We start from the raw sequence: 144,179 nt of genomic DNA on the forward strand, positions 1-144,179 counted from the left end.
ACTCAAAATTGTGTTCAGGTGCATCCTGTTTCCACTGATCATCCTTGAGATGTTTCTACAACTCATTTGAAGTCTACCTGTGGAAAATTCAGTTGATTAGACATGATTTGTAAAGGTACACACCTGTCTACAGAAGGTCCCGCAGTTAACAGTGCATGTCAGAGCACAAACAAAGCCATGAAGTCCAAGGAATTGTCTGTAGACAGGATTTTCTGGAGGCACAGATCTGGGGAAGGCTACAGAAACATTTCAGCAGCATTCAAGAACACAATAAGCACAGTTTTACAGATTGATGAACATCTGTAAATGGAAGAAGTTTGGAACCACCGGGACTCTTCTCAGAGCGGAGCCACCCGGCCAAATCAAGAAAGAAGGGCCTTAGTCAGGCAGGTGGGCAAGAATTTGGTGGTCCTCTGAAAGAGCTCAAGCATTTCTTTGTGGAGAGAGAAAACATTCTAGAAGAACAACCATCTCTGCAGCACTCCACCAATCAGGCCTGTATGGTAGAGTCCATACGGAAGCCACTACTCAGAAAAAGGCACATGGCATGGAATTTGCCAAAAGGCATCTGATGGACTCTTAGCTCATGAGAAACAAAGATTTATACTTTTGAGCTGAATGGAAAGCATCATGTCTGGAGGAAACCACGCACCGCTTATCACCTGGTTAATACCATCATTACAGTAAAGCATGGTGGTGGCAGCATCATGTTGTGGGGATGTTTTTTCAGTTGCAGGAACTGGGAGACTGGTCAGGATCGAGGATAAGATGAATGCAGCAATGTACAGGGACATCATTGATGAAATCCTGCTCTAGGGCACTCTGGACCTCAGACTGAGGCGATGGTTCGTCTTGAAACAGTCCAATGACTCTGAGCACACAGACATGATAACAAAGGAATAGCAACAGGATGACTTTGTGAATGTCTTTGAGTGGCATCATACATAAAACGTTTTGGAGAATGAGGCTTGTAGCATAATACTCAAAAAGACTTGAGACTGTAATTGGTGCCAAAGGTGCTTCAACAAAGTATTAAGCAAAGGCTGTGAATACTTTTGTACATAAAAAAAAAATCATTTTTAATACATTTGCAAAGATTTCAGACACACTTCTTTTATGTTGTCATTATGGAGTATTGTTAATTTAGAATGTAATTTAATTGGAAATAAGGCTGTAACATAATAATTTGGAAAAAGTGAAGCGTTGTGAATAATTTCCAGATGCACTGTATAATACAGAAATCAAAACACATACAATTTTGAGTTTGAGTTGGTTGAACAGTAATCAGCATTTTCAATTCTACATTTTAGAGTTTATCAGTTGCAGTGTTTGATATTATCATGGAGTTTTGCATCCTGTAAGCTTACATCCTGTGTCATGTTTTTCTCGACTGTTTCCTCACTCTTTAGATGACCCTGTGTCTGGTTTTACAAATGCATCATTGCTTGCAGAGTAATTTAAAGAACATAAAAGAGTCCCTGAGCGGTCTGAATGTGATTTGCTCATCAATTAGCAAGCTAACCTGCATCGAAGTACAGAACAGGGATCCAAAATGAATAAGCAAATTCATTTCAAAGATGAGAGTTTTTCAGCTGATGCAAGAGGGCCGCTAATACGTCCACAAGCAGCTGAATATTTCCAGAATATTCACAGTCACATACGTATCATCACAGAGATTTAAAAAAGACATTTGGACATTTTGTTACAAACACACATATGGTACATGGCAATGGTCACAATAGAGAAAACAAATGGCATGTGTTACACAAGTGCCCTGGAGAAATATGACCAATGAAGCAGTTTGCAGGTGCTTGTCTCCAGCAGCTGGCGTTATGGCTGAAAGAAGAAGAGTGCCGTTGTCAAGTTTAGTGAAATGTACAAGTGTGTGTGTATGTGTGTGTTTGTGTGTGTGTGTGTGTGTGTTGAACACGTCAGCCCTCCTATAGTTTGTTTCCTGCCAGCAACCCATATGACAGTGGCGGCATGTTTCCATGCAATCTCACGGCTGTACCATCTGTCATAAACATACTCATGCTGAATGTTTAGAATTAAAAGCAAGTTTTTATCTTATTCATATTCACCAAACGGAGACAAATAGACACCTGTGCATGACTTTAAGTTAGTTTAAGGCACATAGATGTCTATAAAAAAAGAACACAATTCGTCTTTCCTAATGCTTTTTAAGCTCTAATCTACATAATCATGCTAAGAAATGTACATTTATGAAATTTGGCAGGCATCCTTATCCAAAGCAACTTACATTTATCTCATTCAACTGAGCAGCTATGGGGTTAAGGGCTTTATTTAGGGGCCCAGGGGCAGCAACTTAGTGTGGCTTTGATTTGAACTCAATGTTGAGCTCAGCTCCAAAGACCAATGCCTTAGGTTTCCATCTTCCATATTAAAATCACAGATTTGAATTACAGAGTAGATAATCCTAAATATTTACATTAAGTAAGTGAGTATTATGTGATGCAGAATATACGGATGCATTTGTGACATTTGGCAGACACCTATATCCTAAGAAATAGACAATTATTCATTTTATACAACTGACCAGTTGAGGGTTGAGGGCCTTGCTCAAGGGCCCAGCAGAAGCCACATGGCAGTCACATGGCACACACAACCTTCTTATCAGAAGTCCAACATCTTATTCACTGAGCTAACACTATGTTAGGCTGTTCATACAGCTCTGGATGTATCTGCATCCTAATTGTAGTTTGGTTTTATGTACACTATATGGACAAAACTACTGGGACTTTTCCAGTCAGGACAGAGTAGTCTGGAAATGGATGATCCGCTGTGGTGATCCCTAATGGGAGAAGCCGAAAGAAGAAAATGAAAATGTCGCTCTTCCACAGGCTGTTACTAAAATGTTTGAGCCACCAAAACAGGTATAGGATGTCTTTAGATGCTGTAGCATTACATTTTCCCTTTACCTGAACCAGTACAATCAAACCTGTTCCACCATGACAATGCTCCCTGTGCACAAAGCCAGCTCCATAAGTATAAGCTTTATATTGAATCGTGTGGAAGATCTTAATTTGCCTGCAATAGAGCTCTGACCTTAACCATATTGAACACCTATGGGATAATGGGAACACTTTGGGATTGGAACAATGTCAGCACCTGACTTTACTAATGCCTTTAGGGCTGAATAAACACAAATCTCCCCAATGACACTTTAAAATCTAGTAAAACATTATTGAAAAAGCAAATGGGGACTGGAATTAGATGTTTAAAAACAAATAACAGTTTTACAGTAATGTCTGTTCATATAGTATATTTGTTGTGTCCTAAACTGAGTAACAATCTGCAGTAGTTTAAACTAACCTAACCTAATAAAATCTAATCTAATCTGATATAAAATTTGAGATCAACAATCAAAAACTAGAGAATTCAAATAAGGTGAGATAAATTACAATAAACCCAATATAATTAGCCAATATAGTGTATATAGCTGATCTAAAACTATTTGTTTTCTAATTAACATCCACCAAATGTTGATATAAAGGCTAGTCTATAGATGTATATAGATAGATGTAATTAATTGCTGTCTAAAACTTTTGATAGTTGCTAGAAACATTACATTCAGAACCTTAAACTGTTACCTTGAAGACCTTCAGTTTTGAAACCTGTAACCAGCTGCAGTAACTCACAAAATAAAGGATTTCTAATAAAACGGAAGTCTGCTATTTCAATCCATTCAAACACATTTCTCAGTTCTAGCTGTCAATAAGAATTTGGTATTAAATAATTTTAGATCTCAGCCTTGAATTTCAGTTTGGATTAAGAAAGAGAAATATGAAATCCTTTATTGATTCTTCATATGTGTGTGTAAAGTGATAGACAGGCCTTTCAATAGTCTAGAAGAGCGCCTGATTCTGATGGTGTTTCCACTTCCTGTCTGACGTCAAGCATGTGTGTGGCTCAGCTTAATTGTATTCTATTTTATTTGTGTAGAGCTTAAAACAATATACATTGTCCCAATGTAGTTGAACAGAAATGTGCCTATATATCTAAATCCCTAATGATGAAGAGCATATTATAAGGGCATCTTTTTTTGTTCAGCACTTGATAATGTGATTATAAGGCAATACAGTATACAGGGAGGTAAAAGTCAGGTGTTGAAAAAAAAGATTGTGTTGATTGGAAGTTTGGGATGAACAGGCTGAATAAAAGTCACTTTATAGGATTACAGAGTGAAAACTTTGTAAGTCAAAACTATATATGTGAGATTATCACAGCACACCTCAACATCATTTAGCTGCATTAAATGTATATTAAGTGCCATCCAGATGAAGATGAAGGTTCGCTCTTGAGTCTGGTTCCTTTAATGGTTTCTTCCTTATGCCATCTCAGAGCGTTTCTTGTCACAGCCGCCACCGGCTCATTCGTTATGGACAAACTTACAATTAAAAAGAACAATATTTCTCACCACATTATCTTTGTAAAAAGGTGTTAAAAGTGCAATACAAATAAAAATTATCCACAAAACAAAGGCTGAGAAGTTCAAAAGTTTAAAGTGTCCATGTGAGTGCAGAAAACCCAAGTAGGATCAAAATTAATCAACAAATTTTGGAAAGAAGACGCAATTTTTATGGGTGTACATAGAACGTCCTTTTTGCTTGTCACATGCTCATTTTTACAGCACAGTGAAATTCTTTCTTCTCATATCCCAGCAATGTTAGGAAGCTGGGGTCAGAGCTCAGGGTCAGCTATGATACAGCACCCCTGGGACTTCAAGATTGGCTGCTTGGCAATACCTGGGCTGGAACCCCCGACGTTCCAATACAAAAATCCAGAGCCTTTACCACTGAGGTACAGCATCCCATCAAAGAGTCAAATAGCAGGTGTGGCTCTAACTAGCTGTTCTGGTTATAGCATTAAAACTTAAGGAATAGCAAGAATAGCAAGGAATAGCAAGAAAATTTAATAAGGCATATGATTGCCCACAGTATTCAATGTCACCCACAGAGCAAGTGCGAACTAACTACAGACTTTTTGAGCGAGCCGCTATGCGTCTGAAAGCATATACGAGACTGTTTTAAGCCCAATTAAAGGATTTTAAAGAATCCTAACTGGACCCACTGCATTCTATAAATCATTTATACAATTCAGTTGATTATTTTTTATCAGATTGACTTCCTTGTTGGTATTCCCCCTGGGGTTTTAAAGAAGGGTCTTATCTCCTTGGAATTTGCCTATTAGTTTGATACTGTAGATCATTTGTCATTCCAGTCTATATTGGGTACTCTTACCTTCTCAAGCACTAGAGTGTAGTCACTATGAGAGCCAAAGCTGGAGTCCTGTTTGTGGACCACATTTCATCATTAAATGCATCACAATACCTTTTCAATCTGCTCAAGTCCATACTCTCCCAGAACAAGGTACATGCCCCCTCATGATGTAACTGGAAATCTGCCAACGTTCTGAGCAGGTAAACCCGGGGAAGCTCTGACCATTTGAGCAAAACTCTATACAAGATACGAAACAAGATTGAGCAAGACATTGATGGCTGTGGAGCTATTCTCATCAACCACCATCTTTCAGGAAATGAAGTGGGAGGTCAACATAATTGTGCTTCCCACAGAAAAACTGACCAGCAGAGGATATACATCTCCTTCTTCAAGAGATCACAGCTCAATTCTACACAGCCACTGTTTCCAACACCTTAATATTAGTCTTGTCTGGGCTTGCAAGCAATAATGATTTAAGCTATTGTCAGGTTATTTGAAAAGCTCATAGGTAAAATATGTGGCCAGCATCCTCTAGAACTGAGTTAGAAAGCTAGCAGAATAAAATCAATGCTGACCCCTTGCACTCAGGCTAGCACATATTTAAACTTCTTAACTCTTTCATTTAAGAAGGCACTTTTACTACCACAACATATACACTCTTGGCAAGTCAGATTATATTTTATTGCACTCAGAGCAGTAATTATCTTTAGCCTAACCAAAATCATGTAAAGACTTGATCAGAAAACTAAAAAGAATGTATGTGTGAGGGGGTGTTGTGTTTCTTATGTTTATTTTACAGTTGGCTGACATTTGGAAATTGCACCACCCTCGTTTAAAGAACTCCATACTTTTCTTCTAAACAAAATCCTTCCTTTTTTTAGAGAGAGATTTTCATTTATAACATGACATAACATTTGAACCCTAGAACTTAAGGCTTTAGATGTCCGCTACTCTCTGCTACTCATTCCTGTTGGGTGACGCTTGCTTTTTGTCTCCCTTGAATACGCTGTTGATAAAAGGCCAAAGATGCAATAACCCTGCTACTGATGAGCCTGATATTTACACCAGAGAATTTGTTTAATTGGACTTTTGCTCTAAAGATCTTGGGAAATTGCTAAGACATTCCATTCTGTAATAATGTCAGGCATATTTACATTCATATATTCACTTTGAGGCATTTGAGTTTCTATGTTCCACACATTTTTTTTTTCATGCATATTGCATGTCCCCCCAAAATTAAAAAGATCACACCAATGACTTGGGTGGAGACTGGACTAGAACCAAAACCCCAACAAACATTATTCAGGGTAAATGGTGAAAATGGCGTTTGTTAACCATCCTGTGATAAAGAAGAACATCGTGACACATACAAACGTGCAATAACGAAAATCAGTGGACCGTCTTAAACAAAGCTGGCGTAGTATTATAATGTAGAGTTATAGTAAGTTTTAATAAGCTTAATCATCATCTAAATAAATGACTGACAAGCTAATTAAGGGCTTTTTGTAACATCGACAGCCGAGCACATACGAACAGGAATTGGCGTCAGTTAATGAGGTGTCTGTCCTGTGAGAAAAATAGATTATAAGGACAGTGTGCTGTTAATGATCTGCACAAGCCTTGTAATGTCTAATGAAATGAGTGACTCTTTGAAAAATATTAACAGTGAATTAAATAGGCCCTATTTAATCTGCCAGTTTAAATGGTAGAAGTAATAAAACGGAGCAATAAAACAGGGACATAAATTGTAAAGCACAGAATAGCACACTGACATCTCTCTCATTCATTCAAACATAAATGCATAGGAAGAAATGACACCTTGAGAGTTCTCTCTGTATTTATAACATCTCTTTTTTCATTTTCCTGAATTGCTCATCTTTACTAACAATCTTGTGGCAGAATGAGCGATCACTCAATGTCAAATCTCGATGATACTACAAAATTGTAGTTTGGTTTTATATTCATTATATAGACAAAACTAATAGGTTTTTCCAGCCATATGTGGTTCTTTCACAAGCTGTTAATTGTAAAGATGTCTTGGATGCGTTAGCATTAGCATTTTTCCTTCACTTGAACCCCTGCTCTCAAACCTGCTACAGCATGACAATGCCTCTGTGCACAAAGACGCCTCCATGGACAAATGGTTTATATAAAATGGAGTGGAAGATCTTAAGTTGTTTGCTATAGAGAGCTCTGACCTCGAGCCTACAGAACTCCTTTTGATTAATTGAAATTCTGACTGCACCCTAGGCCTCCCCACTTTACCCTAACCTCAGTTAACCTCAGTTCGGCTTCTTCCATTAGGGGTCGCCACATTGGATCATCCGTATTCGTGATCCGCATGTTCAATTTGGCACATGTTTTTATGCTCGATGCCCTTCCTACCGCAACCCTTCCCTTTTATCTGGGCTTGGGACCAGCACTAAAAGTGCACTGGCTTGTGCAACCCTAATGGCTGGGTTTGGTTTCCTGGCCGTGGTGGTGAGAGCGCAGAATCCTAACCACTAGACCTCACTTTATTAAAGCCTTTGTCACAAATCTCTCCAATGACACTCTATAATCTAATGAAACATCCTTCCAAAAACCAAAAAAACCAAAACAAAAGAGGACTGAAATGGGACGGTTAAAAAGTACACATCAATCTTACAGTCAGGTGTCCACAAACATTTGTCCATATAGCGTATGTGCTGTTTGGTCAACTGCATTTTCTAAAATGGAGAAACAATCAAGTTTGATCGATGTAAAACATGTGAGATGACAGTTTAGCTACAGCCCATCAACAATCATACACCAGTGAATCAAATATGGTGGAAAAAAATAAAATCACAAAGTGGTAACAAATTAGTGGTTATAAATAATAGTATGGTAATAACACACACAGAAAAAAAAATTAAAGAGCAAAACACAGAATAGCACAATCACATCCCTGTTATTCATTCAATCATGAATGTATATATATAAAAAAAACATACATAAATTATATACAGTACATGCATGAAGCAGTTTTTCCCTTTTTTTCTGATCTAGCATGAACCACACACAAAAAACATGACATTTGCAGTAAATACCATTCTGTTGATGTTATGTTTATTGTTTACGGTCATCAATCACTACATATTAAAAAAATTGCCAACCTGACACAATCTGTTTACATCTTGGCTCTGCCCCCTTTTCCTCTATTTAAACCAGTAAGTCTCTCATCCAAACACATTACTTGTTTGTTACTTTTGTTCATGATCAACAATTAACGGTTCAAACAAATCAGTCACATATTGAACTCCGTGACCCCCTACAGAATCCGTACTGCTCTCATTCAGATTCAACATCAAATCTTTCACTAAAAGCCATGTTTTTTCACGAGATCCTTTAATGCTGTTTTACAGCCACCAACGGAGCCACATGGTTCATTTTTGCAAAACTTGAGTGCACAGAAAAATAAGAGTCAATACCTGGAAGTGAATAAGAAAAATGTATTCACTCACAAGATATGTTCAACAACACCAATTTGTTCACAAAAGGAAATACTACTAAGCAGAGAAGAGTGCATTTATTCTTCACTGGAGTTTCAAAAACATTGTATAAATTGTTCAAAGTGTGTGATAGTTGTCAAAAACGAGGAGTTTCACTAAAAGTCTCTGGGTGGTGTGTAATAAAACAGACCTAACTAATAGGTGGAAATTGGCCAAGACTAATTTTGTGTAAAATCATTAGAAAATTGATGATCCTTATTTAAACATAATCAACCTACAGAAGTCCTAAGAGGTCATGCATTACAAAAAGAAAAATTCTTGTTAACAGTGTGTGAGAGAGGGTTTGAATGCTTAATCCATAACATCTGAGCCCTGTTTTTGGTCACGAATACACAAGAAGGTGCACACAATTCATAGCTGGCTAACATGCCTTTTTTAAACTAATTCATATTAAATTCTTATTCATCACATTGCTTTTACATAAAAGTGGATATCCTCAAGTCCGACCTTCTCTCTTCTCTTAGTTTTTTTTTCAATTTCCTATCCAACATCAAGTTAGTTTGGAGTCTGAGAGAATATCTAACCACCAGAAAACACTGCCTAGTTTTAATTTTGACATATTTAATTGCATAAATAAATAACATTTTGCAATATCAATGTGCATAAACCATCTCACACCAAAGATGTCCAAGGATGAACGAATGGTAAATTGGTCTATAAATCTATTGCAATTGTCTCCTTACCAGTCATATGAAAAGTGTTGATATGAAAATCTTAAATTTTTTTTGTATCCTTTAAAGGGATTGTTTTTGAAAGTATGGTATCATGTTTGGTCTGGTTTACAATCTTAAGCTTTTCTCAGCTTGTCTTTCTCTGTGAACACTTAAATGTTCTGAACCATGTAGATGCACATGTGTACCGATTGCTGGGTTTCACATTAGTCATATTCGGCACCAAGATACACTTGTACACTTGAAGTGCTTTGTTGTTTGTTCATGATGAAACAGAGTGTGTAAATAAGTGGCTTGAGAACTGACGATCTGATAGGTGATTTCATGTGAATACTGAAAATTCAAGTTACTGCTTTACATTTGTGAGAAAAGTCTACAAGAAGATCTGTGTTAAACATACAATCAGCCGATATAAACATTGTGGAATTTTAAGAATTCTCGAATTAACACAGTTTTTAATGAGGCCTTACACTTCCAGGTTTTTTGTGTTGTTGCAAAATAGAACCTTGTGTTTATCGCGTCACTGCCATTTCTAGACTAGACAATATTTTTAACTTCTCACTTGCAAAAGCATACAGAAATCCAACACATTATATGAAATCCATGTTTTTGCTTGGAATCAGGACTGGGCTGTGGCTAGGACATTCAATAGATCAGAAATTTGTTCTTTTGGCTAAGCTATTCCTTTTATTATTTGAATGTATGATTTGTGTCATGGTCATGCAGAAAGCTGAAATCCCTTCAATGAACTAGCAGGTCTCTTGCCAGCCTTCCTGGTAAGCTTTCCTGGTGTTGTCACTATAATGCTCTATTTTTGTTGATGGTATTTAAGGTGTTCAATTGTACTTCTAATGTTTTGGAAATTATTTTTTTCCCCTTTTCCTGATTGATATTCTTTAATAAGTGTTGTACATGCAATGGATATACAATGTACAAACGTATTATTGTATATATACTTAAATATCTTATTTTTCATGCGGGAAGAAAATCCCTTCATCTATCCAGCAGATACCTTTCCCTAGTGAAAAGCAAAAGGTTTTGCACTCGAATCGACCGGTATTTTGTAGCAATTCATGATTCCCTCCACTTGATAAAATCCCAGCTCTGGCTAAAGAAAAGCATCTTTAAAGCTTGACTCTGACACCAGCCTTGTGTGTACGGTGTTGTTTTGCTCATGTGCTTTTATTTATTTTATTTTTTGCACCAGACATACCTTTTTGGAATTATGGAATTAATAAGTTTTTGGGAACTGGTCTCATCAGACCATAACACATTTTGCCACAGAGTATGGGGTGATTTAGCTGAGCTTAGTTGGGGTGATTTAGTTGAGCTTTTTTGTGTGAGAAAGAGCTTCTAGTCCCTCTACTCCAGAGCCCAGACATGTGAAGAATATGAGAGACGGTTGCAGAGTAATCAGTACTTGTCAGGCATTCCTGCAGCTCTTTTAATGTTGCTATAGGTCTCTTGGCAGCCTTCCTGGTACGTTTTATTTTGTCCTTTGATACATTTTGGAGGGGAATCCTGTTCCTGGTGATGTTACTGTAGTGCACTATTATACAGTATATACAGTGTTCGAAGGTGCATCTAATGTTTAGGAAATTATTTTATTCCCCTCTCCTGATTAAAACTCTTCAATAAGTGTTGTACATACATTTATAATATATGCATACAATTATAATGTCATGTATTATATTATATTGATATATGTAAATGCAATCTCTATCTATCTATCTATCTATCTATCTATCTATCTATCTATCTATCTATCTATCTATCTATCTATCTATCTATCTATCTATCTATCTATCTATCTATCTATCTATCTATCTATCTATTGACCATGAGATTGGATGGAATCAAGTCATTCTAAACACAGCGACATTTCATTTTTTAAATCTGTTTTTTTCGAATTTATGGATTGTTTTTCACTTTATTTTTTACACTTTAATATCGCATTGATAAGGTAAATGTGCTGTCAAATTATTTAGATTTTTTTTTTATTTATTTTATAAATTAGAAATATATATTTAAACAGTGGTGGGTAAACTTTTTATATCCAATGTAAATTCACAAACAGACATCTATTTATTCTCACATACAGTGAGAAATACAGAGAGAGAGAGAGAGAGAGAGAGAGAGAGAGAGAGAGAGAGAGAGAGAGAGAAAAGCTCATGCTTCAGCACAACAATTTGCAGCTTTTTTTTACGATTTGAAAACAAACAGACATTTTGAAATCATTAACACCCCGGTGCTGTGGAAGTCTTGATTGTCTTTTCTAGTAGAGCTGTTTGGACAGGAGCTTTGGCTCTAATTCAAAGCACAGATCTTTGAAGGCAGCAGCATTACATTTTGGCCTTACCTGTTCCAGCATGTTGCCAGCACTATGAAGATATAGATATATAGATATAGATATAGATCCTGAGAGAGAGAGAGAGAGAGAGAGAGAGAGAGAGAGAGAGAGAAAGAGAGAGAAAGAGAGAAAGAGAGAGAGAGATTGAGATTGGATCTCCACTTGGAAATCATCGCTTGCCTGTTTTTGGGCAGAATTCTGTGACTAAATATTAAAAACGAAAACAATATTTTTCTATTGTATCAAAAATCTCCTATCATGTTGATGCTCATTAAAACTCACAACCAACGCTACACTTGATTATGCAACATGATTACCAAGCTTTTTCTTTCTTTTTTTTTCATTTTAATCAATCTCAAATGATCCTCATGTGATGAAAATGAACTGATCTCTAACTACTGCAAACAGAGATAAGGACTCATTCTACAAGCTCATGCTTCAGCGCGACAACTTGCAGCTTGTTACGATTTGACAACGTTTTGAAATCGTTAACACCACAAAGGGATGGAATTCTTGATTGTCTTTTCTAGTGGAGTCGCAAAGCTCTGCTAATTCAAATCAGATGTTTCGATTTTAACACGGGAAGGTAGATTTTTCTCATGAACAAATAAAATCGCAGGGAATTGTTGAGATTTTACACAAGAAGATCTTTTAAAACGAGTCTCCAGCATCAGAACTTGGCAACAGTCAAAGATATAGAGGGGATTTTATGTGTTCTGGTTTTATCACAACGTGTTATGCCTTTCTAATTACTCTAGAAAGAAAGAAAGAAAGAAAGAAAGAAAGAAAGAAAGAAAGAAAGAAAGAAAGAAAGAAAGAAAGAAAGAAAGAAAGAAAGAAAGAAAGAAAGAAAGAAAGAAAGAGCCTGATGATGGAATGAACATGTTTTTACACTGGATGCCCTTCCTAACGCAACCCTCCCCATTTATCCGCTTGGGACCAGCACTGAGAGTGGCTGGGGTTGGTTCCCTGACCGGGGATCCAATAAAATGGGGATAAATAAAAACAATTTCTGTAAGTCAGAGAAAATAAAATACATCATTCTTGTAACATGCATTCAATTTTCCAGTCACACCGCTGTGTTGTTTGTTATTGTTCTACAAGAGCATTATTCACATAACAGTTTCACCCGAAAAACACCACATTGTCCAGAAATATTTCTAACACATATAAAAAGATGACAGTGGTGAAAGAAGCATTAAACATTTGCATGCTTTTTGTTGATATGGGTGTTTCTGCATAACAAGTTACCATCTGACCTTCATCGTGACCACTTAATTCCTCAAGGGATGGAACTGCTGTGTCCTCATTAGAAATAAGGAACACATGCTAACCTTCAACCCATGATATGTATTTCCTGATTCACAAATGACTCTGACGCTCCTTCATTTCAATTACGACATCATTTGGAAGAGGGTTACATTTTAATACAGTGACCTGTGCTGTTCTGTATATAAATTCCTCATTGAGTCGTGGCTTGAGCTTCTAATACTGCTCATCAGTTCGAGTTGTACTCAGAGTTGATATATTTTTTGAAAGAAAACACAGCAATTATATGAAACACAAGGTCATTACTGAGATTTGGTAATTAGGAGGTAGCAAGTTATAATTTTAATTATGCATAATTTCCAACTCTCACTTGGACATATACGTCTACTGAAAAACTCCATTTTCACATACCTTTAGTCAACAGAATTCTGAAATTCTTAGAGACATGAAATGTACTATATGAGCAAAAGTATTGGGACACTTGAGTTTTACAGTCATATGTGATTCCAAAACTGAAAACTCAGCTAAGCTCTTACTACAGAGTTGAAGGCACACAAATTCGAATGTCTTTGGATGCAGTAGCATTACATTCAACCTTCACTTGAACTAAGAGACCCAAACCTGTTCAATCTTGGCAATGCCCCTGTGCACAAAGCCAGCTCTGGATGGAAGTAAAAGAGCTTGAGTTTCCTGCTATAGAGCACTGACCTCAATCCTACTGAACATCTATGGGATGAATTATGAATGCTGACTGCACCCTAGGTCTCCTCATCCTACATCAGTACCTGAGCACAAATCTCCAGAAGCACACTCCAAAATCTAGTGGAACTCTCGAAAAGTGAGTTATTCTAACAGCAAATGGGGACTAAATGTGGAATGGGATCTTTAAAAAGCACACACCAATCTTATGGTCATGTGTCTTCATACTTTTGTCCATAAAGTGTGTACACACGTGGACAATTGTTGGTACCCTTCCATTGAAGCAAGAAAAAACCCTTACTGGTCACTGCAATAACTGAAACTTGACTAAATTAGGGATAAATCCAAATTTACAAGTTTACTAAATTAACTAATGAAAATAAGACATTGCTTCTGAATTGTGGTTCAACAGAAACAAAAAAAAAAAAAATATATATATATATATATATATATATATATATATATATATATATATATATATATATATATATATATATATATATATATATATATAATGAAACTGGTTGGGACAAAAATAACGGTACCCTTAACTTAATATTTTGTTGCACAACCTTTTGAGACAATTACTGCAAGCAATCAATTTCTATATTTCTGTAAACTCTGAATGAGACTTCTGCACCTGTGGACAGGTATTTTTGGCATGTGCATATGCAAATAAATGTAATAATCTCTATAGAGATCACCTTAACTAACGTGACCCCAGTGTAAATGTTAATGAATGAAACATAAAATGGAAAATGAGTTGAATCTCAATACAGCCATTCAAAAAGTTCCAATAGTATAGGTCAAAATGAAGCTTTGCAAAATTTCAAGTGCATCCTGGAGGCTCAAAGGTGGAAGTGTTATGCTTCAAGAAGAAAGAGAAGAAAATACCTATTAGATACATGCAACTCCCACTGGAGGGAAATCATTGCCCTGGCATGCCTAGTGTAGTGACTCGAGGGTAAGAGGGCGTCGAGTTGGTCCGACCCTGCCGAGGACTCTATTTCCAGATCTACTGGCCCAGATGATGGGTTTTTCCACACGGCTGCCCTCGATCACAAATAGAGAGTGCAGCATAGGAATCAGCAACCAGTCACCTTCTGTCTATAACTCTTTCATTCTTTCATTTCCATCTCGATTCATGTCTCACCATATTGCTCCAAAGCCCCAGACCCTTCCAATGAAATTGATGTACGGCCTTGCACGTATTCAAGTACATCCCCGATGAAAGCCATCCTGATATGCACCATTCGCACACCTCTCTTCCTCACCGTGACCGGAGAGTTTCTCATACGATCGCAGGTAGGAGATGATGTGCGATAGCAGAGTTTAGCACTCGAAGCAGTGTCAATATTTACGCTGCATGAATGAAGAAGCGATCTCATGCTGGCCCATCGTTCCCCTCAGACAGGCGTTGGTTAAAAGTGTAAAGTCAACAGTGTGGCTGCACGGCATACAGCTCCTGTTTACCCTGAGATTATTCTTAAATCTAAGCAACAGCGCTCCACTCAAATAAAAAACCACGAACAGGGTTATATGCCACAACCTTTCTGCACTAAAGAAGATTTATTAACTTCGAGAATCTTCTTCTTTTCCCTTTTTCAACTGAGTGATGGATTGCTTCAAACAAGGCAGGAGAAGGAGGGAATAAAACTGCATGCATTTATTTCACTCACAGTGTTCATGTAGACAAAATTATATTCTCCACAATGATAGCCCGACATGTATTCAGATCAAATTTGCTATCATTCTGCTTCACAGAACTAAATGCTCTGAGCTTGCTATGTAAAATGCTGCCAAAGCTGTTGATGAGCATATTTGGACTTATGTGTCAAGTCAGAAGAAAAGGTATAAATGCAAAGCACAAAATTTACATTAACAAATGAGAAAAGCATTTTCCATGAACCTGCATCTTATTTGAACCCTGCCATACAATAAACATACCATGGAATAGGCACCCTGGTTATATTCTACATTATAAGTTTGTAAGCAGCTCAGTGATTTAGATGTGGGACTTTAACTCAGAAGGTTGTGAGTGCAAATCCCAGTACCACTAAGCTGCCACTGCTGGACCCTTGTTCAAGGCCCTTAACCTTCAACTGCTCAGTTATATGAGTGAGATAATTGTAAGTCGCTCGGGATAAGAGCCAAACACTAGGGCATTAGTAAAGTCAGGGGTGTTGAGAAGGTATGGGGTGTAGAAAGCATTCCAATTCATCTCGAAGGTGTTCAATAGGATTAAGGTTAGAGCTCTAATGCAGGCCACTCAAGATCTTACACTCCAACCCATGTAAACCAGTGGAGCTGGCTTTGTGCAGAGGAGCATCACCATGCTGGAACACATTTGGGTTTCCTTGTTTAAGTGAAGGGAAATGTAATGGTACTACATTCAAAGACATTTTGTACATTTGTTTGTTTCCAACTTTGTGTTAACAGTTTGGGGGAAACCTTTAGTTCCTCGCTTTCCAAAAGCTTAGAACATTTGAATGCAACCCCACCAAAATCCCACCTGAAAATAATGTTGAACACGAGATAATCAGCCAGAAATATTGGTGTTTGTTACCCAGTGGTGTGTTTGTGAATATTAATGGCCTCTTTTAATTACACTACATAATAATGGTATGCAAACACACCGATGGGTGAATCCAACCTTAAAATAGTCTGTCATCAATCAAAACACTATATAATCTAAATACACAGTTTTTAACGAAACTCAGAATTGTTTTCATGAAATCATGCCACGCTATTCGCCATGAGCATGCTGATTATAGACAGCAGAATATGTAATCTTATAAAGGTCGGACATTTTCCAGGGAAATGAATCAAAGCAAGAGTATGCGGAGACTAAATTTAAATCACCTGACAAAAAGAAATATTAAATTAGCTCGCAACATGACACTGTAATGCTTTTAATTTCATTGCTCTCCAGTTATGGTAAGAAGCTTTCCATGTAAGTTAGACTATGTATAAACGGTAATAAACGTTCCTGAGCAAACTTTATTATTCAGGACACGCTAGATGCATTTACACAGTCAAGTGACATTTTTATTTAGCTGTCTGTGACAGACTTTTAATACATAATAGCTTTAAATTGGCAGTAGCTAATGTAGCTCTTACAGCATGTGAAATATAGGCACAGATCTAATAAATGTAAATTAAAACTAAAAGGAAAAGCTAAATGAAAATAGACTAAGCTCATACCAGCTAATCATAGCTCAAAATGACACAAAATGATGTTCAGATTTTATTTTTATTTTTTGTTTTGGTATTTGGATAGCTATTTGTTTTTGTTCAAGTCCCAATTAACTACTTTCTTAGTTGTAATTTGTTCCATATGTTGACATGATGACATATTATTAACTTCTAAAATAGAAAGTCACAATGATTGTGATATTTTGTTGAACTACTTGAGTGACATAGACAATGGCCAATAGCATTTGATACATGCCACGAATCCAAATATAAGTAAATCTGGCAGAAGCTTAGCTAGCTAGTTAAATTGTGAGAACAGCAAAAGGATTAACAAGAACCGACTCACTCATATTGACAGACGGTGAATAAAGACAGAATCACATAATTGCACAATTAAAGCCTCAGTTGTTTAAACTTTCTCTAAGAAAACATCTGTCCTATTCATTCAAAATATTCAATCTTCAGTAAATAAACTACAACTATTTTATCTAGTAATTTAAGAAAAATCTAACATGTTACCAGTAACAATCCAATAATCCAATATGTTAATAATGTGAAGCAAGACTTTTTGCGTAAAATTGGGAACAATAAAATAAAAAATAATATTAATTTAATAATTAATTTAATAATATTTCTTAATTGCTAAATTGTGATGTCTAGACGACTGGGTCAGAGCATCTCTAAAATTACAGCTCTTGTGGGATGTTCCTGCAGTGGTCAGTATCTATCAAAAGTGGTCCAAGGAAGGAACTGTGGTGGAACTGTGGTGAAATGGCGACAGTGTCGTGGGCAGCCGAGGCTCATCAATGCACGTGGGGGGCGAAGGCTGGTCCGTGTGGTCCGATCCAACAGACGAGCTCCTGTAGCTCGGATTGCTGGAGAAGATGAAGCTGTTAATGCTTGATAGGTCAGGACTGTTCTGGCTTCAAAGCGGCACCAACACAATATTAGGCAGGTGATCATAATGTTATGCCTGATTGGTGGCCAAAAAGTTATGCCTGATCGGTGTGTATTACAATTTAACCTTCCGTTGTTACCCGCTGTAAGCTAAAACTGAAAGTAAGTATTCACACTTATCATACTTTATATTGTCTGCAAAACCCTAACCCTAACCTTGGGCAAAATAAAAAGTCAGACAATGTGACACAATTGTGAGTTTAACCCTGCTCCAATGCTCAGGTCTCAGTTCTGTCTGCTGAAGTGAAAAATGTAAGAAAATATAGTTTGTGCTAAATCCTCTAGTGCACATATTTACGGTACATGCAGGTGGGTTGGTATTTAGGATGTATGCAAAACCCTGCATATAATATTTGCTTATTCTCACAGTTTTAGAAAACACAGAATAAAAAAAAAAAACAATTTAAAAAACACGCACAATAATATCTTTGGCAATGCAGTATGTATTAGTTACATAACCTGAAGCAGTGTCAGAGGTGGAGAATCACAATCCACCTACCTACATTTCAATAGGGTACAAACATGCTAACAGAATGCTTTCACCAGAAATGTGCAGGAGGGAGGCTATGATACCTCTGAGAACTGTCTTTTGTGCTTGATTTACCAACCACAAACAACACATGTTAGTAGATACGCCTCTTTGTGTGTTAAAGTGGAGAAATTAAAGTAATTACCAGAGTCTACAGATTAGCGAGTTCTGAGAGCCCAGCAGTGGGGCTAATTAATTTACCTGCAGTGATTACTATTCACTTCTGTACATGCCTTGGGATAAAAAGCCACCATGCAAAAAAAAAAAAAAAAAAAAAAAAAAAAAAAAAAGGGAAAAAAGCTATATGTATAATTTTTATGGTAATGCAGTACTAATGATAATAAATATGAAAAGAATAATCATGCAGATTTACACAAGCTAATGTCATGTCATGTTTGAAAATGTATAACTGAACAAATAAACCTGTTCTCATTTTTTTCCAGCCCTTCATTTATTGAAGCTGTTGAGACTTTTGGAATCAAAGTATCAAATGAAGATATTGATTTCATTCTGACTGCGTAGACAAGCCCAAAATGACCCTTAGACTTTGTTAGACTGACACAACATACAAGTGGCATTATCAAGTTCAGCATCAAAGTGAACAGTGGTTTGCCAACAGCTCACCAAGACTATTGTTAATAAGACAAAGGAACGCTTCAAACAGTCATGATGAATGACCTTGACAGCATATAATTTAACAATAAAAGTTGAATCGAGATCATTTTGCACACTCTGTCGATTTCGGGTTTATCTCTAAATATTTGGAGTTCGAAGCAAAGGACTGGTGCCAGGATGATAATTAAGTTCATCTCATGCCAATTCACATGTCAGAATTCAAGCCCTTAAATTCTGACTGCAAAATAGACATGAGAAAGAGAGACGCAGCGAGAGAAAGGATGTTTAGAGCTGTCTACTGATAAGGAACCAATTAAACAGAGTCCCAGGCTTGCTGAAGTGGGTTGTGAGTGTTGGCAAAATCAAAGGGTTTCATGGGGAGAGAGCATGCCAAGGAAGACAATTCACTGCACAATAAGGGGAGTCTTATTTGATTAAGATAACACTTTTTATATGGTTCGAACTGCAGAGAACTAAAGAAGACTTGTCCAAAAAATAGCAATGGGTCAAAAGGGATTGACTTGGCGTTTGAGTTTCATTTAATTTAAAATGAAAGGTTTCCTCCAATCTTTTTTCAAACATTTTACAGCATTCAAGTAGCACAGCAGAATCGACTCGTAACATCTCATGTGTTCTTGCTTCATGTCCTAGCATTTCTTTGTAACACTACTACAAAAAGCATACAGTAGGTGAATTGCTGACTCTAAATAGATTTTAGGTGCGATACATTGTGTGTGAATTTGTGTAAGAACGAGGGCTAGGGATGCAATTGCATTCCATCCAGTATGTATTCAATGTTTGCGCCTAGTTATCCATGCCAGCCCTGGCCAGGGGTTGACCAGTGGTTCCTGAAACATTTATGACCATCTATGGTTCTCACAATGGAAAGGTCAAATTATTGAATTAAGGTTTTAGATGAGCTCAGCTCTAAGAGGCAAGGGTATAGCTTACCATATTACAAATACCTCCCAGGCACATGTTGATGGTTTCAAGTCAGGGCCATGGTGATGGAGTATTTAACATGGGTGCCCCAAAGATCCTGGGTTCATAATCTGATTATAGGTTTGGGTTAGTGTTTACAGTTAAGACATCTTCAGAGATTTGCAAGTCCTTCAGGTAGTCCAGATTTCTCTAATCGTTGCATGCCATGACACCACCATGCAATAGAGGCCTTTCACCCTGAGTTTGATTGTTTGTAGCTCGACTTTTCATGATCATGTCCCGTTTGATGAACTATAAAAGAAACATTCACACATAGCATTTGCTAGTTTTTGCAATATTCATATTAAACAAGTTTTAAGACATTGCTCATTATTTGATATTCCTCTGTTCCACGATCGTATCTAAACTTCGGATTTGTCCTACTTGTTGACTATTTATAAATGATGTCAATCTTTTATTTTTTCCTGCTCAACAGATTTAAATGTTGGCTTCTGTTTAGGATTTTATTTTAATCATCCTAAGGCCCTGCTGTTCAACCTTCCACCTCTCAAAAACATGCCAGTAAGTGGATTAGCTACTCTGAATTGCCCCAAGCTGTGACTGTGTTTGTGCATAGTGCCCTATAATGGACTGGTGTCTCATCCAAGGTTTATTCATGCCTCGGGGCAGTGTTCCTTGGATAGATTGTAAACCTCTACTAAGATAAAGCATTTATTGAAGACACAATGTGTTCTGTTTTGTCTTGCGAGAGCAAATGATTATTGTGAAGTGCAAACTAGAAAAATAAGTTTGGGTTTAGGCCAAAAGATGATAAAGTTAAGGTTTATCTAGTTTTTTTTTTATTTCTATCACCAGTATACCACTAAGTTCGAGATGAAGCCCACTTTGTGAGATATAAAAAAATGAGCTGGCAGTGACGAGATCAATGTTACTGTAGCGAAGAGAGAGAGAAAAAAAGGGGGCTGAACAGTGGAGGAGTGAGACAAAGTGAAGGAGACAGCTAGATAGAACCAAAATGAAAAATAACTCCAAGAACCATCACCTCGATGGCCTTGGCAATCATACACAGGGATTTTCAAGGCACCGTAGACAGTAGATTCAAAAACAGGCCCTGAGTCATGAAATGCAATAGCGGTGATTGATTCCCCCTGCCGGACAGATAAGTTTGCTGGGGTTGGCATTCTGCAGAAAACAACCAAAGATATTGGTAAACTGAAAGAAGGAAAACAATCTTTCAGCATGGTGTACCAGAGTTGAGCAGGATTGGATATGTGTAGCTCTACACAAAATCATGATATTTGGCCATTGAGAAAGTTTGTTTGTTAGATGATTTTGATTAGCTAAGCTGCTCATTATAAGCATAAAACAGTTTATTTTGTGTCTTGTCAGAAGATTTTTGTACTCACTTTTTTATATGGCAGAAGTTACGACTAATGACAGAAAAGCCAGAATTGCCACATCTCACAAACAAAACCTGCAAAGCGCTTCAAAATGGACTCAAAAGGATGTCACCATGGACACTACTGAGCAACGTAAGCAGCTGGAACACGGACACAGATTTGTATAGAGTCGCCTCTGAAACACAGCATTACAAACAAACGCAAGCAATTAGGTGACAGGAGGCAGCTGCCTTGCCAGGAATGAAGGAACGGAAGGTGTTTCAGAGTGTTCATTACACTCCCGGGTGACAGGGTCGCATCAAATGTGTGTCTGTGTCGGTGTCTGTGTCTGAGTGTATTATCTGTAGAAGCTCATTAGCTCAGGCAGGGCAAGCTGTAGCAGACAGGGTAACACACGTAGCAGTCGCTCATTATGGGGTGTCGGAGAGGGCTACGGCATGGATCACTATGACACCGCTGTCAAGGGGCACCTGTGGAAAACACTGAATGTCTATCTTCAGCTCTCTGCTTCTGTGGATACATCTTTGGCATCTCCTGTAATAATGATATGACAGCATAATAGATGGCCTTAGAGATATGACGAGGAGGCTTGAAACCTGGCAACGCTGGCACTTTCATGTGCCGAAATAGTCATGGGAAATAAAAAAAATAATAAAATAAATATATGTAATGTGTGTGAAACCAGTCAGAGCCAAGTCACTGGCATGGGAGAAGACTGTAGCAATAAAGGAGCCAGTGAGAAAAAGACCTAGCAGCCTTTTGTCCCAAAATTTACCACTGAGCACTGGGGGTGTCCATGGCAACCCATGAGTCATTGTCCAATGGGATTTTAGGTATGCCTAAGAGGGAGCCAATTAAGATGGGCCACAGGACCTTGCCAATGGGAAGTGGGCCAATTAAGCTGATGGAGCCAAAAGTCCTGGCCCATAGATGAGTTAAAGACTATATATATGTGTATATGTGTGTGTGTGTGTGTGTGTGTGTGTGTGTGTGTGTGTGTGTGTGTGTGTGTGTGTGCGTGTGTGTACATGTGTGTGATTGCAGATTGGGTGCATTTGACACACTCAACCCATTCCCCTACTCCCCCATTACATGCAGAGGGAATTAAACTGAAAAAATAAGTACCACAAAACAATAGCCAAGTGAAATCCCCATTGTCCTGGTGTCTTCCTCCTTCTTTTTTTTTTAATACCATCTCTCCCGAATACTGCCCTCCATTCTCTCGGTCCGCCGGTCATCTTCTGTCACCGAGCCAAGTGTGTGCTGATAATTAACAAGAAGACTCAGTCCTGTAAAAACAAAAGCACCTCGCCTCCCTGCTGGTTTCAGCACCTCAACCCTGGTGTTCCCGCTATGCGGGTGTCTCCATTTCTGATGTATAATTCATTCAGCCTTTTTTTGTATCACTAATGACACCAAAGAGGCTCCAGGGGAAACAAAAAAGCTAATTAAACTGTCATCGCATATACATCACACCTTAAAAACATAGTGAGGAAGGAAGGAAGAGAAAAATGGAGTAAAAAGGTAAAAAAAAAAAAGTAGATAGAAGAAAACAAAAGCCCTCTGGTAAGAAGCAGGAAAAGTTACAGTTACAGAATAGTGGAAAAGTTACCGTCGAGGAAAACATCACTGCACCTTGTAATGGTCAAGACACAGAAGTGCAAAGGTAAAAAATCAGACTCCTTTTTTCTCCTCCTCCCTGTCTCCTTCTTACTTGCTCTGCAGACATGGGGCGATTGTCCAGCCTTAGTTCGACCCTATGACATTCTTACTCATATCTTTTCTCCTGACTTTTTACATACATTCCGATTTGTTTGAATAAGTGCATACATTTTCTCTAACAGCAGCTCAGACAGTCGATCAGCCTGCAGGTTTCCTCTGTAATTGTCATGTACAAAGGCAAAAGGACAGAAAATCAACAAACAGGATAATCAAGGCTATGCACAGGTCAAGATCAAAGATCTGAACAATATCAAAGTAGCGAATACGGTATCAGGTTTTATTGTAGAAAAGAAAAAAAATGCAACCATACTTTGCATGCGCTTAGTGAAACAAAGTCCTTTTTTATATCGTGGCTGTACATAAAGTCCGCTGAATCATTAGCTTGTATTGTGTAGAAACTGGAGTCTGTGGTGGCCATGTTTGAAGGTTGCGGTGTTCACTGAAAAATAGAGTTTTTGGAGTTGATCTCTGACCTGACAGTAATGTGCTGGTTCTAATATGTTCTGGTTTTAAAGCAACAGCTTACATGGGAGTTGCTGAACTTCAGTTGTGGACGAAGTACAAACTATGTCTCCAGTAAAAGTAAAAGTGATCCCTTTATAATTTCAATTTCAGTAAAAGTACAAAAGAATTTGCCATCAAAGGCACGTAAGTATCCAAAGTACTATGATTTATTATGGCTATAATGTTCCTATTATTATTTTTTTTTTTTGACTACTGCAAAAAAAATCTAGCAAAAAAGTCCACCAGTGCCAATTTTTACGTATATAATGGAAGATTGCTGGAGAATAAGAAAGAACTTCAGGCTAAAAATAAATAGCACTTTTAGTATTATTAATAGTATTATTAATTTAATTATTTGTATTTAATTTACCACACACTTTTTTTTGTCTTTTAAATTCACACCTGCAAATGTTTTATTATTTTCCATACTGAATGAATATAAAATTTCCCTTCTAGACAGGGCGGAACATACCACCTCAGCAAGTAGGCAAGGTCAATCAAGAAAATGTATGCATTTTTTTTTTCTTTCTGTTCTTTCTTTTGTTTTTTCCAGTCTTAATTTTTGCATCCGAGAGGATGCAGATTGTGTAAATCCAGGGTTGCATGAAACACATGTCTCAAGGTCAGTTGAATCTGCCAACAGGTAAAATTTCCTCATTTAAAATCGTGATGAAATGCATAAAAGAAAAAAAAAAAGTAAGTAAATACCTTATATCTATATAATCTCTGATATACTACACCAAAATACATTAGAGGCATGCATCAGGAGTAAATGATCTGACAAATAGGAAATACTGAAGCATGCAAAGCTCGCCTCACTGCAAGAGTTGTTTACTCTCCCTTTCTCTCTCACTCTCTTTCTCTCTACTGTAAGTGATTCAATCACCATAATATCTAGGAAGATTTTCTATAGAAAAGTTAAGAAGACTAAATCACGCAATTTTAGAGTGTCCTATACTGGGAAATATTACACTTACAGCTTTACCTCTGCCTGATAGATAGTCATAATAATACTGGGGACCGCTTCCTAAAACAGAGTTTTAATTAACTTATACTTTCAATTAAGTGAATTAAATAAGTGCATAATTAGGTTTTAAATAAAAGTATATACATTTCTATAAAGTTCACTTTATATTGTTTACTATAGTGTTTTTATGTTATTCTTTGTAATATACATGTAAAATTGTTGTTACTATAGAAAAAGTTATTAAAGTAGTATTACCGCTTGACCAATCATAATCAAAATAAAGATTTATTACCACAGCATGTGGAGTAATATTCTCAGTAATACCACTACTGCTACATGATCATTCTGTCCAGGAAATTTCAATAATCTATTCAAACCTGCTAAAAAGCCAGCAATTACGCAATAAGCTGAGTGACTTTTCCTTTATGCTATCACTTTTGTGTGAGTTCAAATTATAGTATTATAATTTTAATTGTACAGGCTTTCTGAAAATATCATTCAGTATGATTAAATAGATGGAAATTAAAGCTTGATTTTATATCAAATTAGTCATCTAGAAAAAGGAGCAGTACAACCAACTGGATATGGCTATATATATTTTTCTTTTTTGAGAACTTATTGTATATAAAATCATAAGACAGTTAAAAAATGTCTAAAGTAGGTTTGATTATATATTTGTTAAAAGATCTATTGTAGTTGTACTATAAAACAATAACAGTAATAATAGTAATACTAATACTAATACTACTATTAATAATAATAATAATAATAATAATAATAGTAATAAAAATAATGCACATCTACTGTATAACTGTTTATACAGTTTATTCTATTTCACTAATTTGATTGGACATGTGTTTTAAAAGTACTTATATATAGTTTGGGGAAGAACCAGGTATGGATGGAAGATTGGTGTCTCAAAACTTTTCCATATATAGTGTATATTTAAGCATTTGCTGCAATCTACATATATTTCATCATTCCTTGTTATTACCTATTGCATGATACTAGCTGCTAGACTTAACCAGCAATCTCTGGCTGTCACAAACTCAGAACCCGTCAACATTTAATCGCCGCATTTATTTTAGAAATACTCAAAAACTAATGCTATCACCTTTGTCATTAAATCAATTAGATAATCAACAAAAAAAATAAATACCACAGACCTTTTAATTAGTGCTAAAATGTCTCAAGAGGCAGAATAGTATTCCTTCATAAACAGGTAAAACTACAACCTTCCATCAAAACTTCCTTTCTATTGCTAAAGCCGTAGCATGGTTCTGCTATTTTGTGGTTGATAACAGGTCTATGCTAGCTGAGAGACACTCATGCGTGGCATACACTCATTAGAAATGCTGAACTTGGTTCTTATTTGGTTTATTAGTACATAAAAAAGTGCTTTTGGTTATGTGACCAGGGCTAATTGGTTTTAAAGGTTAAAGCTAGCTACTGAAAAACACTACACTATAACATATTCAATATTAAAAATGCTATAAAGAGACAACATTTAGTCGTTCAATCTGCAAAGTGCCACACATTCTACTTAGCGGAAGAAAAATGAAATGCATTAGCGTGCACCTTTGAAATGGGTGATATCAACTCTGCACATGTTCTTTTCTTCAATGAGGTCTCTTCAGTACGGCGGGCTATTGTGTTTTTCTCAGCTCACACTCAGACACTCAAGTCAGACATCATCCTTTATGTTTCATAACAGAACATTTCCAGACAAAACAGAATTACTATAAGCATCACTACAAATGGATTGTTTTCCTCTCTGTATGCAATTTTTCAGCATTTTCTAAGAGGCTCTCAAAACCAGTGTAAATCAGATTAGGAGGTGCAGCTGGGTCGTCCCGCAGCGGCTGTCAATAACGTTAGTGCTATTGTCCCTTTCACATGAAAGAAGCAAATGTCCCTGGAGGAAAGCTGGGCAAGACGGACACCTACTAAGCGCTCGGCGAGTCTGTAATCACCGATCACAAAAGTGCACTTAACTTCATTAGCAAAGAGGTGAAGATTAAGACATATTAGGCATCCTGATGGGGCTTTTGTTGTTTAAGTATGGAGAACTCTGATAGAAATAAAAAAAATTTAAAATGACTGACAAATCATGATGATTTTTGTATTGAATAAGTATGTTTTTTAGTATGTATGCCATCTGCTGTGCTCTCAGAAGCATCACCCTTCTGTTGCTCTCAGTGAGTTCTAACTAGGACAGAATTACAGGTGCTGCTCGGCTCCGATAAGCTCTTCGGAGTTGCACTTTCAAAGAGGTTGAAGAGAGGTCAACTGCATGAGCTTTATCAGAAAATGGAACAGTGGACGTCTACATTGGACATTCTCACTCAGCGAACTGATAAAGGGTGTGTGTGTGTGTGTGTGTGTGTGTGTGTGTGTGTGTGTGTGTGTGTGAGAGAGAGAGAGAGAGAGAGAGAGAGAGAGAGAGAGAGAGAGAGACCGGGCACTAATCTATTCTTTGCTCGAAGAACCCAGTGTAAACGAGTCCACAATCTGGGAGGAACCAACACCACACTGCAGGCTGTGATATCACAAGACATGTGAGTTGGGTAAATAATTTAGTTATTTATTAAGTTTATATGGTTGTGGGATAAAATTCCCAAATGCTACATAACTGTTGAAGGAAATGTTTCAATTATATTCTTACAACCGTTTGATGAATTTTTATGGCTATGTGGCTTTGGGGAGATTCATGCCTTATTATCAAAGAGCTTGTCCAAAAGGGATTTGGGATATTATTTTTGAAGTTCATGAAGCATGCACAGCCTGGACAGACTTCAATGCACATCTCGACATAGTGCTGACCATAAAAAATCACTGCTCTGTGAAACACCAGAAACACACAACTCAGCTGTTTTGTTTCTTTTTTGTAGCTGTGATTGGTTCAACCTCCTTCCACTTTGCGTTTATATTGTTTTCCACTGGTATGTACTGTGTTTCAAAAAGAGCTGTTCCTCTCTTTCTTTTTCTGCCCGTCTTTCTCCCTCTCTCTCCCTCGCTCTCTCTCGTTTCCATTCGCTTTTATTTTCTGCTGGTGCTGCTGAATGAAAATCCACATTTCTATCATCTCGCAGGTTTTGTGATAAACTGTAGCCAGAAACAATGTGATCACATTGTACCCCATTGGGTTTTTCCTCAGAGGTATATATATATATATATATATATATATATATATATATATATATGTATATATATATATATATATATATATATATATATATATATATATATATATATATATATATATATATATATATATAAACATCTATGTAATCACTAGCCTTGTGAGGAAACAATTTTTTTATAAAAATATTTTTATTTTTCTTGTTCTATGTTTCTTTAGGAAACAATTTAAAAAAGCTCTGTTTATGTTGTTTTGTAATGTTTTCCTTGTGGGGACATTTTAAGATCACATAGTACAAAACCTTTTGGTAACATTTGGTCCCTGTGAAGATGCCCCCACACACTAACAGTGTGAAGAGAGTGTGAGGAAAAATTGAGCTCACACTCACTAGAGTTACTCAGTGAAATGCACTAAGGGCCACACTTACGTACGGCCTCCTGTGTGCAAACAAACAAGGAACATAAGTAAAGACTGAGCTCAGAAACAAACAAGAAAATCGAGTGGATAGCACAGAAGACACATAACTGCAGAAAATAACTACAAGAACATAATTGACGCAATTCATTTGGAAAAATAACACCAACCTTATAATTTGACTGTTTTGTGAGCTTTGTCATGTCCATGGAAACTGCTCCGTTATACCCCATGAATTAAAAAACGATTTGACAGCTGTATGACGTGCAGTTTGTTATCAACTCCATCCACCGTCAGTGTGCCATCTGTATGACTTGTCCCTACCTCCGCATTTCTCATGTGAATCTTCAGTACCAATTAGGTGTTAATGACTAGCATTGGCATGTATGACATTGCTAGTGTACTCTAATTGAGAGATACTTTTGACTCACTGAGAGCACAGCTTTCACCCAGTAGCTGCTTATGCAAGAAGTATACATAAGTACACAAAGTTTTACATATGTAAAAACTGGATCAAATAAATGCAATGGCTTGGATAACTGAAACTGCATGCTACATAGATTCAGTAAAACTCATTATTAAAAAAGGAAGAATTTGGCACACCTGTGACTAGGTCTTGAAACCATTTAGCAAAATGTCAGTTACCCAATACAGATAGAATGAGTCAAAGAAACAACTAAGAGGGAAGCATAACACCCATATAGTGCTATAACACCTATGCGTAACGATTCAAGTGGCATAAATATTAATGCTAGATACTGCAATTGGTAGGGCCCCTTTCATTCGCTTTGGCATGGCCCCTTACCTTAACTGCATTTGGTATGTATTGTTTGCTTTAATGTATTTGGTATAACCCATTACCTTCAGTTTATTTGGTATGACCACTTTATTTCACTGTATTTGGTTTGACCCTTTACCTTTTCCTAAGGTAAAAGTCACTTATAATGTTCAAGCAACATTTATAACTTCTCACACCATCTCTGATTCCTATTCTTTTTTTCTATTGGTGCTGGAGTAATTGCTGATTAATTAGGTAAATTAGAATTTAGTTCTGTAGACTAATATTCGTTTTTATTTAAGCATTTAAAATTATAACATTGTCCACTCCAATTGCAGTTTACAGAATGTTTGTTATGGCTCAATTTCTTTATTATATTTGTTATGAGGCCTTTAATTCAATGTACATGATATGGCCTCTTTACTGTTTTTGTTATGAATATATATACCAACCAGGCACAACATTATAACATTATGACTGGTGATTAAATAACCCCCGTTTATCTCTTTATCATGGCACCTGTTAGTGGGTGGGATATATTAGGCAGTAAGTGAACATTTTGCTTTCAAAGTTAATGTGTTAGAAGCAGGAAAATGGGCAAGCAAAATAATTTGTGCGATTTTGACAAGGGACAAATTGTGATGGCTAGATGAATGGGTCAGAGCATCTCCAAAACTTTGTGGTGTTCCTGGTCTGTAGTATTTAGTATCTATGAAAAGTAATCCAGGAAAGGTTACATATGTTACCCTGGTTCCCTGGTTCCCTGGTCCGCAGGGAACCAGGGTTACATGCATAACTTGGAGACGTTCGCTTTCAGGAAATTATGTTCCGTCAACAACTCTTTGGGAATGAGAGTCCAATACTGCCAGGCTAACCAATCCCTGCCAAGGTTATAGAACCTGAGGAATGTCAGCACGGTGTACCAGCGTTAGAGATGTCATGGAGTGAGACTCCAGAGGACCAAGCCTTAGAGGCTGCCACACATTGGGTCGAGTGTGCTCCTACACCAAAAATTGGGCGACCAAAGGACTCGTAAGAGGATGCAATTGCATCGATAATCCACCTGCAGATGAACAACTGATCTGACTTCCTCCACGGACTTGTCCTGTAGACGTAAGTGTCCAGCACTCGCACCAGACACAGCCGGTTGAGCTTCTCCTGGTCTGGGGCCTGAGAAAGAAGGAGGATAGGATGATAGGTTGTGGGATGGCTGAGGGCACCTTAGGGATGTAACCTGTTCTAGGGTACAGAAAAGCACTGGCCATACCTGGATTGAACTCCAGAAAAGAGGGGGCAACTGAGAGGGCCTGTAAATCCCCTACTCTCTTAAGAGAGCAAATGGCCAGGAGGTACACAGTCTTGACTTTAAGGAGCCTACCAGATGCCTCAGACAATGGCTCAAAGAGGGGCTCGGATAGAGCCTTCAACACGATGGCCAATTCCAATGCTGGCACTTTAGGTCGCACCAGGGGCCTCAGCTTCCAAGTGCCATGGAGAAAACCAGTGCAAAATACGCTGAAATGGCAGACACATAGCCCTTGAGGGTGGATGGAGCGAACCCTTTGGTGAACTGTTCCTAAGGGAATTCCAGCACAGAACTAACCAGGCAGTTAACTGGATCCAATTGGTGCAGATTGCACCATACGCTGAACAGATGCTATCTCGTGGCATATGACCTCCTCCTAGAGGGAGCTCTGGATTGGAGAATGGTCTCTCCCACCTCGGTGGTAAGCCTGGAATCTCAGAGCTGTGCCCCCTCAGGGGCCACAGCCTCCACAACTCTGAGTGGGGATGAACTATTGTGCCCCCTGTCTGAAAGAAGAAATCCGTCATGAAAGGAAACTCCCAGGAAGGGTGCTCATAAAGGGCCACCAGGTCCACGAACCATGGTCTGCCAGGCCACTGGGGCCACCAGGAGGAGATAGACTCCATCCTGGCAAACTCTCTCCAGAACTTTCGGAAGCAGCGTGACGGGGGCCATGCCTGAGCCAAGGCACAGGGTCCCTAGTAGTCAGTAGCCAGTGTCAGGAGGTGCTGGATTAATCTTGGGGCTGTGCCCACTTTCTATTAGACTAATCACAAACTTGATTCAGAGCGTGGACAACATGGAAGCATTCCCAAAGTGTTGTTGTAGCTCGAGTTCCTAAAGGTGAACTTAATTTACAGTCACATTTAAAATTCAAACACTGTCCACCAAATCACTCCAATTCCAGCTGCAGTTTACAGTATGTGCATTGTGGATCATTTGACAGCTGGTGTTTATATTGTTCACAAGTGTAATCCACTTATGCCCATTTCGCTATGGCACACATCCAATAATGTGATCAAAGCATGCAATTATTAGTTGTTGGGTTTATTTGCAGCCTGATGGTTTTTACTTTTGCTCCCCTAACATAATCTCAGCAGGCAAAACATCTACAGTAGGCACGCTCGGCAACTGTTCTGCATATATTTTGCTTAAAGAAAACATAAATATAAAGTATTTCATCAGACACTTTAAAATAGTTTATTGGGAGGAAAAATCATTTGTTTTTATTACTTCCACTCAATGGAAAATACAAGCTCAGGATCAAACTTGTAATCGTAGTGCTAAGCACTGGTGTACCTCTGTATCATGTTGATTATTTATATATTTACTTCTTAATAAGTGCACCTTGTTTAGTCCTAATATATTTTAATTGAACATGCTGTTTTCGTTTTGTCCAAAAAATCACAGGGCTGAGTTTATATACTTGTATTTCTGACTATTTACATCAGATGGAATAAATTTAATAGGAATCAATGTGCTAGCCTTTTCAATCTCTGTCCATGCTGAGCCATGATGCAAAGCCCTGCTCCTTGGGGTGGTCATTGTTAAACCAATATTTGAGTCATTTTGCCATCTCTATTGCAATATGCAGCAACAATTGCCTGATTTTCTGATGCTATTAGCCGAAAGCCACCTTTTCATCAGGCTGTGCTTGAACTTTTAGTGGGAAGAGGAAATTGTTCTCAAATGTCACATTGCGTCCCAGCTCTGAGTCTGTGGTGAGTATGAATCAGAGTTCGAATACAGGGCCTTGGCGCTATTCTGGAGTCCCAGACGACAGGCTGACGCGTTCTACTTCAGCCGCAGATATATTTTGTCTAGCCGCGCTGCTGGGCTCTGATCGCCCTGTCAATCTGAGCAGAGTCACTGCACTGTCATTCCACCCGTGAAGGCGTTGAACCAAAGGCATGACGGCACACTGACTCGCATTGACAGAGTGATGAGAGAGCTCAGAGCAGTTAGAGGAATGATGGGACAGGCCCAGTCAGTATGTCGAGTGGCGTGAGGAGAATCTCAGAGGGCTTCCGTGCTAGACCACTGATCCAAAGATTGCTGACACATGGCATGTGGTGAGTCGGATTGACAGAATGATCTGTGCATGGATATGGATTAAATAAAAATGAATTCAGAAGGTAATCATTAAAGACTGGAGCTCAGCGGGTAGTTTTGCTGTCTTACAGCTCAAGAGTCCAGAATTTACATAATCTACCTGTTCTAACCCTAACTCTAGATCATTTTCATCCTTCTTTATAAAGGCATTGTGGCTTGTCTACTGCCCATAGGACATTTCTTAAAGAAGCATTCCAGAACAATCCAGGCAACAATTCTAGTAAGTCTTTAAATTCACAGCAACCTTGAAGACAAAACACCCACAGCTTTTTTTTCAAAGCCCTGACCAATATATTTTAAACTCTTAAAACCTGCCTTTCTTCTGGGTGGAGTTCTCCAAACTCCACACGGACAGCCTAAAGATACAACACATAATTTTAGGTGGTACCATCTAGAAACCATAAAGATGGCTTTGGGCAGCAATTCTCAAATCCATAACTGAACTGATTAACCATATAGAACACAGTTATAGAAGGGCACAATGTTTAATCACACTATCGGGTGTCATCCACATGAGAATGAGTTCCCTTTTGAGTCTGATTTTCTCATGGTCTCTTTTTGATATCATTTTAGGAAGGTTTTCTTTACCACCATTACATATTGCTTTCATAATATAGATAAATAAATAAGGATAGAATTTAATTAAATAATGTTTATTCTGAATCTAGGTATTTTTGTAGAGCTGCTTTGTGACTTTGTTTAACAACATGGTCATCATGGGCATCATTGGCATCAGAAGGTCCAGGGTTCTTGGGCTTCAATCCTGAGGCCTCATTTTTACTTCCTAGATCCTCTCTCTCATTCTGTTCCATTGATGGACAGAAGTATAAATCAGTAGCCTGCATGTACAAAAAAAGCAACAATGATATGAAAAGACATTTTAGGTGTGGATTTTTTTTGTTGTTAACTGATTCAATCTTTTTTTTATCTCTAAACACCTGAGTAGCATCTCCACCACCCTTAGTGGCAAAGCTTAACCTTAAATTCACTTGTTCAAAAGATGCCAATTAGGAAGTAAATGAAGCACACTGATGTAAAGTAAGAAAGTAAAACTTTACAAATGTTCCTTCATTATCACTAGGAGCAGTCAATTAAAAAAAAAATTATAAAACTTGGCTATATTATGAGCTTCTACTATGAGAGCAGAATATTGTACAGCCATTTAGACAAAGAATACATGTTTATACCAAAATAGCAAGAATGACTTAACAGATGTTCCTTCGTCATTACCAGCAGCAGAGAAACATTGCACACAGCAACAATATATGGACAATTGTATTGAGACACGTGACTTTCCAGCCATACAAGGTATTTGATGTCCTTGGATAATTGTTAGCACATTTTCCCCTTACTTGATCTACGAGATTACCCTTTGATGGACAGAAGTAGAAATCTGTAGATAATATAAATGATACAATTGATAATAAATGATTTTAGGTGTTTTTTTCAGACAAAAAAGATGAAATTTTAACTGATTTAATATTTTTCCCTCGTTAGCTTCAAGACCCTCAGCGGCAAAAATGATCTGCACCTTAAATGCACTTGTTCAGAGACATAGATAAGGAAGTAAATGACGCACACTGAAAATCCTCGGTTTATAATGGGCTTGCTCTTAACAACGCTTTGTGCTACACAACTGCTACACAAGCAAACGTTCAAACTCGGAAGGTATTGAAAAAACGAGGCTCACTGTTAGACCCCTGAGCGAAACAAAGCAAGTCAATCTCCACAGTAGGAGGCAGCATGGCATTCAGTCAGATGATATTGACAGAATTAGAGCCAAAAATAACGAGCACTCATGAATAAATTAACTTGGTATAATTCATTATGTGATATTATACCACAGCGCCATCGAATTCTCAATTCTAAAATCCAGAAAGTGTTTGTTCTACAACAGAAGCACTGATGGTAGTCCCAGCTGCAAGGCTTAGATTAGTGCTTGCTTAGTTTTATAGGGTTAAGTTTTCTGGGAGGAGACATTTACTTAGCATCATTTGGAAGGAGTCTCAAATGCCAAGGCACTGCAACAGTCAGGGGTAAAGTTCTGGCTTTAGTTTTATACCATGGAGAGGAATTTTATTAAATAATGTAATGTAAAATGTTAACAAAAGTTATCGGATGAGTATAATCTATCTATCTATCTATCTATCTATCTATCTATCTATCTATCTATCTATCTATCTATCTATCTATCTATCTATCTATCTATCTATCTATCTATCTATCTATCTATCATGTATAGTATTAATTAATATATTATATAGAGCACACGCTAAAGTGTTATCTTCTGTACCTCTAGTAGCAATCAAACAGTTCAAAATATTTAGAATATGAATATCTTCTGTAGTGTGCAATATGAATATCCTGAGTGTACAATTTCCACTGCAGATCTATTATACCAAATAAAATATAATTTACAGCAAGAATCTTAACGCATAAGACTTCACAGATGTTCCTTCATTATCACCCAGAGCAGTCAAACAACACACACATCTTATTTGCTACATTCTGATATAAGTGCTAAAATGTGGACATCCATACACAGGCAAAGACAAAGAAATGCAATTTATAATGTAAAAAATGTTTGAAGATGTTCCTTGATTATCACAGGGAGCAGTCAAACAAACACTTGGCTATATTATGAGCATCTACTGTAAATGAGTGCAAACTTTTGGACAGCCATTAAAACAAAGAAAAAGGAATTTAGCCCAAAATAGCAAGAACAACTTCACAGATGTTTCTTCATCATCGCCAGAAGCAGTGAAGCAATGCACACACCATCGATATAAGGGCAAATGTATTGGGACACCTGACTTTTCCAGCAATTTGAGGTTTTCTCCAAACTGTAACCGCATCAGATGTCTTTGGATGTGTGGTAGAAATATATTTCCCTTCACTTTAACTAAAAGACACAGACTTGTTCCAGATTGATAATGCCCCTGTGCACAGAACAAACTCCATGAAGATGTTGGTTACATGGGTTGAAGTGAAGATCTTGAGTGGCCTGCTATAGGGCTCAGACCTCTATAACCTCTATTAAACAACTTTGTGATGAACTGGAACACTGACTGCACCCCAGACCTCCTAACAACATCAGTATCTGACTTTACTAATGGTCTTGTGGCTAAATGAGCACAAATCTCCACAACCACCCTCCACAATCTAGTGGAGTTAGGAGAGCAGGGGTTATTATAACACAGGACTAAATGTGGAATATGTGGAAAAAAAAACCTTCTATATCTTATGGTCAAGTGTTTGCAAAAAAAATATAGTGTATATTATGAGTATCTGATGTACATGAGTGTAGACATCTGGACAACCATTAAGGCAAAGAAACGCTATTTATAACAATTTCGTGTGTGTTGGGTCTCAAATCAACTCCCAGCAGCCTTTCTGGTCTACAAACATGGCTGCCGTGGAAAATACCCAATCCAAACCCACACTTCTGTGCTATTAGCTTTGAATGAGGTACCTGTTTCCAATAACAGACATACACACACACACACACACACACACACACACACACACACACATATAAATTATGGCTTTTTAAAGGAATCTCATGACTTAACTCTGCTACCTCCAGCTCCGCCTCCTGTCTTTTAGGTAATACCACTGTTTCTAATCCATACAACATCGCAGGTCTCACCACAGTCCTATAAACTTTCCCTTTTACTCTTACAGATACCCTACTATCACAAATCACTCCTGCCACTGTTCTCCACCCACTTCACCCTGCCTGCACTCTTTTCTTTACTTCTCTAACACACTCTACATTACTTTGCACTGTTGACCTTAGGGACCTAAACTCCTCCACCTTCTCCACCTCTTCTCTCTGAAACGACACCCCTCCACTGCCCTCCCTCTCATTCACACACATGTACTCTGTCTTACTCCTACTGACTTTCATTCCCCTTCCCCTTCCCCTTTCACCTCCAGCTCACCAGGCTCTTCTCAACCTGCTCCCTGCTCTCACCAAAAATCACAATATCATCCACAAACATCATTACCCACTGAGACTTCTGTCTGACCTTGTTCGTCAACCTGTCCATCATCACTGCAAACGTGAAAGGGCTCAGAGCCAATTCTTGATGCAGTCCAACCTCCACCGTGATCCAGTCTGTCTTTCCTACTGCACACTTCACTGCTGTCACACTGTCTTAGACACTGATGACATAGTACCAAAATTTTACCTATCAACCCAAACCTCCACTCTCCTCCACTTCTCCTTTTCCTGCCGTCTCTGTCGACATGTTTAACCTTTGTTAGCTACCCTGTTGGCTAACAATACCTGTGGCGGTCATTGGTAACCCGGGCCTTGATCGATCCAGTATGATATTCTGAATCATGATCCGGATATTTGATTTGGCACGTTTACACTGGATGCCCTTCCTAACAAAACCCTCCCCATTTATCCAGGCTTGGGACTGGCACTAAGAATGCACTGGCTTTTGCAACCCTAATGGCTGAGTTGTGCAATATTAATGCAAAATGTTTATAGCTTAATGCAGAATTATACATAAATTATACCACAGTTTAAAAAGTAATTCTTAATCAGTATCTGGAAATTATTTTGTTTTAAATTACTTTGAATTGTTCCAGGTTTCTCAATAAAAATAACTGCTTGAACTAAAAACACATTTTTCAGTTTTTATAAGAGAATGGTTAAACCATGTCTAAGTCGTTGAAAGGGGCTTGTCAGGTGGTTGGACAAAGAACTGGGTTAGCAAATCCTCCCTGGAAATATGATGCAATAAAAATGAATGAAATGCATTCTAGTGTGCTCTTAGCTCAGTGTTACTGATTAAGATTAACGAGTGTTTTGGTACGTATAAAAGAAAGCCTCATTTATTCATTCCTCCTCCATCAAATTTCCCTATTTATGTCCTTTTAATATTTAAACATTTATGTTGCCCACAAAAACAAAAGGGCTTGAATCACGGTAAAGTTATCAATCAATACACAAATTACACCTATACAGTAAATGTAGTTTTGAATAGAATAGTGCAATTGTGGTGTATTTTGGCCGCATTGTTTAAAATGATCCATGAATATTCCCCTCACAGAGATTAGAGAGATCGATGCTAAGAAACTGTTCACAAATGATGTTTTGAAAAAAAAATAAAATTTTTAGATATGCACAGTGATTCAACATTTAATTAACAAAGTTCCATCAGTGTAGCAAAAAAAATCAAAAATCAAAGACAAAAATATGCTAATAAAGGCTTAGATATGCCACTGCAGAGGCTTGCCTTTTATTCGTCGCCAGATTACACAGGCGGGTGACGGCCGTCCATCTCTAGCCTCTGATTTATGCAAATGTTACAGAAGTAACACAGAAAGTAGCAGAAGAATGATGAGAAGAATTAATCAATATCCATCACCATGATAAGCTACCGTGAAATAAAAAAATTATAATAAAAAAAATTAATTTTAATATGCCTTCATGCCATTCAGAGCCTCTGAAAAGCTGGAAAGCAATAAGACTGCTCACTGACTGAGTCTACACAAACAAATCTTCTACTGAAGGCTGTTGGTGATGTGGCATATTACAAATATTTCTTTTTTCCTGCTTTAACTTCAGATCACCCAATCAGATTGTTTTATTATGAAGAGAACAGCACTAGGCTTCAGAGAATTAAAGAGCACGGTGATTAAATGCAAAAGCAGCTTGTGATCGTAGATTTTGGTGGTGCAGGACAACATTAATTAGATAGCATCGGACAAAATTAAGTCTGGATAGCTATGTAATGGTATGATTCATAAGCTATGATGGGTTGCCGGGTTTGGGCTGAATATTTAAATAAATTACCCATGGCTGAATGTTGTAACAATACTCTCTTATTAATGTAGTTACTAATGCATTAAATTACTGGTAACACAATACATATTTAAAATCTATCTATCTATCTATCTATCTATCTATCTATCTATCTATCTATCTATCTATCTATCTATCTATCTATCTATCTATCTATCTATCTATCTATCTATCTATCTATCTATCTATCTATCTATTTATCTATCTATCTATCTATCTATCTACACTGATCCATCTACACTGATCCTTCTATCTACCTACCTACCTACCTACCTACCTACTGTTCCTCATGGCACCTGTTAGTGGGTTAGATACAGTATATCAGGCAGCAAGTGAACATTTTGTCCTCAAAGTTGTATCAGAAGCAAGACACAAAGCAAGCTCTATGGAGACATTGTGTATTAAAGTTTTAGTGTTCTGCACAGAGCCTTGGCCTTCACATGACTGAACACCTTTGGCATAAACTAGAACACTGACTCTAGACAGGAGAATTCCTGACCTTACTAATGCTTTGTAACTGAACAGGACAAACTTCCACAGCCATAATACAAAATGTAGTGGAAAGTCTTCCCAGAAGAGAAAAGTAAAGGATTTTATAACAGCAAAAAAATTGAAAGAACAAATTTTGAATATGGTGTTTACCAAGCACATATGGACCAGTGCACAGATACTCTAATAGTGTAAAAACCCTTTTTAAATCAAATCAAATTTCAAATCTAATTTTATTTGTCATATACACATACATACAGAGTACGACATGCAGTGAAATGCTTTATATGACTGTCAGGCATGAGGGAATAGGATTTGGAGAAAAATAAAACAAAGAAAAAGAAGGCAGATAATGTACTCTAATTACTCTAATGTACTCTTATAATTCACTAATGTACTCAATCATATACACCCATACACATTCTTTAAAAGAGACTTTTGTGCATTCTAAAATATCCAAATTTCCTTCTTGACATTACCAAGCAACAATTAAATGCAAAGTTCTATTGTACCTGAACTGATTCTACCCATGTTTCTGTACTTGGCTGCCCTGTTGCAGTCCATTTGTTCATCCCCTGGAGATTGGGCCTGACATAAGGAGTGTATTAATTACTATATTACTATTCATTGTATACAAGAGAAAAACTCAGAAAATGTGTAATGGTTGCTCCATTCCTAATGACCTTATTGCTGGTTGACTAGGTTTCATTTAATCAGAGTAAACATCTGAACAACCGATCAATCACTTTGTATGGCTCAAAATAAGTAACTAGAGTTTTACTTTATTTTAATTGGTTTACTTCTGTTGTAACTGGAACGGTAATGCGTAGGCATATTGAGTGCTCCTGCATACGCACACACATAAAATCATTTAACATTTATTAAATTCAAGAAAAGCTACTTTAAAAATTATTTCTTCAGTCAAAACACCAATATCTCTAAACATAAAGAAATACCGTGCTTTAATTATTTTTTTATTATTTTTACAGACTGAGATGGCAAAAGTACACAAATCCTTCACTCAAGTAGAAGTGCAGATGCTCCTGTTTTAAAAGACTCTGGTACAAGTTGAAGTTCTGACTATTTCACTCAAGTTAAAGTAAAGAAGTTTGGGCTCTGGTATGTACTTAAGTAAAATGTAGCCATTACTACTACCTGTTCTAGTGTCATGCTGGACCTTACTTCATATAAATACAAATTAATTTCTAATTTTGTTACCTAATGAATGTATCCAGGTTAAAAATTCACCATATAGAACAAAAGCAGAGAAAAGATGATGATGATCAGGTGATCAGGAAGGTCTCTGTTCTCAGTCATTGTTTACATCAGTGTCTCCCTCTGTCTCATCCATACGTTAACGCCATACTTCTTGTTTCCTTCTGCTTTGCTCATTTTTATATTCGTGAACTAGCCTACATCAGTGGTGTGTGAAAGCCAGGAAATGATACACCAGTGGTAGATTGAAAAAGCTGCTCAATGATAAGAAATAGGTTGATGGGCTGAAAACGGCGCAATGAGAAGAAAAAATATTGTAACCAAATGGATTAAAACTAAAGTAACAACCCTTTTTAAAATGTAAGAAGTAGAAAGTACAAATATTTGTTTAAACAAATGCAATGAGTGAAAAAAAAAAGTTGTCCGAAAAATAAATAGTAAAGTTAAATACTGCAGTAAAGCACTTAATCACAGTAACGGGTATTTGTACTTCACTACTGCCTAGGAAATCTGTCTTCAGGAAATTTGGCTGATGCAGCATCTTGTGAAATATTCCAAATATTCCACATGATGTGTGTACTGGAAACTACTGCATGATGTTCATAAAGGATAACAAATGAGAACTAATAGTTCAAGCATAGAATATTTTAAAGATTCACACATTAAATTGAAGTGTATATACTGGATAACTTCTCATGTTTCAATATTATTAATTTAGCAGACACCCTTATCCAGAGCACCTTTTATTTATCTCATTCATGAGCAGCTATGAGGTTAAGGGCCTTGCTCAGGGGCCCAAAAGTAGCCTCTTGGTGTGGCTGGGATTTGAACTTACAATTTTCAGACCCAATGTCCCACTAAGCTTAGAAGTATCAGTATCAGTGGTCACTCACTGCTTAAGGGTTTGGGTTAGAGATCAGTAGGTTGATCAGAAGGTTCAAGACTCACCACTGCTAAGCTGGTATCATTTATACCTTTGGACCAGGACCTTAACCATCTCTGCTTTAGAGTTGCTGTATCATAGCTGACCCTATGCTCTGACCTCACTTTCCAGACAAACTGAGATTTGCAAAGAAAAGCAATTTATTAATATGTACATTTAATCTCTTTCATTCTTTTTATTTGTGTTCAAATCCAGATATTTTGCTTTTTTTTTTTTTTTCAAGAAGCGTAAATAGGTTTTAATTAAAATGTTATTTTACTGAGACACGCACTCTTTTGTATTTGAAGGACACTAAATGTATTTAAAATGTCTCAATCTTTCCTGTGCATTTATATTTGTCAACGCAATATCAGTTGAACACAAAAAGCAGACCGACTGTGGAATTTCTGATAAACCGTGATTCCTGTGATTTAGTGCAGGCTATGAATTTGTGAAGTTCTTTATGGCTCCTGCTTTGTATGGCAAAAGTAAAACAGCATATGTTACAGGAATGTGGCGGTTAAGAAAGGAAGGTGTTAGTGTGAAAACTCTGTACTAATGCAACAGGGATGCGTGAAGAAATACAAAAGCTAGGTTTACTACTTTTTATTTAGAAAAGAACAGTTACATACACTGCCATTGTAAAAACCCCATCATTTATGGTTTCGAGCCTGTCTGCAAGTAATGCACTGGACCGGCATGATGGAAGACAATTTTATATGAACAAAATGACAGTAACAGACTTCTCATAAAGCAGTTTATGATTTAGGATCGGGTGCATTCTTATGAGTTAAAAAAAAAAGTGCACTGAAGCTTCTGTGATTACTAGTAAAGGGTTCTATAACGCCATGTCCAAACTGAACTGTGAAAAAGGAAGGTTTCCGAAAAACAATAAAGCATGTGAGGCAGTCATGTAACCAATTCGGCACATATGGTGGACACTGGACATTGCTGCAACGCTTAAAAGAGCTGGAAAGTAAATAAACGCCTGCCGGAAATGACGGAGATCGAAGTGTCTTACATTTTACTCATGCACAGTACACTGATGTTAGCATTTTTAGTGTTTTTCAGTGTGGATGAGCAACTTTTGGAAAAAGTAGTGAAAAAACGAGTCTGGACTTGGAACGTTTATAGATGATAACACTGTTTTTTTTTTTAAGTATCTGGATTATACCTGGGTATAGTTTTTACAGTTTTTACGTTTTTATATTTCTCCTCACACAGTACTGTATATTAAGTATACAGTAGGTTTACTAGTCGGCGCTATACTTCGTTTTTGTCTTTTGTCTTGTCTTGTGTTGTCTGTCTGCACTCTGTCTGTCTGTACTGTTCTTTTGTTTGCACTGTTTGCACCAGGCTGCACTCGATGCACTTTATGTTGTTTTGTTGTTTAGTGTAGCACCAGGATTCCGGAGGAACCTATAAGTATATCAGATGTGAATATATTTTTATGAAGGAATATTTAACATGCTTATTCCAAGGGGACGCAAACTTTTGCACTTAGCTGGCTTTTTTACATCCCATAATTCACTGGAAGTCTGAGATATTACAGGTTGTTCTGCATGTTAAAAAAAAAATTGGATTTGCACAACATTTTAAACAACATTTAAAAAAAAAAAAAACAAGCTTTCAATTAAGCAGTCTTTCTTTTTTGTATATATTTTGGGATCATTATGGTGTTCCAAATGCTGGAATGATTTATTTGGTTGAGGTACATGTGAAAGAGAAAAATTTCAGTTAATGAGTGGAATCATACAACATATTATATAGATACATTATGTGACATACAGAATATGTAGAAAAGTTTGTGGACACATATATAAGATTTTTATGCTAATTTGAATATCCCTTTTACATTTAGTCCCCATTTGCTGTTCCACTCCACTCCACTCTTCTAGCAAGATGTTCCACTAGATTTTGATGTGTAGTTGTGGAGATTTGTGCTCACAAATAACTAAAATCAGGTAATGATGTAGGATGGGGCATTCCAATTAAAAAAGAATATATACTTTATAAAATATAAGTCTATAAAAAATAATATAATGCATATCTTCATAGATCTGACTTTGTGCACAGGGGTATTGTGATGCTGGAACAGGTTTGGGTCTCCTAGTTCAAGTGAACTCAGAACATAATGCTACCACATCCAATACTATATCACGGGTTAACACGTTAGAGAAGAACCACATTTCGATGGAAAAGTTGGTTGTCCCAAAATATATAGTGTACTTATATGAGCAAAAGATTGTGGACACCAATTTCACACTCATTTGTGGTTCTTCCCCAAAATGTTTCACACAGTTGTCTAGAATGTGTTTGGGGAAAATTATAATTTCTCTTCCTGGAACTCACTAAACTTGTTAAAGATTAAACGGGCAAATTAGTAAAAGTACTTGAGTTTTCTGCACTGAGCCCTGACCCCACTGAACACCTTCGGGATGAAATAGACCATGAACTGCACCCTAGACCTCCTCACCCACTATCAGTGCCTGACCTTAGCAATGCTCTTGTAGCTGAATGAACACAAATGCCTGTAAACACGCTCCAAAATCTAGTGGAAAGCCTTCCCAGCAAAGGAATTAAATGAATATATCTGCAATTAGATATTCAGTAAGCACATATCATTCTGAAGGACAGGGGCACAAACCTCTAGTCTCTATAGCGTAAAAATATCTTGCCATACAGCTCATAAAATAAACTTTTCAGCTTTAGTGCTGAAACCCGGGTAAAACAGTCAGGTCTGTCCAAGATCTGCAATTTTCCCATCCACATCCAAGAACAAATTGACTTGCAAATGCATGTGAGAGTATTATGCAGAACTCTGTATGCTGAGTTATTACATTTTACAAATCTACAATGTACAGCACAAACACAGTGTCCTGAGGGAGGTAAACTGCACAGACATCTTTTTTTTTAATTCATCAAAGTGAAGAGGGCATTTTGTGCAGTAAATAGGAGATGCAAGGTACTAAATTATACTATCATATCAAATAAGCAGCTGTAGGCATAATCCACTGGAATTTACATGCAATGTATTTCATAAAATGGCCTTATGGAAGTACAATAGCAAAACAAATGGAAAAGGAAAATGGAGAAGTCAAGATTCACTGAAGCTAAGTATATTATATCATCTATAACACTGTAATAAAATGGCACGATGATAAGACATAATAGCAATATTATAACACTGCAGTTTCATTCTGATATTTTACCCAGCAGGATGATTTGGTGGTTAATATTTGATATTTATAATTTTAAGTCAATTCCAATGCAATTCAAACCCAATAGTGGTCTTACTTTTGGAGAAAATAACTTAGAGTGGAGAATTTTTCATCAAAGGGATTACAGTGAGACTTTCTATCAAGGACATATTCATAAATCATTATGACTGTGCTTTAGAAGTGGTTAATGATTCCATGTAAGGATTTTATAACATGTCTCATAAGCTCATAATCTGCTTTTTGCCCAAGCAATGTTGAATTCTGATTATCCAGAAGTCTTAAATGAATTTAACTCTAAAGCATTTGTATGGCCTTCTCGAACAGCAGCAATTCTTCTTGATATTGAATAAACAAGCTGACGTCATAAAGCTACATCTACATTTTTCCATTCTTAAAGAATGATGGCTTTCAGTTCATAGATGCAGGATAAAGTATCGCATTTAGCATGTCTTTTTCAAACTTCCCACAAGTGTTCTATTGGGTTGAGATCTGGTGATATGCTTGACCACTTTTAGATCTATGTTTTAGATCATTATCATGTTAAAAAAAAATGCTTGGAGACCTTGAATATTCTCTTTTAGTAGTTTCCAGTACATCTGTGAATCATTATGATATCTATGGAATGCAATTTAATGCAATTCTTCAACACCTGCAGCACTCAACACCCCACACAAGAACATTGCTACCACTATGCTTTACTGTTGAGATCACATGTTTCATTGTACTCTGCACCCTCTGAACCAATCAGAGTCAAAAACATTTGTCTTGGTCTCATTACTCTAGAGTAGTCTTCGGCTTTGTCAACATGAACTTCTGCTAATTCTAGATGGGCTATTTTGTGCATGGGCTTTAAAAGTGGATTCCTTCTTGGACGACTCCTCTGCGGTACGTCATATGGTGAAACACTCATCCCAGCTTGTCTTTCTAATGATTTCTCTTCACAGATAATTTTAATACAAATTTATAGGGTGTTAACTTAAATGGATGGCCTGGACATCTTAGTGAGCTTCCCACAAGTCCATCCTTTTTAAATTTTTGGATCACTTTTGTTTTGTCTTTGGTTCCCACTAATCTAATTTAAAAACAACAAACTGAATTTGCACATATATCTAATTGAATAGAAGTCTGTAGAAAGTATTGATTTTAAAAAAGTGATGGATGTTTTTCTGGGAAATCTGTCAGGATGTATTAATTTTATATATTGGGAAAGCTACAGTTACTCCTTACTTCTAGCCATGTATGGTTCTTCCACAAACTGGAGCTACACAAATTGTGCGGCACACAATTAGATGCTTATGGATGCTGTAGCGTCAAAACGTTTCCTTCACTTGATCTAGAAGACCCAAACCTGTTTCAGCTTTGTGCAAAACCAGCTCCATGAAGGTATGCTTTACAAGAAGTGGAGTGAAAGATCTCGAGTGCCCTGCTAGTGAACTCTGACCTCAACCCTGTTGAACACCTTTTGGATAAATTGGAATGCTGACTGCACCCCAGGACTCCTCACTCTACATCATCTGACATTAGTAATGCCATTGTGGTAGAAGGAGCTACATCTTTACAGAGAAACCCAGATGTTTACAAAAAATGTAAAAAAAAAAAGAAAGCAGTTCTCAGTGTCAGCATTTTGTAACAAGACTTTGCCATGGGAAAGGTCTTCAGGACAAAAAGGTTCCTGGCCAACTGGACAAGCGTCTTTATCGTGAAAGAAGTTTAATGCAGCAATAAACTGGTAAAAAGTGTAATTTTTTAAATGTTTATTAAATCATTATTGTAAGTGATTACTTTCTCGAACAGCTTTATCTAAATTGATTCTTTACAAAAGGACAGCTATAATGATTTCAAATGTAAGGACACAGAGGATGTGCTGCTATTTTCAAATACAGAATTTAATGACATTTTCAAAGATTTATCCCTTCTAGAAATTTCCAATAACTACAGATCTTCTCCAGTGCTATGCATAAATCATATACTATCTTACCTTTGTGTGTGTGTGTGTGTGTGTGTGTGTGTGTGTGTGTGTGTGTGTGTGTGTGTGTGCTCCAACACCTGCTGCTCTCTGTACAGATGATATAGTGTATGGTGTCAGCTGGTGGAATTACTGTAGTGGCATTTAGATTCAACACCTGCTGCAATTCAGGAGAATGATGTCTCGCATCAGCATACAAAGAATCACTTTGTCACACAGGAAACTGAAAACCTTGATATTCCTGCTTGTACGCCTAACTACATACTTATATGTACATATAGGTATACGTATACAGTGCATCCGGAAAGTATTCACATCACTTCACTTTGTCCACATTTTGTTATGTTATAGCCTTATTCCAAAATGGATTAAATTCATTATTTTCCTTAAAAGTCCTACAAATATATAATACATAATGACAACATGACAGAAATGTGTTGCAAATGTATAAAAATCATGTGTACATAAATATTTTTGTATAATAGCTTTCGATCAATACCTTGTTAAAGCACCTTTGGCACATCTTTGAATACTTTCCGGATGCACTGTAGGTATATAGAGTAGGTAAGTATATATGTTAAATGTTATATATAAAGGTTTAATGGTACACAAAATTCACAGTTCGGTACGTAGCTCGGTTTTTAAGTCACGGTTTAGTTCAATTATGGTACGATTAGGGGGATATGTAAGACAAAATTGCTTATCATTTCTTATTAACACAATTTATTATTATTATTATTAAGATTTGTGATCAACATTTGAACCTTTTTTTTTAATTTATTTTACGTTTTTGGACAAATATTTAAAACAACTTTAAATAAAATGCTTGGTTAGATAAATATTATGTTAAATAATATTTCATGAAAATAAAATAGAATAAATCAAATTAATGGAATAATATTTTATTGTATTGATTATTTAAATTGGCACTAATAACACTGATCAAATATAACAATTTTTTTTTTTCCACATTTGTTAGACCCTATTTTAGTAATGCATATGCGTATGCAATTGTGTGTGAATTTTACATTTAAATATTGACTGTTTTAAAGATATGATCTAATTAATTGTTCTTATTTCAGCATACTTTAACAAATGTCTTCATCCTTCATTTAATTACTCCGCGATATGTTTAATTGTCAGGATTTTCTTCTTTTAAGGGAAATTCTTAAAGCCTTATATAAAACACTAAAGAATTCCGAGCTCTAGCATTAGCCGCTAGTCATTTCCTGGTTAGCGGCCAACGTTAGCGCTATGGATTCTTTAGCGTTTTCATGCATGCGCAAAACAAATCTTATTTCCTGTATTAAATAAGTAGCCAGAGTGAAACTATGTTAACTCTAGTTTCTTTTGTATATACCTGGCATGGTGTATGTTTTTAAATTAATTATAATGTAATTTATTTAATTCTGTTATGCTGTACTAATTCTGGATCAACTGTTGCTCATTGTATGTGTGTGTATTCCATTTTTCCCCTTAGGGCTTGCCTAAGGCAAGGAGCATGCGCACTGGGGGTCCTAGAGTGTGGCTGGGTTTTTCTGGAAGTTTCTATACCATGTGTGAGAAGAGTGTAATAAAGTTAGGAAGAGTTTGGATGCCCTTGTTTATTGTTTTCTTTCCTATAAGTGTTTAGGCGAACCCTGCACGAACGCTCGGTCACAATAATGTCAAAATGCGCTTAAAGTGCGAGGTGGAGACTAAACAAACTTGCGGTCTGACACTTAATATGTTCCTGAGGGAACTCAGATTTTAACTATGTTCTGCATGTAAAAAGGATTGCATTTGGTCCAAACCGAATGCCCTGTAACGTAAAAATGGCAAAGACACTCTAAGGATTTGAGAATTAGATTTGTCGCTCTCCACAAAAATGGCCAAGGTTACAAGCAGATCAGTAACACCCTGAAACTAAGTAACAGTACAGTGGCCAGGGTCATACAAAAGTTTTCCAAGATGGGTTCCACTCGGCAAAGGTCAATCAAAGAAGTTGAGTCCTTGTGCTGTGTGTCAGGTGGATAATCTGCTGTAAAAAACAGATGCCTGAGTTCTTCCAGCATTGCTTTAAAGGTTGCAGAAGCAGAAGGTCTACTTGTCAGTGCTTAGACCATACGCTGAACTCTGCAAGTAGGAAGCCTCTTCTGAAGCTCTCTCACAAGAAAGCCTGCTAATGGTTTACTGAAGACAAACTGTTTAAGAGCATGATTTACTGGAACCGTTTCCTGTGGTCCGATGAGACTAAGACTTGTTTGGCTCAGATGGTGTCCAGCATGTGTGGTGATACCCTGGTGAGAAGTATAAAGAAAATTGTGTCTTGCCTACAGTCTGGCATGGTGGTGGTAGCATCATGGTTTGGGGCTGCAGTGTTGCAGGTACTGGGGAGCTGCAGTTCATTTAGGCAAATATACATTTCATCATGTAATGTGACATTCTGAAGCAGAACATAATGCCTTTTCTTTAGACACTGGGCTGAACGGCAGTTTTCCAACATGATGATGACCCAAAACACACAGCCAAGATGACAACTGCCTTGCTGAGGAAACTGAAGGTGATGGAGTGGCCAAGTATGACTTGTATGTCTACAGAAGACCTGAACACTATTGAACACTATTGAACACCTGTGGTGCATCCTCAAGTGGAAGGTGGAGAAGTGCCATGTGTCTAACATCCAGCAGCTCCTTGATGTCATTATGGAAGAGTGCAAGAGGATCCCAGCAATAACCTGTGCAGCTCTTGTGAATTCCATACCCAGGAAGATCAAGACAGTGCTAGATAACGATGATGCTCACACAAAATATTGACAATTTAGACACGTATGTTTTATTATTTATATATATACAGTATATATATATATATATATATATATATATATATATATATATATATATATATATATAGAGAGAGAGAGAGAGAGAGAGAGAGAGAGAGAGAGAGGACAGTAAATCTGTATTACTATACAAGCTGCACACTGACTACTCGAAAATATATCTAAGTTTAATTTCTATAGTATTGTCCCTTAAGAAGATTATACTAAAATGGTTGCTGAAATGTGAGGGGTGTACTCACTTTGTGAGATACTGTAAATAGCAAATGCAGGCTATATTTGTGTCTTTTTCGCTCTGGTATTGATCCAGTATTTTTTCCTGCTATCAGGCCAAGGTAATTCCTGCATCAAATCAGTGCCATTCTAATTTCAGTACATTATATTTTTGTTGTTGTTGTTTTTCTGTGTACTTGTATTTTATAATGTGTCTATTTTTCCCTCGTGATTGTTCTCCACATGAACCTTTTTCTCCTCAAACAAAATGCATGGGGTTTTATTTTTCCTTTTTATCCACAGAAATCTTTTTTTTTTTTTTTTTTTATATATATGTACTGTAGCTCGTGTGCTTTTTATATTCATCATATTAAAAATCTGAATTCTTTAAGCTGATTATTTAGACGGTTCGCATTTTTTTGCATAATAGCATAGATCGGATGATATTTGAAATATTAAGTTTTATAGCAATATGCTTATTCTAATACGTTATTGTTTCTATAGTAGCAGCTCATACACAGCTTCTATGTAGGGCAAGCTACGTAATTGTAAATAGATTGTAATAAAAAATTAAAGAAAAAAAAATTGACTTCTATATAATATTTGATAAATGGGTCTTGGTTACCAATTCTTGGAAACGTTTTGGAAAGGAGGTGTCTCTTTAGGGAGTCTCAGGTGTCTAACAGCACATTCTAACAATCTCTGTGGTTTGTATTGTTTCCAAATCAGAAGATCGTGAGGGACTAATAGAGTGTCTATCATTGCTAACAAGATCTAATGTCCACCATATTAAATATAACAAAAAAAAAACTCTATACTTACAATAAACTTCTATTTACTTTAGCACTATTAACATATGATGTGAAATGTGTTATTATTTCCCAGGAGTTGGTTTCATCTCGGGATTGCAACAGTTCAATCTGAAATAATAAAAATTACACTAGATGAGGTTTAATGTCTTCGCATCAAAGAGATCGTTCTTTTGTGGAGGTGTTTTAATGTGTGTGTGTGTGTGTGTGTGTGTGTGTGTGTGTGTGTGTGTGTGTGTGTGTGTGTGTGTGTGTGTGTGTAGCCCAACTCTAGTCCATTATACACAGATTATTTTATCTTATTTGTGTGGTTCTGGCCAGGCTAGCCTCAGGGCTGCGGGGGCTTTTATGGACTAATCCTCCACAAAGCTGGTAATAACCTGTCAGTTCATCCCCAGCCAAGAGCCTCCCTCCTTCCTGCCCTCCTTCTCTCGCTTTTCTCACTGATCTAAATCTGTACAAGATGGCCAATGATGGCTCTGGGCAGAGAAAATAGCACACAACTAATGCCAGGCTAAGCTCAGACACCATTTGGGAGAAATGGATGGAGTCCTATGTCTCTGGAGATTCATGTATCTTACATCAATGGAGGGATTTGACACACCTGGTCATTTTTGTCTCTCAAAAATTGTTTATCCTTATTATTTTTTTATATATATTAATTATTTAAAAGATAATATGGTCCTTTATATAGACTTGTCAACGCATCGGTTATATTTACTTTCACGTAGGTGTCTGTGTCACCATGGTGAAATTATACGTACACAATTGTGATGAGAAGATTGTGAAATAAAAAGAGAAACAGAGAGATGATTCCTCTGACATCAACTAAAAAATTTAAAGGTTACAAGAAGCTACAAACTTATACGTTTAGTTTTTGAATTATTTTGCAAGGTACTTCACAGATTGTTGTAACTATTTATGGAAATGTATTTAACTTTAAGTTTTATAATACCAATAAGCCACAGTTTTTTTATATGTACAGTCACGTTCCATTTTATTAGGTGAACCTGTACACATCACATTCATGCAAATATCTAACCAGCTAATTGTCAGAAATGCAGAATGTCTAAATTTAAGAGCTTCTTTTTATGTCATATATGGCTCAAACAAGAAACAGAGGACACATGTGATCTGGATGATCTTAGTGATTAAAGGGGACAGAACACACACAGTTTTAGTCAATCTCATTAATCATGGGTACCTCTAGAGTAGTACTGCTTCTGCCATATCTCCGAAGAGTCTTTTGATTAATCAGATGTTTCTAAAAGAAAGATACAGCTTCACGCGTCTCTTCATAAAGCCGTAATCATGTGCAGCTTTTCTGTAGCGATCTTCTGCAAGCTCTGACTTCGCTATGAATAAAACAGAAACAAAAACTAAATAATCCTTAATTAACTACTGCTAACAATCAGATCCAGCTGTACATATTTGATCCAGAATCGAATCTTGAGTCTAAAATTGAACATCAAGAACAACAGCAGCAAGAGCAACTACTGCAGGACACGTCTATATGGTAAGTACTGAACATGGTTCTCCTTCCCTCACATCCAAAAACTCACTTCTTTGTAGACATTCTTTTCAAGAGTCCTGACAACTTCTGTAATTGAATGAAGCATGGTGGTGGGCGTGCTCTTGCTCGCACTATGGTTGCTTTGTGTGAGGTCTTCCAGGAGAAGTGCACATACAGGAATTCAATGATGTAATGAAGGGCCATACTCAAAAATATATATATACTGTATATACGAACCTGGAGGAGTGTATTTTGCACAGAAATTCTCTGGCATACGTCCAAATCGTTTTTTTAAACTTTGACCATGTTTAGCTGGAGAATCCGACTCTAACCGTGTAAATAATTGAGAATGTAAAAAAAAGCTTTAGATCCTCTCTTTAATTATAATTGGACTAATGCAATGTATTTGGTCAATACATTATACATAAATTAAAAAGAGCCAGTGACAACAGTGGCAAAGAAAACCTTTGTGATATTATATGAGGAAAAAACCTTGAGAGGGACAGAACTCAAAAGGGAACTAATCCTTAATCTGGGAAATGGACACTGAATGTCTATTCATAATAATTCCATCAGTGTTGAGGTTATTACCTGTTCACAGATGGTTCACTAATGTTTACTAACTTGAATGCAAACACTGATCATAGCCTCAGCTAATGTCTATCTTATTAAAGTTGTATTGACATTCACAACACAACAAACCATAAAAAATAACCAAAAAAACCCATTTTGTAGGATTTCACAAAAAACACATCAGGCAATGTAGCACTTTTTTGTTAGTTGGGTTCATTAGCATGTTTGCATGACAGATGATATTTCTAGAATAAGGACTATACAGGGAAGTACAAGTGCTGATCAAACCAAGCAAAGTAAAGTCCAACACAAAATTAGGATTTAGCAGAACAAGTGGTCATGTCATGCAATGCGTCCCATTTGGCTACAGTGTACCAATGCTGTGAATCAGTAGATGGTGTACATGAGTTTGGGCTCTGATAAGAAACCTGGCTCATTACTAATCAGAGCAGCGGTGACTCATTTTCTGGTTACATGACCACACATTTGATTTGTAAAACCAGTCCCCACTGACATTTATCAACAGCGAGCAGGATGAACTTTCTAATTTATTTGCATCAGCTAAAAAACATAATATGTCATAGAAATGTGCTAGCTTAATCCGACATGTTTGTCATGCTACTTCAAGTTAAATACACAAATTAACAGAAACACATTAATTACAGTTTACAACTGTGCAAGTAAGAATTAAGGGCATTGATTTAGGGTCTTGCAGTGGTAGCTTGGTGTTGTTGGAATTGGAACTCCAATTCCAACAACTGGAATGATTTAAACTAACTGGAATTGGAATGATCTAAAGCCTTAACCACAACACATCAGTCATGTAAAATTTGACTAAAATAATATGATCACCAATCTGAGTAATTGTTTGAGTGCTACAGCAATAACAAGCTACTGAGATGTCAAGCTAAGAGGTTTGTACCTTAGAATTAATTATTTTCCTGGTTTGTGTTCTGTATTGTGGGATTTTTTTAGAGCATGAACAACCTAGTGCACCGACAAGATTTTTGTGATTGAAACAGCCCTTAAAATAGCTGACTTCCTGATTAGAGCCCTGACTAGGGAACTAGGAAACAGACAAAGGTTCACAAAAGGTTTTAAATATATTGAGAGAAAAATAAAGATTGACCTAAAAAATGCTGACACAACACCAAAGCTCATCGATGAAATGCTGACTAATGGCATTGGAAGCCCAAAGAATGCTGTATCATAAATACTGTATCATATACAACTTTAAATTCCTCAGACAGTATTAATGCACTTATTTAGATAACTGTCTCTCTGTAGTTTATTATCAACCGTGCTTCCTGATGAAGAAAAAAAACAAAACAAAGTGAGACACTAATGATTTTGGAGTGGAAACCAGATGCAGTTTATTAAATGTCAACTTGTGTGACTGGGAATCTGAAAAGTGGTCATAAATTCATTTGTTTTGATGCATATTAATGTTAAGAATGTTCAATTCAGTGAAAACTGGTTGTGATTTCAGGGAATTAGGAAGGAAAACTGGTTTATTTACGTCACTGAAGTAGCTACTGTAACTATCATTTACATTTTCCTCATTTAGCAGATGCCCTTACCCAAAACTACGTACAAAAGTGCTTTGAGTCTCTATCAATGAATAAATGAACACTGGTAGATTACAAAGTTGAGCCTTTTTTTATATAAACAAACACAAAACAAATAAGAAAAAAGTGCTAGTTTAAGTGTTTCAAGAAAAGGTCTTCATTCATTGCTTGATAGGTAGATCCGACATCTAGAGGACGTTAATTCCACCACCTCGGAGTCAGAGCGGAGAAGAGTCTTGATGTACATTTGGTGAAATAATTATTTGATCCCCTGCTGATTTAGTAAAACACCCCCCTTACAAAGAAATAAACAGTCTAGAATGTTTAAGGTATGTTCATTTAAACAGAAAGAGAAAGAATATAAATAAATCCAGAAAGAAATAAGAAATGTATATTATATATAAATTATTTTGTATTTAATTGAGTTAAATAAGTATTTGATCCTCTACCAACCAGCAAGAATTCTGACTCCCACACACCCGAATTAGTCCTGTTCCTTTAAGAAAGAACTCCTAATACCAACTCATTATGTGACACCCATCACAGAATCAGTGAAAGCACTGATTTATGAACGCAGGGTGAAGCTGGAGGAAGTGATTGGGAAGGTATGGTAACTGGCCTGTTGCATGTCAAAAGAAGCAAATCGCACTTCACGTTCTGAACCTTTGGCACAAAGCACTTACCTGCACTACTGCTTAAATAAAACACACACTGAAGCACATCAACACACTTAATGCAAACAACACCTGATAAGATAAAAGGTGTTAAATACACAAGCTTGAAGCTTGATATTTATACGTACACAGTGTACACCTGATACATTCGGGGGTTTTTTTTATTTTTATCTGAGCTATCATGCTCAGGGCTTAGTTGAGAGCTATGCTTTTCTTTTTTTTTCTTGTTTAAAAAAAATGTATCTGAAACATTGTGTTCTCAAAGCAAATTCCGATTTATTCTCATCACTTTATCACATGCAGTTTACAATTCTGCCCCTTGTGTAATAAACCTGTGATCAATTATCATGCAATAAGCCCCTGTTCTTATATGCAATAGTTCATCTTTTTGTCTTATCCATGTGTATGTGTACCGAGGTGCAACGTCTTGCCCATTTTAGAGTCTATGGTGTTATCTATGTGTAATGACGTGCAATTTTTATTCATTTTTGTTTATATTATATTATCTATGTGTATTGTTTTTTGTTACTGTCTAGTGCTGTTTATTTGTTACCTGTCTTTTCTGATGACTCTTATATTTCACATCTATATCAGGCCACTCAAGATCTTTCACTCTAAAGCATGTAAACCATATCTCTATTCAGCTGGCTTTGTGCACAGGAGCATTGTCATGCTAGAGCAGGTTTGAGTCTCCTAGTTCAAGTGAAGGAAAACCATTATGTAGTTTTAACTCACATTTCTGAATTGTTCAGAACAGAACCAAAGTGGCCAATGGATAGAATATAAAAATCCAGAGAATATCTCAAATACATAATGCAGTGTTTGTTTATAATATTTATAACTCGAATGCTCTCCCAGGCATTCCTACATTAGATATATATATATATATATATATATATATATATATATATATATATATATATATATATATATATATATATATATGCAGGGATAAAACAAACAAAAAAAACAGACGTATATATACAGTACAGACCAAAAGTTTGGACACACCTTCTCATTCAAAGAGTTTTCTTTATTTTCATGACTATGAAAATTGTAGAGTCACACTGAAGGCATCAAGGGCTATTTGACCAAGAAGGAGAGTGATGGGGTGCTGCGCCAGATGACCTGGCCTCCACAGTCACCCGACCTGAACCCAATCGAGATGGTTTAGGGTGAGCTGGACCGCAGAGTGAAGGCAAAGGGCCAACAAGTGCCAAGCATCTCTCGGGAAACTCCTTCAAGACTGTTGGAAGACCATTTCAGGTGACTACCTCTTGAAGCTCATCAAGAGAATGCCAAGAGTGTGCAAAGCAGTAATCTAAGCAAAAGGTGGCTACTTTGAAGAACCTAGAATATGACATTTTCAGTTGTTTCACACTTTTTGTTATGTATATAATTCCATATAATTCCACATGAGTAAATTCATAGTTTTGATGCCTTCAGTGTGAATCTACAATTTTTATAGTCATGAAAATAAAGAAAACTCTTTGAATGAGAAGGTGTGTCCAAGGTGTGTCTGTACTATATATATATATATATATATATATATATATATATATATATATATATATATATATATATATATATATATATATATGAATATATGCTTTCCCAATATATGCTGAATGTCTGTTGTTTTTTTTTTTTTTTTTTTTTTATCCCTGCATTAACAGAGCTGTCCGACACAAAGAACACTGTAGTTTTATGTTTTTATGTAACCATCTCCCTGCTCTGGATTTTAGCTATAAAACTGAAATGCTCAGTTCCTTGGCTGGACATAAAGAAAGTTTTTAAAGGTAATTTCGCTGCCACAGTGACACACAGGAAATGGAAAATGCATAATTCAGTATTTATATTAAAACACATAATGTATGGTGTGTGTGGACACGAGTTCACCTGTCCCCGTAAGGATCCACCACTGATTCAAACCCACTCTCGTGTGGCACCGGATACTAATTATCCAGCCATTTAAAACACTGCTTTGCATTCACAGACTTGAATAAATAGTTGTTTAGCAACCAATGCTATTTATTTAGAATGCTTAGCGAAATTATATCATATTCATTATACGTGCTCGCAATGCCACAAATTCTTTTTATTGTCATATTCTGAAAGAAATTCATATTTCAGTTTTTGTATATATATAAAAAAACGAATACTGCCCCGAGAAAACATGTTTATTTGGAGGCAACATGGGGCGCCTCAGAGGCAGTGGCTTGTAATGGAGTGATTATTCACAAATAATCAGCATCCACGCTTGCATACCAAGCCCACTGCTCTGAGCTACAAATAAAACTTTCACATCCTGACAATATTTCAAATGTATGTTTAATATACTCACGGCAAAACATGCAGTTCTGCACTTCTTACGCACGCCTTCTTTCATTATTTATTACTATTACAAAGAGTTCCACGATTTGCATTCAGCCCTAAACTCACGTTTGACTCGGACAACTCTTCAGATAATAGGATATTAGTGTAGGTGGGTGTGTGTGTGTGTGTGTGTGTGTGTGTGTGTGTGTGTGTGTGTGTGTGTGTGTATGTGTTTGTGTTTGCTGATATTAATATATAAATCTGTGTGTGTATTTGTATATCAATAATAATAATAATAATAATAATAATAATAATAATAATAAATTATTATAATTATTATTAATCTTCGCCTTGCCTTTATTGTATGGCTTTAAATTATTAGATTTGGTGTGTATATGTGTCTTTGCTTATATGAGTATATAAATCGTGTGTATTTGTGTATTAATAATAATAATCTTCTTCTTCTTCTTCTTCGGCTGCTCCCATTAGGGGTCGCCACAGCGGATCATCCGTCTCCATACCACCCTGTCCTCTACATCTGCCTCTTTCACACCAACTACCTGCATGTCTTCCCTCACCACATCCATGAACCTCCTCCTTGGCCTTCCTCTTTTCCTCCTACCTGGTGTCTCCATCTTCAACATTCTTCTACCAATATAATTCATGTCCCTTCTCTGCACATGTCCAAACCATCTCAATCTCGCCTCCCTCACCTTGTCGCCAAAACATCCTACATGTGCTGTCCCTCTAATAAACTCATTTCTAATCTTGTCCATCCTCGTCACTCCCAACGAAAACCTTAACATCTTCAGCTCTGCTACCTCCAGCTCTGCCTCCTGCCTTTTACTCAATGCCACTGTCTCTAATCCATACAACATCGCAGGTCTCACCACAGTCCTATAAACTTTCCCTTTCATTCTTGCAGATACCCTACTATCACAAATCACTCCTGTCACTCTTCTCCACCCACTCCACCCTGCCTGCACTCTTTTCTTTACTTCTCTAACACACTCTCCATTACTTTGCACTGTTGACCCCAGGTACCTGAACTCCTCCACCTTCTCCACCTCTTCTCCCTGCAACCGCATCACTCCACTGCCCTCCCTCTCATTCACACACATGTACTCTGTCTTACTCCTACTGACTTTCATTCCCCTTCTCTCCAGCGCATATCTCCACCTCTCCAGGCTCTTCTCAACCTGCTCTCTACTCTCACCACAAATCACAATATCATCTGCAAACATCATAGTCCAGGAGACTCCTGTCTGACCTCGTCCGTCAACCTGTCCATCACCACTGCAAACAGGAAAGGGCTCAGGGCCGATCCTTGATGCAGTCCAACCTTCACTCTGAACCAGTCTGTCGTACCTACTGCACACTTCACTGCCGTCACACTGTCCTCATACATGTCCTGCACCACCCTCACACACTTCTCTGACACACCTGACTTCCTCATACAATACCACAACTCCTCTCTTGGCACTCTGTCGTCGCTTTCTCTAAATCCACAAATACACAATGCAATTCCTTCTGTCCTTCTCTATACTTCTCCATCAACATCCTCAAAGCAAATAAGGCATCTGTGGTGCTCTTCCTCGCATGAAACCATACTGTTGCTCACAGATGGTCACCTCTTCTCTCAGCCTGGCTTCCACTACTCTTTCCCATAACTTCATGGTGTGACTGATCAACTTAATTCCTATTAATAATAATAATAATAATATTAATAATAATAATAATAATAATAATAATAATAATAATAATAATAATAATAATAATAAAGTAAAAAATGGCACCGTTGCTTTTATTATTATTAGTAGTGGTAGTACTCTTATTGGCTTTATTATATAGCTTTATATTATTAGATTGTGTGCATGTGTGTGTGTGTGTGTGTGTGTGTGTGTGTGTGTGTGTGTGTGTGTGTGTGTGTGTGTGAGAGCAGGACACTAAAACAAGGCTCTCTAATCCATGTAACCTTTGCAGTAGATCCCAGCGTGTGATTGACACGTCAGTGTGTAGCATGTGGTTGGTGCTGTGATCTTTAGCACTGTCACTCTTCTTTGATAACAGCACAGGAGTCTACTGTATATGGGCCACATTAGCAAGGCACACAACCTGGAGTGGGGGTAATTTGGGTTACATTATTGTAGGACAACTTAAAATAGCGACGTTGGCATTAAAACAGCAAGCTGGCTGTTCTGTGTGTCAGCCATGTTGTGCATTTGGGGAGGAACAAGAAGGCAAATGCTGCAGTTGTGAAACTGTCTTGATCTATGCTCCAACAACTAAAGAGCACCATGAGTAATTATTTGTAATGTTCAAGGTTTAATTATGACAATAATAACAACAAGTAGTCTTTCTTTCCTTTTTTAAGCATCATCTTTTTCTTTTTACATTTATGCCATACTTTTCCAGAGTAACTTACAACTGAGCAGTTGAGGGTTATGGTCCTTGCACAAGGGCAATTGGTGTTCCTGGGATTTGAACTTGTGACCTTCCAATCTAAGGTCCAACCCCTTAACCACTGAGCTACCATCTTCCAAAGTAGGTGGAAGAAGCATTTGTCTGCTTCTTTTCTTCTTCTTCTTCTTCTTCTTCTTCTTCTTCTTCTTCTTCTTCTTATTATTATTATTATTATTATTATGTTGGCCATTTTGGCCATCTAACTGCCATAAAAGCTGCTTTGAGACACTGTCTGTTGTGAAAAGCACTGTAAAAATTTAAATTGACTTGACTTACTCTCTGTCTGTCTGCCAGTCTGCCCTCAATTACCCATGACATAATGCATAATAATATCAATTAATAACACAATACTGTTCTACTGCACCTTATGCCACATACACTATATTCTCAAAGGGTTTTAGTAAAGTCAGGTACTGATGTAAGTGACCATGTTAACTATATATTTATGGAGCTGGCATTGTGCAAATGGGCATACTGGAACAGGTTTGGGTTTCCAAGTTCAAGTGAATGCAAGATTTTATTATACCACATCCAAAGATGTCCTATACAATTGTGAGCCTCCGGCTTCATGGTAAACGTTTAAAGAAGAACCACATATGGCAAGAAAGGTCGGGTGTCCCAATACTTTTGTCCAATGTACATTTTACAGTATGACTGCTTATGAAACGCACCTCACCTTATGACAAAGTTCAACTGTGAACTTTATAATTTCTACATATATTTGAATGCAGGTTTATACATGCTGCTTTGTGCACAGGGGCATTGTTGTTGCTGGAACAGGAACAAAGACATTGACACATTTGTGTGCCTCCAAATTTGTGGGAACATTTTGAAGAGGAACAATAAATGGCTAAAAATGTCAACGTTTTTGTCTTACGTATTACTTATAATGCCTAAGGAATGCATTATAATGTGTTAGTACCATGTTTATAGCTTACAGCTCTTACAGGGCACATCCATGTACAGTGCAGTAGAGTATTTGCGTCAGTGTTAAACTATCAGTTAGAAAGTAGCAGAGAGGTTTGTTATTTGTTGTTTGGAAACAGGAATAAACACAGCAGTGGAGAGGCATTGACCCTCACCCCAAACAGCCATATCCAATCTGACGCCAGCTTGAAAGAGTTATCCTCGCAAAACAACACCTTTTGACATAGTGTGTGTACAGTATATGGCGTGTGTGTGTTTGTGTGTGTGTAAGCGAGAAAAACGGGAGGGAGAAATAGTGCATTTCTGAAATATTTTTAGTACAAATCCCGACATGCATCATAGCTAATTGTTGCGAGCAGATAAAGTACCCTGTGCAGGCCGGAGCGTGGCGGGGATGACAGCCTGTCATCGGTAAATACAGTACTCAACACAAACTCCTACTCACGTCACATGAGAGAGTGGGTCAGGGTTAGAAAGGCACAGACAAGCGAGAGAGAGAGAGAGAGAGAGAGAGAGAGAGAGAGAGAGTGTGTGTGTTCCAAAATAGAGCCTGGTGGAGGTTAAAGGAGGGGGAAGCTTCTGTGTTAGAGAGGAGAGGTAAACCACAGAGCTGTCTGTGAACAAATATGTTAGTAAAAAAAAAGGGCACAGTTGCTTACTCAATTTGTTTGTCACGCGGTCGGCTGCAGTGTCGCACCCCTGCGATGTCGTAGTGAAAAGGGTTGGACTTGATGACCTGGCATTAAGGGAGACAAATTGGGAGTGTGAGAAAGGGAAATTAGAGAAAAGGTTTTTACCAATTAACAAAAAAGAAAGATAAAGCAGGTGTGATGCATGGAGCAGAATGGAGAACCAGATTCAGCAGCAAAGAAGTTAAAAGGTAAAGAAAAATGAAATATATATATATATATATATATATATATATATATATATATATATATATATATATATATATATATATACATTACAGACCAAAAGTTTATATATATATATATATATATATATATATACAGTACAGACCAAAAGTTTATATATATATATATACATTACAGACCAAAAGTTTGGACACACCTGCTCATTCAAAGAGATTTCTTTATTTTCATGACTATGAAAATTGTAGATTCACACTGAAGGCATCAAAACTATGAATTAACACATGTGGAATTATATACATAACAAAAAAGTGAACTGAAAATATGTCATATTGTAGGTTCTTCAAAGTAGGCATCAAGAGAATGCCAAGAGTGTGCAAAGCAGTAATCTAAGCAAAAGGTGGCTACTTTGAAGAACCTACAATATGACATATTTTCAGTTGTTTCACAATTTCTTGTTATGTATATAATTCCACATGTTAATTCTTAGTTTTGATGCCTTCAGTGTGACTCTACAATTTTCATAGTCATGAAAATAAAGAAAACTCTTTGAATGAGAAGGTGTGTCCAAACTTTTGGTCTGCACTGTATATATATATATATAAGATATAAGATACATATGAAGCAGCTTCCAATATGATACGATACGTTTCACTCCTATTACGGTGCAGTGCGAGATGATTTCAATTTGATTCAATGTAATCAGAGGCAATGGGAAAAATATGATGCTATGCAATTCAATATGATACAGATAGCTCGCTTTTATTTCTTTGGTTCAGACAGACAGCAAACAATACGTTTACTTAGGTGCCTTCGGACTTCTAACACAGGGCCCTTTCACAAACAGGCCTTTGTTTTATTTTCCTGTTCTGTAAGAATCAGCTCTACCTCTGGCATTTTAATCTATATTCTATTTGACTCTAAGGACACACCTCGCTCTTCATATTGTTGCGATACGTCATATTCCTTACTGTAGCAGCAGTGGTGCTGAGAGAACATGCTTGAGTGTTCTCTAATTTTGATCAGTGTGTTTTCTGCAAAATAATGGGTTTTTTTTTAAATGCCTTAGTTATTTTGTGGAAAAGGTGTTCTGGAAGCATGGTATAGACAGGACAAAAACTCCTTCAACTGTTGAGCAGTGAAGATGACATTATTTTAGAATTGTTCAATTGTTTATAAATTGTTCTCTAATTTTGACCGCCAGTGTATATATATATATATATATATATATATATATATATATATATATATATATATATATATATATATATATATATATATATACACACACACACACTTTTTTACAGATGCAAATGTTAAAAACGATGCATCGCAATACAAATGCCAACTTTATTAACTTTTATGCCAATGCACAGATGCAAATCGGTGAATCTTACCATCCCTAAAATGTATTCACATTTTCACACACTCTACACAAGCTAGCCAATAAATCATTCAGCATATGCTGACATTCCTATAATCTTTGCCATTGTTTTATAATAATTTTCTAAACAAAAGTTTGTACAACACTGGCCAAATGACTGCTACTAATACTTTATGAATTTTTGATGTAAAAACACAGCCTCTGCTGCAAGTCTAGAACATTTCTTTCAGCAAATATTAATACTGTATCACTGCTGACCTGCTCAATAGAATCCAAAATTCACTACAAGTTTTTTTCAACCTTCAACTGCCCAGTTTCTGTAACCCTCTGCTGGATGTTGCCTCAGAATCCTGTTTTTGGCTGACAGGAGTGGAACCTAATGTGGTCTTCTGCTGTTGCAGCCTATACTCTTAAATATTTGCTTGTTCTGAAATGCTTTTCTGCTCACCATGGTGCTTACGAGTGCTCATGTGTATTATATGAACCTTCTTGTCAGCTTGAAGTAGTCTAGTTGTTCTTTTCTGAAGTTTTCTTTTTTTATCAGCAATATGATTCCACCCACAGAACTGCCACTCACAGAATTATCTTCCACATACCAGTCTGTGTGAGTTTTCTGGAAACTGCCCTGTGTGAATGTCTCAGGAAGTCTGAAAGTTCTTGGGGTCAAAAGCATGTTTAATGCAAACATTAATATCATGATGTTAAAGTTTTCATAATGATGGGTTGGAGGGGAAAAGTGTTATCCTGATCACTTTGATTTGATTGTATGTATTGCACTGTTGGCACACAATTAGCTGAAAATAATTGATTGTACCATTTAACAGCATTTCGGATTTAGTTCCTCTTTTTGTGCTGACACTACGTGAAATGTGGCTGTGGGGGCAAACAGTGATCTGGAATACAATCGACATTTGTTTTTCCAAACGATGTTTTGTGGTGCAGGTACAGCATGCTTTGTGACACTCAACAAACAACAAATTGTGCAGATACTGAAGTGGTGGTAGACATATAAGCGGAAATTGTATAAAATTTGTCATTGTTGTGAAAAAATATTGCTCAAATTTCTCACAAAACATTCACATAACACATCGTGTTACAAATGTTAAGGCTCTGGTGTACTGAGCGGAAGGTTGGGGGTTTATGCCCCGGTATTGCCAAGCTGCCACTCTTGGTACCCTTGTGCAAGGCCCTTAATCCTCTGGGCTCTAGGGGCAGGGTATAATGGCTGACCCTATGCTCTGGCCCCAGCTTTCTAGCTGAAAAAATTATTTCCCTGTGGGATCAATAAAATATTCTTAAAAGAAATAAAAACATTTTCACTGTCCTAAATTAAGTTAAATTTTAGCCCTGCATTGAAAAAATTCAGCAACTCTGTTCGTAACAATTGTATGCTTCTAACTTTAATAGAAAAATGATAGAAACACTGGGGTCCAGTTGTAGCATAGATTGAATAAAGCCAACATCGCTAGGTATCCTCAAATAAATGACCAATTACAGATGGCATGTCCATTTAAGCAGGTAAGAAGCTTTCGGAATGCAGTGTACTGATCAATAGACTCTGCAATGTTACTAAGTTAATACGAGTAGAAGCTGTTACTCACTTCACCCATCTGCACTACAAAAGAAACAAAAAGCAAAACTATTCACTCAGGACATTGATCATATTATATCGAATAAATCGTTTGGTTCTTTTCACTTAGCCAAATACAAACATCTGTTTCTATCATAATGTCTGCATCCTATTATCTGTAATACTGGGCATGAAATGATTTTAGGGTCACAAGCATGGTAGCTTTGTTTTCACAAGTTGCACCATCTACAGTGTAGAAATAGAATGGATTTGGTTCATTTTCTTTTTTTTAATTCAAAAAAATCGATACAACAACTTGCTTTCTTCATTAAAAGCCTTAAGAAACTAGTCTGTTCATTAACTCTAAAGCTCTGCAGAATTTTGGTACTGCTTCCTGAGTTATTTTTTTTAAGCTTTGTTTTATCAATGGCAAACCAAAACACATTTCTCACCCTGACACAGAAAACACCCATTACTTTGATTTTCCAAATGCCACCAACACGCTATTCTCAACAGGAAGAACTGACTAGAAGGCTGCATTGTTCTTTGCATAAAAAACATCGGTGCCAAAGGCATGTTGCACAGAGATACCACCTCTGACATTTTAAAACCTGTCGGATATTATACAGGCCTAACCTCTGACAAGGCTTCTGGCCTAAACACGAGTAGTGTCTCTTTCTCCGTCATCCTGCTTGGGTGAATGAAAGGGATTATACCTACATGTGCATCTTAAGGCATGTGCATTCATGGTTATTTTTAATATACTTTTAGATAAAGGAGAGATAAATGAGAGCAAGAGTATTAACGTATGTTATATTGCTGATGGAAATTACAGCTCTTTAAACCGTTATTCTTCAAGACACAAGGAAGATCTCTTTAGAGTGGTTGAGGTGGTAGATTAGTGGGTAAGGCCCTGGGTTACTGGCTGGGGGTTCAAGACTCTGTTTCATGGGCCCATGAACAAGGCCCTTAACCCTCTGTGCTCTAGGGGCAATTTTTCATGGCTGACATTTGATAAACAAGGGTCAGCAACCTGTGAAAAATAAAACTACTGCAACAGAATGCAGCAGGAAAAAAAACACTGCCGAAATAACTGCAAAAATAAGTATGACAAATTTTTAAACTCCAGAAAAGATTACTGCGAATATTTTATTCTGATTGGCCGAAGTTGTTGTTTAAACCTCAAAGTAGTCAATTAATTACTGCTTATACTGTTACATGGATGCACTGCCTTAAATATGTGTAACCATAGTACAGTAACATACAGTTACAGTCGGATACACTGTGCGCCAGCAATTGTAAACATTTCCTAATTTACTTTTGATAAATTTTTATGTTATTAAATTTAGTAGGTTTATGTTTAAATAAGTAATGTAACAAAAAGATTTGGGAGAAAATATAGCTTTATTTATTAGAGATGCAGCAAAGATGTACATAATTTATGCTTTTACATCTCTCTCTCTCACACAGGTAAAATCTAGTTCTAACAGCCTGTGTATGATAGTTAATAAGAAAATGTCAATACTTACGATGGAGATAGGTTACGACTACCCTATCGTCGTAACCTATCAAAATTCAAAAATATTACAAGTTAAAGATGGTGCTATGACTGTGACAGCCTTTCCTGCTTCATGCTGATTCATCATTTTCATTTTCTGCTCTAAACTGATGGCTTTTTCACTACAAGCGGGAGAAATACTTGTTTGAAGACATGCTTTTATCACTTAAATTGCTGTTTGAAACAGAAAAAATTCAATTAAGACAACTTTACTTCTTCGACCACTAGCGAGAGAGGGGCATCTCACAGGGCGAGAGATACACTCATTCCAGCTGTGCGTCCATCGTACACTGCTGCCTGTTGCGTAAAATGTTAAATATTTTTACAATTTTGTCGTATCGTCATCGTAAGAATAAAAAATCGAAGGTCGTACCATAGTAATTCGGGGACCATCTGTATTTCCATCCATTTAGTCAGTTTTTGCCGTCCAGGGACCAAAGCTGTGGAACGCACTTCCAGGACACATACAAAGCTTCACTGTGCTGAGTGTTTTTAAATCGCAGTTGAAAATGTATTTATTCATACAAGCTTTTAACACGTAGCCCCTGATTTAACTGCTATTTTATGTACATTGTGTTCTTATATTTTTTTGTCTATTTTTGTTTTACTGGAAGCGCCTTGTGCTCCTTTTGGTTGTTGTAAGGCGCTTTATAAATAAAATTTGATTGATTGATTGATTACTTGAGTTTTGCACTGCAAATTTTAATGATAGCTTTAACTTGTCAGTGCTAGCAAGTTCCTTTGGTATAAACAAGATAATCCATTGTTAAAAGCGCTATGATGAGACAACCACCAACCAGTGAAATCAGATGGAGATTCATCTGATATCACTGGTTGGTGGTTGTCTCATCAAGCGCTTTTAATAATGACATTTTTTAGAATTTTTAGAAAATCATTTTTTTCTAAATACAAGTGGTGCTCAAGTCAGGTATAAAAATGAATGCTAGTGTGCCGGTACTAAACGCAGTAGTAAGTGGCTAGTGTGTCCTTTTACTGATAGGGGGCGCACATGTCACGAGCCCGTTAAACAAGGCAGACAACAGTGCGTGCATGGAACAACGTATGGAGACAACAGTTGGCGATGAAGTTTCTTGTGAACAGAGGTGCATATATCAACAGAGGACTTCAAGCACAGTACTGTGTTGAGACACTCAGTAAGCCTCAGTAAGACATTTGAATGGTGTAAACGTTTCAGAGGTGGCCGTACATCCATCAGTGACGATCCAGTTCGAGGTGGTTCCCAGCCCACAGCAGTCATTCCTGTAAACGCATGGAATGCATGGAACGCCTGATCCTGGATAATCGCAGAGTTCTGCAGAGGTCAGCATTTCAGCACTGGTGATAAAGTGAAGCAGGCTGTTCTAGGTTGGTTCAGGCATACTGACAAATCTTTCAATGCCAAATCTTTCCAGACGTTAGTTAAACACTGGGATAAGTGTTTAACTGTAGCAGGGGAATGCGATGAAAAATAAATGCAGTTTTTCCACTTGTTGAAATTTGTTCTTTTATTTTATAAACTCCCAGTTTGACTTAAACACGCATTAAACATGTAAAACATTTAAAATTAACTATAGAGGAAATTATTTCAGTTAACTGAGAAATCACAAGTTTTTTCCAAATGCTTAAAAAAGGCATATTGGTGCACAATGATACACAATGAGTTCCACTTTATATAAAAAAGGCTTCAAGGAAAGTTCCAAAAAATGTTGGTAAATTTGTTTCTTTTTGGACAAAACAAACAACCAGCCAATCCAACCCTACTGAAACCAACTGTACGCATTGAGAAACAAATGGCCATGTGAAATCTAGCATGTGATGCTATACCCAGTGCCAGAACTAGCTCTGCATGTTATGCTGGCATAGGCCTCTGTGTGCCCTGGCTTTCGCTGTATAATTGGCTTGTCTGTTGCCATGAAAACACTATAATGCCCCTGCTCTTGATACATCCAGGAACACCAGATTCTCCATTTCCATCTGTCGTTCCATCATCTGTGGTTCATAGGCTGACCCCTATATTCCCACCCTCCCTCCCTCTATGGGCCTCATTCTTTTCTATTATTAACCCCCAGGTTGCTCATTGGAACCTGCATGTATGGGATATGTGAATGACACAGAGAGTGGGGGTGTGTGTGTGGGTGGGTGGGGTGGAGGGATTTGGGAGGGGGGCAGACTGGTGGCGTAGACAGCCTTAGCACACAGACTCAGTGGGAGCGACGAGCCCCGTCTGAGCTCTCTATCGATCCAGATGGATTAGGAGCCCTTGTCTGCAGGGGCATCTTCCTCAGCTGACAGATTATTACAGGCTTTTCTGGGATTTGGTGCCTTGGCAAAGACTCCCAGCACAATAACCGCATATGGCACAGACATATCTAATATCATAGCCGTCAGCTTTAGACAGAGGTTGGAGGAAAAGGCATTCTAGATGTTTCCAGCTGTGAAGGCAATCCTCTTCCCTGTGCTTTCTCTTCCACGTTTTTTTTTCCCCTTTACTCATTCTCTTTTATGTTTTTTTTTCTACACATTTTTTTTATTTCCTAGCAGCACAAGAGGGGTTTACAAAACAGATTGAGTCGCTTTATTAGTTCACTGTGGCTCAATTCATTTATGAGTTTTGAAACTCTGACTATTAAATATTTCATATCGCACCACAGCGAAGCCGGATGAAGCATGAGCATAAAGTTGAACAGGGAGCAACACTAACCATATCTCAATCTATCCAGATGTTGATGAAGTAATAAGTTAAGGGACTTGACGCTCTCTTTTCCATTCCTATCTCTCTCCATTGCTTTCTTTCTTGCCCCATGTTCTTGGCCTCAGCGCAATATGAGAGTGGCAGTTTGGTACCAAACATGACTTATAACGTAATTAAAGCCCAGCACCGTGGTGACAAGGCAACATGGCGAGTCGAGGCAGCACAAATTATGAGCTGTAAACGCAATGAGGGATGCTGCCTTTTTAATATATGTTCATATTGGACAACAACAGCGGAGGGGCGAGGATATAATAACTCTAGTGAAGGATATATGAAGTGAATGTTAAAATAAAACAGGTAAAAAAACAGGACAAGGAAAGAAGAATGGTTCAGGCCGAGGCATGATCTGAAGTCTACAGGTGAGTAAAAGCATATAGAAGGATTACGTAGGAGGACACCTCAAACTTCTTGCTCATTTTTCTTTTTCTCTAGAGTTTTTTCTGATGATGTGCTTCAGGCTATGCAGGCAGAATAATGAGCTTAAAGTGAAGGTAAGGTATTGAGGGATTTTTTTTGTTGGTGCATGGTGGGTATTTATAGAAGCTCTTATAGAAAAGACTTATGTATATAAATCAAAAGTGCTGGTTTTCTGACACTGGAAAGTGTTCAGGACTTCAGCTTCATGGTTTCTTGATACAATTTAAAAGAAAGAGGAAGAGATTTTAAAGTTTTTAGCGTTAAGATGAGCCTCACACTGTTTTCTATACACATTGCTATGTTGTCTGTTCAGTGTCTATAAGATCCTTCTGATGAAAGTATGTAAGGTACACGAAAAGTCTTTGTCTGGGCTCACACATCTCTGGTTACTATGTCTTCTTACCCAATCAGGAATAGTTTAGGTCAGTTTTTTTCCAGTGTGTATATATACTTATTTGTTCTCTGCATTAAATTAAAGAAGACCATTTGTGCCATTCTTTGTGCTGTGTGATTCTTCCCTGATCAGAAAACGCACCACGGGGGTTAACATGGGAAACCTCTCCAAGAATGAAGTTTTGAAGTTTTTGTTTGTTTGTGGTTGTTTCTCAACATTAAACATAAGCTTTAAATTGTTTCAAAAAATGATGATGTGTATTATTTTAACTTTTAAAAAAACTTTGCACATTTGTAAGTATGAGGGAAATAAAACACTTCAAGGAAAAAAGAAAGAAAGGTGCTTTATGCGTGTCACGTAATTTAAAGCACAGTGAAATTCTTTCTTCCCATATCCCTGCGATATTGGGAAGCTGGAGTCAGCCATTATACAGCACCCCTGGAGCACAGAGGGTTAAGGGCCTTGCTCAAAGGTCCCAAGAGTGGCAGCTTGGTGACACCATGGCTTGATCCCACAATTTTCCGATCAGTAACCCAGCACCTTTACCACTGAGCTACCACCTCCTCAGGGCATGCTGCTATAGGAAAATTATTAACTTCAATCAGGAAACAATGTTTAATTTTAAGGCACATATCAGTATTGGTTATTGATCATTTCAAAGATTGACATTGACCAATTAATGACCAATTAATCCCACCCAGCCTGTTACTCCTCCCAACAGACAGGTTCGTTTACATGTACCTATACTTGTTGTTGCGAAGTTTTGCCAATTCTTAAATAGTCTCAAATGTGTTTAAACACAAATGATGTTCAATTTACACCATGCCGTGTTTTTCTCTTTCTCTCTCTCATTCTCATTTTCTCTTGCCCGTTCAGGGACCTTGCTGTGTGGCTTGTTAAATTTGTCTAAAGCCTCCTCCTCAGTACGTGCTGTTCCGTTCATTTCATAAGGTCATTTCAGCCATCTGAGCAAGTGACAAAACGAATCATTGGGGAAAATGATCAGTGTGACCCTTGTGAACAGAATCGTTTAACATTTTATGCGCCTGTGTCTTTTATGATTCACATTTACACACGGTGTCAACCGTTTTTGTTGTTTTTTTTTTCTGGCCCCTAACCTTCCAGCATCTGTGTGTTGCAAGGCTGATGATTCAGTTCCATGAATCACTTTGCAACTGAACAGCAGTGTAGGAGTCAGGCCAACAGTAAGAAGCAGTTAGAGAGAAACAGAGGAGAAGGGTTACTAATTCTATAGTTTTTCTTTTTCTCAAAATAAAAAAAAAGATAGAATAATAAAAATAAACTTTCGAGAACTTCTAAACATGAGTCAGTAAGCTCTGGTCCAAACTGTGTTTGTGTTCACTTTGAGATTTCTTTGTCTAAATCTCCCAGGCTGCTCAATGAGGTTGCCAGTCCCATAAGGAGTTTTGGCTTTTTGGCTGTGTGTCCCCAGTTGGGCCTCCTACCAACCCCAGTTCAAATATATTCTCAGAAGAAAACAAGAAATGGCCAGCACTCTGTAGTCACCTCGCACCTTACATCTTTTCCCTTCTTCTCTCAAAACCAAAACATGGATACATCTATTCCTTCTTGGGTGGAAAACCGCCTCACTACATCAAGAGCTCACTCATAACCTGAAATCCCCTAGCTGCAAGCACAGCCTCACACACCGAACACTTTTCCAGTAGATCTAGTGCTGCCAAATGCCTCTGCTTAGCTCACACTTCTAGCTCAAAACCCCACATGGGCCTCGGTTGCAAACGCCAGCACTTGTGCCAGCACCCGTGCCAGCACCCACACCCCGGAGCACCCTGCATGAGCTGGTTGATGGATTCGCGCCATCGCTGCACACCGTCAGATTACTTCCTTTAATATGATTCCGATTTGACGCCTGGTCCTTTCAGCTCTACCGAGTGGCAGCTCTGCGATAAGAAAGATATAGCCTTCTGATTTCTTATTCTCGTTTCAAAGCAGCACTTTTGACAGCAGATTCCATTCGTTAATACTCCATACCTCATCACTCTGCTAACATATAGATAAGTAAGGACACTCAGACGCTACTTAACTACCCACAAACTCCAAGTCTGGCTATTTAACACAATATAACACTCAAATGTTAACTAAAGCAAGCTCTAATCGGATTTATCAATAAATTATGTAGAAACAAGCATTTATTTTTACCTAATCAAGATACATTTGGCTGAGGTGAAGCTTAGTTTTAGACAATTTCTAAAAAATCTACCACAACCCCATTTCCATACTGCTAGCCTGAGTGGAATACACAGAATGTTCCAGAGGTTGATGGATTACTTCACTAGCAGCATTTAACAGAGCACATATCCATCATAAGTTGATAAGTTAAGCATTTAAAGTAGGTAATGTTCAATATTAAGGACGTTGGAGACTGCATTATAATAAGAAATGGCCTCTAGTTGAGAGGAAAAATCTGTAATGGTACAAAAATAAAGCAGAACTACATAAATGTACAAGAATTTAAAGATTTAATGACTGTATGGCAGAAACGCATTATTTGTGGAAGAAAGTTTTATGGCGTCAGTCAAAACTCGTGCTCAATATTCAAAAGAGCGAGAACTAAATGTCTTCTGATATTCAAATGCTAATAAAACACTCTGATAAATAAAGAACTAAATAATGGCGGTTCAAATTTCTATGAATGATTTCTGTCAGTTAGAAAAGAAAGTAACGAATGTATCTAAGTGCATTAGCTAACTAGCTATGTTTGTAGGCAGTGAATAATTAACATTGTTTTTGGTTTTTTTGTTTGTTTTTTTCACCAGAGAAGTGACAAAACAGAACTTGTCATTCGAGCCTTGCAAATTCTGTAGCTCATATCGGCTCACAAGGCTTCATGCTAAGACAACATGGCAACCCAGATCCAGATGGTGGCGCGTGCATATCACAAGGCTCAGCGTTTCTCCAGATTTTCCGTATTTGTGCTTATTTACGCACTATTCTCATTGTGCGAGTATAACATTCGACAGACAGTCACTTTTGGATATTAGTCATATCTGCACAAACTCTGTTTCAGACTTCATTTTCACTTTGACTAGATACCACCAGAGCTTGCAAGGAAACCGCAACATAGCGAGCCCTTTATCCCGACCAGAAGAGACAGAGACCATAAACAGAAACAATGAAAAAACGTGGAGGACTTCGGGCTAAACTCACATCGACCAAGGCTTCCTAACGTTTTTGTCTCAAATGCTTGGTACCTGGTGAAAAAAATTGGATGAGTCCAGGATCTGGACCCTCACTCAGAGACTGAATACAGACTGCAATATCGGCATCCCAAACAGCATGCTGGAGTTTGAGGGGCGCACTTTTTTTCGGGCTGATAGGGAAGCAGCAAGTATTGGTAAGAAAAGAGTAGGAGGCTTATGCATTTATGTAAACAAAACCTGGTGCACTGACCTGATCATTACATGCAGACCCTTTTATTTACCACGTGAGTTAACATGAGTGGTTGTGATAGCAGTGTATGTCCCCCTGGATGTGAATGCTAGCACAGCCACAAAAGAACTAAGCTTTGCTATCAACAAACTGCATCGACAGTGCATCCTGATGAAGACTTTATCTTCGCTGGGGATTTTATTCACTGCAATTAAAGATCTGTTCTGCCAAGATTCCAACAGCATGGGTAATGTTTCACTAGAGGACACAAAACACTGGATCATGTATATACAAATATGCTTACACTGAACACAGTCGGATTTGCTTCTCCTGGTCTGGGGCTAAAAACAGAGGAGGGCAGAATTGGCAGCTGCGGCTCGTGGGGAAGCCGCAGGCACCTTAGGTACGTACCCAGGTTTTGGGTAGAGAAATGTACCGTCCATGCCTGGGGCAAACTCCAGGAGAGACAGGGCCACAGAAAGAGCCTGTAGGTCCCCGACCCTCTTAAAGGATAAAATCGCCAGGAGAAAAGCGATCTTAACCGACAGTACCTAAGGGCCACCTCTGCCAAGGGCTTGAAAGGGGGCTCAGATAGAGCCGCCAGCACAATGGCCAAGTCCCACACAGGCACTCTGGGTCGCATCCTTGGCCTCAGCCTCCTTGAAACAGGAACATAGGCTCTTTACACACATCTAAGGCTCAAAGGGCTTGCTGCAAGACCTTGATTGTACAGTGTGGATTGCCTTTTCGGGAGAACCCTCTGTCTCAGAGCCACCAGAGGGGCCCCATATGGAGGAGGCCAAGTGAAATCACATTGGGTGCTGCCACAATGAAACCCAGCAGCCTCTTGAACTGCTTCACAGTGAATTACTGGCCTGCTCTTATTCTCCCTACTGCTGTGAGGATAGCTTCGATCTGGGCGGGCGACAGTTATGCTCACATCACAGTCAAGTCCCACACTAAACCCAAGAAGGTGGTTCTCTGTAGTGGAGAAAGCACACTCTTCCTGGCATTTAGTCTCAACCCCAGCTCCTTCAGGCAAGAGAGAATGACATCTTGATGCCTGACCGCCTGAAACTCTGATCAAGCTAATATCAACTAGTCGTCAATATAGTTCAGAATGCAGATGCCCTGAAGCTGTAGCAGGGCTACTTGCACTTCATAAAGGTGCGGGGTGAGAGCGCTAGGCCAAACGGGAGGACCCGGTATTGGTAAGCTTCGCCCCCGAAGGCAGGCCTGGAGGAGCCATCAAAGCATTCGGCAGGACAGCCCTGTCCCTGTCAGAGAGAGCTGACAAGGTGAGCCACAGATGCCTTTCTGTGGCTACTTTGGATGACATGGACCAACCAACGGCCTGCGCCGTTTTTTTGGTGGCCCTAAGGGTTACGGTGGCAGCGCAACGTAACTCCTTAACATCACCAGCCCCAGAACTGAGTCCCTCGTCCAACTCCTGTACCAGGTCAGCCTGGTATGCCTGCAACACATCCATCATGTGGAGACAACCCGCAGCCTGACCCACTGCTGCATAAGCCTTGCCTTCCAAAGCTGAAGTGCCTCGCAACGGCTTAGTAGGCAATTTCGGGGCCTTGAGTGACAATGCTACGCCGGGGGAGAGATAGCTGGCTAGCCTCTTTTCCACTCGCAGCATCACCCCATAGCCGCACTCCTTAACTCCAACTCAATTTAAGGTTTAATCAAGGTTCAATGGGGGAAAGTACGGGCCGCATATGTGATCTCCCAGAACCTGGACACCTCCATGTGCAGATCGGGGAAGGACGGTAGGCCCCGGCATGAAGGCTGTGAAGCGGGGCACAGGAAGCGCTCTTCCAGCTTACTATTTGCGTGCTGCTTCCGCTTTTCAACCGGTCAAGCTAGCTTGAGCTTGGACACGGCCCGTGTTATGACCTCTAAGAGCTCCTTATACAGCACAGTCTGTGAGGAGTCCATGGGGTCAATAGCATTCAACATCTCTTCCTCCTCAGAGCGAGAAATATATGGTGCTTCCCCAGCAGGTGAGGCGGGAGATGACTCATCCATCTAGCCAGATCCAACTGCGAGCCCCACGACCTCTGGTGCAGATTTCGCTTGGCAATAGAGTGAGCCCAAGCCGTGAGGGAGAGCACTCTCCTCAAAGAGTGCTCTCTAGGAGCGAAGCGTGCGCATAGCCATGCAGCTGCAATGCGAACAGCATGTACAAATACAGCATCTACGGACTAGAGTGAAATTGCTGCACAGGCCTCCACTGACTCGGTCACTAACATCAACACATTAAAAGGTGTGTGGATCGTGTGACCACACAAAAGAACATTATAGTGTTCCCCAATCAGAAGCCCTGGATGAACCAGGAGGTCTGTCTCCTCCTTAAAGCATGCAACACACCCTTCATGTCTAGAGATCGGGAGACCTACTGTGTTGCCGAAGCAAAACAGAGGAGGGGAATCTGCAAAGCCAAACATGTATGAAAACAGTTAATCGAGGAGCACTTCAACTCTGCTGACCCCTGACACATGTGGCAAGGGATTTAGGCCATCACTGACCTTAAACCACAGAGTGGAGCACGTCCAAACAGTACTTCATCACTCCCCAGCGAGCTCATCCTCTTTTACACTCGTTTTGAAAAGGAGAATATAGAGGCCATGCTCAAGGCAGAGCTATTACCAGGTGAGCAGCCACTCAGGTTCTCCAACTTTAAAGTGTGTGCTACTCTGGCAGGGTGAATGCATGAAAAGCAACCTGACAGCATCCCTGGCTGTGTACTTATGCACAGAGCAGCTGGCTGAGATCTTTACAGAGATCTTTAATCTGTCTTTGGCTCAGGCAACTGTCCCCACCTGCTTTAAGTCTGCTACCATCATGCCAGTGCCAAAGCACTTTGCTGCAACAGAACTTAATGACTTTCGTCCCATTGCACTCATCCCTTTCAAAACCAAGAAGACAAAAGAGGTCATTGTGGATTTTAGACGAGCTGGCAATCACACTCACACTCACATTCACATCAACAGAGATGCTGTTGAGTGCGTACCCATCTTTAAGTTCCTTGGAGTCCACATCTCTGAGGATCTCTGGATCTGGTCTCTGAACTCTTCTATCCTGATCAGGAAGGCACAACACTGCCTGTTTTTCCTGAGGAGACTTAAAAAGTCCCGTCTGTGCTACAGGATACTGGAGAACATTTACCGCTGTGCTATTAAGAGCATCCTCACTAACTGCATCTCAGTGTGGTACAGCAGCTGCACTGCTTCGGACCATAAAGCCTTTCAGAGGTGGTAAAAACTGCCCAACGAATCATTGGCACTCAGCTTCCTACCTTGGAGGACATTCACAAAAAAACGCCGTCTGCAAAGGGCGAGGGGCATCATCAAAGATACCTCTGACCCCAACCATGGACTATTTATCCTGCTCCCATCGGGCAGAAGCTACAGGTGCCACAGATTCGCACAAACAGACTGAAGTATAGCTTTTTTCCTGTGGCTGTTACAGTGCACTGAACAGCTGATCATCACACAATGTTAACAATACAATTCTGCATTTTCACTGTGTATTTCTGTGTATTTTGCACTGCTTTATAAACTCATGTTTCTCATTTCACTATTGTATATTCCACCCATATTTGTTCTGTATATACTGTATCATACATAAATTCATACTTGCACATAACTAGATCATGTAATTTGAGTATATTACCCAGAAATGTCTATCTATGCATAATCTTTGCACAGTATATTGTATATTACTATATATACTATATATTATTACCTACTGCATTTTCTGTACATTATTCACCCCCTTACCCCTGTACATATGACCTCGTACCCTATTAATATTACTGCTATTCATTGTAAATAGGCCACTTATGCACTTCTGGTTAGCTGCTAACTACATTTCATTGGCTCGGTACAAGTACCATGCACAATGATGACGTTGAATCTTATCTAATAAGTCACTTCAGCACAGCGCCAGGACTGAGGCAGGAGTATAGATGTGGAGAAGAAACAGAAATCCGAGGGGACATAAACACAGATCTCTTTTTTTTTTTAACATAGAGAAAGCTCAAAACTCCATCAAACAAACTGAACAATACAAATAAATTAGCTGACTAGCATTCTATAGGCTAAGTATGCTAGGTATAGGCTAAGTGAAGAACAAGTTCACTATGTTAGCATTAGCAATATATCTGGTACCACAAGGTAAAGTTATCTAGTTTTCAGTGCAGTAGCTGCTATGTAGATAACTAGCAAACAAATTATATATCCTTGTCAGATGGCATATACAGACACCAATGCAGGTAAACAATGGCTTCAATTATAAATCTTGCCAGCAAATTCAGATCATGAGGAAAAAACATAGTCAAGAAACATGCAATGGTCATGTTATTATCAAATAACATGAAACCCACCAACAAACAAGCACACTGAGCATGTATTTCATGTTGTGTGGGTGTAAAGAGTGTCCTTATATACTGTGGTGGAATTAGAAGCAGGTGTGCATGATTAGTAAGCAGGTGAGCATGGACATGACAGTGGGTGCATCTCAATCATCTCCACAGTGATTAGCGAGTCTGTCATTTTATTTAAGTCTGTTTTGATTTAAAAATTCTTCCACTGCACTGGAATGTTCACTAGATAAAAAATCTGCTGTGAAATTCAGTCATGTCCTGCACAAAGCACTGACCTCAACCTCACTAAAAACCTTCGGGATGAACTGGAACACTGATTCCACCCCAGATCTCCTCACCCAACATCAGTGCTTGACCTCACTTATGCTACTTCTAGTAGCAGGGTAATTCCCATTGCTACGCTCTTAAATCAAGTGGAAAGCCTGCCCTGATGGGCAAAATGGAGGTTACTATAATAGCAAAGAGGATCAAGTTGGAATGACATACACATATGAGTGTGATGGTAGGGTGGTTATATAGTGTACACTTCTAGTTAAAAGGTTTTGAAGACCCTGAATAAGTGTGACAGTCAGATGTCCACAATCTTTAATGTAACCTAGTAAACCAGTGCAATTCTTATGATCTGGCATATTGATATATTGATGTACATTATTTGGACAAAAATGTTGGAAGACCTGATATTTCCAGTCATGTGTGGTTCGTCTCCAAATTGCTACTGCAATCTAAGCACACACCTATAATGTCTTTGGATGCAGTACAATTAAATTCTCTGTTTACGTGATACAAAAAATCCCAAACCTTACGGCTGAATAAGCCCAAATCTCCACAACCACACTCAAATATTTAGTGAAACAAATTTCCAGACGAAAGGAGAGTAGTATAACAGTAAATGGGGACTAAATATTTTGCCCATTTTGTGTATATCAGCATTGAGGGAACACAGTGTTTCCTGGAATTTTTCCTGGAAAAAACTTGTGAAAGCACAGATCTCAACCTGAGCACAATAGCAGAAAAAAGACATCAGAATCAAGTGTACACTTTTTTATGTAAATATCCAGCTAAACTCTGTGAATTTAACACCTTTTATCTCATCAGGTGTTGTGCATATCAGGTGTGCTGATGTGCCTCAGTGTGTGTTTTATTAATGCGGTATTGCAGGTAAGTGTTTGTGCCAAAGATACGGAACGACAAGAGTGATTTCCCTCTTTCAAAAGAAAACAGGCCAGGAGGCAAGCCATTACTAACAGATGTTAAACAATTCAGCGAGAGCGTCATGTAACGGATTTGAGAAATGTAACACGAGGCTTAGAATGTTTCTCTAAGGGAAATAATCTTTATCTAGATCTCAGCTGCACCTATAAAACACAGGTTTTGTTAAAGCCGAGTTTGTTTGCAAACTGCCACTATTTGTCAATGGTGTAAATTATTTGTGTAAATGTACTTTGGTAATGTACTTAGTAATTTTCAGTTTTGATGAGTATCAAAGTAACTTTTACTCTCTACTCAACTACATGTATGACTTTCACTTTACTACATTTTAATTGACAATGACCAATTACATTTTGCAATCAGACATTCAGCTCTGAATATTTGGTTTGACTTGATCTAAAATTATTTACTTTCATTTTATTTGTCAATTAAATACTAATGGTTTTTCCATTTTGTGAAATTATACTGTAATTGTATTTGTTAATTGAAGATCCTTTTTAAAAAATGGCTTTTTTCTTTGTCTTTTTTTTACTTGATATTTGTTTCATTCTAGCAGGTTGAAGAGGCTGTTGTGATGGCAGTGTTGAGTTGTACAATTTGATTTGTATTTTAGTACAATGTGTCTTGGTGTTGAGGACTAGTGCATCTTTAGGCCCACGTTCAAAATAAAACAAATATTAAAGCACTGCTCAAATCAGATTCTCTTGAGCCGTTTACTCAAGTCATTGGATTTGGTGATTTAACTTGTAATAGAGTGAGTTTTGCTGTAAGGTTTTGCAGTAAGGTTTTTATACCTCTGCTATTTATTCATTATTTTCTTTATTTATAATTATTTAATCGTTGCACTATATTGCTCTTGTAGCTAAAAAATGTAACATGTTTTAGTGCATTATTCTTTCATTTAACTTTGGGAAAAAATATTTATTGTGTTGTCTGTGATCAATTAGACAGTTACACATTGAAATAAAATACTGTAATGACACATTTAAACACATATCACACTATGTGTGTCATAGGACACTGAATTGTGTATTATTTGCCCTTTACACATACATGAGCTTACTAATGCCCACAATTGTTTAATGCCACTGTGATTGGCAAGGGACTCAGAGTAAGCCCCTCCCATTACTGATCCTTATGCACTCTGGATTCCTAGCTACTAAAGGCTTCAGAATCCTCAGGACTGAGTTTTTACAATGATTAGAAAATATTATATCGATAGATCAAAAGATTTCGTTTGTAAGCCAACTATATTTTTTGAAAACGATCAGAGCCGCCATGTGCTCAGCACTCTCACATTCTGCACAGTCACATATTTGTATGCATCATCATGACAAATGGAATCTAAAGTGGGCCACACTTTATCACCATAGCTTGTACAAGTCCCTGACAAAAAAGGGGGAAAAAAAGCAGAGCCAGCCTCTTAATCAGCAGTACACTGGCTGAAGGATGGCATAAACTGGTGGAGCTTCACATCTTCTCACACACACACACACACACACACACACACACAAGCTTCTGTAATGTCATCTGTTACAGCAGCACCAAGCTCTGATTGAATGCGAAGGAGAGGAGACGCGGAATTATAATGACCGATATCTGCTCTGATCCGGGTGACCGTCCATGTCTCATGCCAGCAGAATCAATTGTACAGCAAGGCAGTTTGTTTAATACCTGTTTAGAAAGAGCTGTATGGTTTTCCAATTCCTAATATCTAAGATATGTGTTAGATGTCTCACTCTGGTTTTTAATTCCGGCAGGGTTGTCGATTGGGGCTGGAATTATCCTCGATTATTAGGGCCTAGGGAAATAATTTGTTCTCTCATAGCCCCCCCTCCTCCCCACAAAAAACGAAACAAAACAAAACAAATAATGCAATTACCAGCATTGCAATTCTCACCTCAGTGAAGTACGTCACAGCATTATTGCACATCATTACCAATAATTCGAATCAAAAGTTCTGGGAATTGGTTTATTTTCTCGTAAGCCGAGGTTAGCATGGAGAGCAACAAATTAATGCACTTGACTCGCTTCCACAAGGAGAGCAATTAAAGGAAAAAAGAGCAAAGAAGCAAAGTAGAAAAACTATTTACGTAATACTATGTTTGATTTTAAGCTCTTTCCCACTCCACCTCCTTCTCTCCTTCCCATCTTTTTCATTCTCCATCATATTTCTCAATGCCTGTGGGAAACAGGGATATGGATGTGGCTCCCCCGGGGCTGTGCAGCCTGATCCTGGGGCACTGTAAGATTGATGCCCGCTCCCCGACTGTGCCACATCGTTCCCTACGGAGCGTGCTGTGACGGGGGAGTGATTACTCAGACTCCCCCTCTTCAAACAGCACCAACGCTGCATGCTAGCTCGCTACACACCCAGTGGGACATCAATTAGTGTCCCGCTTCAAAAAGTCACACCTTGCTACAGGCTCCCGGTCTCATTTCTGCAAGTTTTAATTGCTGAGAAGAATGAAGCACAGTCGAAAGAGCAAAGATGAGAGTGTGTGTGTATAGGATATCAACCTGTCTATATAAAGAATACTTTGATACACCTTTCCTCACAAATATGACCTCAAGACCTCATTATTCAGTCAGTAATTAAATCATAATTCACTTCGTCAGAACATTTTTCTACTTAACCACTTTACCTAATAAGGGTCAGGCTCAGTCTCAAGCATATTACAGGAACACTGAATGCCATTGCTGGACATCATGCACACACTATTTCACACCTAGGGGATATTAAGAGTAACCAATCCACCTACTGGTACTTTTTTGGGGAAGTGTGGGAGGAAAGCAAAGAACCTATGGACAAAAAAAACACCACACAGATTACAAAAACGCAAACTTGTTGTCTTGACTTTGTTCACATACTGAATTTAATATGCAGTAGTTGCTGCCCAACTAGTAAACAATATATTACCGGCATTTTAGCATTTCGGATCAGATTGGGATGAATAAACGTGTCATTCAGTTCAAAGCGAATGATCGCAAATGCAGCTTTTGAATGTAAAAGTGGGAAATGTTTCAATGTTTCTCTAAAAGAAAGGAATCTTGCAGCAACGGTTCAATCTGCAACATGAAACGATCAATGGAAAACTGTTTCGAAAAGATGGATCGCCATGACCCTGTCTGCCTCCAGACCGCATTTGAAATACGTATTTTGGTGTATGACATCTTGCAGAGTTAAAACAGATATTTCAAGATAAATGGTGTAGTTGAAAGAGATTTGTTTGTCTGTGTGTCTGCGTGTGCGTTTGTGTGTGTGTGTCTCCAGAAACTGTTCAAAGGATCCCTAAATCCAGAGTTATTTATTTACTTATCAATTTTTTAAGTGGCTTGAGGGCTTACAAGTTAAAGAATATTTCTATCACATTTTTGAGATTACTTTTCAGATGAGATTTGTTTAGTTTTTTGGGAGAGTATTTTTATGGCGCAAGGGTAAATCCAGTCAAGTTCTATAGACTTCACTATCAGTAGGTGGACTGGCTACATTAAATTGGTACTTGTAGTGAATTGTGTGTACATTTTCTAGTTTGCTGTTGAACTGTACACTACAACAGAAGGACACTTGTGTCACATTGTGTCCTTTTGCACAATGATGTTGCATTTGCACAATGCTGTTGTTGCTGTGCTGTACTATGCAGATACTATAAAGTTCTGTCTGTCTGTCTGTCTGTCTGTCTGTCTGTCTGTCTGTCTGTCTGTCTGTCTATCTATCTATCTATCTATCTATCTATCTATCTATCTATCTATCTATCTATCTATCTATCTATCTACACTGATCAGGCATAACATTGAAATTATAACATTATGAGCGGTGAATGACATTGAATATCTTTTCATCATGCCACCTGTGATATTATTATTCAGCAAGTGAACAAAGTTGATGTGTTAGAAGCAGGTAAAATGGGCAAGTGTGAGGATTTGAGCGAGTTTGATAGGGGCAAAATTGTGATTGCTAGACGACTGGTTCAGACCATCTTCAAAACAGTGGTCTATCAAAAGTGGTCCAAGGAAGGAACAGTGGTGAACCGGCCAAAGGCTCATGGGCGGCCGAGACTCACTGATGCACAAAGCCGGGTGTGCGAAGCCTGGCTCGTGTGGTCCTAGCCTACAGACATCGAGTTTTATTTAAGGTCTATTTCAACTTGTAACTATTCCATTTCTTTTTTAATTGAATAGCTAAAAGATTTATCACAGGATAGAGCAGTTACTGAAGATGAACGAACAAATGAAAAATAAATGAATACAGAAGGAATAAAGAATACAGAATGTCTGTACTTCTGCACTGGAAGCTCTTGTTGCCATGTCAAATTCCTCGTGTGTGTAAACATACTTGGTAATAAAACTATTTCTGATTCTGATTCTCATGAGTCTTACAGAATGCTGCTTTGTATGTGCATCCTATTTTTTCTATTTCTTTATTTATCATTTTATTTCTTTAGTAATATCTATTTCATGCTAATAACCTTTAGTTTTTATATATCTATTGCTCTTTTTTTTTCAATTTGTTCATTCGAGTTTTTACATTGTAACATTTTGACAATAAAAAACACTCAAAGTATACTTTTATGGGATTTTGGCATATGTCTTTACCCAGAGCAATCTAATTTATACAACTGAGCGGTTGAGGGTTAAAGGGTCTTGCACGAGGGCCCAGGAGTGGCAGCTTGGTGGGGCTGGGATTTAGACTCTCGACCTCCCAATCAGAAGTCTGACATCTTAAACACTAAGCTACCAATACCATTTAACAAGTGTTGGAAAATACAATGCATACATTTATGAATAGTGTACATACCTCGTGAAATTATTGTTTCATAGTCATTGTTCTATGAAGTTTTTTCCCAATCTATTCTTTTCCTCTTTTTTTTTGCTCTGGGATTATTTGATTTGGTTAAGTGACAGATATGTCTTTTCACCCCAGGAAAGGACTGTGGGTATTTGAATGAAGCAAAAATCAATGAAAATCTAAAAGGAAATAAATAATTTATAAAAGATAATATACATCTTTTACTGGCTTTAAATCGAATGCCGTGTCGACCCTGTCAGGAAATAAGCTTTGAAGATGGATGCAGGATGGTTTTTCTACTTTTTTTTTTTTTAGTTTCCTAAGTTTAATATGAGATTTTATATAATGGACACACAAAAAGAAATACTCTGACATCCTTCTCTGTCCTTCAAGGTTCTTCTAGCCCTTAACTTTCTCTAGGCAAGGTCATATCCCAATGGTTTAAGTATTGTGTGTGCGTTGCGTGTTAATTCAATAAGCACACACTCGGCCATATAGGTACATAACCTTTAGAGGACACTTGGCTTTCTTTATTGGTAGCTCTGGGGACATTGATTAGTTGGCGAAAGGAACAAATGACTCTCCTCATGCAGTCGTTACCACAAACAGCTCAGCTTCCAAAGAAACCGTGGGATACACGTCTTCTGAAAAGAAGGGAAGAGGGAAAAAAAGGAAAAAACAAGAAGCAAAGCACCTTGAGGGGTAAGTTCAGGGGAGTGACAGAAAGGAAGTCATATCGAGCGTAGGAATCAGGTGGACTTTCAAAGCTTGAGTCAACACACTTTGCTTGATAAGGTCACGGTGGCAATTTCAGATGTACCAAATGAACTAACGCTTGCAGTCAAACTCCTTTCTTAATCTTCTTTAGACTTTCACCACAGCATCCAATCTGTCTAATTCAATCACACATCAAAGCTTAAACTCACTTTATTCATCTGACTTCTGATTTGATCTCCCTGCTTGGTATTTGTTGTCACACTCTTAGTATAAAAAAAAAAGTTGTAGGTAATGAATTCAGAGCTTTTACTTACTTTCACATATGGAAATCTGATATATGGCCATATATGAACATATGTATAAAATAATAGTTAATATATGTGAACATATATAAACATATTTGTAGTTCTATTGGTTAGTTGAAACATACGTAACCGTATATGAATATATTTTCATAGTCCAGCTGCAGATACATTTTATTAAAATACACTCTTAGGTATAAGATCTTCTTAGATAAAGTTCTGCTGTATAAGATTTGAAAAAAATATTTGCACTAAGATTGCACTGAACACTTTCCAACAGACCTCCAAGTCTCCAGTTCATGTCCTGGCCCTTGAGCTAAGTGCTTGTGATGCATTTTAACCTCCTTTACTATTCCCTAATCTTCCCCAAACAGGGATAATCTTGAGGTGAATTCTCCTAAGTAAGTGCTTTCATACAAGTCAGAAGTAAACATCTGTAAAAATATCTCAGAATAGCTGTTCATGCGTGTATGTAATTGGCTATTTTTAAACAGAAACGTAGGGTTAAAAAAGACAGGTTTAAAGGGAATAAATATAAAAAATTTACAATAAATAAAGAAATTATATAGCAACAAAAAGATACAATAATCATTGTTTTTTAACTAACTAAAGGCTGTAATAAAAAAGGCTCCTACCAACAGAATAATCTGCGTTGTACAAAAGTATGTAATTAAAATGCATATTATTTTCTTCTCTTCATGTTCGTTTGGAAAACCTAGCGAATTGCGCACAGGTTTTAACATAAATATGAGGAATTTGTTGTAAAAAACTTGTACAATGTGTCTATACACTCTAATAAGGGTTGCCAGGTATACACTGAATTCCCTAATGGACATGGAATAGAGAATTTAAATAAGCAGTAGGTATAGGACCTTTCGATACGGTTTACATATTAGTATTGTAGTATCAGTTAAATGAAACACTGTTAACAGTGTGAGGAGATGAGAAGAGCATGGATCCTTTTTAATTTATTTTTTTGGCTTTCTTCAGAACAAGATTAGTGCATCAGGCAGAATTAAATCATTTCAATTAATTAATTATTTAATTAATAATTAAATCATTTAATTAGACAACATTTTTCTGCAAACTAAGAAAATTTCACTGACACATTATACAAAAGCATATGAAGCCTTTCATATGTCAGATGAGACCATTTGCATTTCTGAGAGCTAGACTATATAGATATAATTAATCTATCTTGTACAAAACACTCACCTTTTCAATGAAAATAAGGAACCTGAAAAAGCAGGTCAGGAGTGAGAAATGATTTAGAAGTGGCTTAAATAAAAAGGTGATAATAAAAACAGGGTAGATGTCAATATGAGGGAATAGGGGTCACAAAATGACCAAATAAAGACTGTAAAAACTCCCAAAGGAATTGTATAAGAAACAAAAGGAACATTATACAGTATAAGAGGTGGTTCTGAAGTTATATTATGTTTCTGTAAGACCTGTTTTTTCACTTGGGGCCGTACTCGAGACTCAGTGAATTAGAATGCGTGTGCATGTCAGAAGTGTATGATTGCTCACTCCGTTTGTGTGTGTGTGTGTGTGTGTGTGTGTGTGTGTGTGTGTGTGTGTGTGTGTTTGTCTGCACATCTACATGCCACCTCGTCGGCTGTTGTTCTCTGCCCTTCTCAGCATAAATGCCACTCAATCCCAATCGTGAAGGGCATTAAGAATGTCTTCAGCAAAGGGCTCTGTAAACGGGGAACCTCAGAGCACAGATGTGTTTTTTTTTTCTTTTTTGTTTTTTTTTTTACGTGTAGGTGGTACAGCCGGCATTCTCTGGAACCTTGTCCTGGGAAAACCGCTAATTAAGCGACGTCAAAAACACATCAAGCTTGGTATTTCCTCAGAGAAAACTGCAACACAACGCAACACAAACTCAAGCTCACAATAACCCCAAACAAATTCACACTGTTTGTGGAATCTTATATTCCCTTCCCATGCAATGGGTCTGAGATATCCATTACAAAGTGTTGAATGAGCTGTCTGGCACATTCCCACCTCGTTTCCGGAATGTTCCGGGTGCTTCCTGGTATTATAATGATAAATAGAGGGAATGTAATATATATCTTCTATGAGCTTTGGTGCTTTAGGCTCTCTGTAGTAATTAGAGACAAGTGTCTCAGAAGAAATGAAAAATCGGAATTAGAGAATAACTGGAATTAAAGAGATTTTGGTAAATAAAATATATGAACGAGATCATCATTGTTTCTGGAACATCACACAAAATATAAAATCATTATTTTAATTGGACTGCTCATTGGATTCTCAATTCTTTTCTACTCCAAACACACCTGGTCCAGTTCATGAGTTAATTAATGAGTTAATCAGCTCTTCATTTGTTGGCTCAGGTGTGATAAAAGTATGGAGAATTTAAAAATCTCCATGCAGGATTGTTTGGCTGCAGTGAGATTAGTGTATAGAGGAGATTTTGCTCAACATTGTCTCTTCTGGCTTTTCATGTATACCTTATTGTTATACCTTTTTTAGCTGTTAACCTTTTTAATATATATATATATATATATATATATATATATATATATATATATATATATATATATATATATATATATATACCAGGCTGCTTGTACTTGTGTCATATTTCCAAATAAAGAAACCATTTTCACACTCTACCTATTCTGAAAATATAATTCAAAACCACTACTATAACTATATGTTGGTCAAGGATCCTAACTTAAGACTATGTATAAAAAGACCTACATTGGATGGTTAGGGGGACATCGTTTGATTAGGTAACTAGTTTGCTACCTCCACCATGTTCACATCAATTTTTAAATAAGGGTAAAAAGTTTTCAATTAGGATGTTTGTCAAGAGTCGTTTGACATTGTCCAAAAGTTATAAAGTTTAATGTAGTATAAATATAATGTAAGTGCCTATAAGTTTCCTCCTAATAATTTTAAGTTTATCCCAAATAAATAAGCCAGGGCAACTGTGACAAGGTAAAACTCCATGAGACGGCATGTGGAAGAAACGAGAGAAAACCCATCCTCATCTGGGTGGCACTGAATGGCCATTCATTATCATTTCATTGTAGCTGAGGTATATTTTTTAGTGATAGGTGCTTAGATGCAGAACTGTTCATGCATTATGATATACGTTTAGGAATATTCTCACATTTCAGTGTCTATAGTTTTTACAGAAAGGTGCAGAACAAAACAAAAGCATTCAATAAGCAGTAGTTATATGGGAAATAGTGGTGACTGGTGGTGATATTAAATGTGTGTGTGTGTGTAGACGTTTGTCTAAACTGTAAAGAGTCCACCAATGCATTTACTTAAGTCTCGATGATGATGATAAAGACAATAATAATAATACAAATTATTATTATATTTGTTATATATATTATTATATAATCATCATCATCTGTATTGTTATTAAATAGACATTTATCAGTCATTCTGACAACTTTTGCTTTCTCCTCCAAACACATTTAAAATTTCAGATGATGAGAAATAAAGCATCCACTTTAATAATGTTCACTAAAGCTCTGACTGAGTCTCGAACACTCCTACTGATGATGTATAATGGAAACATTACTGACATGCGCTAAAAGATAATTGCTCTTATGGAGATTAAAAGTAAGGGAATGCCACTCTGGGTAATTACCTGACATGAATGACACTGATTGGCTGTGTGAGTCCACAGCACTGGCCTTATTACAGTCAACCCACATCTTCACTTCACGTCATTGTGTGTTTCTTCTTCTTCTTACAACTGCTGGTGGTACTTTTGCACTTGGTTTTACAAAAGTCCAATAAATACAATATTCAACAAAATGTTTGTCAACAGAAAAGAACACGTAGACCGATATTGTCTTCTTTTTTTAGAGGGGAAGGTCTGATTTGTAGTCCGTCTAGACCATTTATATAACCAGCCCTGATGGGTAGAAATGTCAAAGATAAACAGTATAGCTACAGAAAACTCACATAACCAATTATTGCATTCATGGTGAGCTGGAAAGCATCTCAAAATGCATAACATGCAGCCCTGAGCTGGAGAGGCTACAAGAACAGAAGATCAAATCAGGTTCAACTACTGTCAGCCAACACCAGGAATCTGGACACACTGGACACAGGATTACCCAACCAGACATCACTGTGTTGTTATATACATGTGTATAGTTTGATTGTAATTTCCTCTGACAAAGAAATGATCAGCTAGCAGCAAGCTCTTTGTTTACTCAGAAAAGAATACTAGAACACCAGCTGTCCAAGTAGAGTCGCACATAGCGAGATTTACCCCACGCATACTCTACTGTATGTATAAAACCATTGTGTCTTGTGTTACGAACAAGCTGCTGATATGACAATGATGCACTGGCACAGTGAGGCATCCGTTAAGTAATGTGAGAAAAAGGTGTTAAAGGTCAAAGTCTGAAAGATATTACATGGGAAATAAACTTCATAGAGTGGAAGAGACAAGTAAATTGTACATAGATAGGGAGAGAAAAAAGGGTGGAGTTGCAGTTTATACTTGGAACTGAAAATCTTTGGCATGTGGAAATGAGTTTGTCCAGTTAGCATGCCTGGCTTTGAAATATAAAGCTGGCTTTGGTGGGTTGGCCGCATTATCCACAGGGCATGTGTCCAGCTTTCCGGGCCTGTGCTGTAGGCTGATAAAGCAGCCAGCAGTCCGAGAGCCTGTCTGACCAAGTGGTAGCATGTTAAGCTTGATCAACTTGGCAATAAAAACACAAAGGACGTAGCTTGTCTGACAAGGTGAAATTCACCCGTCGATTTTAAACAGCATTCAAGATTCATTTAGTAATGAGTTGGAGTTGGGTTTTGAAAGTTAAACTTCTTTTGATACAGGAACTTTTTTTGATACAGGAGTTTTGCACTGAGATTTAGCTTCTTTAGCTTCAGTACATTTAATTTTTTTGTACTTCAATTTTAACGATATTACGCATAAAAATTTCAAGTTAAATTTTACTTTAAATTGTACTTTTTAGTTCACTATATAAAAAAAAAACATAATTCCTTACTATTTCAAAGTAAAAACATAAATTGATTTAATTTTTAAAAGTTTTCAATAAGACTGGATAGGGAGAATTTAAAGCCACCACAACAAAAGACGTCCTATATTATTTTGTGTTAACGGTTTGGGAATAAACCGCATAGTGGCACACTGTCATGGTCAACAAGGCCTTCTCTGCTGGCCTAAACTCTATTAGAATCACTGATTTATGTAAAAAAAAAAAATCTATGAATATGTATTACATTTCTCCCAGTAGTCTAGTCTTTCTATTTCATAGCGTTTCTCTCGGGTGTGCTGCTGCAAGAAATTTACATTGCACTTATTATCCAATTAGATTTTAGATGTCAGATCATGTTTTGCAGTGAGGCCTTCAGGAATTAACAGTAACTCTTGGTAGCTTCAAATCCATCCATTTTCACGTCCTTCGATTGGATGGTCAAAGAGCGGACTGGTCAGAGCCACCAAACAGCATCTGTTGCAAACTGCAAAAGCTCAAATATATTTTTGTGGATTTAATAGTGGGGTTTTTTATTCCACAATGGCTGGCAGTAAGAAATAATTTAGTCACAGATACACTTTTACAAGACAGAAACTTTTTAAGAAAAGCTGGACAGCATGAGGAAAGGTCGACCAAAACAGTTCAGAACAGTTGTTAAGCTTCTTCATGAACTTTTGCATTTCCTTTCTTGTAGAATTTGCAGGAAATCCTCAGGAAAATCATATTGCACAGAGAAAATGCAGAAAAATACACTAAAAGGGTATCTTAGGAGGTTAATATCGATGCTTCTGCTAGAGATGATGTATGCAGTTGCAGTTGCAGTGCAGTTGTGGCTACAGTGAAAGGAGACTTCTTGAATTGTGTTTATTGGTTTTCTTGCTTTAGTAACGGCATTCATTCGTGTTGCGTGAGATTCCTGTCTGTGATGCAGTGCTCTGTTATACTGCGTTTCGCTATAATATTGATGGTTTCTATAGCCGTGGTGTCATAATGAAGATAAGATAAGATAAGATAAGATAAGATAAGATAAGATAAGATAAGATAAGATAAGATAATTATGCCAAAATATGACAAATATTAAGCAGAGACACAGTATAAATATATACATTACAGTATATAAAAAAGATTTAGGTAGGAAACCACTGAAGGTGTCCCAAAACTTTTGTCCATAATGTGTTGTTCTCAGAAGCACAAAGCTTTTCTTTTGCTCAAGTAGGGACGTAAAAGGAGTACTGTAACTGTTACTGAAGTCATATTTAAGTTTAGTAAGATATGTTTATGAGTGCAGGATTGTACAGTATACTTTTTTCCCCACTTGTATAGCTGAATCTGAGGCTTTGAGTACATTTTTTGTCTTCTTTTCATTAATATGATGGTAAATGCTGTCGTAAAATAGTGACTGATAAAAAATTAAAAGCTTTTGCTCATAGTACTTTTTTTGTTGACTATATAAAACTGGTCCAAAGTGAAGGACATCTGAAAAAATACAAAATAATTCCAACCCCAGCAAAACATTTATCGCCAGGCTTACAAATTTGCGATTTCCGAAAATCCTGTGGATTAAATATATCTTTATTGATCAGATGTTTGAAGGTGTTACTCTCAAAGGATTTGATAAGATTTAATAGAGGACCAGTTGAAAGCAATTACAAGCACAGTGTGTGTAGTCATGTGTGAAAGGCTATTTGTCCACTGTAGAAGCTCTTTTGTACCCTCTTATTCTTTTGGAATTCATTACTGGCCTTTTTCATTTAGGGTTTTTTTTTTCTGTGCATGAGACTCATAAAAATCGGAGAAATTATGATGTTCCAGTCTCACACATAGAGCTCGCTTGCACTATGGGGTAAGCTGGCATGACCGCTTTGCATTCTGCTACTGCCGACGCAAATTCAAAGCTTTATTCTGCTTTCTGGCAAGGGACGCTTTGTGCCTCGGCTGCCTTTGCACGCCATTTTTAAATGGGTGCACCTCCACAGGCACTTGCTCAGTTTCTCAAACTCAAACACTAATACACATACACACTCAGAGAGAGAGACAGAGAGAAGAAAAAACCTATACAAGCAAACCCAAGACGTTTTTGTTTCCCCAAACCAATTTGTTTCTGCCAATATCCGTCTGATGGATGGGTTTTTATTATCATGCCACAGCAACAGATTGAAAGATTTCCTTGCTGTTGCTTCTACTTTTGTGCAGTGTGGTGGCGTTTGCCCTGGATTTAATCAAAAACCGGCAGACGTGCACTCACACTCACACACACTCACACACAAACACACACACAATTATAGGGCAGGGAATTGGCAGAAAAAGTGCACATAGATCAGAGAGAGAAAATAAAAGCCTGGGTTCCAAATAAGGCTTTTCTGGTTCTGGTTCCATTCACATTAGCTCAGTGTATGTATGTGTGTCAAAAGTCTTATAATGATGAGATCCTTGCTCTGTCTCGCATTCCAATCCTCATGAACATGGTTTAAAAACTGATTTTCATCCTCTAAAGCCAGGAGCAGCTGCCAGTCAGTGGAAGCTTTCAATTTCCCAATTCGTCCATGAGCGAGACGAGGAAGATGAAACTGGCCTCGTGAATCATGGATCAGATCAGATCAGATTTTTTGTTTTTGTAGTTCTTCTCTGCGATAACACCACAGATATAAGGGAAAGTGGGTGGCCTGTGATTCGGCTTTGGGAAGGTAGGAGGTAAAACTTCTTCACATACGCACTCATTACATAGAGAAGGCACATGTACACGCTATTTTTTTTCCCGACTTCCCCCGTACTCTGACACACAAATCATAGACTCTGGTGCTCTCTGGCATTCGCACTGTGAAAAGCGATGTCCCTCGAGGGCCCGGAGTAATCTCTGACTGCATGAGAATGATGAGAGGGAAAGGAGCCATGATGGCCATGATGCTTCTTTGAGCTGGATTGATTTCTCTTTCTTTGTAAAGGCAGTGGGAGGAAGAAGTCCTTTATGCGAACCCACACGGTCTTTAAGCTTCCAGATGATTGTGTGGGTGTGAGTGTTTTACAAGAACTGGGACATGGCAATTTATTTATTTATTTTTTCCTGCCCTTTTCTGATGTACATGAATAATTTGATGGTGATACACAGTTGATAATAAACACTACCTCATCACATCAGGTTTTTTTTTCAATGCAACAAACAAAAATTTCAAATATACATTATATAAACAATGGTATTGAGACACCAGACATTTCCAGCAATATGTGTTGTTCTTCCCCAGGCTGTTAGCACAGGGTTGGAGGCATTCAATTTTATAGGATGTCTATGGATGCTGTAGCATCAAATGTTCCCTGTTTCAGCATGGCAATGTCCATGTGCCTAAAGCGAACTTCAGAACGATATGGTCTATCTTACTCAGACCTCAACCTAATTGAACACCTTTGGGATACATTTTATCGCAGGTCTTCTCACACAACATCAGTAGATTAGATTAGATTAGATTAGATTAGATTAGATTAGATTCAACTTTCTTGTCATTGCATCTAAACACTGGTAGCAGTGTAAGATATTTACATATGTACAGGCTGGTAAGACTATAATATATGATATATGATATAAATAATGACAGATGAATGCATATAACAGCCTTTTTGCACTTTTCATATCATTTTACACTGATATGGAAAGTGCAAAAAGGCTGTTATATGCATTGTGTGCAACATATGCAACAGTTATTATAGTGCAATTTTTAGTATTACAGTGTGTGTAGAGTAAATTATGAGCAGTGCAACATAGAGTACGATTACCCAGTGTACAGTATTCAGTTCAGTGTGTGTGTGTGTGTGTGTGTGTGTGTGTGTGTGTGTGTGTGTGTGTGTGTATGGGTTGGGGGGGCATGGTAGTGAGGGGTGGAGGGTAGGTGGTGCTACCGGTGTGTAGAATTCGGCATGGAAACAGCTGTGGGAAAAAAACTGTTCCTGGAACTGCATGTCTTGGTCCGGAGGTTCCTGTAGTGCATCCCAGAGAGCAGGTGGACAAACAGTTTATTTGCAGGGTTAAAGAAGTCCTCTGTGATGTTGTACAGTGCCCCCAGAAAGTATTTACAGCGCTTCACTTGTTCTGCATTTTGTTATATTACAGTCTTATTCCAAAATGGATTAATGTCATTATGTTCCTCAAAATACCCCATAATGACAACATTAAAGAAGTGTTTTTGAATTTTTTTGCGGAAATCTTATAAATAAAACATAAAATTAAAAAAATCGCATGTACATAAGTATTCACTGCCTTTGCTCGATACTTTGTTAAGGCACCTTTCGCACCTTTCTTTTTAAGTATGATGCTACAAGATTGACACTCTTGTTTTTTGGGCAGTTTCTCCCATTCTTTTTTTTTCCAAAATCTATTAAGCTCCATCAAGTTGGTGCACAGCCGTTTTTAGATCTCTCCAAAGATATTCAATCGGGTTTAAGTCTTGTCTCTAGTCAAGGACATTCACAGAGTTGTTCCTTAGCCACTCCTTTGTTATCTTGACTGTGTGCTTAGGGTCGTTGACTTGAGCCTAGCGCCTGCTCTGGAGCAGGCTTTTATGAAGGATGTCTCTGTACATTACTGCATTCATTTTTCCCTCGATTCTGACCAGTCTCCCAGTTCCTGCTGCTAAAAAACAGCACGGTGCTGCCACCACCATGCTTTACTCTAGGGATGGTATTGGCCAAGTGGTGAGCACTTCCTGTTTTTCTCCAGACATGACTCTTGGCATTCAAGCCAAAGAATTCAAGAATTTTGTTTGTCATGGTGGCTGTTACTCCAGGAGGTGGTAATGTGCCTGTTACAATCCTGTCTACAGACAATTCCTTGAACTTCATGGCTTGGTTTGTGTTCTAAAATGCACTGTTAACTGACCTTATACACTGTAGACAAGTGTGTGCCTTTCCAAATCATGTCCAATCAAGTTTTTACAGTAAAGGCTGTGAATACAAGATTTCAAACATGTTGTCATCATGTTGTCATTATGGTGTATTGTTTGTAGAATTTTAAGGAAATTAATAAATGTAATCCATTTTGGAATAAGGCTGTAACATAACAAGATGTTGAGGTTTTTGTTGAGAGTGATGAGGATAAACAGGATTAGGAATTAGTGTATTAGAGGGACAGCGCATGAAGGGCGTTTTGGAGACAAGGTAAAGGAGGTGTGATTGAGATGGTTTGGACATGTGCAGAGAAGCGACATGGGTATATCGGTAGGAGAATGCTGAGGATGGAGCCAAAAGGATCGAGAAAAAAAACAAAAACAAAGGAGGAGGTTTATGGATGTGGTGAGAAAAAACATTCTACAAGGTTGAAAGAGGCAGATGTAGAGGACAGGGGGTATGGAGACGGATGATCTGCTGTGGTGACCACTAATAGGAGAAGCAGAAAAAAGAAAATAACAAAATGTGGATAAAGTGAAGCTCTGTGAATACTTCCCGGATGCATTGTATGCTTTCTTAAGACATAATTTCCTTTCATCAGTCTTTGGGAATAAAGTTTTCACAATTTGTTGGGCAGTTCTCATCACCCTAAGCAGTGCTTTCCAGTCTGACATGGAGCATTTTCTCTAATAAAGCTGGTCAGGGTGCTCTCAATGGTGCAAGAAAGATGGTTATTTTTTAGAGCCCTCAGGAAAAAGAGGTGCTGGTGAGCCTTTTTGACCAGACTGTAGCTGTTTTTTGTGTACCTGACCTTGCTAACATTCTTGCGCCTGAATGACCACAAATCTCTACAACCACACTCTATAATCTAGTGGAACATCTTCCCAGAAGACTGGAGGTTATTATAACATCAAATTGGGTCTAAAATGGAATGGGGTCAGTCTTATGGTCAGGTATCCACAAACCTTTGCCCATCTATATTTTTCTTGTTTTATAATGCAATGCTTAGATTTTTTTAATGACATAAAAATAGCCAAGTAATAGTTTTTGATTTGTTGAATATAAAGTTACACAAAAGCACAACTACTGCTATCTCCACTAGCTGGAATTGCCTTATATAACAACTTTCTTTTTTGAAATGATGTACTAGGCATTAAAGAAAAATAACTTTCCTCCAAAAGGTCTTGAATGTTTTTCATTTATACCCTACGGAGGAAAAAATGGTGCATTTACTTTTACATGTACAGCATTTAGCAGACATTTTTATATCCAGATATAGCTGCTTTGTGCTTCTATTAGTGTTTTGTTCAAAAACTTATCCTCAAGTGCTTAGTGCTCTTTTAAGTGGTTAGGGTCGCATTCAGAGTTATGTTAAAGCAGTGAGGACTTAAAAAGGTCTGCTCGATTCTAACTTTTTATTAAAATTTCTGCTTATTTTTTTTTATCTTGCAGTGCACCTGTGCATTTTTTTTTTTTTTTTGTCATTGTCATGTCACAACACATTCATATTTTTTTTTAACAATTTTTGTTGAGCCAAGAAGCCCAAAATCTGTTCCAGCCTGTACACAAATCGAGGTCCATGAAGACATGTTGTTTTTGTCTGGTTTGAAGTAGACAAATCTGTACAGAACCTTGAACTCAACCTCACTGGAACCTCTTATAATGCATTTGAAAGCTTACTGTATCTGATGTCATATAACCCACAATCTTAATGAACACCTTATTGCTGAAAGAACACCAATTTAAACATCCACATTTTAAAATGAAAAGAGAGCCCTCTCAGAAGAATGTGCACTCAATAGACAAACGTTTGTGGACACCTGACAATAAGATTTGTATGTGCTTTTTGAACAACCGACTCCCAAATTAGGTCCGATTTGCTGCTTTAATAACATCCACTAGATTCTAGAGTGAGCTTGTTGAAATTTGTGAGATTTCATTCAGCCACATTGGTGTTAATGAAGTCAGGTACTAATGTTAGGTGAGGAGACCTTCAGCATTTTAAATCCATTTTAAATCCATATAAATTCTAATAGAGTGTTTAATAGGGTTGAGGTCAGCACTCTATAGCAGGCCACTCAAGGTTTTCCACTCCATCCCATGTAAACCCTATTCTTCATGGAGCACACTGTGCAGAGACACATTATCCTGCAGGAACTGGTCTGGATCTCCTAGTTCAAGTTGAGAAAAAATGTAATGCTTTCACAACCTGAAATCTATCTTATACAATTTTGTGCTTCCAAATTTTTTTGGTAACAATTTGGGGTAAAAACCAAAAAAACATTTGCCTGGAAAAGTCAGATGTCACAATACGTTTGTTCTTAAAGGGTAGTATAACAGCAAGGACTAGCTCTATATAAATCATTAGCCATGGTTTTGGAATGGGGTTTTCTAATAAGCACGTTCGTTTTATACTTTTGGTGGTATTTTGTATGGTTATGAAATTCGAATGTGTTAAAGACAGGCTACTTTATTACAGAAGATATACCTGCTTCTGTTGAAAACGTCTAAATAACAGGGTGTTCAATTTAATTTCCTATGGTTAAGAGGTCAAATTTAATAACTATATATAGTAAATAAAAAATGAAATAAAACGGTCTCGGTTTTCTCAACGTTACCACTATGATCACTCCTATTGATTAAACGCAGTATTTGTTCTGCAGTGTTACATTGAAACATTATATTTCTAAAGCTACAAGTGGGTTTTTTTTGCTTCCTTTTTTGAAATAAGTCTATTGTTGAAAACGCTACACAAATCAAATTAAATTGACTCTCACCTTCAGTCTTTGGCCTTGGTTTCGCTTTAATGATTGTAACTTTGCTTTCCTGGTCCTTGACACCTTGTAACAGCAAGCGATGCCTTGATAGGGATAATCAGCCTCGTTAATCAGTTTGATTTTAATGGTGTGTGTATTTGTGTGTATCGGTGTGTTTCTCTGAACATTGCTCTGTGCACCCACTCATCAAGATGATTAGCATTGAAGATTGCATTAATTATCACGGGAGCTTTTATTAGCCTGCCGCTTGGCCCCCGTGTCACCCTTTGTGTGTCAGCATCCTAAAGACGACGGAAATGGAAGGTCACAACATTGTGATTCACCTTGCTGCGATTTGGTGAAAATAATCTTCGGCTTGGAATTAAGTGTTAATTTGCACTGTAATAATAACAAATCAAGTTGAACAACTCTTTTTTTTCCTCACACGGTAGGGGGGTGAAGTCTGGCTACTCGAAACAAAGTTTAAAAACATAATTGTTATTAATTTTATTGTTTATATACACTATAGGACAGGATTTCTTAGACACTTGATCATAAGATTTGTGCTTTTTGAATATCTCATTCCACATTTAGTAGCCATTTACTGTTTAATAATTTCGACTTGTCTGGGAAAATGTTCCACTAGATTTTGGAGTGTGCTTGGGCTATGGCTGGTCCAGTCTAGGACCTTCAGAGTTGTCTCTGTGTTATCTTGGCTGTGTGTTTAGGGTTGTTTTCATGTAGAAACGTGAACCTTCGGCCCAGACTGAAGCCCTGAGGGCTGTGCAACAGGTTTATATTAAATATTTCTCTGTAATTTACTTTATTCAGGTTTCTTTCACTCCTTCACTGTTGCATGATGTTGCCACCATCATGCTTCACTGTTGAGCTGGATTTGGGTAGGTGATGAGCAGTGCCCAGTTTTCTCCAGACATAATGTTTAGAATTGAGCCCAAACAGTTCAGTCTTGCTTTCATCAGACCAAAGAATCTGGTTCCACACAGTCTGAGAGTCCTTCAACAGGCTTCCATGGGTTTTGCACTTCCATCTCTGTCTTTAAGCTGCAAAGAGTCTGAATACTTTCAAAATTTCAGGGTTTAAAAATAACAAAGAAATAGACATTTGTTAAGTTTTCACTTTGTCATTTTGGGTACTGGGTGTAAATGAATGAGAAAAAGAGTTTTCCATTGTAAAGGAATTCATGGTGAACTGCAAGGACTGTAAAGAATCACATTTATGTTGTTTATAACATATATTAGTTACTACAAATAGTAAAAAAAAAGTACCAATAGACTAAAATCTGTCAAAAACAAATACTTATAATCACTATCAGTGTGTGTGTGTGTGTGTATATATATATATATATATATATATATATATATATATATATTACAATAATTCCCCGTTTACAAACGAAAACCACAATAAACAGATGTCAACCCAAAAATGGATACAGTACTGTACTGCATTAACATTTTACTTTATTTTATAATTATTAATTATATTTGTATTACAAAATGTTATTATTTCAACATAAAACTATATAAAAACAATTCCCTATATGTTTTTTGGTCTTGCTATCCGTAAGAGACCAGGAAAATCAGCCAAACAAATTAGTTATGTGGCAGATGTACATTATTCTTAACCTACTTTCTTACTTTCTAGTTATACTTTTATACTTTATTTTATTTGTATTTATTTCATTTGACTTTTTTATCCTTATATTCTATTTCTATTTTTCATGTTTACATGTTTACAGTCGTCAAAAGCATTTCATTACATGTTGTTTTCAGTATGAATGTGTATGTGACAAATAAAATTTGAATTTATCCTTGGGAAATTATCCTATTTCTGTACCAGTAGCATTTTACTGTACTGTCAGGTCACTCTACACTATTCCATCATGGATTATTTCCCCCTATCGGCACACCCCTAAGTGTGTTATTCTATAATTGAGACTGTTGCCTGCTGTTTCTAGTTAATTCAGGTTCATTGCTGCTGTGCTGTATGCAAGACTCTAAAGAATAAAGCACATATATGGCGCTGTGTATTTGAAATCCACAAGAGCTTTTTAAAACAGGAACTCTATCAGAGGATAATGTGGGCTCTGGCTCGCTGTTGATTGCCTTTTCGCCGTGTAGGCCCTCGCAGCTATCGCTTGCTGCACGAAACGCTAGATTTTAATGATGGCGTTTAAAAGCCCCTTTGTGAAGAAAATCGAGAGGACGGTCATAAATATTAAGGGCGCACTAAGGCAGGGATAGCCTGTGGGCATTCTGCTATACAGTCAATCACAAAAGCTAAAGCTGCCTCTAGGAATGTTCTTGTCACGTCTCCACATTTTTTATTTTATTTTTTTTTATTCCCGAAAGCATTTTCCATACAATTGGCGATCTGATGCAGCGTTCTGTCATGTTTCTTTCAGCACGCCTCTTTGATGCATGACATTTGCACCCTCGCTTTGGAGTAGTTATGCTGAAAATGTTCAAACGAATGAACTAATTGAGCAGAGAAAGCTTTAAAACAGAAGCGTATAAATGTCAGCAGTGTCCACTTCCATTCCACTTCAAATGCAGGAGGATTGTCCTGACGGTTTATCCATCACTTAAACACCATTATCCCTATTGCTTTTCTTTCTCCGTTTGTACGCTGCTGCAGGGTTGAGCCTGAACATTCTGCCTGCAGAATGGAAGAGTCAGAATCCAGTTTGTTGGCCAAGTGTGCTGACACACACACAAGGATTTGGTTCCAGCTGTTGATGACTTTCAAAAGTACAGACATAATGAACACTATGCATTTAGCTTAGATTATACAAGACAATACATACTATATGAGACAACACAGACAATACAAATTGAATAAGACAACAATATATGACAGATTATATGACAGATCAGTAATGTACATAAAGTATAAAAGTGCATGGTGGTCCAAATAGCAGTATTGTGCATCACATAGGATAACATATTGGGTGAAGTGAGGAGTAACTGTTTATAATGCAGTACTTATAGATATGAATCAGGACATATCATTAAGGTCAGTTGTTGTAGTGTTAATAATGTTAGTAATAAATAATAAAATCACATTATAATCACAGGAGAAAAAGGTCATATATCTTTAATATGTGTTTAGTAGTGTGCTAATTGCAAATTTTGAAGAGAAATTCGCACATTTAAAGTACAAGGAGGACCTGGGGTAAAGAAGTTCACAGTGCACACACACATACACACACATACACACCCACACTCACACACACACACACACACACATTGACACACAAAGCTAGAAATGCACAGAAAACCTGATATTAACATGAAGTTAATATTGATGTTTTTAAAGATGATGTATGCAGTTGATAAAACAGTGGCTACAGTGAAAGGGTATATATATATATATATATATATATATATATATATATATATATATATATATATATATATATATTTACTCTACACAATTTATTTACTCCAAAAAGAAGTACATAGATTTACAAAAATAAATAAATATAATTTAGTATTATTATTTTTTTATGTAGCTTCCTGCTCCAGCGAATGAGTACATCCATTCTGTTAATGCAGATGCTAAATAAATGCAAAATAAATGCCGTTCATACCACCAGAATATAAGTTAAAGGGGACGGATAATGTTGTTATTAACAGTAGCATAATGAACACAGCAGAGCTGTTCGTTTAAGCAGATCTTCCAGCAGTGAGGTCGTAGCACTGCTGCATAATAAATCAATTATCTTCTTAATAGTTTGGTAAATGGCTTATGGATTCATTTTATTAACTCACCAATACACATTTTTATTTCAGCAGTGTGTGTAGTGTGTAGAACTCACTCTCTCTGACCTGGGGATAATATGAACCCTGGAGAGTCAAATGTTCAGAATAAAAAAACAAAGTCTTCATTTTGCTGAAATAATATGCAGTGTGTTTAGATGCAACATAACGCAGTGATTTCTGTTCTGTGTAACCCCTCACTTCTTTTTCATTAAACCGAATGAGGTACAGAAAATCGAGGAGACGTTATTTACAGATGACACAGCTGGCATCATGCTGCAATTTTTAATCCAGTTAATATGCTAAAGCTGTTTTGTGTAGAAGAATAAAGTATAATACTAATAGTAATAATAATAATAATAATAATTATTATTATTATTATTATTATTATTATTATTATATGAATTATACTACTACTACTACTAATAATAATAATAATAATAATAATAATAATAATAATAATAATAATAATAATAATTATTATTATTATCTATCTATCTATCGTCAGTCGGTCGGTCAGTCAGTCAGTCCTCTTATTTAAATTTTTTACATTTAGTTAGTTATGCTCAGGTAGCTTTACAAAGTAGTTTGGATGGAAAACAGCTTGTAGACTATTGAAATGTTTATCTAAAAAAGTTTTCAACTTTTGCAAACCTCTTAAACCCAACACTGAAAGCAAAAGAGATAATAATCTGTTAATTGTAAATCTTAACAGCTACAAACACAAGGCTTCACACTGCATATTCTGGAGAATCATTTCTGATGCAAGAAGAAATAATAAAAAAAAATAAAAAATAGGCCCTACTAAATTTATCATGTAGCGTTTTCGGGGAAAGAAAGTCCCAGAGGAATGACTTCACAGCTCACCCCACACGACAAGACGATAGTTATGTTTAACAAATGAAATGTTTCTCAGTGGAAGGCAAAGCGAGGGCAAGGGAAAGCCAGCATCATTTTCTCCTTCACCTGTCGCACCATGCCTGCTGTTGTTGCGTAGCTTTAATGTGTTATTTCTGTCATCTGCAGCATCAGTGAACCCAGAGCCGACTCGTCTGAGAGGCGGAATTTTTTCGCTCCGGATAGAACAGCGGGAAGGCTGGAGAGAAATAATTGATACTCTCTTCTGCATGTTGCTGCTCTGCTTTAAACAGCATTGAAGGAATGAGAGGAAAAAGACATTCAGTCAATTCTGACAATCATGAAGTGAAAGGAACCATTTGTATCCTTTTTTTTTTTTTTTGCAAAAGAAAGGCTTCATTAGGCAGGAAATGGTGCATTTATCATTAACATTTAGCTCACTAACATAGAGTTCGTCTTTTATGAGCATAGATTTAAGCTTTGTGGCCTTTTCATAGATATGAGATTTATTGTCACAAACAAAAACATACTAAACATTATTAATAACAAAATAAAAATGTCAGGAAACATGATGTGTAGGGAGAATCAATGATCTATCTATCTGTCTGTCTGTCTGTCTGTCTGTCTGTCTGTCCGTCCGTCCGTCCGTCCGTCCGCCCTGACTTGTTTAATTGATGTTTCCCAGTGCTAATGTTGTGCAAAAGTAATAAAACATTAATAAAACACAATTTTAGCATGTGTTGTTATTATAAACCAATTCACTTTGGAATGGTAACAATAAATGTGTTCCACATTACACTACTCTATCATTAATGGTTTTCCTATAACAGGTCTCCTTGCAGGAAAGAAATCAGCCCCAGCTTCTCTTCTTTACACCATTCTGTATATTGTTTTTCCCTTATGAATTTAGGCTTAGATACCAAGTATCAGGCATATGCTGAAAGAAGCTTGGGGCTACGTTTTCCATCAGCCACTGCACCTTCACTTTCCTGGAACTTGACTGTCTGCACTTGAATCACATTGCCTAGTAATTAACACTTGTATGTAGACTCACCTTGCTTCGTTTTCATCTCACATTTGTCTTCCATTGCCTCCTCTGACTTTACATGTTTTACACTGTTATCTGCTCTAACAGGTACCTACAATATCTGCTCATTACATCAACTAATGAAGAAGTGTGGACAAGGTCACAAGCAGCTGGCTTTGCAGGTTAAGATGCCTCAAATGAAGTTTGGTAATTAAACAAAGCTTTTGTTTTTGTTTCTCATATAATCATAGCTCTCAGAATTTTCCTTCATCTAAAAATCTACCAGAATTGTATCTGACCAAACACACACACACACCCATCACATCCACTCTTCACCTTCCTGCCATCTGGAAAAAGGTCCTGAGGTTTTTGAGCTCTCACATGCAGACTGTGTAACAGTTTCTGCCTACAAATTATTTTTTTTTATAAAACAACAATTTAATTATTAAAAACAATGTGCTAATAATCCAACAACGATTTGCAAGTATAGTATAAATTAATATAAAGAAAATGTATTTGCATATTTAATGTACTGGTCTGTACTGCACTGTCACTGTGTTTAATATCTTGTGCTGTTTGCACTAAATGTGGTTGTAGATCAGTGGTTAAGATGTTGGACTTTTGATCAGAAGGTCATGAGTTTTGAATTTCAGTGTTACTACTAAGCTGTGACTGTGTGGCCCTTGAGCAAGGCCCTTAAACCTCAACTGGTCAGTTGTATGAACAAGATAATTGTAAGTCGCTCTGAATAAGACTGTCTGCCAAATGCAATGAATGTAAATTTAAATGTTGTTTTGACATGCGCACTTCATGTAGCGGGTAGTAGCTCAGCGTTTAAGGCATTGGATTCTGGATCAGAAGGTCACATGCTTAAATCCCAGCACCACCAAACTGCCACTGCTGTCCCCTTGAGCAAGACCCTTAAACTGTTTGATTGTAAGTGGCTCTGGATAAAAGTGTCTGTTAAATGCCATCAATGTAAAAGTAGTGTCCTAGTTAGTTTGGTCTCTTGCATCAGCGTGTGTTATTTTGTTTTATGTAGCATTTTGGTTCAAGAGAAATGTTGTTTCATTTTACTGTGTATTTTACAGAAAAAAATGAAATGAAATAAAAGCCACTTGAGTAGAAATTTAATGATTAGCATTTTTTTCTCAAATAACCTAACCTAGCTAGCTACACTATGCTACTTAATGAGTTCTTAAGGAATTGTATTGTTTTAACATTCCAGAGTTGATTTGTTCAGGCTCTCCCAACACCTTTTGACTGCCTGTTATGGAATTATTCTAAAAATGCACTTGATGGTAGCCTGTACCATCAGCTAAGTGTAGTACAGTGGGTTTTTTTATTCAAATTCTGCCATTAATAATGTCCTGAATGAGCAAAATCTATGGTCTTGCCCTGCTCCTGCAGCAGGTAGTCTAATATCTATATCAGAGCCTGAACTCATCAAAGCAAAAACTTTTTCAGTTGTTATCTTCTCTTATCCCAGCCCTCTCTATACTGTCCATATAGCCAGGTGACTTGGCAGCAGTGGCTTCTCTCTGCAGTTCCAAATGAGTGTTGTTCATCTATTAGGTCTCCAGAGTGAAACTCTGTAAAAGAGAGAGAGAGACTCAGAACGTCTCAGCTATGGCCAATAAAGGACAACAGCAGCTGCACTAAGATTAGACCTACACAAAGCATGTGGCGAGCTATTACCGGCAGACAGCACCTACCGAGCAGAGAGCTCTCCATCCTAATGGTGTCCCAGGTAGTGCGTTTCATCAGCGGGACCAAATGCCTACAAGAACAACTCAATTGAAGAGAACAGCAAAAACCTGTCAACAGTGTTGTCAAGGCCATCAGGTATGATTGTAATAACGTATGTCACTCTTTCTGGCCTTTTAAAATAAGTGCTATTTTCACAAACATGAGAAAAATTTTTTTGGTCTATAGCACATATGATTGGGTGACTCATACACCATGCTCTTTTTATTTTCTTTTATTTATTTTTTTATTAAAGAAAAGGGCCGGCTTGAAACACATTAAATATGCTTGTCATGAATAAAACATATTAGTGGTAAGTGGATAACGGTTGACCTTATTGCACAGCTCCTATGGTGATTTTATCTGTTTTAGACATAACCAGATTAGCATCAGTGCCTGTGGCATGGGCAGCTTGCACATTTGGAAAGGCCCAATCAATGTTGAACGGTATACACAGGTTTAGGAGCAACCAATACTTCCAACCAGAAAACATATTTTTCAGGGAAGGCCTTCACGGAATGAAAAACACAACAAAGGACACCCAGAACTGTTGAGCGGCTACTATCTTGTATCAGACACAGATGTATACAGACAGAAGATGTGATGCTACACAGTGGAAACTTGGCCCTGTCCCAACTGAGCTGTTGCAGCTATTAAATTCAAAATTACCTCATTTTATCCTTTATTTACATTTTGCACTTTGTCCCCTTTTTTAATTGGGGTTGTAGAATTAAAAGGGACAATGGAGCAATGCGAGAGTCTCATCTTGTACTTTCAAGATGTAGACCCTCTGCTTGGCTTGTTAAAAATCTAGGAGCGGACAGGACCAATGGTGTTGTGTTGAGAGAGTTGGACATAATAAAGCCCTGCAGAGCTGCTGCATCAATCCGTATTTTTAGATAGTAGTTGTAAATTCCCACACCAACCACCATTTTTGGTCAAGTAAGGATTCCAGTTTGAATATTGTCATCCAGTGAATTTTTCCTTTAACTTTTTGATTGTTTTCCTTCTTTATAATGGCATCAGTCATTGGTATATAAATATTTTATATTTTAAAAGTAATTTGTATTAAGAACAAAAGTAGTATCCGAGTTAATGGGTGGGAGAGAAAGAAAGAAAGAGTGAGAGAGAGAGAGAGAGAGAGAGAGAGAAGATAGACATAAAAGAAAGGAAATGCAGATAAAAGATACACAGACATCTGTCATGTCCGACGATGTTCATTTCAGCTGCTTTGATGTACTGGATAAAGACACATGAAATATTTATTTAATTCCATTAATAATAAATGTAACTGGCAAGGTTGGGGAATAAAACGAGATAATCGCAACAGACTAGAGGTCACTTTGAATGTTTATATATATATATATATATATATATATATATATATATATATATATATATATATATATTTTTTTTTTTTAAATCATAAAAAGAGCTAAGATGTCCTAATGTGCTTAAATATACCATATACTGCTGTTTGAACCATTGTATTCTTTTAAGGTTTTTTAACCTTTTCTAATCATTTATAAAGCAATCAGACCCAAACCATGCACGTCATCCCATACAAAGTACAAATAAATAATAACATTTTTAAAATCCACATTAAATAAAGGGTAAAAGAGCTTTTTTCTTGTCACATGTACATTACTGCACACAATATTTGCATATCCCAACAATTTAAGGAAGCTGGGGTCAGCCATAATACAGTGCCCCCAGAGCACAGAGGGTTAAGGGCCTTGCTCAAGAGCCCAAGAGTGGCAGCTTGATAGTACTGGGGCTTGAATCCCCAACCTTCCGATTACCCTGAGATTTAAACACTGAGATATCACTACCCCTTTAATATTATTATAAGGAATAACACACAAGCATGCTGTGACAGGAACTTCATTAACAACAAGCTGTGTATTGACTCTTACTATAAAAACGATGACAAAAAAAAGTGCATTACTATGTATAAATCTGATGCAGATAATTAATCACACGTAATCAGTCAAGAAATCAACAGCACTGTGATAGTAATGTTATTAACAATGCTGATTTAGGATCTTAAATGTTCCTGTAGTTTTCCTGAAATAGAACCTGAGCCAAGAAAGGCATTAAAAAACCCTACACTTATTAGGAAACGTGTATTGTTTTTCAAACAAGGGCCTTCGATTAGATTCTACTAGTTTACCTTCCTGCACATTTCTAAATTCTTTATAATGCGAGGAGTATGCAAATACCAAGGCGGATAAGCGATATTTAATGTTGTTCGGCAACATAGCAGTGGCTGAAATTCTATTAAACCGGGAGAATGAATTAAAAAACACAAATGTGTTGATAATCGGGTCAGTGCTGCTGCGATAATACAATCACACATCACAGATCCGAGATGAATGTCAGAGATAGTGGGAAAAGGGGAGAAGAACTGAACAGCCAATACTAGAGGGGGAAAAAAAAGTGTAGCGAAAAATAAAATAAAATAAAACATAGTGTAGTTTATAACTTGTTATTTGCAAGAAGTTTTCTTTCTCTGCAGGCTGGTTTCTGATGGAGGAACTCGTCCATAAAAAAAAAGCACAACTACAGTCAATTATCCCAATGTGTGATTATTTGAAACTCGTTAAGGGCACAGGACAATAGTGGAACTGAAATCTCCAGCTACATCGCAGACAGTGTGAAGTCCTAAAGCGACTTTTTTTTTTATGGTGTTTCCTTGGATCTGTCTTTATGTTTAATGACAGAGTCCACAGAGTTAGAGCAAACATGCAATTCGAGCTGTATTCTTCAGGCACTGATTTACCAGGATCCCGAATAACAGGCAATTATTTGCTCGGATAAATTACATGTGTCATTAGTGGGTGTGTAAAGTGTGATTTACAAAATAATAAGCGTGTTATGTCACGTACAAAGCAGGTGAAGCAAACAATAATTAAATCTTGTTTTTTTTTCCCCACATACTCAAAGAGTTGTTCTCAAAGAGCTATGACGAATCCAGATAAAACGTAAACCGAGAGATCTGCATTTCAGCCTTGAAATCCTTTCGCTTTATATAACTTTGCTCTGAAAAGTACTCCCTGAACTGTTCCAGCTTTTTAAAATCCCTTAAAAGGAAGAAAATTGCATTTAAATCTTGCTTTATAAATCCACTGAAAGACGCCCTGCTCCTGCTACATGGCTATTAAAAAATAATCATTTCCAAAAAAAATGTCTCATTATTTTGGAAAGATCAAGACATAATTACAACCAATTATTCAAAATAATAGTAAGTTGGAAAATAATACTCTAATTGCATTACATTAAATAAGTCTATTACCATTGACTCTGTCTAGTACTGTGTGGTTTTTAAGTACAAAAGCTTCATAGAGGAAAAATCATAAAGGCAGAATTTAATGTTGCACAATCATCCGTAAATTTGAAAAAAGTCAGTATAGGTAACTTTCGTGCAGGTTTTGCAGTTTTTCTCTCCTCACAAATGAACTGTTAGTCAATCAGGGCCTTTACATGTAAAGCAAGAATTTGGAATGTGTCAATAAGATTAAATATGTTTTCATTCCATTATTAGCAAATCTTTCTGGCAAGGTTAAGGAACAAATAAGACAATCTGAATATCACCTAGATTTTTTTTTTTTTTTTCAAATATGAATTTGATGTTTAAATGAGTGTAGCTCAGTGGTTAAGGCTTTGGACTTTGAAACAGACAGTCATAAATCTCAGCACCAACTCTAGCACCACTAAACTACCACTGCTGGGCCCTTAAGTAAGGACCTTTACCCTCAACCACTCAGCTGTAAGTCACTCTGGATTAGGGCGTATGCCAAATGCTGTACATGTCTAAATATACCATATGCTGCTGTCTGAAATAGTATTTTTATTGATTAATTGACAAATGATCAGAAAAGAAACCAGATCATTCAATATAATATAGGACAAGTAAAAGAAAAATACACAGCTGAGCATGCTGTGACAAGAAAACAATCAAGGACAAGGTGTGTGTAGGCTTTTACTATAGAAATAATGAGATGATTCGAATTACGGTCAAAGCTATTGTTGAACCTGAGCTCCTGAGTTGAACAATTGATTAATAAACAATCGAGAAATCAACACACTTTAAATCCAGAAGATTGCTGTAGTGTTCCTGAAACAGGACCCGCTCAAGGAAGGAAAGAAAAAAATAATGAAGAAAAGTGAATTATTTCCCGAAATCAAGCCTTTAGTGGATTGGATTCCACTAGTTTATTTAATGTGCAAAATCATATGCATAAAGTATACAAATCTACACACCATTACTCATCAAATCATACAATGTTGTATATTATGTAATCCTATTATGTAATAACGTCTGTCCTACCACATTAAGTACATCGGAGTGTTCTGTGAAAATATCAAGAGTAGGAACTAAAGTATTCACTATACAAGTAACAAGAAAACATCTTAAAAATAACAAAGAGTAAACCTACTGGATAGGTGAAAAAAGTATTCAGACGATGCTGAGTGAGTGAAAATAACAGCTCTTACTCAGTATGTTGCTTTTTTATGATTAGCTGCTGTTGTTTCTTAACAATGAGAAGAAAAACGTCAAAAACCAAATTAAATAAAAGTGTGTGTTTTTCTTATGTCATATAATTACATTTTCCCTTCACCTGAACCAGGAGACCCAAAACTGCTCCAACATGACATGCCCATGTGAACAAAGCGAAGCTCCATAAATATATGGTTTACATGGGTTGAAGTAGATTATATTGAGTGGCCTACTAAAGAGCTCTGACCTCAACCCTTTTAAAAACCTTTGAGATGAATTGATATGCTGACTGCACCCCAGGCCTCCTCAGGCCTACATTAGAAGCTGACTTTACTATTGTCTTTGTGGCTGAATGGGCACAAATCTCCACAAGCATACTCCAAACATCTTCCCAGAACAGTAGAAGTTATTATAACTGCAAATTGGGATAAATGTGAAATGGGATGTTCAAAAAGAAAATTGCATGGTCAGGGGTCTACAAACTTTGTTCAGTATAGTACAGCTATCTATAGCAAACATTATGCAGAACAAGTTTAGTAGCCAAAATGCATCACACACATTCACACTTTTCATTTGTTCTATTTTAAACCATGGAAACATAAAAAAATGTCCTTGACATCCCTGATAAATTAATACTAAGTATGCAAATGTGAACATACACAAAATTAATGGTATTTACCCATAAGGTAATCTGATATATATATATATATATATATATATATATATATATATATATATATATATATATATATATATATATATATATATATATATATATATATATATATATATATATATATGCAAAGTACATATATTGCATACAAGTTCATGTTTGATTTCACAGATATAGAAATATATGTCAGATACATGTACATATATGCCACATATATTTAAAAATTATATAATATAACATATATTGCCGTTTTATATATGTAACATTTATTATATATGTAACATATTTATAATGCATAATGCAAAATGTTTCATTTTCAAACATTTATTCTTGGTTTACACTTGCCTCCAGAGTAAAAAAAAATCTGTGTGCCAAAAAGTAACAGGAATCAACAAGTAACCAAAGCTAACATTAGCATTGCAACATTAAACATCTCATTTTTAAAGTAACATTGTGATGTCATTGCATGTTACAGTAATCCATTTGCACTTTCTCCGGATCTGGAACTTGAAACACTGCATTTGAGCGATTCTTCGAAACTTCAAAAACAAGAACCATCACCCCTTTTACAAAGAAATTACATGAGTAAAGTAAGTGTAAGTATTTCAGTAAAATAAAAAGAAAGGAAAAAAAAAACATATTGGTTTGTTTGAGAGTTAGCATATGTTTGAAAATGTTTACCGAGATGACACAGATGTTTAAAAAACATAAACACTTCATCTGTAAAACATGATGCATGTAGTCAGTTTACAGTACATCTTATACCGATCAAAGTTACTCTGAATATTTATTTATTTATTTTTTATAGAAGGTGGGAAATTGTTAATCCACCTATAACTGCAGTCATGGCAAAACTAATATATTTATTAAATCAAGAATCATCAAATCATAAAAATAGTTTAAGTGTAAATCATTCATAAATATAGAAAATATCTTTGTGTAAAATGTCCACATCTGTAAAATCTCCACATCTTTTCATCCAAATCTTGTTGCTGAGTCCGTATTGCAGGAAGTATTCCGCCGACTTGCCGCCATTAAAGTGTTTTTTTTGTTGTTGTTTGTTTTGTTTTGTTGCAACTATAGGTATCATGTGTAGTGAATTTAATTTGATCAGGTTAGTTTCGGATCCATTACATACACGTTATGAAAGATTAATATGTAACAATAATAAAATCTTATAGCATTTTAAATATACCTTATTTGAATCGTTAGCTTCTATACAAAGAGCTTGAATACTTTCATTCCCCTTCATTTACATTTATACATTATTTGGCAGATCTACATCCAACAGCAGAGATGCCTAAGATAAGCACAAGACTGACCTCTCAAATTACTCTCTAGGAGTGTAACAATGTTAAATAGTCCCATTAGCAAATTCTACATAACAGCTATGTGACATTAGTTTTACATAGTAACTACAAATCTGCTCATATACAATGTTCACATATATCAAGTATCATTTTATATATGTCCATATATTAGATATCCATATGGGGATGCATCTCTGGAGACATTATTCCAAAAAAATAGAGCTAGATAGGTAAACAAAACAAATGCTGTTATGCTAATGTTGGTCACCTTAGCATTACAGTAGAATATCAGAAGAAGCCTATATGCAGAATAGAGCATGTCTCAATTGAGATTTGTGCAGAACTGGATCATGAGTACTCAAACCCTCCTGATTCATAGCCATATCCACAAGCTTATTTTCGCTATATCGAATCAAGGAACCATAATTATCCCTTTATTGCCTCTAATAGAGTAACAAAGCAATATTACACTATTGCCGTAATGTGTTGAAAAGAGAATAGGATACTACCGATAACAAGAATATATGCTTTCTGGTGGGTTTTTTTTCTGAAAGGAAAACTATATAAGGTTGTGCTGAACTTTCTGGGAGCTCGCTGTGTATGATGCATGATTAGGTGTCACCTTGCGACGGAAGGCATAGGGCGACCCAGGCAATAAAACAGGCTGTCAGCAAGTTCGAACTGATCCGAGACGTCTTTGTTTCTTTGCTGTATGCGCACAGCAGGCTAGGCTAGTGCATTGCTGGGGATCGCATGCCAGATTATGAGCACGCGGCCATCCTCTCAGCGGTGCCCTGGCCGCTCTCTGCTGTGTACACAAGCTGGTGTCTGCAATCTCACCCTGCAAACACAACGACACACATTTGCAAACAATACCAAAACAGTGCAATCTGGTAATTGAGAATCGGTCCCGATTACAAGGTTTGTAGATCTACTCAATCCCTGCTGCGGACAGCGGGTTGTGTAAAGTCTTGTGTCCTTGTGTTGACTGGAGACACGGCTGCTGAAAAACATGCCGAGGCTCGAAGTGACAGAGAGCGCTGCGGCTCCTTGGCTCGTTCTAATTAGGCCAACTCCTGTGCATATTTCTCACAGGTAACCTCATTTTCCAGATTCTTTGAAGTCTTCTCGCTGGAGGAATTTTCCACTAGTCATCAATTTCAATGGTTTATCATTTGAAGAACTTGCAGCCGAGAGAAGCTTCACAGCTATCGGCACTGCAGAAGAGGAACTCGCTGTAAACTGCTGACTTCAGATGATGGTGTTTACACGCCTGCTGTTTTTTAGATGCCAACCCGGAAACTTTCTACACAACTAAATTACTTACGCATCACTTATTTTGGGTGACAAACCAACAACCCCACCAAAGCCATAAATAATATCAAGCTCAGCTAGATATACCATCTCCATCATATTGTGACCAAAACAGATCTGATCCATTAAAATATGGACTCTAAAAGGTATCTAAAGGCATGATGTGGTAAGAGGCATCAAGACATCAGCAGTAGATCCTATGAGTATAACTGGTGAGGTGGGTCCAAATCCCCCCAAAGTTTTTGAGTTGTTCAGTAATTTCATGGATCTTTAGGATGTTGTGGTGGAACCATCCCCAGTTACACAGAGTGGTCTCCAATTGAAGAGAACTCCATCCAGAGGTAGGGCACTAAGATGTATTGGACATATCCAAAGAGAAAAAAGGTACAGACACATTGGTCACTGGTACCTCTGGCCTCTGGTAGAGAAAGAGATAATGATTGTTAAGCATTCTCATTGATTTATAAATGTTTAAAGACACTGTACGGTGTGATTAGGGTGCAGTTAGGGACTCAGAGAAAAATATATCTGGCAGCATAACTAAAAGGTAGAGCCAAAAGGTAACAAAGACATGAGGGATATTTGGGATAAGAGACTACCTGCCATAACACCGTCAACAAACCTGAGTAAACGGGAGGGTGTTGGAGGGGGGGGGGTGTGACAGCATACAAATATCCCAGTGCACCAAGATGCTTTATATTCATGTTCCCTCCAGATCTGCTCCTTTACCTAAGAACAACCAACTGAGAAAAGCCTTGACTAAACAAATGTGTGTTCAGCATAGACTTGAACACTGAGACCGGAGGCTTAATGGATCAGACTTGCTTTTCCAGGAAATGTCACAGATACACAATTAAATTGAGATCTTGGGAATTTGGAGGTTAATTCAAGATAATTTTTTAAACCATTCCTGGAACATTTTTGCGGTGTAAAAGAGATCACTGCTATACCGGCGACATATGAAGAAGTGTACCTGGTACCTGGTAGATGATACATGTCACAGTAACATCCACAAGAATATTCATATTGCTGACCTGCCTTCTTCCCATAGTGCATCCTGTTGCCACAGGTAAGTGACACATCCACTCAATCATCCATATAATGTAAAAAAAAAACAACAACATGTAACTCATCAGAGAAGGCCATTGTTTCCCACTGCTTTATGGTCCAGATCTACTGCTCACCTAACCACTGTCGATACTTTCCAGAGTGTACACAGGTCAGCATAGGCCTTCTGACCAGTCTGCAGCTATACAGCATCACATACTGTGTGTCCTGACATCTTTCAATGCCAGCAAAATATTTTTTTTTCAACTTTCTTTTACAGTAGCTTTCCTGTGAGATTGGACCAAACAAGCTAACCTTGTCAGCATTGTTTGATTAGCCTTGTTCTGCTATGGTTTTGTATGGATGAAAGATCTTACTTAATAAATACTAGTGTAACGTGTTTTGCTGTTGTGTGACTTGACGTGATAGAATTCCGAGGAATAAAATAACCCTGAACAAAATGTCCCTGTTAAAATAAAAAAATAAATAATCCAGTATAATAAAATCTGTTATAAAACAGAGGCTTCAGTTATGAGAAAAACAAATAAAGAAGAACAAATCAAAAATGTTAGGAGGCGAATAAATTATTGCCTCTCATGGGATTATCTAGTAATACTGTCTTGGTTTTGTGAATATTTTTTTCTCAAAAGAAAACATTTAGCATTTGTGAGTCTGATGATTACAGTTTTTTACTAACTACTATAAAAACACTATACATTAGTACTATAATTGTATTGTTTCAGTCAGACATCCAGTGAGATATCTGAGGTTAAAGCTACGGCTTGTGGCACCGAAAGTGCATATTATGTTAATTCTGACCGCTTTATCTTTATCAGTCCTGTCCTTGATGCTGATTTTTGCCAGCCCTAATGAAGTCATTTTTATTCAGTGTAAGGGCCTTTCAAAATGTCACCTTTTTTCCGTACTGGAATGTCACATTTCCATGTTCAAACGTCAACTTTGAATCACTCCTGCTCAAATATGTACATCATATAAGTCTGCAAAGACCAATTAAACCGAACTAGACATGGAGCTGCACTGTTCGGCATCATTTGATTTTTGTCCGTTGATATTTTAGATGGAAAAGTGTGTAATGGAGAGAAAAAAAATAATCCACCCAATCTATGTGATGTATCCAATCTATCAAAATGTATCATTTTGTTCCCTGTCATATGGTAATGTAATATTTAACACAGGTTTGTCGGATTGCTTTCATGCTTCGGACTGTCGCTGACTGATCTCTTTAGTTATAAAGTCTTTCTCAACGTTTAAAAGTTAGCAAATACTTTGCAGCATATAAAGTCTGCCTCATTCGAGCAGAGGCCTTGTTCGTAAGCAGTATTGATGATATCATGGTAAATAATTCATTACTAATAAGGAATTTGTCTACAGATCATAATGTGGGGAAACGGGATGCGAGGCATATTATAATTTCCATAAATATGAAAATGATTAAAAATTGTAAGGAACTTAGTAGTACAGACAAGAGATAGACTGAAACCAGCATCATGAATTATAAGCTTCAGAGTGGAGGTTGCTCATAATGAGTTATATGGTAATCTGTATTATAGAAGAACCCATGTTCGGATGTTATAACTACTCCATGACATGGATCTACAGTGGTTTAAAAAAAGTGATTCCTGATTCCATATTTTTTATTTTGCATATTTGTCACATTTAGATCATTCAGATAATCAATTTATATTAATATTACACGATGATAGCCTGGGTAAATACAAAATGCATTTTTTTAAATGATAATTTCATTTATTAAGGGAAAAAAGCTGTTCAAACGTGTCTGGCCCTATGTGAAAAAGTAAATGCCCCTAAACCTTATAACTGGTTGTTATTAAACAACTGCAATAAGGTTTGTGATAACTCGAGTCTTTCACATCGCTGTGGAGGAATTTTGGTCCATAGATCTTTGCAGAATTATTTTATTTCAGCCACAATAGAGGGTTTTCCAGCATGAACGGCCTGTTTGAGGTTATGCCACAGCATCTCAATTTGATTTAAGGCTGGACTTTGACTAGGCCACTCCATTTATGATATACACTAACGCACCTTCTAAAAAGTTTGACTCATCAGTCCACAAAATACTTGCACAAAAGTCTCAGGGATAATCAAGATGTGTATGAGAAATCTTCGACATAGCTTTATAACCCTTTCCAGACTGCTCCATGTCAATTCTCATCTGTTCATCACGTGTTGCTTTTAAAAACTTTTAGCGTGCCTCACTTTGTCAGACAAGTTCTGTTTAAATGATTTCTTGATTAAACAGGTTTGGAAGTAATAAGGCCTGGTTCTAACAAGGGAAATTTAAGGCTACATCTAAAGAAATACAGATAATTAGAAAACACCATTTTTGGATAAAGATGCTCCGTGTCCACATTATCGCTTTAGATCGTTTCTCAAAAGATGCTCATCCACACTGAAATGTCTAAAACCACTTAAGACACTTCGACCTGCATCATTTCCGCCCGGCGCTTATTTGCTTTCCGGCTCTTAGAACTTCACATTTCTAACAGGTGATCCACCTGAAGTAGGATGGCAGAACAGCCAGAGACAGCAAAGCAAAACACAAGATGTTGTAGAAGATAGCAAAACATATAAAACAGCTCTAACACAAAACATGGAACTTTACAGTGTTGAAATAAGTACTTCAGGGCAGTGACAAGGAAAGGCGCGGTCACATGACAATAAATGCATCAACATTTTCACAAGCCTCCATTTCCACAGTCCACACTGCAGCCTAAAAAATGCCATTTCCATATTTATACACTTTGGAGAGCATTTCCAAAAGCTACGTTTTCGTTGATTAACGCCATGTCAGTGCGGACAGAAAGAAAAATGTGTTTTCAAACGAACATGGATTAATGTAGACATGGCCTAATTTAGTTTTTCAAAAACTGAATCATTAATTAAATAAAATTAAATAATTATTTAAAACTGCATTTAGTATTTACTTTGTGTAATATTAAAATGTGCTGAATCATTTAAGTGTGGCAAATACATAAAAAAAAAATACTTTTTCACAGCACTGTACAATTTATTTCTTAAAACTTTAATGGAACATCTCAGTATTCTAGTACCCAATATTTTTGTATTTATTTAAAGGAAAACACATGATGCTTCTCATTAGGCTTTACCACACCACCCAGGTATGTATGATACATGTAAGTGTGCTATTCTGCTTATAGTACAGAGATGTGCCAATTATTATGATGTAAAAAATGTTATGAAATGACATGTTGCTCATTTTAAGAATTTATAGTTAGATGTAATGCTGTGGCTTATCTGACATAGTTTCTGCAATTACTTTATAGCAGTGATAAACATTATCTCTTTTTTCACTTTCTCTCTCAGTCTCAAAAAACATACAGTAGATTGCATTTTAAAAAGAAACAAGTAAGCACAGTTGAAATGTTATATTCCTACTGTGGCGAGGCCTAGGGGGAGTGCGGGAACAATGGCAGTTTAATTGTTGTGGATTGTTTGGATCAAAATGAGGGTTAGAGTGGTTATTGCTTTTAATGATCAAGTGTAAAACTAAGAAAATGACAGAAGACATAGGCACAGCAAGAGAACCTGGGCAATGGCAAAAAAATAAACATAAGAAAAAGACTACTTGAGGCTGTATTTTAAATAGTTAAAATAACTAACAAACAGGAAACTATCTAACTACTATAAGCTAAGCTACCAAAAAATACAAGGCACCTGTCGTCTAACCTAGGGTGTCTAAAAAATTACAGGACATACATTGTCGAATGTAGGTGTTTGCATAGTCTTACCTGTTCTCAAACCAAGTGAGCGAGGCTAACAACGTGACGTTTCAAGAGCCAGAAAGTAAATAAATAGCAGGTGGAAATGAAAGTCTTACGATTTGCGCATGCGCAGTACACGGACGTAAGTGGTTTCAGACGTTTCAGTGTGGATGAGCAACTTTTGGGAAATGATTGAGAAACAAGATTGAAAAAGTGTGGACGAGGATCATTTTTAGATGAAAACTCCTTTTTAAAATTCATCTGGATTAGTGTAGATGTAGCCTGAGTATTCTTCAATAAATGGTAAATGAATATATTTGAAAAAGAAACTTCGCCGCATCGATAATGGTCTATTTTTCATTGTTAAACAATAATGTAAGCTTATCCCTTTCAAAATTAGGTTTCCATCATGTGATTCTCTGTTCTGTGCATTTACTATAAAAACTATAATCCATTATAACAAGTACATTTATCTTTGTTACAGCCAGAAATATTGCCTATGGATCATCTTTGGTTCATCTGAAGGCACCCTTTCACCCAGGAGCTCTGAAGCCTGTTCTATGTCTAAGTTCTATGTCCCACCCATACATGGTTCTTTTTCAAACCTTTGTCACAAAGTTGAAACACACAATTGTATAGAATGTCAAGAAGCTTTTATTGTCATTTCAACCATATATAGCTGACGCAGTACACAGTGAAATGAAACAACGTTCCTCCTGGACTCTGGTGCTACATACAACAACAATCACAGAAAACACAGGGCTTAGGACTAATAAGTATCCTCGCCACATAAAGTGCATCGTGTGCAACCTGGTGCAAACAGTGCAAAGACAAATACAGAAAGCACAAAATAGCGCCGCCAGTAAAACTGTTGTATATTGTACATTGTGGTGTGTAAAAGAGTAAAGTAAACATTGTAATGAACAAAAATGTAAACAAAATGTTGTGCAAAAGACGTGAATGTGAAAAAACGGCATGTAAACAGTTCTTAGTAATAAAGTGATGTAATATGAGTGGTGCTGAAGACATGGATGTGTGAAGTGAGTACGATTAAGTGTTTGAGTCCGGGTTGTACAGTGTGTGCGTGATTTTCAGTTCAGTTCTGTGTTGAGAAGCCTGATGGCCTGAGAGAAGAAACTGTTGCACAGTCTGGATGTGATGGCCCGAATGATTCTGAGCTGCTTCCCTGATGGCAGGAGGGTGAAGAGTGTGTGTGACGGGTGTGGGGTCGTCCACAATGTTGTTGCCTTTGCGGATGCAGTGTGTGGTGTAAATGTCCATGATAGAGGGGAGAGAGACTCCGATGATCTTCTCAGCTGTCCTCACTATCCTCTGTAGGGTCTTGTGGTCCGAGACAGTGCAAGACGGTTGTGATGCAGCTGCTCAAGATGCTCTCAATGGTCCCTCTGTAGAACGTGGTCAGAATGGGGGGAGGGAAATGAGCTTTTCTCAGCCTTCTCAGGAAGTAGAGATGCTGCTGAGTTTCTTGGTGATGGAGCTGGTGTTCAGTGTCCAGGTGAGGTTATCCGCCAAATGAACACCAAGGAATTTGGTACTCTTGAAGATCTCCATGGAGGATCCATCGATGTTCAGTGGAGAATGGCCGCTCTGTGCTCTCCTGAAGTCAACAACCATCTCTTTTGCTTTGTCAACGTTCAGAGACAGGTTGTTCGCTTCACACCACGCTGTTAACCATTGTACCTCCTCTTTATATGCTGACTCATCGTTTTTGCTGATGAGACCCACCACGTTCGTGTCATTGGCGAACTTAATGATGTGATTCAAGCTGTGCATTGCTACATAGTCATAAGTCAGCAGAGTGAACAGCAGTAGACTGAGCACACAGCCCTGAGGTGCCCCAGTGCTAAGTGTGGTGCTGCTGGAGATGCTGTTTCCGATCCAGACTGACTGAGGTCTCCCAGTCAAGAACTCCAGGATCCAGTTACAGAGGGAGGTGTTCAGGCCCAGTAGGCTCAATTTCTCAATCAGATGCTGAGGAATGATTGTGTTGAATGCTGAGCTGAAGTCTATGAACAGCATTCGTATGAGTCCTTGTTGTCCAGGTGGGTGAAAGCCAGATGAAGGGTCGTGGAGATGGCATTGTCTGTGGAGCAGTTTGGACGATACGCAAACTGCATGAGGTCCAGTGAGGGTGGTAGCTGGGACTTGATGTGCCTCATCAAGAGGCACATTAGTCATTCAGTGCATCTGGGAGGGAGGTGTCACAGTTACAAGCAGGTGATGTTGTTTTGTAGTTCGTGATCGCCTGGATGCGCCGGTTGTCTCCGCTGTCCTGCAAGTGGCCGTGGATTCTCTTGGCGTGTGCGCCTTAGCAGTCAACCACGGCTTCTGGTTGGTTATTTAGTGATGGTCTTGAAGATGGTCACGTCATCAATGCACTTGCCAAGCAACCTATATGAAGATGTTTTGTTATGGATAATGAAGGTAGAGGGACTTGAGTGTCCTGCGCAACCCTACTGAACACCTCTGGGATGAATGAATCCACCCCAAATAATACACACCAGATCTTCCTATCTTTACATGTCCCAGTGATGTTACGAGGTGGGGTCAAACATGATACAGTACCCCTGGAGCACTGAGGGTTAAGGGCCTTGCTCAGGGAACCCAATAGTAGCTGCCTGGCAATACCAGGGCTTGAAACCCCAACCTTTGCAAATCTCTACAGCCACACTCGAAAAATCAGTGGAAAACCTTCCAAAAAGATTGGAGCTTATAATAATAGCAAAGGGAGAATAAATCTGGAAGGGGATGTCCAACAAGGATATGAATCTGACAGGTCAGTTTGCAATTAAACTTTTGGCCATATAGTGGATATAAGATATGCTGCTTAAATTATAGTAGTAAGAACTTAAATGCATATATTTAGTGTACTAGCTCCAGGGAAACACACTACAATCGCATTTATTCTGCCATTTGCGTTGTCCTGGAGCAAATCTGTTTTTAGAGAGAACGTGTGAGTCGATGTTTTGAAGGCAAGGGTGATTTCAGCAAGCCTGACAGTGAGTTGCACCAGCACCATGCAATCACGTCTGCCCCACTCAGCTTAAAGTACAATAGCTGCCCTGTAGAGCTAAATTAAGACATGCACAGGAACATGAGTGGAAATACCATCTGAATTTATTGCATCCAGAATGTTGAGACTTTTAGCCATCTGTTTTTTTCAAAATTCAAGCAATTTTTTTGTTTGTTTTGTTGTTTTTTATTAAATTTTTAGTTTCAAGATGTGAAGTGCATACTGTATACATGGACATAACAAAGGTTAAACAGAAAAACAAAAATAGCATCGCAAAAATGTTATTTTCCACCCGACATAATTACTTTATAAAAACTACAGTGCCATGCAAAAGTATTCACCCCTCTCCCCTGAACATTTCCACATTTATTATAGCAAAAAATAGTTCAGTTCTAGCAAAGAACTAATACTGAACGATTAATAAATTGATAACATGATTTGATACAAAATATGGGCCCATAATAATAAAAAAGAGGGAATAAAAATCAAAATTGTATATGGTTTTGTATAAAATGCTTAAATTAGTTCTGTCAGAACCTCACCTGATAACAGCACTCCAAACCACAAATCCTGAAAACTTCCTGTTCCCTCAAACCCCCTGAGATCAATCATTCTCCAATTACAAACAGAAAAAGTCTCAGAGATTTATGCACACATATTGTGAAGCCTTGCATTCTTTACTGTTCTGCATTTCAAAGTTGTTTTTTTATATCATGATTTGATTTATAGTTATTGAAACTTTCCTTCTCCTTTGCACCGACTGCATTACCATCATATATTTTTGCCTAATGTATTGAATAAACTCTAGCCTAGCTCCTTTTCATCTTGGCTTGTTTTTCGACTTGTTTGTAAATCATGTATCATGTGATCTTTACACTGAGAGAATGCATTAACAACCAAAGATTTGGGAAACTAGCAAAATTTGAGTGTTGCATATTACAAGTGATAGGCTGTGAATTTCAGCAATAGGCCTTAAGTAGTGTCCTACCTGAATCAATACACCTCCTAATACCATCATTATTACACAGAACTGCAGTATAGCAGAGTGCTGCCTCACAGACAAGTATCTATACAGTGAGAATAAAGATTATTGGTGCTCCCTTGCCCACTCTTCAAGAACTGTACACATCCAGAGTGAGAAAAAAGGCTCAGAAAATCAATTTGGGTCTCTCACATCCAAACCTTATGCTTTTTGATTTTTTGCGATTTGGTCAACACTACAGAGCTACAAGAACCAAGACAGCCAGGCACAAGAAAAGTTTCTTGCCCCAGGAAATCTACCTCATGAACATTTAAATGCTCTTCCTATTGTTCAATAAACATTCTTTCAGGCTTCTCCCATTAGGAGTCACCACAGCGGATCATCCACATGTTTGATTTGGCATGCTTTTATGCTGGATGCCCTTTCTAATGCAACCCTCCCCATTTATCCGGCTTGGGAGTGGCTGGGGTTGGTTCCCTGACCGGGGATCAAACCCGGGCCGCAACGGTGAGAGCGCTGCATCCTAACCACTAGACCACCAGGGACCCTCTTCCCATGGTTAAATAAAAATAAAAAATATATGCAAATTTTGCTAATCTAAATATGTACTTTTCTGTGCAACAGCACTTTTTATTCTTTTTTATTTATATTTTATTTAGCATTTGTTTTGATGTGCAATCTGAAGCTTTTGTCACCAAAACGAATTCCTTGTAAGTGCAAACATTCTTGGTCTGTGGCTTTGGTATAATCCTGACACTGAGTTTGCTTAAAAGCACAATCATACACTTAACCAATTGATGATTCAAAATAAACAAATAAGTACTCAAACGTTTAAAACCGGAATCATTTTTGTGGTGATATCTTTTAAACTAAATTAAATGCTACATTGAATTTCCTTTTTCATCTCATTTCTAATCAATTCATTACAAGCTCCTAGCTTTGGTTTAAGCGCGAGCTCAGACGAAACCGTCATCTTTTATCGCTTTTGAGATTTTCCTGACTCCATATTATGCTTGTTTGCACCGTGCTTCAATGAAAAGCAGCTCATCCATTTGTTTTCAATTGAAGCGTTTGATGGAATCTTATTCCCAATGTAATTCCTACAGCATTTAATTTTCTATAAGAGCTTTAACTCAGTTAAAGTAGGAGGTGTAACCATTTCAGGAGAGAAAGCAAACGAAAGCTATTAAAGATCATATATCATAAAGGCATATGTTATATCTTGAGCTGTTAATAGTGACGGGAGAAAGAACAATTTAAGTGATTTAGACGTTTCATCGATTCGGGTTGGTCGTAAATATAAGTTTCCCATCAGCCCATCAAGACTGGATCAGTAAGTAGTGGTCCAAATCTCTGGGTGATCCTGAATGTATCATCTCATTCTGTAGGCTGTTGGTGTTTTTTTTTTTTCTTTTAAGAAGGAGGAGGTAATTTGGTCTCTGAGTGTCACATTAACCTATGATGAAGGGTAGCGGTGCTGAAGCAACGGCTCATAGCACAACAAGGACAGCGAATGTACTCAACCATAGACATGAATAATGATTGTATTCCACACCACTCTATGGTCCTACGCAAAAAAAAAAAAGTCTCATGAAAAAAAATGCTTGGTGTAATACATTCTTAAATGCACTCCAAAGCCTATTTGATGGTAATACAAAACATTTTCTATAACACCCTCTGAGAGGTATATTCTGTTGCCTCTGGGTCATATCAAATCGGCATTCTTTATCCATAGGGCTTTCACTTGGAAATTCTCGTTCACCTATCGTGTGCTAAAATGAATAAGTTAACCATGCATTTAGGTAAAGCTTCACACACACACACACACACACACACACACATACGCACACAACATCTCTACGAATTAAGAGCTTTACATGTACGATGCCATTGTGTGCCATTGCCTCCCCCACTATTGTCTGAGACTTAATAAAGCAATCGCCCTCGAGCAACCCGGAGAGAAGTCTAATAAGCGTTCTCCACAGTGGCAGGTTAATGGGATATTTCATCAAGTGCAAGTTTCAGATGCACCTCTGCCACCCCCGGCGTGTGCACCGCGTAGACACAGACGGAATCATAAAAAGGACCTAATAGAGATCCATTTCCTGTAAATCAGAGACGGGGCACTTTCTACTGTAGTCAAGGACATAAAGCAGAGTTTGCTATTTAGCAAGACCCTGGACACACACTAATAACACCTATAAGTACACGCATGCAAACTGTATATATTGGTTAAATATCATGCAATATAGTACAGACATGTCCGTCTGGCCTTAGCTGATTTGGAAGAGGAATGAAAGGTTTGTATCTTAATAAAGAACCTGGAGAAATAACCTTGTCAGGTTAAGCAATGGTAATAGATCACAAGCTCATGAGTTCACGCTTTAGTTTGTATGTGATCTGAAGCAACTGAAGACAGAACCAAATAAGTCTGGAAATATAAAAAACAAGATCAGTGTCACCACAAGTAATAATTTCTTCCAAAATATTTTTTCCAAACATATCATATATTACATTTTTGGTTGTGCTTGTCACATGTACCTTACAGCACAGTAAAAACAAATATTCACAATGTTAGGAGGTGGGGTCTAAGTGCAGGGTTATATATCGATACAGCACCCCTGGAGCACTGAGGGTTAAACGCATTGCTCAAGGGTACCGAGAGTAGCAGCTTGGCAATACCAAGGCTTGAACCCTGACCTTTTGATTAGTACCCCAGGGCCATAACCACTGAGTTTCCACCTCCCTCCCATACTATCAAGTTTAATTATTGGGTGAAGCTTAGCAGTTAGTGCTCACTGTTTGAGTTCAGCATTAGTACAGCTGAAGGAAAAAATCAGTTTAGAGTCTTTTTGTGCAGCAGTACAGACTTCTGTAACATTTTTCCTAATAGAAGACGTGCAAAAATTTCATTAGGAGATGAGAGGTGCACTCCTTTTGGGATTTCATATGCTTTGAATTCTATTTCCACATTTATAAGAAAAAAGTCATAACAGTCCTATTGACTTTATTGATATTCACCTTTAAACCAGACTATAAGACATTTCAAGTTGATTAATCTTAGAAACGAAAGTTCACTCGCTGCCTTTAAAAAGCAGCAGTAAAACGCAAAAAGTTGTGTGTAGTCAAGATTACTTTAAATTTAATTTTGTAAAAAAAATAAATAAATAAATAAGAAGAAAACTGATTTTGTAACAATAATAAACTTGAGTTTAATACTGCAAAACTTTTCATGAAGATTAAATTAAAGTTTGGAAGCACTTAGACTTTTATGGACGTTTATGACAAAAATTGATGGTATGGGGATTTACGTTAAACGAACAAATACTGTATATATATATATATATATATATATATATATATATATATATATATATATATATATATATATATATATATAATATACTGATCCAAATACTTTCTTCAAACATTCAGCTGAAATATTTTGCCATGATTCTTGTAAAACTTGCCGAAGGTGTTCATTAATTAGAGATTTGCTTTACATTGCGATCCGGTTCATCCCAGAGTAATTTCATAGGATTTGGGAGCAATGATTGGGCAGGCCATTCCATGATACATAACACTCCAGTTGATTTTGCTCTCTAAATAATGCTAACAGAGCTTGGATGTAGGCTTCAGGTCACTGTTTTGGTGTATGGTAAAGTCCAGACAAAATTGCATGGTGGTGAAGTATTGAATGAAAACCATGTTGGTTCTGTTTTTCTTTTACCCGAAATAAGTCTCCAACCTTCGCTTCTCTGAAACAACCCCAAACCATTAAGCTTCCACCTCTATGTTTGACTGTGGGTGTGAGGCAGTCTGCTAACATCTCTCATGTTCTCTGTCTTAAAGAAGTTCACCTGTGCCAAAAATGTACCTGAGACAAAAATGTCCCAATTGTACTCATCTGTTAGGAGATCTTTCTTCCAGACATTCACTGTCCAATTCATGTGTATGTTTGCCTTTTAACTAGTATGATGCATATAAACAGAAAGGAACATGCATGCGTTTCAAAAATGATAAAAACAAAAAATTAGGGGTTTTCCAAACTTTTGACAGACAGTGCAGCTTAATAGCTAAAGAGTTATATTTATATCAAGTTTGTAATCTTGCGTACCTGTGTAGATTTATTCATTGCTAGAGACTCAAAGCACTTTTGTACGTCGCTCTGGATAAGGGCGTCTGCTAAATGCCGCCTAGGACTATCATGTTTTATGGTGTAGTAAGTGGTAAGTGTGTGTATTTAAATGTCATGTATGGTGTTTTAATGTCACGTATGTACAGTATGTTCTCATAATGTGGTCCATGATGCATACCTCGAGGAAGTACGAGCTTTCATGGTGCAAATTAATGACAAAAACAAAATGACAAGATGCAGTTACACCTTTAGCAAACAGTAAAGAAAGGAACTCAAGTGGTGGGATTAGAGACAGCATTACAGGCATTTTCCTGTCCTGTATGTCTTCTTCTTCTTTAAGCTTCTCCCTTTAGGGGTCGCCACAGCGGATCATCTGTCTCCATACCTCCCTGTCCTCTTCATCTGCCTCTTTCAACCCAAATACCTGCATGTCTTCCCTCACCACATCCATTAACCTCCTCTTTGGCCTTCCTCTTTTCCTCCATCCTCAGCATTCTTCTATCGATTCTTCTACCTACTGACTTTCATTTTCCTTCTCTCCAGCGTGTAGCTCCACCTCTCCAGGCTCTTCTCAACCTGCTCCCTACTCTCACCACAAATCACAATATCCTCCTTGTCGTACGCTTTCTCTAAATCCACAAACACACAATGCAACTCCTTCTGACCTTCTCTATACTTCTCCATCAACATTCTCAAAGCAAATAATGCGTCTGTAGTGCTCTTTCTCGCTATGAAACCATACTGTTGCTCACAAATGGTCACCTCTTCTTTCAGCCTGGTTTTCACTACTCGTTCCCATAACTTTATGTTGTGACTGATCCACTTCATTCTCCTGTAGTTATTGCAGGTCTGCACATCTCCCTTATTCCTAAAGATTGGTACTAGAAAACTCCTTCTCCATTCCTCAGGCAATCCTGTATGTCAAATGGTCAAATTATTAGGATTTTTTTATTGTCGATTTTTTGTGTGCATTTTTTAAATAAATCAGCTAGTAACTGTTATTTTTTTTTAAGGTTGTGCTGTTCGTACCTGCAGAGGTGTATTCATTACCAGACTGAACACCTTCACTTCTAATGAATTCATGCATAAAGAACTTCATTAACACTCATCCTCATCATGCCACATTCGTTGTGCATGTCTGTCCTACGTGCAAAATGGTGCTGTTTGCATATAGCTGCAAGGTTGTTAAAAGGCATCTTATTTATACAGCTATAAATTTAGGTGTGCCAAAACAGAAATGTTTGTCATTTGCTCCATTGTAGTCTTTTAAAGCCCCAATCAAGAAGGGGAACCCATATGGAAAATATATATATATATATATATATATATATATATATATATATATATATATATATATATATATATATATATATATTTAAAATTATACTGGATATATATGAAACATATAAAGTATGAACCAAAAAACATACAATACATGGACTTTTTCAGCTATATGTGTTTTTTCCTTAAACTGTTAGCAGTTGGAGGCACACAATTATATACAATGTCTTTGGATGCAGTAGAATTTCATGTTTTTGTTTACTTAAACTAAGAGATCCAAACCTGTTCCAGCATGACTCCTGTATACAAAGTCAGCTCCATAAAGATATAGTTTACCTGGGTTAGAGTGGAAGATCTTGAGTGGTCTGCTATAGAGCTCTGACCTCAATCCTGCTGAACACCTTTGGTATGAATTGTAACACTGACTGCACCCCAGGTCTCCTCACCTCACCTACATCAGAACCTGATTCTACTAAACCCATGGTGACTGAATAAAATCTCACAAATCTCCACACATCGAAATCTAAAGGAACTTCTTACCAGAAGAGTGGAGGTTATTTAAACAGCAAGTGGGGATTAAATGTGGAACGGGATAGAAAAAGCAGATATGAATGTTTGGTCAGATGTCCACTAATTATTATTGTTATTATAATGTAGTTATCATTAATGTATAATAAATGGGTTAGTTATCAAATTATAAAGTCTGTAAAGAGCACTGATACTGTACATGAAAACACAATGGCTCAAAGCGAAATAAAAGTAATTATGAACAATTTGTTGCTCTCCAGTGTCATGGCTTAGTGGCTTACACACATAAATACTTCATTGTAAACACAACAAATATATAATTAGATTAATTATATTATTGCGATTATTATTTTGATTATTATTATTATTAGTAGTAGTAGTAGTAGTAGTAGTTGTAGTAGTAGTTGCAGTAGCAGTTGTTGTTTAGTAGTGGTACTTTTTCTTCTTCTACTTCTTTTGACTGCCCTTTTGACTCTCCATACCACCCTGTCCTCTACATCTGCCTCATTCAAACCCCCACCTGTATGTCTTCTCACCACATCCATAAACCTCTTCCTTGGCCTTCCTCTTTTCCTCCTGCCTGACGGCTCTATCCTCAGAATTCTTCTACCCATATACCCCATTTCCTTCTCTGCCATCTCAATCTCTCCTCTGCCATTATCCCTTCTCTGCCATCTCAAGCCAAATCATTTCAATCGTGCCAATTTCACGATCGTCCTTGTCTCTGAAACGTCTTACCTCCCTCTAATCAACTCCTTTCTAATTCTGTCCATCCTCGTCACTCTCAATAAAAATCTCAGCATCTTCAACTCCACCACCTCCAGCTCCACCTGTGTTTTTGTCAATGCCACTGTCTCTAAACGATACAACATCGCAGGTCTCACCACATTCCTGTACGTAAACTTTCCCTTTCACTCTTGCAGATACTCTTCTATCACAAATCACTCCTGCTATCACTCTTCTCCACACACTCCACCCTGCCTGCACTCTTTTCTTCACTTCTCTAACACACTCTCCATTACTTTGCACTGTTGACCCCAGGTACCTAAAGTCATCCACCTTCTCCACCATTTCTCACTGCAACCACACCACTCCACTGCCCTCCCTCTCATTTACACACGTATTTTGTCTTGCTTCTATCATTAATCTATGATTAATTTTTTGATGATATTTTTTTATATTTATGATATTATAAAAAAAAAGTATCATTACAATGTTTTTTTCATTAAAGTGTTATCATATATATATATATATATATTGAAATAAGTAATGTAAAAATTTACATATTGATAACACTTTAAAATTTAACAATATTATATATATTATTATTTTTTATTATTTTATTATTTTATTTTTTAAGCTAACATTACACACAGACTGTACTCACTGTGCCAGTGAAATGTTTATATTTGGTCTTTTTATAGTACTGTCTTTTTCATTATACTTTTGTGTATTTTGTTTATATGCTGTTTTTCTATTTCCTTGCCTTCATTCCACGCACCATCCAGGGGTGTGTAAACAAAGCAGGCATTTCATTCCACCCATGACAATAACACTCTTGAATCTATTTCTACTTGGCCTTAATAGGGGTAAAGAATAGAGAAAACATTTCGCGGGAGCATCAGTATGGTAGAAAAAAATGACAGATGATCAGCTGAGACAGCTATCTGAAATTAATGAGGGTTTTAACTGGCAGAAAGCTAGGCAGATTTTTCCATCCACGTTGCCGTATATTTGACAAGCTTTTTTTTGGAAGGAGATATAGGATTGTGTATTAATGTATGAAAATGTAAATGTGAGTGTTTTTATTATAGGCTACGCAATAAGTGAATACTTTGGCCAGATGGTAGATGGTGCCTATAAGCTACATCTGGAGTGGTTGTAGGATCGTTTTTTTCTATTCAGCTGCCAGCAGTGTAAGGAGCAATAACTAATCTGTGCGATGGCATTACTCAATCTAGTGGCGGACCGGCCGAGGCCTGGCCCTAATGAACTGTGAAATTACATTATTAGAAGATGGCCTCCTTGCCTGAATAAATAAATAAACAAATATATAGCAGGAGAAAGTAGAGAGGACAGACAGGGCAGGAGAGCATTTTTATCTAACTTTGACTACGCAAAGCAAAACAGCAAGAAAGCGAGAGGCAGGCTGTAGGAATAGGAAGTGTCAAGAAAAGAGAGAAAGACAGAAATAGCGGGAAAAATATTTAGGTAGATGGTGAAGGAGAATGGAAGACAGAGTCAGAAGGAGAGAAGGAAACAGGAGAGACAGAAATAGACAATGGAAAGGAATGATAAAAGGAAAAGGAAAGGATATTCTTAGAAGGAATGTAAGGGAACATTTAAAGTCTCGTTAAAAAACATTTGTAGGAATACAAAGGATCGTTAGCTAGAGCACTGCTCCTGGATTTGAACTTAATTCAGGTGACGTTTAGTGATGGCCATGATCTTAAACTTTGGTAACTTTTCGCACGGATTGAGTCATGCGATTTGCTACATATTTGGACAGCTGGAGAAAGTCACAAATAAAGAAAAGGGTGAGAGAGGGAGATGTATAGTGGGGGTCAGTTTTGAATGATTATTAAGGCAAAATTATTGTGATGATTACAAAAGTAAACGCAAAACTCATTTTATACAGCTGTGTAAATCTTGTGCTTCAGAACTTCTACTGTCAATTGCTCTTTTAGATCCTCTTAAAGACCCAGTAAAACGAAGGTTTGTAAATGCATCTATTGATTTTTAATATATTAAATATAAGATGAATGGAAAAAGAAATATGTATTTAAGGAGCACAAAATTGTAAGTTCAAAGTGGGTGGAGCTGGAACTTGTCAACTAAGCAAAAAAAGTTTGAACAATCGCAAGTATTCACTCTTCACTTAATGCGTCACTACTTTAAGTACTTTATATACATCCATAAAATATATATAATATATATAGAATCATATGATATTTTCGAATCATGCGTTACTATGTCTACTAAGTATATTTTAAGTTGTAATGACTGTTTTACAATTTATTTCCGTGAACTGTGTTGAATTATTTTTACTAAATTAGCAAGAATTACATTTAGCCACCATTATTCTTCCAAAAGGATTCATTAATAATAATTTAGGAGCTAATATTACATTTCTGTCATCCTGCTGTTGAATTTTTTAAATTATAAACACTGAATTGAAAATTAAATACGTATCTGTTTAATAGGGATTTGGTAGTTCAGTGGTACAATAAAAATGTTGGACTTTAGATCAAGGGTCATGATTTTAAATCCCACCATACCCAAGCTGTCAAACGCTCATTTGTATGAATGAGATATTTGTAAGTTGTTTTTGACAAGGGTGTCTGTCAAATGTTGTAAATAAGGATGTAATGTATGCTTCCTTAAAAAAGTAAAGACATTATAGAGCACTAATATGTGTAGGTGGCTTAAAAAATTATCCGATTTTTAATTAAAATACAGAAGTCAATAATATATTAATAACAAAGTACAAATTTTACTAAATATATATTTAATGAAATATTATATTCATTAGAAAAACATTACACTATAGTCAACATACCAGTAAGTAATCAAGTGTTACTTTGGCTCGTTGATCATTACAGTGATGGACTTCTAAGTTAGTAAGAACTAATCATAACTTATAAATAATAATAAAATATCTCAAAATTATTAGTTGAACTGCAATATTTCCAAAACGAATGCTTTTTCAAAAGCATACAATTAACACTTTGAACAGAAGTTAAAAAAAGCTGAATCATCATGTTTTGTTTTACTAAATTCTATATGCTTAATTTTTAATCATAACATAAAAATAATCATGTTTTGTTTTAATGAAATCTTATATACGTAATAATTTTGTAATGAATATAATATTCCATTAAATATATTTTGTAAAATTTGTACTTCGTTATGATTGACATTCACTATACAGTATCTATTTTACATTGTATGTAATATATTATTTGTATTTTTTTGTTCTTTGTATTTCATATTTGGACCAAGCAAGAAAAAAAGAGAGAAGCAGGATGAAATATGAAACAGTGGATACTGAGAAAGAAAGGCAAATCCTCAGACGTTCAGCTTCTGTCACAGGGATTATTTATTTTTACATCATAACGTCGTGGGCTGGTGCAACACCCTGGCGCAAAAACTCAATTTAAAGGACATTCCTAAGAATTCAAGGGTGACGGTGACTTTTCATGAGTTTTTGGTAGATTCTTTGGCAGATTCGGGTTTTTATAGTCAAAGGTTTTTTTTTTTTTTTTTTGGTTTAGTGTCTATTGCTAAATTAAGACATGCAGATAAACATGACTGAAAATACCATCTGAAGTTATCTGCCAGAGAGCTCAGACATGAGAGCCATCTGTTCTTTTTTTGCATTTTATTATTTTTAAGTAGTTTTAAGTATTCCTAAGCAGTATATATATCGGGGAATGATAGAACCATGAAGGCAGATTGGTATTAATAATTATGAACAATTTGCGACAATGACTTAGGTCTACATTTGCCATGAACAATTTTGCATTCGTCCATCAGTAACCAGCTGATAACCTTAACAATAATTAAACTACACTTTATGGAGGGATGTTGTGGACACCCGACCCTAAGAATGGCTTTTTGGACATCACATTCCACATTTAATCCCAGTTTGCTGGTATAATAAACTCCAGTCTTCTGGGAAGATGCTCCACTAGATTTTGGAGTGTGCTTCTGAAGATTTGTGCACAAGGTTATTAGTAAAGTCAGGTACTGATGTAGGTGAGGTGAGGAGGCCTGGGGTGTGGTCAAAGGTGTTCAGCAGGATTAAGATCAGAACTATATAGCAGGAGATCTTCTACGTCCATATCTTCCTGGTTTTGTGCACAGGAGCATTGTGATGCTGGAACAGGTTTGAGTCTCCTAGTTTAAGTGTCCTAATACATTTGACCATATAATGTATAATGAATGGACATTTGATTCCACCCAGATGATGATGGGTTGACTTTTAAATCTTATTCTTGTAAGGATTTTTGCTGATATCAACTTTTAATCATCACTGCTGCCACTGGCTCGCTTAACAGAGATTAATTTGTGGTGCAAATTTATGATGCTAAAATGTATAAGCACAATCTGATCATTTCTATAAAGCTGCTTTGAGACAATGCCTAATGTTAAAAGAGCTATACAAATCAAATATTATTTATACGAATACAATTAAAAATGTTACTTAATTGAGGGCAATATCTTGTGTCTGTGTGTATGTCATGTGTCTATGCAATTTACATTAAATCTGCTGTATAGATGATAAAGGGTTCAAAATATTTGACAGTATGTACACATCTAGGATGAGTGTATGTGAGCCTAGCAATGGATGATATGAGAACGCTTGAAAACTCTTTACCATGTCGCAAATCTTGAAGGTCTTTCTTTGTTTTCTTTAAAAACAATCAGCCCAAAACTTGCCAGTGAGCTCACTTGCTACATTTTCTCACTTCTGTTACTCTGTTTCTTTAACAATGCAATTATTATCAGATTACATTTTTAAATGTCACCCAGTGATTATTATCTACAGTCCGTGAATTGATATTCCACTTTCATACAATTTTTAATATCCTTTTGTTTCCAGCTTCAGTCTGAAAAGGAATGTATTTATTCATTATTTACTTTTTAATAACTCGAACAGCCCTGGTTGTGTGAATGTCTCTTCATCCATTAAAGAAAATTCTATAAAATAGGATTAAAAAAAAAAAAAGAATGTAATTCAGTGTGCATTATATATTTTTTGCGAGTTCTATATCTTTTGCTCTAATTACATGTACACAGATAGTAGTTTTGGCTTCCTGTCTTCAATAAAACACTGTCCAAGTAAAAGACATTTTAGAGCTTAGTTTTCATTGATTTTCTGAAAAAAATTAAAAGTGCTTACACACCCACTGAATATGGGACGACTATATTTATCACAAGTGCTGACCACGTTATTAAAGTGTGGCCTTCAATGATTTATTGTCCATTACATGACATTGTTTAATGAATTCAATGCTCTGGTGTGACAAACAAAACTGTAAACAGAATTTTGGAAAATTACCAGAATGAACATTTTTGTATTCTAGTGTAACTTTCAGCAGTAGTTCCACCTTATCATTATATCCATTCGTGTTAGTCATGTTTGGTTTTTGTATACATTTTAGCCAACCGTCCTGACAATAAACAAATAAATAATCATTTGACCATGTTAATGTCCTTTTTCTGGATTTTTGTCTCCTCTACAGCTTAATCCACAGCGGTAATCTTCCGATACATTTGTGTTAACATTTTATGAACAGTTATTGTAATTGACTGGATTCCTTTTGAGCATATGCAGATTATTTTATTAATTATATATAATTAAATCATACATCACATCTCAGAGTCAGGTCAGAGTCATCAGGATAGCCTTCAACATTATCACAGACAATTGTCTCCCCCAGAACATAAGTTTTTCACACTTACCATCAGGCATATGTTACAGCAGGCATCCCACATCTGAAAACCCATTTCAGGGACGTAGCTTGAAAAAATGCTGTCTTTATTTTTAATTCCTATTAAGCACTTTAGGGTTGTCCAAAGTGTGTTGTTCGGACACTGTCCTGGTGCTGCAGGACATTACAGCATTAATGAACTAAACTGGTACTCTGAACTGATGGTTGACCTGAAGAGGGAGAGAAAGACGCTAAAGCCTGCCCACATAGGAAACTAAATTTGAGGTCTAGTTAGCAGAATAAAGAAAGACCAATGCTGATACACTCTCTGTCATTCTCTCTCTCACTACAGTCCGCATCTACAATTAGGTTTTCTCTGTAAAGACTCATATTTTTATATAGGACAAACATTTTCGGGCCTTAAGTAAAATTCATGCCATTTTATGACATCCACTGAGCTGAAGAGACTTATTATAGAGAATATGACACGACACACCGGGGAGGCTAAATAAAAAAAGATAGATAGATGGATGGATGGATGGATGGATGGATGGATGGATAGATAGACAGACAGACAGACAGACAGTCAGACAGACAGATAGATAGATAGATCTAGAGGTATCAAACTTCATTCACACACACACACACACACACACACACACACACACACACACACACACACACACAATTTTGGACAATGTAGATTCTTTATTTTTATATTGTCCTGTTCTAATGATATCAGAGGTTGCTAGAATTTAAGTGTTGATTTCTTTTTGTCACATATACAGGAAAAACATTTAGTTACAGTATACAATTCTTATTCCCAGTGAATCCTCCCAGCAGCCTATGACATAAATTATAGTAAATTACAAGAGAGGTCGCAGAGTTGGAATTGCATGGTACAGTGTAACCGACTGTTTCTAACACACAACAATAAACGGCTAAATAAAAAAAAAGTCGGTTGCAGTGACAAGAATTAATTATAGTAAATTAAAATTAGATGTAACTTTCATGGAATCGTTTGGCCACGGATATGAGTTTCTCATTAGTGCCATTGGCTGGCGATGACAGCACATGATTGACAGCTCAGCGAGGGAGTTCGAACTTGAGGTGCGGAGACGAAGAGATTGGCACGACTTCTCTCCCGCTTCATTATCTTCTACTAACACACTGAGCGAAGGCAGGATCACGCCCACTTCTGGAGATCTTTCGCTCCTAATGAGAGCACAGGCTGCATGAACAATCTGCAATATTGACTACATTTGAGTACACTTACAAAAGAAGCAGGACTCAGGAAAGACTATGCAGGACTCAGGAAAGAGGGGAAAAAATAACAGTGCCACTTAATTAGATGTGCTACTGTATATTTCCTGCGCAGAAGGTTTTTCGGCAAGTGACCAAATACACTCGGTTAATATAATATCAGTTCATTAAGAATCTTCTATTATACACAGATAAAGACAGAATGACTGGGTTAGAACATGATATCTTCCACTCTCTTTTTTCTACGTTTTATTACTCCTCTTTCCATTTAGCCTCCCAGGTGTGTCATGACGCATCCACTTTAATGAGTCTCTTCTGCTCAGTAGGTGGCATGAAATGGCATGAATTTGCCTCACAACCCCAAAATTCTCCTGTCCTATGGTGATTGTGATTGTCATCCATTAACTTGGAGAACCACAAGACCATGTAACGGCAATCCTTTAAAGCTTATCCAGCACATTTGTTTATTAAAACCATGAATGTTAGGCTGGAGTGGGCTGCAGTGGTCAGTATTGTTCAGTAAGATTTAGGTCAAAGCTCTATAGCAGGACACTCAAGATCTTCCACACCAACCTATTTATACCATATGAAATTTGGCTTTGTGCACAGAAAGATTGTCATGCTGGACCAGGTCTGGATCTCCTAGTTTAAGTGAAGGAACAAATGTATGCTACCACGTCCAAGAACATTTTGTACAATTGTGTGCCTCCAGCTTTGTGGTAACTGTTTGGGCAAGAGTCATGTAGTGTGAATTAATTAAAGAAAGGTGCTTTATGCCTATCATGGGTACTTTCCTGCACTGTGAATTTCTTTCTCCACATATCCCAGTGATTTTAGGACGCTGGGGTCAGAGCATGGGGTCAGCAATAATACAACACCCCTTAAGGACAGAGGGTTAATGACTTGCTCAAGGACCCAAGCTTGGCGATACTGAGACTTGAACCACCGACCTTGTGATCAGAAACCCAGAGGCTTGATCACTGAGCTACCATTAGTTATCACAGAGGGCAAGTTAGAGCATTGATCTGGTTGCAGAGTTTCTTGTTTTTGGTTTTGCAATCCAACACTCATGCCTGAGTAATATTATATATTTAATATTTTTTACTTCCTGCCAGATATGGCAAAAGTTCACACATCCCTCACTCAAGTAGTAGTACAGATACTCATGTTTTAAAAGCCTGGTAAAAGTTGAAGTACAACTACACTTTTTCACTCAAGTTAAAGTAAAGAAGTTTGACATGTATTTCAGTAAAACGTATCCTTTACCACTACCTGTTTTAGTGTCACGCTGGTAACTGTATCTCACATCATATTATTATATTAATACAAAATAATTTCACATTTTGTTACCCAATGAATGTATCCAGGCTGTACATCCACTATATAGAACACAAGCAGAGAAAAGATGATGATCAGATGAACAGAAATGTGTCTGTTTTCAGTCATGTTTACATCACTGACTCCTTCCATCCACGTTAACTCCATACTTCTTGTTGCCTTCTGCTTTGCTTATTGTTAGCTTCGTAAGCTAGACCATGCCTCTGGTTCGTGATAGCAAATGATAGGAAAAGATAAACCAGTGCTATGTTGAAAAAGCCACGCAATGACAGAAAATAGGTTGATGGACTTAAAACGGCGTGCAAGGAAAAGTACAAATTTCACCAAATAGATTAGAACTAAAGTAACAAGCCTGTTTTGAAAATATACGAAGTACAAAGTACAGATATTTGTGTTAAAAAATGTAATGAGTGAAAGTAAAAATTCGTCCGAAAAGTAAACAGTGAAATAAACTATTGATACCAGAAAAATCTACTTCAGTTCACTAACGAAGTATTTGTACTTCATTACATAAATTAAAAAAAAAGAAATTTAAAAGCTCTGGTGAAGAACAGCAGATGCACAGAGTTGTCTTATCCTGAAATGCAAACTGTTCTGTCATCTTTTTGAGACCTTAAGAAAAAGTCAGCAAGTTGCTGGTTATGAGAATTATTGTTCTTTTCTTGCATCACATAGAAAAGATATAATTTGAATCTGGCTAGAATCCTGCTTTATTTTTGCATATACAAAATGGCAAGTTTTGCAAAAGTACAAAAGTCAATAAGGCATCATTTTTTTTCCTTTTCTTTTTTTTCTTCTGCTTCTGTGTTTCCTGAGATTGCTTATCTGCAGGGAACTATAAAATATAATAAAGTTGAAAATGTTTCAAGACATATTTCTAAAGGTTCACTACATGTGCAAGTTCCAGCCATTTACTCCATTTCCCAAAATGCATTACAGATTCACAAGTAGGTTGAAATGCACTGCTTTTCCAGCCAGCAGCTGTCATTTCCATATTCAAGGTCGTCGGACTTCTGATTGTACTCACCTGCACTCAATTACATACACGTTTAAATATGAAATAATGAAATTGTATTAATTTATTCCCAACAGTTTATTCTTTTGCATTTAGATTTTTTGTCCAATTAGATTTGAGCCTTTATGTGCTGCCATGTCAATCTAATCTGCCCAGGGCCTTCAAAGTCAGTAGTGCTGTCTTTTTACCTTAGAGGATATTACCAATGGATCTGTTTCTTTAACCAATCAGATTTTGAATTCGCCTCACAGAGCCAACTAGCTGGCACAGAATAGCGTCAGCATTTTTCCATTCTCTGATCGATTGGTCAGAGGGAAACTGTTACAGCCAAGTTCGACTGGCAAAGCACATCTGAAGCGCTCTGCACACATTAATACATCTAAGTTAGACTTTTTTATGCCCACAATGGCTGACGGAGGAAGAGAAATGTATTTGGTCTTGGACATACTTAAAAATCGATTTTTAAGAAAAGCTAGACATCGTAAGGAGAGTTCGGTCTTGGAGGCCCTATCGAAGCCTTACTTCGAGCCTTTGGCCAAGGTGCCTTGGAGGTTCCTCACAGTCAAGATTGTGTTCCTCCTGCCCATTTCCTCTGCAATCTGCAATGTTGCGGGCTGGTCCACCGTGCTGACCTTGTAAGGTTTTTAACCTTGACCTCAGTGCCACACCTGGCACCTCAGTCCTTCGACCTAGCTGTGCTCATCCAAACTAGGCAGGGACTGGTCAGTCTGGGATGATTGAACTCTTGTTCCCAAAGCATTGTTAACACAGATCGAGTTCCTGAAAGGAAACATCTCCAGGTTATATATGTAACCCTGGTTCACTGAGGTTTGTTAAAACCTGACCAGTTCCACATTAGTTTTAATTTTAGAATAACCTCCACTCTTGTATAAAGATGCTCAACTAGATTTTGAAGTGTGATTCTGGAGATTTGTGCTCATTCAGCAACAAGGGTGTTAGTAAAGTCAGATACTTATGTAGGTGAGGTTGAGGAGGCCTGGGGTGCAGTCAGTGTTCCCATTCATCCCAAAGGTGTTCAGTGGGATTGAAGTCTGTGTTCTATAGCAGGCCACTTAAGACCTTCCACTCCAAACCATGTAAAATGTATCTTCATGAAGCTAGCCTTGTGCACAAGGGCATGGTTAGGCTGGAACAGGTTTGGATCTCCTAGTATGAAGAATTTACGCAAGCTACAGTAGATAGAGGCACAGTCAGGGAACTCTCTGTGTCCGACTTTTAATCTTTCCGTATTTTTCTTTCCCAATAACAAACTTAACCATACAATATTTTTCCCCCCTTAAGAAATCCATGCATCTCCAAAACACACTTAAGGCACTATACAGCATAAACGAGTAAGGAAATTGAAAGGAGAAAAAAGAGGAATTATGCAATTAGTAGGAGCACTCAGGTTCTAAAGATATGCAAAGAGTATGGGAGTGGTGAAACAGTGCAAAAACTGCAAACCCTGCAGAATCATATTTCTCGCAGGCGCAAAACAAAAAAAGGGAGTGAGAAAAACCAAGAAGAGTGTGAAAGAAGTGAGAAGAGCTCCTTCATTTAGGGAGTCAGTATCTCTCCTTTCTCTTCTCCCTCTGAGGAAATCCTCCCTCTCGTTTCCACCCTCGTCTCAGGACAGCCAAGAGAGAAGTGCGGCCTCAGAGGTAATTAAAAGTAACGAGTAGTTGCCGGTAATAAAAAGTCACTTATTTTTGGGGTGCAAAAAGCTCAAAAGGAAAAAATAAAAAAATAAATAGAAATCAGTGAACCAAAAATAATGGTCTATAAATAAATAGAAATATAATTAGGTGTCGAAGTTTCCACTTCATTTTTTGGTAGAGTTTTTCATACGATGTCAAGGTTGCTTGCATTGATAGCATTCCAGCTTGCTGGTAATTTCAGTGTCTTATGTTCAGTGCTCACTTGAAAGTGATGCTGCTGCTTGGCACTAAATGTGCTCTGATTTTGCAATGAGTGAATAATTATTATTATAAACAGAGAGTTTATTATTATAAACAGGCCTCAAATGTGTCCCGTTTGTCAGGGATCCAATGTTTTTTTTTTTTCCTCTTCTTCAGAAAAGAGGGTCAAACCGTGCTGAGTTGACTGCTCTCGTGTGCAATTACTCCAAAAATTATTCATAATTATCTCATCTTAACGTCTGCCTCTGCAGAAAGGTTTCTCCACTTAAAGGTTAACAACACTGGTCTCACACACACACACACACACACACACACACACACACACACACACACTAGAAGTGACACACACACTAGACTTGTATACTAGAAGACAAAAGGAGGGTGGTTGCTGCCATTGGTACCACTGTATTAAAAAAGCCAAAAAATTACTCTGATAAAATGTGATAAAAGCTTGCCTATACAGCAGAAAGAATATACTGCTGTCCATCGAATAGGAAAAAAAATCTACACAGTGCTCTTATTTACAAAAAAAATTGTAGTGCCCCTAGGTTGTCCTGACAGTAAAGAAAATGTATTATAGTGCAATCTAGTTACAAGGAAATATTATGAACCAACCTTAGTGGTGTACCTTCAGTAGAAATTAGCTGGTGCAGTGCCCTCTAGGGTGATGAAGTGCCCTCTAGGGTACTTTAGTGTCATTTTTGTGGCCTGTTTGTGCAAGAGAACGTAGTAATGCAGTGCCCTTTAGGGTGCTCTTCCAGTCAAAAAACATGATGTAGTGCCCTCTATTGTGTACCTACATATGTATGAGACAGTCTGATGAAGTACCATCTAGGGTGCTGCTACTTGCAAGAAAACATGATTCATTGATCTTTATGGTGTCCTTTCAGTGAAGAACATGTACAGTTGTAAAAACATTGGGGTGCCTTATAGGATTTCCCTATACATGCAAAAAAAAAAAAAAATGCCTTCTAGGATGCCGTTTGATTACATATGAGGCTAAGGAGAGTCTTGCCATGACAGTGGAGGATTTGCCTTTGATGCTGTAAGAGTGGAAACATTCTGTTTCTCTGAAAAAATGAATTATTGCATGAAAGAGCAGGTCAACAGGTGTGTGTGTGTGTGTGTGTGTGTGTGTGTGTGTGTGTGTGTGTGTGTAGATATAGGTTAAGTGCTTTATTTAATGGTTACATCAGACATCAGAATTGGGGAAATGTGGTAATGATTCACAAAAAGAACACTTTAAACAGACAAACAAAGGTAACAATAACTTAAATAATGTATGCAAAGATTTAAAATAAAGTTATAGAATATTCAGTTGAAATTAATTTATACCCCAAGACCCACAAATTAAGGCCATGTCCATATTTTTCTCTCTGTTTTGGCCTTCTGTCCACACTGAGACAGCATTTTCAGTCATTGAAAACGTAGCTTTTTGATCCAAATTGGATACATTTAAAATTTTTTCAAAAAATCTAAAAGTAAATAAACGCTAGGCAGAAATGATGCATGTCAACGCATCTTATGTTTTATTTGACAGTACGGGGCCGTAAGCATTTTCAGACGTTTCAGTGTGAATGCGCTACTTCTGGGAAACGTGTGGTCGCGTAGCATTTTTCGACAAAAAAGCACATTTATGTGTAGACATTGATTAAAAAAGAAATTAGCATTAGCAAAAAGTGCAAATGACTGGCACTTGAAAAACATGTCAAAAATGTGCATGAGCAGTTGGCAACCTGAGATCACGAGGCAAAACTTCAGAGACTTGGTGGGCATGAAGCAGATGATATGTTGGCCGTAGCCTTGGGTCAGATAAGGTGGTGTAGATAGAGCACATACTAAGCTACCAAATGAGTTAGTTCGAATTGTTGACATTGTCTTTTAAGTGAGGTCTTGTGGTGGGAAACAGTTTGACATGGTTTTTCATTTCCTTGAGCACTTATTAACAAAACATACACAGACCTAGTTACGCATATACTCTTTACAAACGTGTTGAGCAGAAAAGCAACTCACAATTCACAAAATTTGCAGCCTGGAGGTGGATATGCTACAACTTCTAGCTACAGTACCTATAATTCACATTAGGGAGCGTAGTATACCGTACACACATGTTTATGTACTTATCACTTACTATATGCTCAAGCTAATCATTAATCAGGTGAAAATTTGGGGTAAAAAAAAAAAAACACAGTTTAGTGTATTTTAAGCCTAGCCATGCAATTCATGGACAGCTCTCGTCTGAATTCTATTCTGCTTCTCTCCCCTTGCTGCAAGCCATCAAAAGATATTAAAGACACAAGAGGGCGGGCTGCTGCCAGCGCCTTTGGAGGGGGAGCAATAAACAACGTGGCAGTGTCAGGGATGTCATAAATCAAAATTCTGAGATGACTGCTGTTGGACATTTTTCACTGCTATGTTTTTTTGTTCCCGGCCCTGCATAATGGATGCAAGAGTGAATATAAAGTGGATTAGGCTCCTGACTTCACTATGGTTTACATTCATTCGTTTTCTCAGGAGAAGGTAGTGTGTGTCTTGCTATTTTTTTATTTTTATTTTTTTGGCCTGTTTTTTTTTTTTTTTTTTTTTTTCTTCCTCCTGTTGCCCCAGGTGTCAATGAGTTTGAAGGATAGCTAGGCTTATAAGCTGGGTTTTAAAGGCAGGCATGAGTTTGGATTAATAAACATGGGCACACCGCCTGGCTGTTTTTCTCGCTCATTGTTTTCAAAGACAGTCACACATCCGGGAAACTGCCACAGCGTTGACATGAGAGCGCTCTGAAGCATCACAACCGTTATTCCTTCTATTCATCTGTTTCTGTCAAGAACTTCTCCGCTCACTCCACTGAACGGCCCTGGCCAGACCACATTACGAAGATTTCTCGGAGGACCTGCTTCCTTTAATATAGATGTATACGTACATGCTTCACGCTTATACATCACCCAGAGTGCATATTATACATCTAGGATGTGTAACAGGCGCAGAGGGAGAAACGAAATTGTAATAAGGCCGGGCGATAATGGAAAGTGCCCATTGTGTACACTAGTTCCTTCTCAAGACCTTGGACAGCTGGCTTTCAGCTGATAAAACTGCCAGGCTAAATCTAAATTCTCAGCAATAACCATACTCAAACAAAAACACACAAACGCATATATAGACAACACACATTTACACACTCAGGCCAGACGTAGGCAGCCATCAACTGCCTCCTGCTTCCTCTGTCCTTTTTCTACAATATTTTATCCCCTTCCTGTTTCCTCTTATTAATTTCATTACCAATTCAAAAAAGAGCTAATAATAATCTCCCAATGTGTTTCACTTGAATATGCTCTCATGGTCATTGAAGATCTCACAGATAAAGGTCAATCATATGATATTAAATTATCTTTTCATTGTCCCAAAGGGTGCAATATTTCTAATCATCATTGGAAAATTGATGTTCAGAGGAACCTTAACTCAATTTAATTCAGCAGTTGAAAAAAAATAACACTTCACACTACATGAACAAAAGTTTGTGGACACCTGACCATAAGATTAGTGTGCGCTTTTCCACGTTTAGTCCCTATTTGCTGTTATAATAACCTCCACTCTTCTAGGAAGATGTTCCACAAGACTGTGAGGTGTGTGAGGTGTGATTTCTGCTCACTCAGCCACAAGGGTTGTAGTAAAGCCAAGTACTGATGTAGAAGAAGCCTGGGGTACAGTCAGCATTCCACGGAGCTCAATCTCAAGGAGTTTACTAGGGGTGAATTCAGAGCTGCAACAGGCGACTCAAGATCTTCCACTCCAAACTACGTAAACCATATCTTAATGGATCTTAATTTATTCCTCTTCTACTACAGGAGTTTATTTATTCAGAAAGATATTCTACTTTTTTCATGGTTTAGAGTTAAATTAAATCTTGTAGAACATGCATGTGTTATGAAGCTTAGGCAGTTGGATGTAAGTCTGAGCTCAACCTATAGAAAATTGAAAAATATCAAGTCAAGTCAAGTCAAGTTTATTTCTATAGCGCTTTTCACAACAGACATTGTCTCAAAGCAGCTTTACAGAAATCAACAGTCAAGGTGAATGGTGTGCATTTATCCCTGATGAGCAAGCCATGGCGACTGTGGCAAGGAAAAACTCCCTTAGATGTAATGAGGAAGAAACCTTGAGAGGAACCAGACTCAAAAGGGGAACCCATCCTCACTTGGGTGATATCAGGTAGAGGTTGAATAATCAGGCACTCAGCAGAAAAGCATGAACCTCCCAGATGAAGGAAACGAATTCAGAAGTCAGTAATGCTTCACAGGGATGTGTATGAGAACTCAAAGACTGCATGTAAGTGTGTGAGTTAAACACACACAGAATGTGAAATGGATGCAGGAAACTCAATAAACAATGTAACGTCTGGACTGGAATTGGATGTTAATCTGTGATGTCTTCCTGGAATGGTTTAAAGCTCTGACACTGGAGACTCCTTTCAGTAAACTTAACTGCATCAAAAATTTCAGCCGATTTATATGATAACAAAACATTTTGAATAATTTCTCCTCAGATTTATGTGAAGCGTCTGCCAGACAAATCCCTAGGAATTAGTTGTTACTATGGAAACTATTATGTATTACAATGAGCACATTAATTTTAATGCGGGTTGCAGCAGCTGTTACAGAAAATGAATCAACAGTGTTCTGGTATAAAATATACACGGAAAACCATTTGTGCTATTGTCTGCAGCCATCATTGACCATGATATATGGGATAGAGCGGTGGGGGGGTGTTTTTGTTGGCCCACAATCATGGGCATACAGTATGTGATAAAATGCACATGAGCAACAGTCGATAAAAGATGGTTAGATTAAGATTAGAGGTCAGATTAAGTGTTTTCCTCTCTTCCTGAGTATACAATAGATGTCATGTCGATAGAATGGGGCTCTGATAACTGGGTGGGATTAAACAATAAGAAAATTTGGGAGATTTCTTTTCTCTTTAGCGTGAGCTATTATATGTTGTAGCATTTAGTTAAAACAGTAATACTATTTTTTTTTAATCAAATTTACAGATAAAATGTAATATTTAATGGTTAAATGTTATTTAATCCAGTATACAATGTTTTGCATTGTAATTATTATTATTATTATTATTATTATTATTATTATTATTATTATTATTATTATTCAAAGAACATTTCTCACACCAGAAAATCCCCTTGATCTTGAATTTTTCCTAAAAAAGTGAGCTAAATTGAACCCTAGTGCTTTTTACACATTTCTATTCATTTTATTCCAACAACCCAACCCAACCCAAAACCAACGTTGTAAATCTGCCAAATAAACATAATCAACTGCGAATATAGAGCCCAAAAGCTAATGCTGCTGAATTTATCTATGCAGATTTAAAACTGATCACACAGGCACATTACTGTCTCTCTAAACAGTTTACTGATGCTCAGTGCTCCTCTTCCACCAGTAACACATGCGCAGTGGGCTGCAATCCACATCCCCTTTCCCTTCACTCACTCCACTAACTGCACATTAATGCACACTTTGATGCATTCCCTGCTCTGAGAAAAAAAAACAAAAACAAAAAAACACACACACTCTACATAATTTACTCCCCTCTACCAGGCAAGCTTATGCAATAATCATGCATCTCCTGTTTATTGAAAGCACTGGCTTTAATATCCCGCCACAGTGAATATATGGGAAGACGAGAGAAAGAGAGTGCGGTCGCGTGTCTAAATGGAGCATTTAAACAATGTTGTCTGTGCATCTGCTGTCAGTCAAATGGGGTCCTTAAAAAGGAAAAAAGCTTTCAGGAAATTCCCAGAGCAAAAGCAGAGATCTCCAGCAGGCTGACGTCGAGGCCCACGGGCAGCGTTGTTTACACCCTGAGGAAATGACGAACATTAATATGCTCTCAGAGTAACTAAGTGTGTGGCATTTATTAATAATCTTTCTGGATACGTTTGTTTTTTAAAGATGGCTT

This window comes from Silurus meridionalis, chromosome 13 (assembly GCF_014805685.1).
Source record: "Silurus meridionalis isolate SWU-2019-XX chromosome 13, ASM1480568v1, whole genome shotgun sequence".
In the NCBI taxonomy this organism is placed as follows: Eukaryota; Metazoa; Chordata; class Actinopteri; order Siluriformes; family Siluridae; genus Silurus; species Silurus meridionalis.